Source organism: Ixodes scapularis, unplaced genomic scaffold, assembly GCF_016920785.2.
Source record: "Ixodes scapularis isolate PalLabHiFi unplaced genomic scaffold, ASM1692078v2 PGA_scaffold1__304_contigs__length_218370807, whole genome shotgun sequence".
Lineage (NCBI taxonomy): Eukaryota > Metazoa > Arthropoda > Arachnida > Ixodida > Ixodidae > Ixodes > Ixodes scapularis.
Window position 1 is genome coordinate 139,559,323 of NW_024609846.1, and position 144,179 is coordinate 139,703,501.

General features: G+C 45.7%; 1 protein-coding gene and 1 pseudogene across 1 annotated transcript; both read left to right on the forward strand.

Annotated features, from left to right (window-relative positions):
* Positions 1–15,980: 15,980 nt before the first annotated feature.
* Positions 15,981–89,905, forward strand: LOC115316183. Its single transcript, XM_029975506.3, has 5 exons — positions 15,981–15,998; positions 16,098–16,203; positions 21,264–21,486; positions 28,795–28,960; positions 89,774–89,905. The coding sequence occupies exons 1-5, from the start codon at positions 15,981–15,983 to the stop codon at positions 89,903–89,905; spliced, it is 645 nt and encodes a 214-aa protein (XP_029831366.3).
* Positions 89,906–101,657: 11,752 nt separating this feature from the next.
* On the forward strand, positions 101,658–102,352 carry LOC115316185 (annotated as a pseudogene).
* The last annotated feature ends 41,827 nt before the right edge of the window (positions 102,353–144,179 follow it).

Here is a 144,179-nt window from a genome sequence, read left to right on the forward strand (position 1 = left end):
TTCGGCGCTCGCAACTTCGGCGCTCGCAACTTCGGCGCTCGCAACTTCGGCGCTCGCAACTTCGGCGCTCGCAACTTCGGCGCTCGCAACTTCGGCGCTCGCAACTTCGGCGCTCGCAACTTCGGCGCTCGCAACTTCGGCGCTCGCAACCTTTGGCGCTCGCAACTTCGGCGCTCGCAACTTTGGCGCTCGCAACTTTGGCGCTCGCAACTTCGGCGCTCGCAACTTCGGCGCTCGCAACTTTGGCGCTCGCAACTTTGGCGCTCGCAACTTCGGCGCTCGCAACTTCGGCGCTCGCAACTTCGGCGCTCGCAACTTCGGCGCTCGCAACTTCCGCGCTCGCAACTTCGGCGCTCGCAACTTCGGCGCTCGCAACTTCGGCGCTCGCAACTTCGGCGCTCGCAACTTCGGCGCTCGCAACTTCGGCGCTCGCAACTTCGGCCGCTCGCAACTTCGGGCGCTCGCAACTTCGGCGCTCGCAACTTCGGCGCTCGCAACTTCGGCGCTCGCAACTTCGGCGCTCGCAACTTCGGCGCTCGCAACTTCGGCGCTCGCAACTTTGGCGCTCGCAACTTCGGCGCTCGCAACTTCGGCGCTCGCAACTTCGGCGCTCGCAACTTCGGCGCTCGCAACTTCGGCGCTCGCAACTTCGGCGCTCGCAACTTCGGCGCTCGCAACTTCGGCGCTCGCAACTTCGGCGCTCGCAACTTCGGCGCTCGCAACTTCGGCGCTCGCAACTTCGGCGCTCGCAACTTCGGCGCTCGCAACTTCGGCGCTCGCAACTTCGGCGCTCGCAACTTCGGCGCTCGCAACTTCGGCGCTCGCAACTTCGGCGCTCGCCACTTCGGCGCTCGCAACTTCGGCGCTCGCAACTTCGGCGCTCGCAACTTCGGCGCTCGCAACTTCGGCGCTCGCAACTTCGGCGCTCGCAACTTCGGCGCTCGCAACTTCGGCGCTCGCAACTTCGGCGCTCGCAACTTCGGCGCTCGCAACTTCGGCGCTCGCAACTTCGGCGCTCGCAACTTCGGCGCTCGCAACTTCGGCGCTCGCAACTTCGGCGCTCGCAACTTCGGCGCTCGCAACTTCGGCGCTCGCAACTTCGGCGCTCGCAACTTCGGCGCTCTCAACTTCGGCGCTCGCAACTTCGGCGCTCGCAACTTCGGTGCTCGCAACTTCGGCGCTCGCAACTTCGGCGCTCGCAACTTCGGCGCTCGCAACTTCGGCGCTCGCAACTTCGGCGCTCGCAACTTCGGCGCTCGCAACTTCGGCGCTCGCAACTTCGGCGCTCGCAACTTCGGCGCTCGCAACTTCGGCGCTCGCGACTTCGGCGCTCGCGACTTCGACGCTCGCAACTCCGACGCTCGCAACTTCGGCGCTCGCAACTCCGACGCTCGCAACTCCGACGCTCGCAACTTCGGCGCTCGCAACTCCGACGCTCGCAACTCCGGCACTCGCAACTTCGGCGCTCGCAACTCCGACGCTCGCAACTTCGGCGCTCGCAACTTCGGCAGTAGCAACTTCGGCAGTAGCAAAACGTGGCCGACCACGCCAGTACACCGCAGACGAACTAAGGGAGCGGAAGAACGACATTCATGCTTGTGCATTCACAAGTCATAAGGAGTCCTTAGGTGTCCTCGGAATTTTGCCTGTGATTGGTTCAGCAATGAGAGAACACTTTGGGGGGGGGGGGGGGGGGGGGGGAGGAAGATGCTGAACGCCATGATGGTGAGTTTTTGACTCTGATTGGTCCCATCAGCTCGTAGAGTCGGCTGCACCTGGATTTAAGCTGAAGCGAAGTAAGTACCCTGGAAGCACGAAACGTGTCTTGTGGGAATTGACCTCGTCAGCCTGACGTCAGCGCACAGAAGAAACCGTTGCTATGCGGAGGGCAAGTTCGTCTGCTTATGGATAAAGAAAAATAAAATAATTAAAAGAGGGACAACACAACCACATCTTTCAACTAGCAACCGACGAGTAAACTTTCAACAGCGAGCAGCCGACTATACCCAGGAGGAGAAGGGGGGAGAAGGGAAGATAAGAAAACGCCAAGTGCAAGTAAGAGTGGTGAGCTTAACTCGGATTTTAGAGATTCAACCTTAGTTTTCGCCAGCAGGAGGGAAGTGTTTGACACGCTGTTTTTTGCTGTGGTTATGGCGAATGACTCTACGATCTCCCTGCCAAATCTGCTGTCATGCCGACCCAGGATTTTTGTTTCTTCGTTGTGATGTTCGCGAACATCAAGAACTTCGTTGTGATGTTCGCCGAGTCACAACAAAGTTTCTAAGGCCTCTCCATATTATTATATCATAGTCATACATGCCCGTTCGTGTTTGCATTGTCATCCCTTCTTTGATGAAACGAAAATCCTGAAAGGGGGGGGGGGGGCATGACAGCAGACTTGGCAGGGAGATCATAGTCATTCGCCATGACCACAGCAATAAACAACGTGTCAAACCCTTCCCTCCTGCTGACAAAAACTGAGGTTGATTTTTGAAAATCCGAGATGAGCCCACCACTTCGACTTGCACTTCGCGTTTTCTTATCTTCCCTTCTCCCCCCTTCTTCTCCTGGGTGTAGTCGGCTGCTCGCTGTTGAAAGTTTACTCGTCGGTTGCTAGTTGAAAGATGTGGTTGTGTTGTCCCTGTTTTAATTGTTTTATTCTTTCTCAGCGTCGTCTGCTCCTTTGCAACGTCGTCTTGTCGACGCGTCGTCTGCGTCTGTCTTACCTTTCCTGCGACTTTCGGAAGTGCAGTTCTTTACGAGCTAGCTCGACTTCGCCTTTCAGAGAGGGCAGACGAAATAACTCGAGAGGTACGTTATTTTTGTCTAACAACTAGTAGACGCGCATCAAGAAGAGAATTCAAAGGACTCACTGGCGAGGTGTCCCGAGGCGCCGAGGTTTGTTTGCCAAGAACCGAGAGGTGAGGGTGGTTAGTGTCCGCAAGTTCTCTCCCAAATACTTTTTCCTTCTTTCCGTGTGCGGCGAGACTCCTCACTTTTTAACGGCATCGGCGGGTTGGCGTGGTTGGCGCAGTTAACGTCGTCTGCTTTACGTGTGCTAGGCAAAGCGTTGGCTGCTTTACCTTTCCCGCGTCTGACGGAGATTTACCGCTTTTTCAGCGGCGAGAGCGCGGCCTTCGAGAAAGATTTGTGTTTGTCCTTTGTCCCTCTTGTTCCCCTTCTCCATGGATTATTTTCGTCATTCTTGTGCAGCTCGCTTGCACCTTTGCATTTAATTGCATTATAACAATAATTACTTCATGATGTCAACGAGTCTAGGACATAACTTCCGCGATACGTTCGACGCCATTCGGGTAGCTCGATTGATCTTGCTCGGATTCTCTTCCACAGATTAGCACATCGTTTTCAAACTTTTGCCACTAGGGTTTAAGCCACATACATACCATAATACGCTAACTGACAACAGCCTCTTAGTCAAGCAAAAAAGTCGTGACAACAAGCAGCGATCGAGCACTTCTGGGCTGTGTGCTCACAGTAGCGATCGCACATACGGATTTGTTTATTTACAGTCACTACATCGGATGTCATCTGTCTTTAGATGATTATTTTTGAACACCTCATTAAACGCGAGGTACCATTCACGAAACGCGTGCAACTAAACGTTTTAACATAGCGATGAACATGGTGTTCACTTCTTACCTGAGCGAGCGACCTGCAGCGGCATGCTGCTCTTGGGGTGTTGCAGCCACTGCTGTGGAAGGTTCGTCTTGGACAGTCCATTTAGAGCCACGTAAAGTGCGGTAGCCACCATGTGGCTGCACTTTTGCGGCCCGCGAGGGCACTCACAGTGACTCTCTAAAATGTCCCCTTTATCGGAGAGCGTCAACTTTACCGCGTAGCTACAATTCTTAAACGACGCCTGTACATTCGCTGCTACAGTGAAATCCTTCACCTCAAAAGAAAGGACGCATTCTTCAAGCTATGTTCTTTCGCCTTTTCGAAGACCGCGTTCTCGCCGGTGAAAATGCGGTGAATCTCCGACAGACGTAGGAAAGGTAAAGCAGCCATCACTTTGACTAGCAGACGTAAAGCAGACGACGTTAACGGCGCCAACCGCGCCAACCCGCCGACGACGTTAAATAGTGAGGAGTCAGGACACCTCGCCAATGAGTCCTTCGACTTCTCTCTTGATGCGCGTCTGCTAGTTGTTAGAGAAAAACAACGTACCGCTCGACGTATTTCGCTTGCCCTCTCTGAAAGGCGAAGTGGAGCTCGCTCGTAAGGACCTGCACTTCTGAAAGTCGCAGGAAAGGGAAGACAGACGCAGACGGCGTTGCAAAGGAACAGACGACGCTCAGATAGGGGGTCGCAATCAGCCAATCAGGGCTCGGCGTTCTGACGTCACCGCTACCCACTGCGCAAAAAGCAGACAAACTTGCCCTCCATATACTTCGTTTCAGCTTCCGTCCGAGCGCAGCCAAAGGCTGAGGGACGACTCGCAACTTCGAGAAGAGCATTTCTACGCACCACAAAGTAGTCCGCAAAAGATTTTTTTTTTTTTTTAAATAACTGTTTTGTGCGTAAACGTTCCGCAATATTCCAAATGTGTACTGCTGAGAATGATTTGAAACTAAAGGAATTAAATAACTGAAGTTTACGTTTTTATTAATATATGGAAATGCATCTGGTTTGGTGAAAACACGTACATCCTCTGGCAACACGGCTATAGCGCTCGGTTTTTCTGTGTGATTTCGTTTCCGTAATGGCCGAATTATGTGCTTTGCTGCTTTCCTCACCGAGTCGCTTCAAAACACCCTTTCGCGAAAGCACGTTTGGGCGCAAGAGGTCGTATTGAATGTCTACTTTCAAATTCAACAAGAGACTCCGGCCGCGTCGTACCGCGAATGCGTTGTAAACAAGAAAAGCGTCCGGGTCACTACGATTCACTGATACGCGGCGAAATCAGGGCGCCGCGAAGCTGGTGGAAAGGTCTGCGCCTCGAGCACTGGTATCTCCAGACAATAGAAGGAAGCGTCAACGGCCGGGTCATAGGGAACCTCGCAATACATCTCGAAACTATGCCGAAATGCCGAACAGGTGGAAAGCTCGGACGCAGACGCCAGCAGCCAGCCTACGTACTGATATCCCCTGGGACTAAATTTCAGAACGTGAAAGGGCACTTTTTAAACCTGTAGCAGACGATACCGTTGCGTTGATACACTCGTAGCAGACGAAATACTCGGCGAGCGCGGGCGACGCGGACGACCAGCGGCGCAGCGGAGTGATACAAAAGTGCAGGCGAGATGCCGTGACCTATTGCCGCCGTGCGATTGGCTCCGGCCATAGGTAGCTTTGGCTGCACTCGGGCGGAAGCTGAAACGAAGTATAGTGGCGTTGTAATGGAGGAATACGTGGGACTCGCTTCTGCTCCGAAAAAAAAAAAAAAACTATCGGTCAAAAATCGGATGTTGACTTTAATGTTGTGATTAAGATGCAATTAATGTAAAGATGTAAGCGAGGGGGACAAGGACGGCAATAATAATCTCTCGAGAAGGGGAACAAAGGGGAAAAGAAACAAACACAAATCTCCCAACAGAGCTAGCTAGGTGCCTGGTGCGCAACCAAAAAAAATCGCTTAATACGTTTAAACACCCGTAAAAAAATTAGACATCTAAAAATAATAGATGAAGCTTGCCTAGATTTCACACTTACCACGACAGAAGTTTTCCGAGATTCTTTTTGAAATATTTACGACACCAGCTTCCGGTCCTGGAGAAGTCTCGAGATGCCTGTTGCAGACAACGAACGTATGAGGAACGCACACGGAATGAGTAAAGTATGCCGTCTGCGGAGTTTATATCGTTTGCACAATGATACGATTTCGATTTTGTATTTAAATGAAACATGGCAGGCCAAAAAAAAAGTAACCAGTTTTATAAAAAAAAAAAAGAAAACGAATTGCATTTGCGCGCGATACGGGATACTGTTTGACGAAAATCATCACATTATGGAGATCTGCTAAAAAGTAGAGCGAGAAAAGCATCTGTTTAGAAGATGAAATCAGAGGAGCCACGGGATCTTTCTTAGTTTGCAGTTGACGTCCATTGTATTGAAGGAGCAATTATTGTTACTCTAACATGAGCGGTTCGACATCCCAAACTTCGTTTTTCAGGCTCGCAATAGGGGTGTGTGTTTCGTACCTGCCTTGTAATCATCAAACTGAGAAACATTCGTGAAGAAAGGTAAAAAAAAGCTGCTTACAACTCCCTGTAACGCCGAATTAGAGCGCAGCTCTTGAGGAGGAGGAGGGAAGGGCACTGGGGGGGGGGGGGTTAAACTAACCAGGGGGGGGGGTCACGTGACCCCCAATGCCGATGATGTCATCACTGAGGTCACTGATGACGTCATCATTGACGATGACGATGCGGGTACCGATGACGTCATTAGCGACGTCACTGATGACTTCACGAGTGATGATGACGATGACGATGCGAATGTCGGTGACGTCATCAGTGACGTCGCTGATGACGTCATCAGTGATGATGACGATGACGATACGGATGTCGGTAACGCCATCAGTGATGATGACGATGACGATGCGGATGCCGGTGACGTCATCAGTGATGATGACGATGACGATGCGGATGCCGATGACGTCATCAGTGACGATGACGATGACGATGTGGATGCCGGTGACGACATCAGCGACGTCACTGATGACGTCATCAGTGATGATGACGCTGACGATGCGGATGTCGGTAACGTCATCAGTGATGATGACGATGACGATGCGGATGCCGGTGACGTCATCAGTGATGATGACGATGACGATGTGGATGCCGGTGACGTCATCAGTGATGATGACGTCATCAGTGATGATGACGATGACGATGTGAATGCCGGTGACGTCATCAGTGACGATGACGTCATTGGGGGTCACGTGACATCGGCTGGGGTCACGTGACCTCAGGGGAGTCACGTGACTTCGGGGGGTCACGTGCCCCCCACGAGGTCACGTGACCCCGGTAGGGGGCTCGCGCGGTGCATTATGGGACATTTCCCATGATGCACCGGGGTCACGTGACCTCGGGGGGGTCACGTGCCCCCCCACGAGGTCACGTGACCCCGGTGGGGGCTCGCGCGGTGCATTATGGGACATTTCCCATGATGCACCGCGCGGTTACGCCGACGCCGACGCCGACGCCGACGGCGACGCCGACGGCGACGCCGCTTAAGCCGGAAACGGGCCCCTAAGAGCTGCGCTCTAAAACATAGGCGAGCTGGTGAATGGTATCCATAATAACCCTGAGACGAAGGAAAAATAAAAAAACGGACAGTACAACGAAGTCTCTAACACAGCTTGAAAATTTATTTAACAACCACCGTCTTATATACACGTCACCGACCTCCAAAACAGTTCAAAAGACCTCCTCGCCCACTTCACAGAGTACCCTCACCCACAACATAAACCGACAAACGCACACAAAGCAAACACGCCCAAAACACAAAGGGACACTAACTCGAAAAGAGAATGCAGGAACTTCCGCACTTGGCAAGGTCAGACTGAAGCAAACGTCACTCATAAACTCTTTTGTTCCCCTATCAAAAAAAAAACAAAAAAACATTCCTACTGATTCTACAGTTTTAAGTAAGACCCCAAGCGCGCATGACTCAGACGGAACGCTTCTCCGCAGTTGCGCATATATAGACAGGAATGTTCTTCGGAAAGAGGGGTAGGAGGGGGGGGGGGGGGGGGGGGGGTTGTCGAGCGTCGGGCAGAGGATGGCACGGTCTGGGCTTTGACGCTCTTTATTTGAAACCTTTATGTTTAGTAGGAGGCAGAAAAAAAAATCACCGTAGCGACTTACGCTGCCTCTGCCCCCTATAGATGGCAGGATGGCGCAACACGCGAGCATATACCACATAAATATCCCACGTCTGGACTCAATTAGAACAATAAATATACTAGACTACAAAAATATATTTCAAATTGTATAGTATGCACTGCTATTGCAAGTTTAGAACTCCTGATAAAAAGACTGGCAAACGAACATAAAATTTACATTTAAAGGATCTAAAAGTGAAAACACGGAAGACTCGAAATCGACATAAAAAGGACAAAAAAAAAAAAAAAGCAAGCGAAAATTAAAGCAACAAAGAGTACAGAACCATGATGACAATTGATAACGGAAGAAATTCGATTTATATAGCGATGATGCGCATTCTCGGTACTTATTCGTATATTGAAAGCAATGTCGCTACCAGTGATTTATTGGAGATTAATTCTGGTGTTGTATTATGTCCTAGCTGTCAATACGTTGAGTAAGACTGAGAGGTTATGCGTAATGAATTGATTACTATAAAATTACCGACACAATGAGATGTTCCACCTTTTTGCGTGTCTTGCGTAGTCTACGAATGGTTCTCTTCAGTTTTAATAAGTCAAAAAAATATTTGTTTCTGGTTTTAATTGCAGACTTTTATAGCAATAAAAGTGCATTTTGTAAAGGAGAATATATATATATATTTTTTTTTTAAATCCTGTAAAACACATGCTGCCGTGGTCGCCGCTGCGCCGCCTCCTAAATACCGCTAATTATGCTAAGATATGATTAATTATAACTACACATGCTTTTAGGTTCTTGTGCATTGCCTGGTATTGGCTATGCTTTTATTGCGTTGCCCTGGTCAGGTTTTTTCTCTTTTTTTGTTTTATGTTGTTTTTTTTTCTATGAAATCCACTCTTGAAAAGGACTCTGTGTTAAAAGTTTATATTAAGACAAAACTGTACGTTACGATCACTGAACAGATACTCGCTCCTTAGCGTTCTTTTTGTCTTATAAGATATGCATTATGCGTCTTCAACAATAAGCGAAAAAGCAAAAACAAAAAAAATAGCTATTCCCATACTTTGCCTACGTAATAAAGCCGACTTTGATGGCGCCGGTGGAAGTTGTACTCCTGTTGCACGGGTCGTTTCAGTGATCATTGAACAAACGATCGTTGGCATCTCCCAACTATCATTGATCTCAAGTAAGTTGTCGGGTGTTGCACGGTAAATTTATTTAATAACCCCAACTTTCCATCTAATTTAAAACGGAAACTAAAGCAAAACCTATATCACATTACCTTTTTTTATTTTAAAGTGATGGAAATTAATTATATTCACACTTTTTATTATGTTTAGAGTAAAGAAACGATAATCAAAACAATTTCACACGAATTCAAGCAAGAGCGACACAAGGAAAGTCTTTTCGGAGCCGACATCACAATGGCCGCATTGGCTGAACGTGGGCTTCCACGACGTGATCGTTTTAGCGACAGCTCCAGCCACCTATCATACCTCTTCCGACAATATTTTCTGCTACGATACTTTGTAGATACCTCCCCTACTCTTCCGAAAAAGTAAGTGATTTCGCCGGCTGTGGCGATCGGTGGCAATGCGATGGACACCGCCATCTTTAGCTCTATATGGAAGAACCCCCATCAGGATAGCTGAGGTAAGCCTGCTCAGTGCAGCTAAATAATCGTTAGCGACTTAACGGCAGTTTGCGCTGCAGTGTAACACCACTCGATTGCGTTTGGGTTGATAGTCGTTCTCTGAATGATCGTAGAAACGGCCCGTGCAACATGGTTACGATAGGGTAATACACGGGCTGTTTCAGCGATCATTCAGCCAACAACTATTGGCTCAATTACGATTGAGAGGTGTTACATGGCAGCGCCAACTGCTCTCAAGCCGCTAATGACCATTAAATTGAACTAACGTTGAGTTCAAATGAGCTTGCCTACCTCAGTTAAACGATGGGGCTTCGCCTGGAGAGCTAAGATGGCAGCGTCCGCCGCATTTCCGCCGGTGGCCAAGGCCAGCGAAGCACTTAGTATTGCGGAAGGTTGGGGACGGTATCTAGAAGGTATTGTAGTATTGTCGAAAGAGGTATGATTCGGAGCCAGAGCTGACGATCAAGGCACGTCGCGGAAGCATACGCTCGGGGAGTGCAGCCCAGGGGGGCAACGTCCCGCCGTTTCTAAAAAAAGGCCTCTTCAAAGATGCATCGTCATGCGATACGACTCCGACATAAGTCGTGCGGCAATCAGCTTCTGTTCGTGTTTTTTTTTTTTTTTTTTCGGGAGGAAAGTTTTTTTTGTCGACATTCGTCCGTGTCCCTCGCGGGGCCCTTGATGATGCTCTTCACGTGTGTCCCGACAGCCACTCACAGGATCAGTTGGCTGTCGCTCAGTCGCTCAAGGCCTCCCTCGCTCTTCAGGTTCCGGAAAGGGAAGGGCTGTGTCCAAAGCTTTACCCAAACAAATCCGAGCTACTCCGGCGGGTCGTGTCACATGATAACGCATGTAGAGCGACGCTGGACGCGGGTAGGTTTTCGGACGCAAAGGTACAAAACCTTTACCCTGGGGTAGGATCGAGTGAATTTTGGGACACGTTCAAGAATACGAGGGCCCGGCAGAACAGATGGACACGTGGCGTGTGACGTCGAGTCTTGCGAGCACCGAAGTCAACGAAACGCAGAGGAACCGAGGAGGAAAATCGTGGTTTCGGCCCAGTGGTGTTCAAAAACACATCGGATTGCCGGACGCTTCAACTTCTATGACTTTTACCGGAGTCGTGTAGGCTCACGATTTCTGAAGTGCCCTGTTTTCATAGGCCTTAATACGTTCCCCTCCACTTTTATTGCGCTCCGGGATGGTGGCTGCGATAAAGACGGAAACCAATGTTGCTATAAATATTTAATTTAAAGTTGACGGCAAAGTAAATATCTAGCCACATGCGCGTCTTTTTAATGGCGCCCGCTGCCTTCCGCTGCGCTGCGTGTGTTTGTTTTTGTTGTTTTGTTTTGTTTGAACCGAGAGAGCGCCAGAGAATACTGTCAACAGACATTGTGAATTTCCCGCCCTTGTTTTGTTTGCGTAGGATGTGCGATGCTCCTCGCTGTCCTCGCCTTGCGCGCTCATTTGTCGAAAGCGAGCTGAAACTGTTTCTGTTATTTGACTGAAAAACAAAAGAGTACTTGCAAAACCATCGGCTGTGCTCTTATGGCGGCAAAAGCGAGTGAATCCAATCAAAGGCGCAATTACAATACAGGAATCGTTCTTCGTCGACAGGAGTACGCAGGCTCCGTCAATTCGCATAATAGTGTAGTGTTTCACTCCGTTTGCTGCAACATTGCGATACAATTATATGACGAAGAGCTGGAAGGTGAGTGGTATGGCATTGGATAAGATGAAGGTAAAGCCTCGGTTGTTAAGGTTTAAACTGTTCTGATAGTCAGCGTCAGATGGCGGCTCCTCAACTCCCGGTGACTTACTCCAAAGCATATATTTTTTTAGTTAAGTTTCACAATATGAGAGATTCCCGGTTCCTATCATGTGGGTCGACTTCTGCTTATGCTACCGTGTTTTATTACTTGGACGGTGCAAAAACTTGGACAATATTCTGCTTCCTGTTGCAAAACCAATACAGTGCTGAATGAAGTCCACACTCGTTGCTCCTACTGATAATCTAATAACCTTCAAGAAAATTTTTTTCCTTATCTTGAAACTGGCCAGTAATAACATCCGTAACGAAAACTAAGTAATCTTAGAAGTACTGCACGACTGTTCATATTTTGATAAAGATATGCTGTGTTTATTTTCACATCTCTAAACATTACGTTCTCGATCCCTCTCCGGCACTGTCCGTGGATCGAAATTGCATTTCTTGTGCAACATGCAAGTGCTCTAAAGTATACAGAAATTATTGTGACATCCAGCAAAGGAGATTCCCATGTTTTACTAAATGACCTCAAGTGAAGTGAAGGAAAGCTGGACCTTCAGAGGAGACTGCCTGCTGTGTTATAAGACCTCTGTGTTACAGGTTCTTCTGCTTCATTTTCGCCGATCGTGGGACTTCAGTAGAAACTTAAACGGTCACTTTTAAGAGAAAGTGAGTTTGAAATTCAGGTAAAGTACGCATTTTGATTCAAGAAGTAGTAGTACACAGTCAAAGCGAGTATCCAAACAAGCTGGTTGAGAAAAGACATAATAACTCTGGCCTGGAGGCGAGGGAAAGACAGCAGAAATCAAACTCTGAACACAGCTTGGAAGCCGCGTTGTTCGTCTTCATGCTCCAGTGTTACAATGCAGACGCAGGTAATGCACGGGATGATAAATATTATTATCGTTTTATATCGATTTACTGACTCTGCATCATGTTACACTCACAAAGCCATCGATTGTCGATTGCCCAGATATCTTTAATGGCAAGCAAAGGAATTAGTGGCAAATGGCAAGATCTCTAACACCCCAATTACTAATAAAGGACAATATTAAAGCACCAATTAAAAAATGTTTTGAAATACGTTAGTTATTTTTTTAGGATTAGAACTAATCAAAATAATTTTATCAAGTGATAAAATCACATTTACTGGGGTGTTACAGTACTATACAAAAGAAATCCTCAGAATAAACCAAGTCCTACGTAGTTTTAAGCCAGCTGTACGTCAACTAGCAAGTAACCTCTTATCGGGCACACTAAATCATCAAATTGCGGTTCACGAATTAAAGTAGCAGAAAGATAGCCAACCACATGAGGGTACTATGCATTAGGAACAATGAGCTAGGCTCGTCAATGCACTGAAAATTCTGAAGATATCTTTGGCGCATTCAATTTACCAACGGGAATCCAGATGAACGGGACCAACATCCTGCGCCGGTTGAATCTTTGAAGCACCAATCCTAGCATCCAAGTACTGGCTGTGCCGGATTTGTCGGAAACATGAAATTGTAAATAGCATTCTCACGTGATAATATCTGGTTGATGGGGGCCTTCTCTTGTATGCCTGGTCCTGGTCTCGTATGTCCTCTTGTGCCTCGGAATTTCTTTTGAATACAGTAACCGGAACACGGTTGCGTTCGCACCTTTCAAGTGGACCTGCCAATAAAAAAACGAAGTTACCTAAAGAATACGAGGCACTAGTCATCATATCCATTTTCGGATGCCATGCAGACATGTATGTATAGTGTTACTGTGAAAACACTCCTGCATGATGCCTCGGGTTAAGTAAAATGCTACAGGGATAAAATTGACATATCCGTTTAAAAATGCTCCAATAGAATCACTGTTTTTATTTGTTGTTCTCTAATATTAACATTGCTCGGCCCCAGAAGTGCTAAATGTTATGTGGAAGTTGTGCCTAGTGGGTGTGATGAATGCGCTTTGTTGTTACAGTGGCTGTATGGTTACACTGATCACTTGTTCCTAGCCAAACAAAGCTGGGGGGTTAACCATTGATTGAAAAGATGCATAAATAAGGGATAAAACAAATTTGAGGGAGTCTAGAAAGCATCAGTGCACATAAAACAAAATTAAGTTCACTGTTTTGATTTCCGCCTGCTTTAAAGCCCTAACGGGTTTGAGCACATGACTGAAGCTTGCTGAAGGCTTTAAAAAATCTAGATCATTCATCAGTTGGAAGGAAGATATAAGAACGACGGAAACGCCTTTCAGCTGTCTTGACATCAGTACGATTAATCGCATGAATTTGGAGCGAGCGCCCAGGCTGCATTGCGCTCGAGCGGTGCGAGTACCGTTTATGTCTACCGGCTTGCCTTTGCAGCTCAGCCTAATAAAGGCAGCGTGCTCGTACTGGAAGCAGGCCAATGTGGAGGTCCTTGTTAGGTTGCACAAGCTCGAGTTTATGTGCGTAAATAAAAAAAAATATTAAAATGAAATCTTACTGACACAGCGTTTCACTATATTCTTATCGAATATAAGGTACTCCTGATATGCGTCAACCAGCCTCTGAGTCTCACATAGCAAAAAAGACTAGCTGGGACGGTGATCTGGTCGATGTAAACAAAGCCAAAGGCATGCAACTGTGCACGATCACATGACGTGACAAAGCGAATCTCAATCAATGAGCTTGAAAGAGAGATCATCTTTCTCAACAACAAATTATATCTCAAGAATGTGCACTTTGCCTCGTAGAGAATAAAGTTGCTAATTTATTTGATGCTTGAAAACTAGAATACCCTTACGTTTCCTCAAAATTAGAATAACTAAAAGTTGTTTCTCCAAAACTACGAGATCCACCACAGATCCACGTGCAGTTTACCAACATATGCGTCTTTATTAAGCCCACCACCAACGTTACCAGAACAGTCAGTTGGGAAACTCACCGTGGAAACCTGGGCCCTTGGCGTCCACCGAGACCGAGCTAAATTCGACAACAGCGCCACTCTTTATCTTTTGTCATTACTGTGGTCTTTGAGCTTTTAGAGAGCATGTTTTTGCGTAAAAACAGACGAAAAAAAATCTTTTTGTTGTAAATTTTATTAGAGTTTAGTGCAAAATGACGGGCGCGTGATGTTTTCTATAATCTTTAGTTTTCAAGGTTTTGCGGCACAATTAATATTTTTTTATACAACCATGTCTCACTGGTGATATCAGATAGCGCGTCCCGACCTGGGCGCGTCCTAACTTCGGTAGTAATTCGCGGCGCGTCCGCTTGGGAGACGGGGGTGGCACCCCTGAAAGCCCTTCCACCGTATCTGTTTCGGCGCAAAAATGGCCGATTAAAGCCAAAATAGATGTCACATGCAGTTCCTCGAGTGGCCACTGCGGGAGAAATGGCGGCGTTGCGATCGCCATTAGCTCGGTTCTCGCGTAGGGGTCGGTGCCACTTTTTCAGAGCAGGCTCTATGGCAGTTTCCCAAGTGAGTGGTTTTATGAACGTTGCCCACCACCAACCACGCCGTGCATGCTGCGAATCGTTCTCTTTCTTTCCTTCTCTCCTGCGCGGCCATTTCGATATCGGCGCCGATACTACTTTCGTTATTTTTCTTCGCTTGAATTCGTGCAAAAAGGTTTCTGTATATTGCTTCTGTACTTCAAAAAGAATAAAATATAATAAATTTCGGGTTAAACGTTTAAAATAAATTAGATATTTCTATATAATTAATTTGCATCAAATTTAAAAAAAAAATTAATGTGCCATCAGTTTCCAGTTTGCTTCGGTTTCAACTGGGATTTAAAGTTGTAGTTTTTAGGCCTACACACTAAAACAAATGGGTGTATTCTTACACCCCATGTTACATATTACACTTCGAAACTTCAGTTCAACGTACAGCGCACTGACGTTGAACAAGGGGTACCAACCTTCATGACAGGCTCAATAGCCCAGCAGTACAACTTAATGTAATAGGTAATGTTCGTGTAACTGATTGCACAGAAAGCAATCGGGGTTTTCGTGGCCCTGCTGCGATACTTTCGTTTTTTTCTTCTTTTTAAGTCTGTGGCATAATAAAGTATTTTAACTGTTCAATACGTTATATCGCACCGTCATCAAGCCTCTCGTAAAAGTTGGGGCCGTTGTTTTGACGTCAGTCGGCTCTGCGTCAAACTGAAATTTTAGGGAGTATTATATGTGACAAAGGGTGTAATAGTTACAGCATTTGTTTAGAGTGTATGCACCGTGCAACACCGGACAACTTAATTGAGCTCAATGACAGTTGTGAGATGCTAACAATCGTTGGCTCAATGATCGCTGAAATGGCCCGTGTGTGTCTTAGCCTATGATTGAAACATACGTCTTGGGTCTTTTTTCCAATGTTTACTTGCAGTGCTTCTCAAAAGCCGCTTAAACGGGACTACTCATTTAGGCTGCATTCACAGTGGCGTCTCAACCGTCAACCGCCAAGCGGATCCGTTCGCTTTCATCATTAAACGCCCGTGAAATTTTATTGGACTCTAAGCAACCCCGTTGGCAACCACTTTGCACACGCTCCTGAACCGCCAGAGTGCATGCGGCGATAAAAACGGGGTTCACAACATCATTCTGAAAATACCTGAATTCGTTGTATTTCCTAAACTGTTTTTATCACTTTAATCGGTATCTCGGCCTTGTCTATGGGTGTTACTTAGTGATGATTTTTTTTTTGAATATAAAGAACGTCCAAACAATACCACCTTTCTCGTAAGTTTTGTTTAACATGTAGCAAATGACTCCTGCAAGTTGGACGCTATGGCAGCCTTCAGTGTAGTAATATGTTATTTACAAACTCCACCGTGTGACAGACACTGCAGAAGTCGACAGCACGACTAAGAGAACCTCCTTTGAATCGGAAGGCCATCTATCTAGACCACTGATAACAACTTCAACGGCAACGGCGAGCACGACTACAGCGGGAAAGACTACCACGGAGAGAAAGAATACGAACATAAAAAATACTGCAACAACAACGATGGCAAATAATACAATAAAAAATACTACAACATCGATAACGGGAAAGTCAACGACAACAACCACGGCAAAGTCCACAACACCAACAACAGTCAAAACGAGTACAACAACGACACCACTTTGTAAGTATCAGAGACATTCTCTGCTTTTCTGGGTTAGTGGCTATCTTTGAGCAACTGGCATGCCTCCAAACGTGCAATGTTTTCAATCATTAGCAGCAATGCCGCTTAAGTTCGGCATACCACTGGAGAGTGCCATGACGCCTTCCATACTCCAGCGTATGGGGGAGCGCAGCAGGCGCTACAAACCTGCCGATCGAGCATTGTGGTCAATTCACGTGACTAGACGTCCCTGAGCATCGCTGCATCCCTACCAGGGTATCGGAACGAAACGAAAACCAAAAACGAAAAACGAAAAAAACGATATTTTTGGGCGGAACGGAAACGTAATCGAAACGTTATTTATTATTTTGTTCCGGAGTGAAACCGAAAAATTTCTTATCGGTTTTCGGTTCAAGGGAAAATATCAGGTATTTCAGTAATTCGTTTCACGCAGCGAAGAGACAGCCGTTGGTTTGTACCATAATTAAAGAGAAGACAAGCAAGCCATCGCCCCCGCGTCTAAACTCCGGGCGAACAAGCATAGCAAAAACAAAGACAAAAAATACAGCGAGAAACAAAAAACATGACGCAAGCGCCATTGCTTCCCACCAACGAGAGCGCGGTGGCGCGACGCCTCCACACGCTCGCAATGCTCTCCTCGGCTCTTGCGCCCTCTCCCTCCATGCTTTCTTCGGACGACACGGACAGACAACAGATCACGGCAAGCGCGGGAAGTTTGTGACCCGGCGTTGTAGAAGTCCATCTTTTGTATTTCTACGGATACGGCAGTCTGAGACTCTGTTGCAAAAGTGTACTTCGTCATCCCTATGGGCCTTCAGGGCCTTCTCGGCGCTGAAATTTATTTTATCGGACCAGAGGTCTTGCCTTCCACCGAGCACACTTGATGACGTGCTGCTTCTGAGATCATGCTCGGTGCCTTGATCATGATCTCATTCTCAAGGCAATAGGGAGTTTTAGAATAGCGCACGCTAAAGCTTTGCGTACGCAAAGAATAGCGTCGTCGCCACTGCGCATGCTCCGAACGCAAACCAGGTTTTGCGCTTTGCGTGCGCAATTTTAGCGCGCGCTATTTCTCGGAAATAGCGTGCGTACGCAAAGAGTCTTTGCGCTTCTCCAAGGAGGATTCGTGATGGGAAGTTGGCTAAAGCCAAGACGAGCACAGTTAAAAAAAATGGCGGCTTCCAGGATTATGTCGGCGGCTGCTTTGGCGACGTTGTGAGTGCAACGTCGGCGGCATCCTCGCGACTGCAATTTTCAATACGGGACGACATTGTACTCGGTTTGGCAGCGGTCACCGGCAACTTGATGCTTGCGACGCGCGAACATTTCACGGCGAAGGAACGATGTGCCAAGGTCAGTACACGAGACCTCTCTTGCCGAGGCGACGCAAGCGGACGCGACCGGTCAACCGCTCGCGTCGTGTTCTCATGTTTAAACAAATTAAAATGCTACTCTGGACCAAAAAACTCGTTTTCTTCTAAAGTTACATCATTTCGTGTGTGAAATAAAAATGTTTACTGTATCTTGGTGGCGTCGCAAGCGCGAGATGCTTGGGCTTTTGCGTCGCGGCGGAGAAACGCTATTCTAAAACTCTCCTGCGTCGCGTGCGCTAAATACAAGCGCTAAATTTTGCGCTAGCGTGCGCTAAAATTGCGTACGTTATTCTAAAACTCCCTAATGAACATGATCTCAAAAGCAATGTCGTTTCCGCGGATTCCTCTAGAGCGCCTGAATTATCTATTTTTGTGTAAGAATAAACGTTACGTTCTTTTTAATTTTTGTTGCGATTTTTTTCATAGAAAGAAACCGTTACGAACCGTTACGGAGCATTATTTTTTCGTTCCGGAGCGGAAACGGAACGGAACTTTTTTGTATGGAACGAAAATGAAAACGGAAAGAAAAACATTTCGTTCCAACCCCCTGATCCCTACCAACAGTCATGTGGCTCTGAGGCGGCATATATTTGATTTTGACGGTTCCTGTGGCTCTCTAAGATCCGTTGTAATGTGAAACTGTAAATACCGAATGGCGGTGCTGTACGGACAGCTATACACCCAGGGCTTTGGAAATCCACGTGCCAACCATTGGATGGTCGCAACTTGAGTCACTGAATCTTCCCAGTGTACCAAATTCCATTCATTCCGTTTACCAGAAGGTAGTGCCCACAGAATTCAGTTATTATTGGCTTGTTTAAACCGTGGCGGAACTTATCAGCCGGCCATTGTGGAGATAGGCCCTGAACAACAAAAAGCGTCTCTAAAATGCTTCCGTAGTGGGTACACACGGGTGGTACTTCTGGGCTGTCCGTGAGTGAAAACCAAACGGAAGGTGCGTTAATTTTTCCGATATTTTTTGTATCAAGTAGTTGCTAATCTGGTTAGTCAAAGAAGGTTGCCGGCTAGTTCGCTAGCTCCGGTTGCGCTTGTGCTGCGTTTCAAACTACGTCTCAGACGCTAAGCCTACCATTCGACCTCGATGTGTTTCGAGGCAAGAGAGAGAAAGACGAGATTGCGAGGAGCAAGTCACTCACCGCTGGGAATAAATGAAATAACTTCAGTAAAAACAAACCAGTGTCGCCACAGGAACATGTATTGAAGAGCTCACACGACAAAGAACTCTACATTGTACGCGCTTTGCTTCCATCGCACAGGGCAGCGCCATGTTGGGGATCACGACTGCTGCGCCGCGACTCGGTTCTGAAGCGAAGCTTGGAAGTTTTGGTACTCTGAGAACACTCAGTGACTTTAGTCGTAACATCTGCACAATGGCGGGACGACTGATATCGTGGAACGTTCAAGTTATTCCATAAAATAGCGATCGTCGGAGCGCAGTAAACGACAGCAGCCGACGAGCCAATCAAACAGCGTCGAAAGTGCAATGTCACTGCGATAATCACCTTGTTCTGTGGCTCTGTTTTGAAGTTTAATCCGACCAAGCGCATCAAATGTATCGTGATGTTGTGGTTTTGGTCCGCCATTGTGCATGGATTTAATGGCTGCCTACTGACGGCAGTCCTTCGAAAGGGGAGTATGCGGAGAGCAATTCGTCTGCTTTTTGCGCAGTGGTCCGGTGACGTCAGAAAGACGCCGAGCTCTGTTTGGCTCTGATTGGGGGAAAGTGGGTAGGCCTCAAAGCAAGCTGCCTTGAGGGCTACCCACTATCCTTCATTCAGAACCAATCAGAGCTCGGCGTTCTGGCGTTACAACAACCACTGCAAAAGGAGACAAACTTGCGCTCCCCGCCAAGGTTTTGAGAGCTGCCCTGAAAATCGTTCCGGCCGACGTGACAGTTCAACGTGTCACGTTCAACTGCCGTTCACGCTGCTGGGACTGTGACGTTGAACAGATCTTTGACGGCAACTGCAGTTGCGGCAATTCATTCACATGTGTTGAATCTACACTAAAACTCCTAAAAACTGGAAAATGTTGCATATAAGAAAAGCTTATAGCAATAAGAGAAACCCAAATTCTCAACTGAGCCAAGATGCTATAAAAACATGCCAGGTCATTTTGACTCAGGGACATTACATGGTATTGCAGAAAATTCTTGGCGATTAGAAAATACTCGGAAATATTTTGTGGCATACACAGACACACATGATATTCTTATTTTCCGCGTTTTCGTATCACCAGCTTTGTCTGTGCTCACGAGGGGGGAATTTCAGCGGAAACCCACGCTTCACATGATCTTTCGTTTTTAGGTCTTCCTGGAACTGACAACGGAAAGATGTAGTTTGCACGTTTATTTCTTTGTTTCGATATGGTCCCTGTTGAGCCGGCCACCCGTAAACACTAGCCTAGACTAGTGTTTCTGGGCCGCCGGCAGGGAAGTAATAAAACCTAATTTCAAAACGGATGAACAGATTTCAAAATTGCGTCTTGTGGCGGTCTGTGGACCTCCATTGGAATGCCGTCACGGCACGAGTTCATAAGAAGCAGCGTCATTTCGCGGCAGTATGGCTTTCTCATGGACGTACCTAGTGGTGAGCGTGACTTGGCGGAGATTGTTGTTTTGTCCCCTGGCACGTTGCATCGAGACGATACGCTTTTAAAAGGGAGCAGTAATGCCAAGGCGCGTCGCCGAGCGAGTGCGTGCGGTGCCGAATGAGAACCGTGCTTGGCTGCCGCGCGGATTCCCCCGGTTGGATGCCTGGGAGCGCACCCAACTTTTTGGTATTTTTGTAAATGTCAGGTTGTGGTAAATTCGAGAACCTTGTTTCTTGTTCGAGGTTCGAATGTTCTACGCGCCGAACATTCTTCGCCGATTGTTCCAGAAGCTCACGACTGTACATAAGGGGCTCCGCGTGGCAAGCCAGAATCAGTCTCGCCACAGCGCTTGACCCTACTGTTAGGCCATCATCGATTGCTGCGAAGCTAGCCTTTCTCTATTTTGTTTTGGGCACAAGTTCTCCCCATTAAACGTTTAGTTTGTTTCCCTTTTCGTCGCCTCATCAACTGTAATTTGTGACAGTATTACTAAGCTTGATAATTATTTTGCTAGAGTTTGAGTTTTCTGGCCTTTAGTTGCCAAGCAAGTACCACTGGCAGGCTTTACTACGTTTTTCGGTAGTCGCCTAGACTCTTTGGGCCGCTGTTCTGAAGGAAATAGCAGAATTAGGCTTCACTTCTGGTTGTCCTGTTTTTACCTTTCAACTTTAAGCGTAAAATGTCAAACACTGAATCAGGCTTCACTGCTGCCTGTTCGGTTAATACGCGGCATCTTTGGCTTATAGCTGGCACTTTGGCAATTGTGAGACGAACCGGGCAAGAGCCATGGAAAAGTACCTTGACAATAACTGACACCTAGGGTCATTTAGGCCCCTAGAACTACACAGTTTGGTTCACATGAAACGGTTTTCTGGCGTTCTGCCTCTCCTGGATTAAAAAAAAAAGAAGGACCCACTCGTTCCTTTCGGTTCATAATATGGCATTTGCTTTTGCAGGCGCACTGCCGAAGAAGACGATTTTGTGTACTTTTGGAATTGTCCGGAGGAACTATCAAGGGGGGCCCCAGGAAGGCCTCTGCGACATAATTTTCTGGGACTACTTCTACAACTCTGGGAGGGGCACCTTTCTCAACCGCAGCTCAGCCGGGTGGCAGTGGTTTCTGGAATTTGCCCGGAACGACAGCGGAGCCACCCAATTCGGAATAGGAATTGACCACGGGTACTATTCTTGCTCGACGCGGATACCCCTCGATTGTGGCTGCAGGCACATTCACGGGGTTTCTGGCCAACGGTGCTTTGACCTGTTGTTTCTAAGAAGAGTGGAAACCAAACATCATCTCAACCCAAGGTTGAGATGATGTGTGGTAATTGTCACATCGTCAATGAAATTTCACACCAAAGGACAAAGAAACTTTCTTTTTTTAGTTTCTAGAAATTGTGTTGTTCAAAACGTGCAAAGCCTGAGATCTATTTTTAAGATTAAGGAGTAAACTATTCCAAAGAACACGAAGAGATCCCAGGGGCGTTAACTTTTGCAACTCAAGCCAGATAAAACTCTGAAGTTTCTTAAAGCAGTATTCATACCATAAATAAGTACCGGAGATTTCTCCCCGGCGCACGCATCACGCCACCAAAGCGCGAGGCTCCTGCGATCCGGCGTGTTGACGCCAGGTCCTCAGTGGAGGAAGGGAGAGCTGCTCAGGTGGTACAACCAATGTGGGTTCTGCGGCAGGTAAGTTTGTTTTAATAGTAGTTTGTATTTAAACGCTTTGCTGCCAATTGTAGAAATCGCTAAATTTATCTGAGGTGGTGTAAAGTCTGGAACCCGTTGAAATGAACTCCAAACCCTCACATCCTTCCCCCGCGCCTCACCTTGTCGGTGTGAAAAATTGTTAGTGAGGCGCGTCTGAACCGTTTGAGACAAAAATATCAATATTGGGGTTGTCAATGGCCCTTTAAGCTCAAAAATGAAACATTCGCGTCGTGCAGAACTCATGCACGAGCGCATTTCGTGGTGACAAATAAATCCATACATTTCAATGTAATCCGATTTTAAAGCCTGAACAGGCTCTCTGAGTGTCAAAAAAGTGCTACAACATACAGGGTGTTTAAAAGAACGCAGGCCAAATCGCTCTTGAGAAAACTACTCATTGCAGCGAAAAAGGCTTTTGGCGTTTTGGTCCTGGGCCAGGGGCCCATTTAGGAAAATGATTAAAGTCCGGGATAATTAGGTTGTTAATTATTTTTGCGTAATTAACTTTTTAATATTGTGTTTAAGGGCATGGTTTAAGTTAAGCAATTGCTCAGCATCATCGAAAAACACTAAATCAAAAAATAGCAGAACGATAGAAGGCACGCGAAGCATTTTACGGCTTTCTGAAACACCGCACAAAATCGACGGGTTTGTAAGTTTCGGTTTGCTATCGGAGCGCATCTCAGCCCCGGTGGCACCGCGCCCCGTGGCACGGCCGGTCTAGAGCGGAGAGGCGCGCCTCTCCGCTCTAGACCGGCCGTGCCCGTGGAGAGATAGTAGGGAGTTTTCGTAGATCGTTTTCGCCGTCCCGCAAGGCCCTCCGCAATCCGCTACGATAGCGGGAACTCCACAGTCAAGGCTATCGGCGCGCAGGCGCAGTAGCAACTTCTTCGTTGCGGAACGCTTAGCGGAGGGGGCAACGCGGTCTACGAAAACTCCCTATTGCAACCAACCTCCGCTCCGCTGTCATCGCGCGACGCAGCAGAGGCTGGTTGATCTATCTCTCCACGTGGCATTGTGCCGCCGAGAGTGAGATGCGCTCCGATATTTAAGAAAGTTAATTACGCAAAAATAAGTAACAACTCAATTATTCCGTACTTTAATCATTTTCCTAAATGGGCCCCTGGCCCAGGACCAAACCACCACTAGCCTTCTTTCGTTGTGATGAGTAGTTTTCGCAGGAGCGATTTGGCCTGCGTTCTCTGAAACACCCTGTACAGCCTGTATAACGCATTAGCTTTCCCATGGTGTGAAGCCGGCATTCTCTGTAAGCGTCTGTAGCATCGAAACGTCCATTAAATTCCCACTGGCCAAAAGCACAGGGGCGCAGATGCCTCGTCACGGAAGTCGGCGGTGCCCTCAAGGTCAAAGCGGACGCCCCTCAGAAATAAAACACAAAGAAAAGGACAGCAACGTAGATGCATCGTCACGGGAGGCGTGGAGCCGGCGGAATTCCCCGCGCCTGCGCAGTGGGGGTCGTGACGTCACCGCCGGAGCGCCGTGTGCGTTAGGAAGACACAGCGCGCTGCTTGTAGGAATCCGCGTTCATATTTCTAGCGATAAGCAGTGTTAAGTGTCTTTTTTAATTTTTTCCTTGAAGTTCTTGTACCGGGTGTTTCAGCGAAGGTTTTCAAAAATCCCATAAAGATAGAGTTGTTGAGCAAAAAAGAATCTCGTTCTGGGAACACTTTGTCAGCCGCGGCAGGCTTCAAGAATTGCCAAAAACATACTAATTAGCGAGACAAATAAATATTACAAATTAACCTATTTAGTTAGTAAAAATTAACATGGTTTTAATAATGAAGCTGCTAAGCATCATCGAACACCGTTAAATCAACTAATTTTAAAAAGGCAATAAAAAATTTCATAACGTTCGAAAAAAAAACAACTGGACGTGTTTTTAGAGTTTTATTTTTTACCGGAGCGTATCTTTGCGCCCGCGGTCCTGTTCCTCGATGTCCGAGGCGCGAATCCGCCGCCTCTCCTCACTCGCGAATCGGAGGGGAGTATGGCTCACGTGCGTTTCACGTCTCGGCCACCGTGGATCAGGACCCCGGGCACAAAGATGAGCTCCAAGAATAAACGGAAACTTAGATATGCGTCCAAATTAAGCGTGACATTTTAAAACGCTATAAAGTTCTGCCTGTGCCTTACTATACCTTTCCTAAACGATTTGATTCAGCTATTTTCGAAGAAGCTTGCAAGATTCTATCGGAAACCATATTGCCGCTCGCCGAGTAGGCAGCGCGGCCGTGGCCCAACGGTTATCGCGCTTGCCTCCCACGCGAAGAGCCAGGGTTCGATGCCCGGGAGTTACGCGTCTTTTTGTTTATTCTTGCAGTCTAATGTTCTGGTGAATTCGAGAACTCTGTCGGGCTTGTTCGAGGTGCGAATGTTCTATACTTTGTTTCAGCTTAAGTCCGAGCGCGGCCGATGTTATGAGCCGAAGGGCCAATCAAACAGCGAAAGAGGCACAACGTCATGGCGTGCTCTCTGCAGTTGATAGGACCAGCCGGTATTCGCAGTCTCTCTGTGCGTGCTCCTCCGCCGGCTAGTCCTATCAAGCGCGGAGAGCACGCCATGACGTTGCGCTTTTTGCGCTGTTTGATTGGCCCTTCGGCTCATAACATTGGCAGCGCTCGGACCTAAGCTGAAACGAAGTATAGTCGCCGAACCTTCCAGGCCGATTGTTCCAGAAGCCAACGCGTGTACACAAGGGGCTCCGCGTGGCGATCTGCAGTCAGTCTCGCCCCAGCGCTCGAACCTGCTGATACGCCGACTTCGACGCCCGCAACGCTCTGTTAAAATATTTTGTACCTTTTATTTTGGGCACACGTTCGCCACACTAAACGTTTATTCCTTCCTGTTAATTTATTGTTTTTTTTTGTCACCACCCGTGACATTTTGGTGGAGGTGCGGTGTATGAAACCCGTGCAGCGTACCCCTGCAAGAACCCGTTCAGCAAGCCCCCTTTCCCGACGACCCTCCGTTGAAGACTCGGAGCATCGTGCCAGCCGCCGTCTTCAAGGGCAAGCTCCTGAACTCGGACCACTCCCGGCGAGGACAAGGCAAGCGATAAGGACGATGGCTTCATCGACGGCGCAGACCACAGCAGCACCCCCCGTCGTTTACCTGCCCGTCGCCCCTAGTATGCCGACGTCCTTCCACGGCGAGATCTACGAAGGCGTCGAAGATTGGTTGCAGCAATACGAACGGGTGGCGCTGCACAACCAATGGGCTCCGGAACAGCGTCTGCAAAACGTCTATTTTTCCCTCGAGGGCACGGCGCGAGACTGGTTCGAGAATCGTGAAACTTGGATTACGTCATGGGACCAGCTCAAAGGAGAAATCCGAGGGACTTTTGCCAGTCAGCAACAAAGGGAGACAGCCGAGGACCTCCTTCGGACGAGGACGCAAGGCTCCACCGAAATCGTCACCAGCTTCGTTCAAGACGTCCTGCGTCTGAGCGCGCGCGCCGACCCACAAGCCCGCGACGACAAGAAGCTGCGTGTCCTCATGCGCGGGGTGAGGGACGACATCTTTGGGGGCCTCGTCCACAACCCTCCGACCACCGTGGAATCGTTTGTCACGGAGGCAAAGAACATGGAGCGCGCCCTCCAAGCACGCGCCTCCTACTATCAACGACATCCCGGCTTCGTTGCCTCCACGCTGCTTAACGAGGAAATCGGCGCCCGTACTTGGGACGTCCGTGAGGTTACCCTCGACGTCGTCCGGGAGGAGCTCCAGAAGTTGCTACCTGCGGCCAGTCGTCCGGCAGCCCTCTCCATCACTGAGGCTGTTCGTGAAGAAATTCACCGGACACTCTGGCCAAAGGTTCCCGGCACCATGGTGGCGCAAAAGGAGGTGACACTGAGCTACGCCGCCGTAGCCCGCCGACCGCCGCCTGTTGCCCATCAATACTAGGCGTCATCTCGACGAGACAATCCAACGCCGCAAAACCCTCGACGCCAAGAACAAGTCCAGGACGTCCGCCCGGGGCGAACCTCGCCGAGGAAGACCAACGTGTGGCGGCGAACGGCCAAACGACGCCCGCTCTGCTACCATTGCGGGGAAGCCGACCACATCTACCGCGACTGCCCCTACCGTCGTCTTGGGCTGCGTGGTTTCCACCCGAACGACCCACGCCCGAGGTACGGCGAACGCCCTCGCGATATCGACGTGTACCTCCGACCCTCACCCTCACCAGTGCCGCCTCTCTGCCGTGAAGCCCACTCCCCATCGCCGCGACGTTCCGCGTCCCCAGCACCAGGGCCCCGCCGAGACAGCCTGTCTCCCATTCCTCGCCGGGAAAACTAAGTGCGGCAACGCCCGGAGGTGACGTTGCCGAAAACGACCGAAGGTGATGCCCTTCGGACTATGCACGGCGCCAGCAACTTTCCAGCGTGTCATGGACACAGTGGTGGCAGGACTGAAGTGGCAGAGCTGTCTCGTCTACCTCGACGACGTCGTAGTGTTTTCCAGCGACCTAGACGAGCATTTGCAACGACTCCGAGCTGTTCTCGAAGCCATCCTGACCGCCGGACTCACCCTGAAGCCGTCAAAGTGTCGGTTCATCTATAACGAACTGAAGTTCCTAGGCCACGTGGTTAGTGACGAAGGCGTCCGCCCAGACCCTGAGAAGACTCGCGCCGTCTCGGCATTTCCAGTGCCGACAGACAAGAAAACCGTTCAAAGATTCCTTGGACTTTGTGCCTACTATCGACACTTCGTTCGGGATTTCGCAAGGATTTCCGCACCGCTCATAAAACTCACGAAGGACGCCGAGAAGTTCGAATAGGCCGAGGAGCAGCAGCAGGCATTCGACGAGCTGAAACGAAGGCTCCAGACTCCTCCTTTCCTTGGGCACTTTGATCAGGATGCTGAAACCGAGATTCACACGGACGCTAGTAATGCAGTACTTGGAGCTGTACTAGTTGAAGTGCAAGAGGGCACCGAGCTAGCCATCACCTACGCAAGTCGGACGCTGTCCAAATCAGAGAGAAATTACTCCACGACTAAAAAAGAATGTCTTGCGGTCGTATTAAACGTTTAGTTTCTTCAGTTATTCTTCGCCTCATAATTTATCATTCGTGACAACGAATGATGAGGCGAAGAATAACTGAAGAAACTAAGCGTTTAATGAGGCGAACTTGTGCCCAAAACAAAAAGGAAAAACAGAAGATGAGGGAAAAAGCGTCACGGGCGTCGAAGTCGGCGTAACAGCAGGTTCGAGCGCTGGGGTGAGACTGACTGCAGATCGCCACGTGGAGCCCTCTATGTACACGCGCTGGCTTCTGGAACAATTGACCTGGAAGGTTCGGCGACTAGAACATACGCACCTCGAGCAGGCGACAGAGTTCTATAATTCACCAGAACATTGAACTGCAAGAATGGACAAAAGGACGCGTAACTCCCGGGAGGTGGTGCATGGGTATCGCATTCTATGCCCGTGAGGCGTACCCCTCCGAAGACATCCCGGCCAAGTGAGGTGCTCAGCCCCTGAAGGCTACCCTTCGCAGAAGACGCCGACGCTTAATTAAGCCGCCGTACCAAAGTCTAACTCCCGCGATCCGGACTCCTGCTGCCAAAGCCGAAGAAGAACATCCCTACGATGACCACCCCACCCGTCGTCGTTCGTCCTGCCAGTCGCTCCGCGGATGCCTACTCCCTTCCTCGGCTAGATCTAAGAGGACGTCGAAGACTGGATCAACCAGTACGAGCGCGTGGCTCGCTACAACGGGTGGAGTGACGAACAGCGCCTGCAGAACCTCTATTTCTCGCTTGAAGGAACTGCAAGGTGCTGGTTCGAAAACCACGAAGCTTCCTTGACTTCATGGGAGCTTTGCAAGAACAAGCTGACACGTACGTTCGCCTTATCAATTGTCGTTCGGGACATTTTGGTCACGAATGACAAATATCACGAATGACAAGTGATGAGGCGACGACAACTAAAGTAACTAAACGTTTAATCGGGCGAACTTGCGCCCAAGTTAATAAAAGCAGAAGGAAACAGAAGAAAGCAGGAGGGCGTCGCGGGCGTCGATGTCGGCGAAACCGCAGGATCGAGCGCTGGGGCGAGACTGGCTCCGGCTCGCCACGCGGGGCCCCCGACTGTACATGCGTGAGCCCCTGGAATGGTCGGCCTAGAATGTTCGACGCGTAGAACATTCGTACCTCGAACACGCAACAGGAACCCCGAATCCACCAGAAAACGAAATTGCAGGAATAACAAAAGATTCGTCGCTCCCAGGAATCGAACCCCGGCCCTTCGCGTGAAAGGCAGGCGCGATAACCGTTTGGCCACGCGCGCGCTGCCTACTTCGCCAGACCGGTCACCACCCGTGACAATATTTATATCCACTAAGTAAAAATTTCATTTGTACAATTTAGCTAACGATAACGCTACTTAGTTTTTTTTTTTGTTTTTTTTCCTTCCTTGACATCCACTGTGGCTGGAAGTAATTGTTTCCGGAAAGAGTTTTTTTTTTCTTAACCACTCTATTATAGGGAATTTCTGAAAGCCTTCACTGAAACACGCGGTATATGTCAAAGGCATTATATCTTTAGATAAATGGTAAACTAATACTAGAGTTGCCATGTTTGAGGGAGGTTTTGCTGATATACTGAAGAGAATTACCGCCTTAATTAAGTAGCGGTATATTTCGAGAGAACTTTCATCCGCATATTTTGTTAACTGAGAATGGTTCTCTTGAAGTGGCAATTGAATCGTGTATTGTTGAACTGGAGGTCATGCATATGTGTCATTTCTCGCAGCAATGTGCTTAAAGCATACAACGACCTAAACGATGTCACTGGTATCAGCACATTTAACGACTTATGGGACATGAACATCCGACATTACGGACTGCTCAAGTTACAAGTGCATGACGCTTTCGTCACCAAAAGAAGTACCTTCCAGGACTACTATACTCTTTTCAAGGTAAAAGACAGCGTCCGCCTTTTGTGGAAAAACGTCGGTGAATAGGTACTCGTATTCGTATTTTAAATATACCAAACACAATACCAACGCCCTGTAAATGCGTGTTTTATATTTTAGAGTTGTCCTGACCAGTACTAGCTGCAGGCTGCTAAAATTCATGTCATAAAGCAGGCTATAACAATTTCAACGTGAAAATGTTTCATGTTAGGCACGATGTAAATCTCAGTGTCTTTTTGACGCAGTACGGCAAGCATATGTGCGGCACTTGGAAGAGAAATAAATGGAGCCATTTATGTTTATTTAATATTTCACGATTTTAGAGCGTCAAAAAGGCGGTTCCATACCAAAGCTCGCATCTATTTTCCTTGTCATGTGCTGGCTTTGTTTTTATTCGTGTCCTTAACTCACAGTAGTGAGAGAGAGGAGGAAATGAGCCACTTCCAGTATGTACGGAGCATGCAAGCTTATCCGAGAGTGCATCTGAACTGCAGTACAATTCCTCGTGCCGTCTCGTGCAATATAAAATTATCGATAGGCCTTGTGAGATTTTCGGGAACGGTCGAGTGGCAAAGGGCGCCCAGCAAAAGCGTTGCCGTCATTTCTTTCAAAGATCAGTCAGACGCTCAGTACACGTCTACAATAGGAATTAATGCGCTTTCATTTTGTCACACACCATCAAATTACCGCTTGATGCCAGTCGTGATGTCACGGGTAGGAATCTTCAGAGGGCGCCACCGAAACATCTCCTCACCAATGTGAGGGACGCTGCTTCCGTTCTAATCTGACCGTATTCAATGCGTTCCTTTCCATGCTTTGTCTCCACCTCTAAGTGAAGGAAATTAATTTAGGCTGCCTTCGGAGGCAATTACTCGTTCTGTGCCTCAGCGGCTTTTTTTTTTTTTTTTTTTTTTTTTATCAGGATTTTTTTTGGTCTCGGTGCAGTACTGCTGCAAACGGGAAAAATAATGTCGGCTCGTCGGTGACATGGCAGCGCAAGCCAGGTGCCCATTGTAGTAGTGTTCGAAAACTACGCAAGCTGTCTGGTTTGGCGCGGTCAATCCAGAGCCGGAAATGAAGAGAGTGCGGCCAGTAGGTATGATGACGAAGTCACTGGAGAGGAGAACACTGAAGGAAAGAAAGGAGAGCGCCGAAGGAGCGAGAGTGGAAAGAGACCAAAGAGAGAGAGAGAAGCAACTTTATTGAACCGAGCTAATTACGACGTCTTCTTAGACGCCGCCGATGGAAGTGGTTCCCTCGTCACGGGACCCATACGCTTCCCTAGCCGCCTGGCCCCTGGAGATCAGGACGAGCTGGTCTACCAGTACGGGGCTGGTTAGCAAGGTCTCTCTACGCTCGGTAAGGGAGGATGAGGGATGGGGTGGGGTAATGGGGCTGGTAAGTGGTAAGGGGATTGGCTTGACGAATTCGCATACTCCAATGACGTGTTGGAGCGTGCCTAACTGATTCTTGCAGAATCTTGTTTTGAAGGTAAAAGTGCGGAAAAGACCCTGCCTGTATCTGCCTGTAAATAACTTGCTGTTCTCTGCTAAGCAATTTGTGAGGATCGGGGTAACGTCGCCTCTCCGTTTGTAGTAGTTCGTAATGTCATTATAACTAATTATAGATTGTGGCTCACCTTCCTCTACCCGGTGTTCCATCTCTCGGGCAAACATGTGGGCAAGTTCGTTGCCCTCCAGCCCAGAGTGAGCTGGCGTCCATATCAGTTCAACTTTCCTTTCTGGCACGTCGGGTTTCCTCTTGAGAATATCTAGTGCCGCAAGAGACACCCACCCCTTTCTGAGGCTGTTATACGCCTTTTGCGAGTCAGTGACAATTCTTCCCACTTGGGCTGCGCGAGTGCTAGCGCTATTGCGGCCTCTTCTGCCACATACAGAAAAGACGCCGGAGGCGCAGGTTACAAGCGCATCCCGCGTCGTAACTGCCAGCGTGGCCTTCGATGAAAACTTGGGTAACGAGGCGTCTGTGTAGTGGGTGACCCCCTCTTCCTTTTCTTCTATTTGATCTAAAGTCTTTGTCAAGGCCGCTATACGAGCCGCTCTGCGGCCGTCGTTACGCCCCCGCTTCATGTATCGAGGCAGCGGCTTACTGTCAAATTTATGCTCCCATAACCTGGGTAACGGCCCCGTTTCCTTCCGATCTGCCTCTTGCCAGCCCAACCTGGCAAGAACGCGACGTCCCGCCAAAGTTTGACTGAGCCGAACTTTCTGATTAGACAGATGAGCTTCTATTAACTCTTCAACGACGTTGTGTTTGGCCATGCCAAGAACCTTGTCGGTCGACGAATGCTTCGGCATGCCCAGCGCCATCTTGGTTGCCTTTTGTATAATGACGCTCAACTGGTCCCTGTCTTTCTTGAGTAACTTGAGGTACGGCTCCGCGTAAACAAAGTGCGACGTCACAAAGGCCTGAACGAGCGTCAATGCATCGTCCTCCTTCAATCCTCTTCTTCTGTTCGTGAATCTTCTGGTCATGTTCGAAATTTGTTCCGTAGAAACCTCGATCTTGTCGATCGACGCCCCCGCCTTGCCATTGTTCTGGAAGATGACACCCAGGATACATGCTTGCGTGGTTGGCGTTATGTTCGTCCCGTCGATGGTGATGCGGACGTTTTCTTGTTCTCCTTTCTTTTTTCTTGGCTTGATGACGAGTAACTCCGACTTCTGTGGTGAGCAACTGAGGCCGCACGATTTAGCGAACTCGTGCACGGTCTCTGCGACACTCTGAAGGGTCTCCTCTATCCAACTCTCCGACCCTGCCCTCCACGTCCACACAGTGATATCGTCTGCATAGAGAGCATGATCTATGCCCACCACGTCCTGAACGAGGGCCGGGAGCGGGAGGAGTGCCAGGTTAAAAAGAAGCGGCGAGAGAACCGACCCTGGCGCGGTGCCTCAGACTCCCAGGACTATCGGCTCCGACTTCTCTTCTCCAATTTTGATCGTTGCCGTTCTATTGCTTAAGAAATCCTGTACATACTTGAATGCTCGCTTTCCGCACCCCGTTTGGCGCACGTTACGAAAAATACCTTCATGTGTGACGTTATCGAAAGCCCCCTTGAGGTCGAGCGCCAGGATAGCTCTTGGCGCTAGGAGTTTTCGCTTTCTTGATTACCAGTTCGTGTAGTTGCACCAAAACATCTTGCGTGCTCAGGTGTCCCCGGAACCCGTACATGGTCGGTGGCATCTGATCGGTGACGTCCAAATGTCTTTGTAGTCTCTTGAAAACCATCCGCTCGACCACCTTCACCACACACGACGTCAGGAAAATGGGGCGAGGGTTGACGACGTGGGATGGATACCCCTGCTTGGGAATGAAACGCACATCCACTTCTTTCCACTCTTTTGGTTACGAACCCTTCTCCCAGGACGCGTTGGCGAGGTTTAGCAGTTCCGCTCGGCTTTTGTCACTCATATTTTTAAGCATCTCGTATGTAACGCCGTCGATGCCCGGTGCGCTGCCTTGATTACTTTCACCGATGGCCGCAACCAGCTCCAGTTCGGTGAAGGCTTCGTCCATCTCGACGTTGCTATCCCCCTCGTCTTGAGGTATTTACTGGTGAGTTCCCGGATAAGCTTCTCTCCGTCCCCGTCGTAACTGTTGATCGTTCTACCCTAGATCGTTCTTGTGAGGTCTCGAGCGCTTGCACCCTAGTTTTTTAACAAATCTATGAGGTGCCGCACCAGCTTCCAAGTCTCCTTCGTAGACAGTGGGCCTTGTAGGTCTTCACACTTCTGTATCCAATTTTCCATGCATAGCTGCTCCGCATACTCAGCCGCCTGCTTGTTAAGCGCATGTATACGTCTGCGAAGCTTCTTGTTATGCCTTTGCCTCTTCCATCTTTGAGTAAGACCGTGCCTGGCCGCCCACATGTGGCTAATCCTGCTGTCCACGAAGGGAACTTGCGTAGTCGCAGTAATCTTCTGCGTAAATTTCATGACAAACTCACGTTGCTTCCTGACCCACGCCTCATACGTCTTAGTGCCTTGGTCCTCGTCCTCGCCTTCACTGTATGCGCGTCTACCTAACCGGTCCCAGTCTGTAATGTTGGCTTGACCCAGTTTCGCCTTGATGTCGGTGACACAAATGATGTCGTGATCTGAGCCAAAATTCTCCCCCGTGTTATGCCAAGTTACGTCGAGGTTCACCCGAACCAACGTCAGATCAGGAGTGCTGTCTCTGACCGTGCTAGTGCCTGTCCTGGTCGGCACACCCGGTTCGTTAACCACCTCCATGTCGTGATCCTCTATAGCTTTTACAGATTTGTTTCCTCTTTTGGACGAATATTTGTAACCCCACCTCGTGTGGGACGCGTTGAAATCTCCTAGCACTAAAATCGGTCCTATTCTTGCTTCTGTAATGCAGTCCAATATGGTGCCTTCAAAGTCATTGACCCTGCTCTACGGTCGACAATACGCATTCAGGACGAAAATGTTCTTGTCACCCCCACTCTTCTGCTGTGAATTTCGATGAACGTATGTTCGCCGCCTCGCTGAGAGGTCACGTGCTGTGTGGCCGCCACGTTGTTCCGGACCAAGATCGCAGTACCCTTTTCGCTAGGGTTCGTATACGTAATGTACCCCGAGAGCTTGGCTCGGCCGTTGGTCTCTTGTAACGCTATTATATCTGGTTTCTGGTATAATTTATCAACGTATAGTTGTAACTCCCCTATCTTGTTTCTAATACTCCTACAGTTTCATTGAAGTAACGTCGCAGTCTCTTTCTGCTTTTCTTTGGTCTTCATTTTCTACTTTTTGAGCGGTATAGTTGTGCACGGAGCCAACTTCTCGCGGCCTGACCCATAGATTAACTCGTGATGACTTCATCTTGGCAACCGTGAGGTGCTTAATTTTCGCATCCAACGTCAAGATCTTTAAAGGAGAGTTATCTGCGTTTGGCCTCCACATTATCCATTCTTACTGTTAGACTGTTCACTTGCTCAGACAATGGAGAAACTTGGTTGGAGATTTGCGTAAGCATGCTCATGACCGTCTCCATTGTCGGACGAACGGCGGCCTCGGCCTTCTCTTCCTCCATGGCAACAACTGCCGTTTCTATCTTTGGAGCTTGCGTCTCTGACTGCGTCAATGTCGGTGGCGTGATCAGCGCCGGTGGCGTGATCGGCTTCGGCGCCGCCGGAGCAGCGCAGGTGGTGTCTCTCTTGGCTACTTTCCTTTTAGCTACACTGTCGTCATTACCATTGTTCGTAGCTCTACTGAGCGCCTCGATACGCTCCATCATTGCCTCTATCGGATTGTTTTGGCTCTTGATTTGATTGTTCTGCCTCTCTATCATCTGCTTCAGTTCCAAACAGTGCCTACACTTTTTTGTTTTTGGAAGGGGAGGGGGAGCGAAGGGGAGGGAAATTGCTATTGTTGAGAGCGACGGAAGACCCCGCTGCCAGCCCACCTGTTTCTCGGCGCCGTTGCTCCGCCGGGTCTCCGACTTGGACCTCGAACGAGATTCGCGCCTGCGAGCCCCAGCCGCCGATGGTGACCCGGCAGCGCTCTTGCTTCTCCCTCGCCTTGTCTGGGAGCGGCTACGACGCCCATCTTACGCCTGCCACGTTGTCTGCTGCCACGCTGGCCCCCTCGGCCGCTGCTGCTGCTGCTGCACCTCTTCTTCTCGTTGTTGACGTTCCCAATGCCGTTTACCAACTACGTATGGCCGTCTTGAACCTTGCTTTACATTCCTTGTCCGCGGTGAGGTGGTTGCCCCCGCAGAGGCTGAAAACTACCGCCATTTTCGCGTGACACGCTTTTGGGTGTTGTTTCGGGGCAGAGCACTGTGGACGCTACTCGTCGTGCGTCGTCTGCTACAGGCCGACTTCTTTTTCGCCTGAATGAAAGATTGCTGTCAAACGTCGAGAAAACTTCATTCGCCAGAATGTTTAACCCACCGAGGAATAACACAACATTATTTTCTTGCAAGAGCCTGCAAAATAAAAGCAAAACAATATTCAGATGTCGATTTTATGCATTACCGCGGGTGAATAATGGCCCTTCCTGCTCAGCTAAGAGCAGCCGGGAGTTCAGGCGCATGCGCTCAACCCTCTCTCTGCGCCGCGGCCGGTTCATTGGCTCAGTCAGGAAAAAGGCGATACGGCGGCGAAATCATAAATTGGCAAACTCTGCCAATATACGGCTCTGGGTCACGCCAGAGCCGTTTCGAGAGAGAGTTTGGTTAATGGGAGGAGCCGGGCGAGAGCCGGGGTGGTGCGGCGAAAGCGGCGCCGCCGCCAGCATCGCAACGAGCCGTGTTGGGAGAGTTTGGCCAATAGGCGGAGCAAAGGCCGCCACCAGCGCCGAATATTCCCCCATGCTTAGAGCGCAAACTAAATTTGTGACACAGCATCGACCAGTCAGGAGACCGCGACGTCACAATATTGCAAACGACAAATAAAGCGTGAAATAGAAGCGTTCAATCTTGGCCTCTCTACTCCATTTCAGAAATGTCTGCAATGAAGACAAAGGCACAGGCGCGTGAGCCTAGCTCAGCAAAACGCTTTTGTTTGTACGAGAACTCGTGCATAGGAGGCGCTTTCCAAAGCCCCGCGCTCGTGCCCATGCCTTTGTCTGCACTGCTAGAACAGCGTCCTGAGACTGGCTGAAAGAAAACAGTGCAAAGGGTGGGGCGCAGGAGCGTCTTGAGACGCGGAGTCCCGCTCCGCTCGTGCGCTGGCTTTGGCAGTGCTTTCATTCCCCTTCTCAACTGAGACGCTGTTTCTAGCTAGTCGGCCCTGAATTGGAGCGCACGTTCGTTTATTCTACACTTGAATATTGGCGTGACGAAAACCACACATGCACAAAGTTTTCAGTCATCGAGAGCTAAACCTTTTCACTCTAGCGACGCTAAAATGGCTCAAATTAGTCGTGTCACAAACTTAGAGCACACGACCACCGCTAGGGGCTGTTTCGCGGCCTGTGGTTGGCCCCGAGATGCTCGCCTATTCAAACCAATGTGTGGCCAAACTCTCTTAATAAACGGCTCTGGCATCGCATATTCCTCTCCTGATGATTCATACGAACTAAAAATGTCCGATATGACCTTGAAATCAGAGTGTCGAACAGAAATTTTTATCGGTGCGGTTCCGGTTCGGGCTCACGGCTTTCGGTTCGGTTCCGGTTCAGTTCCAAGAAGCAAAAAATAACGGTTCGAACCGGTTCGAACCGGTTCAATCCGGTTTGAACCGCTAAATTGAGACTATATTTTCCGCCTTGTTCTGGCAATATACACTATTTACGCCGTGAAACGATTAACTATATAGTTCTTTCAATCGTCCGTGCAATTTACTTTTGTTTTTAGGTACCAAAATATGAAATTCAGTTATTTAACTTCGACGCAAGAGTAGAAGAAAATCTATATTAACGTACATAACGTCGTGTTCATACGACTCAACATCCGTTTGTTTACCAGTAACATATACTTTACCTGAATCAAAATGATTAAGTACAAGGGAAAGGAGTTAGAGCTTGTTGGTACATAGCTGTGAATAGACCAGCTTGAAATTTAAAAGTACAGTGTATTTTCTTGTCCTTTCTTCGTATTTAAGTAAAATTTGAAAGTTCAAGCTGATCTATTTACATGGCATAAAATATTTTCGCGAAGCGTGGTAGGTCGCCTAATATACCAGTGATTGGTACAGCTTTATGTGGCAGTATTAAAAGTGAAATTGTGATTGTGTTCTTGAACTAAGGAATTAATTACATCACATAATAAAATTATGAAATGGGCACCTCGGTGACCATATATATAATTAAATATGGTTGGTGAAATATGCTTAACAATGTATATGTATATGATGACGACGCAACTGAGCTTAAAGCAATGAAATTTTCAAAATGTCACGAACGTATTAGGATAATTCCTTTCAGTCTCTTTTTATAGAAGCACCGAGCGGCAATCAAAATGCTTGTTGTTCTAACCAAACATTGTTTACACTCAGCACTGCATGCATGCGACTAATCATGCAGCAAGGAGTAATTGCAATTGTTCCCTCTAATCTATACGCATCTTCGCATTCATATCGAATCTGGCCCAAAATAGTTGCCACCCAAGTGAACATTTTCTTATACAGGATAAGCTGGCATAGCCTGGCTGCATGTTGAGGTTTTTTTTTTGACAAGGTGCCGGTCAATTTAATTTCCAAATGAGCATCTCCCTTGCTAATTGATGATTTTAACGTGACAGTGTTATGGATCTCATGTCGCAGAAAAGCCGATGTCAGTGGCGTGACTGGAAAATCCTGATTGATCGATAGAGTCATGACGTCAGAGCTACATGCCCTGGCGCAAGAATTTCGAACAACCCACAATGCTTACGTGAAACGTGATTTCACGCGTGGAATGAAAGTGACTAAAATATGACATGTAATGCGAATTAAAGGTCACCGTATGTCTCAAACGACTTCACTTTTCAAAATATTTTATTTGGCTTTTAAGAAAAAAGAAATTAAAAATTTTAGGCGGGATTCGAACCCAGGATCCTTGGGTTGCGAGTCAGACGCTTTTGACTAGGCCACGCGAGACACGCTTGCGCGGCAAATGAGAAGGCGATGCAAACAAGGCCCGTTAACGCTATCGCGTTCCACTTTTAAAAGCGAAGCTTCAGCGTCCTCCAAGTTTTTTTTATGTAAATAAAATGAAGTAGTGTTTCACGTTCCATAGTTCCACCGCGCGCCCCTGTTTACTTTGTTTTTGTCCTACCCACAGACACATAAAAGTAATCTTCACCGCATAAAAGAGGCAATAACAGACTTCTCTATGTTTGAGAAGTTATATGTGTAAGGAACATATAGTTACTTAAATTAGCTTCAAAATCAGAAATGAGTATAAGGCTGTCCCATATCACTTACAACGTGTCTGTCGACGATAAAAACGCCGAAAAAAATTGGCAGAACACGTTTCAGATAATTTGGAAGGGGGGGGGGGGGGGGGCATTGGCTTTAGGGTGGTCGGCCCTTCATTTATGTTGTCAAATGTTCAGTTTGTAACTAAATATATTTTACAGTTATCAATAAACTTTACTTTATAAAGTTCATGACCGCCTGAGACCGACGTGGAAGGACGATACTCGAAACTACGCAAGCTGTGGGATCGGCGTAGAAGTGTTTTTCTGTTTGCTGATTGGCAGTGTGAAACATCGGCTTGCATGGTACGCCAAAAAGGACTCTGTGCTCACATTATAGATTGGAAGGAAAATACACAAGATGTTCAAAAATAGAGAGATAATTAATGTTATTTTTCAAAATAATCTCTTATCGAACGCCTTACTGCAAAAAAAAAAAGATGCGTAAAGATGCGCGAAAGTAAATTCATAATTTTACATAAATAGCGCAAAGGACAGACAAAGATTCTTAAAATATTGATATAAATCACATTTCATCAGCTTGCATGAGTTCGAAACTTCGCGAAATACTGCCTCGGGAGGCTAATGTTATATTTGGTTTTACCTGCACTTGTTTTGGGCCCTCACTTTACAACACTATGCTTCAATAGTCTTGTGCTCTAACATTTCTTTAGGCTGCCGTATATCATCGCGAGTCTACTATAAATACTGCACAACTTTACAATTAGGACATCTACTGCTAGTGTTGCGAACATCACATTTCACTAGAAAGCTGAACTGTTTAACATGGTGTAGGGACTGGACGCACCGACAAGCGAGTCCAGTCTCGACACAGCAAAAAAGAGAAGAAGAGACGCGCGCGCTAGCTATACGCTCACGCGCTCACGCGCTCACGAAGAGCAGTTCCTGCCGAGACACCACTGAAATAGAACGTTGTTTTGGAACGTCCGTCTCCTGCCTGTTTCTTTCACCACATTTGGTGACCCGGACGTGATCGCCAACTAGAACGGGTGAAATGCAGCAAGGAGAGCCTTCGGACCCGCCGCGAGCTACTGTTGCAGCAGCCGCAGTCCGCCTTCCACCATACTGGGAGCGCAATCCGCGAGTTTGGTTCCTGCAAGCGGAATCACAATTCCACCTCGCTGGGGTCACCACACAAGGTCGGAAGTACCACCACGTCGTCTCGGCTCTTTCACCAGCTGCAGCCGACGAAGTCTACGACGTTCTGGCAAATCCCTCTCCAGCAACACCGTATGACCAACTGAAGAATGCTCTGCTCCAGCGCACCGAGATTTCCGAACGCTCCCGCGTGCAGCAGCTTCTCTCGGCGGAAGAGCTCGGGGATCGGCGGCCAAGCCAGTTGCTGCGACGCATGACCCAGCTTCTTGGAGAGCGCTCTAACAATCTGGACGACGTATTCCTCCGCGAGCTGTTCTTGCAAAGGCTACCTTCCAATGTCCAGATGGTTTTGGCAACAGCAACAACGTTGGACCTCACCGGACTTGCCGCGCTGGCCGACGCCGTGATGGAGGTGACCACTCCATCCGTCGCCAATGTTACCGTGGCTCCACAGCAACCAACAGCTCTGGACTCTGGATCGGCCGCTAACAGCCAGCCTCCCCAGGCCAACATCGAGCAGCTTTGCCAACGTTTGGAGGAGATCGTCGTCGCAGCTACACGAGGCCGCACCGCCCACCCTCGTGAGTCACATCGCAGACGTTCGACGTCTCGTCGGGCACGCGGCGAATCGACATCTCGTCGGACACGCGGCGAAAACACGCGATCACCGAGCCCTTCCGGGGTCTGCTACTACCACCGCCGCTTCGGTGCCAACGCCCGGCATTGCCTCCGCCCCTGTTCATGGCAGGAAAACAGGCCGGCCGACCTCTAGAGGCGACGAGTGGTCAGGGCCTCGACGAAAGTCGCCTTTTCTACGTGTGTGACCGAGCCACCAAAAACCGGCACCTCGTTGACACCGGAGCCGAGATCAGCGCAGTTCCAGCAACGCGTGCCGACCGTTCCTTGACACCGATCTATTTTCTGCGCGCAGTGAACAACAGCGCCATCCCAGTCTACCGAGGACGGTCGATCACCCTTAACCTCGGCCTCCGGCGGGTTTTCCGGTGGATCTTCCTGGTGGCCGACGTCAGTCAAGGAATTCTCGGCGCGGACTTTCTCAACCACTACAAGCTCCTCGTGGATGTTAGAAGCAGGCGACTGATAGACTCCACCACGCGACTTTCCATCCATGGTATCGCAACGGACGACAATTCAGTCTACACCTCTGGCTGCACGATCCCGGAAAAAGCGTTCAAGACTTCGCTGAGTAAGTTTCCGAGCCTTACTCAGTCACCTGATTGGACCAAACCCGTCTCGCACGACGTACAACACCACATCGTGACGACAGGACCACCTGTTTACTGTCGTCCCCGCCGTCTAGCCCCAGAGAAACTCCGCGATGCTCGCCAAGAGTTTGAACACATGTTGGACCTTGGCATCATCCGACCCTCATCTAGCAGCTGGGCGTCTCCATTACACATGGTGTCGAAGAAAAATGGAGACTGGCGGCCGTGTGGCGATTATCGTGCCCTAAATAAGAACACTGTACCGGTCAGGTACCCTCTACCAAACATCCAGGATTTCACGGTGAACCTACAAGGCGCGAAGATCTTCTCGAAGATTGACCTGACGCGGGCCTACCACCAAATTCCCGTGGCCGAAGAAGACATCCCGAAAACAGCGATCACGACACCGTTTGGACTTTTTGAATTTCTCCGCATGCCCTTCGGCCTCAGAAATGCGGCTCAGTCATTCCAACGGTTCATCGACGCTGGCACACGAGGATTACCTTTTGTTTTCGCGTACGTAGACGATTTGCTCATAGCCAGCAAGTCACCGGAAGAGCACACGACCCACTTAGACCTCCTCTTCGAACGACTGCGCAGCCACGGCATTGTCATCAACGCCGCGAAAAGTGTGTTCGGAGTTCCGGAATTGGAATTTCTTGGTCATCGGCTTGACTCCTCGGGCATTCGTCCATTGCAATCAAAGGTACAAGCCATCAAAGATTTCCCGAGGCCGACTTCGACCACCAAACTTCGCCAGTTTCTCGGTTTGGTAAATTTTTACCGACGTTTCGTTCCGAACTGCGCCAAACTGCTCGAACATCTTGAGGTCCTCCTAACGAAACAAGAGCGAAAAACGTCATCCCTTTCTTGGAACGAAGATGCGGAACGCGCTTTCGGCGAGGTAAAGAACTCACTTGCAGAGGCAACAATGCTAGTACATCCTAAGCATGATGCCCCAACATCGCTGATGACTGACGCATCTGCTACTGCCGTAGGAGCGGTGCTACAACAAAAAGTCGACGGAGAGTGGCGTCCGATTGGTTTCTTTTCTAAGAAGCTCAAGCCAGCGCAAACGCGCTACAGCGTTTTCGGACGTGAACTCTTGGCTGCCTACTTGGCTGTACGACACTTTCGACATTTCGTCGAGGGACGGCCATTTACCATATGGACTGACCACAAGCCCCTAACTTACGCCATCAGCAATTCCGGCTCTCATTACACACCACGTGAGACTCGCCAGCTAGCCTTCTTGGCCGAATTCACAACGGACATTCAGCACGTTAAAGGAGTTGACAACGTCCCCGCTGATGTCCTCAGCCGGATCGACGCCGTGAACACCCCAGCCTGTTCTGCTGTAGACTTGGAGTTGCTGGCTCGTCTACAGACCACCGACGAAGAATTGCAAGCCCTGCGCAGTTCATCTACGTCACTGCAACTGCGGGATGTAAGCTTTCCAGAAGGCACCACCGTGATCTGCGACCTGTCAACGGGAACGCCTAGGCCTTTTGTACCACGTGAACTGCGACGACAGCTTTTCGAAGCGATTCACTGCTTGTCGCATCCGGGTATACGAGCATCCCAGAAGCTCCTGTGCGACCGCTACATTTGGCCCCGGATAAAATCCGACGTTCGTGATTGGGTGCGTTCCTGCATCGCATGCCAGTGCGCGAAAGTACAGCGGCATCCGGTGCCACCAAGTCGACAATTCCTACAGCCTGACAGCCGTTTCAACAAGATCCATCTGGACCTAGTAGGACCCCTACCGATTTCTCAGGGACAGCGCTACATCCTAACGTGTGTCGACAGATTCACACGATGGCCTGAAGCAACCCCACTGCCCGATATCACCGCCGCCACTGTCGCTGAGGCGCTTATCGTTACGTGGGTATCCCGGTTTGGCTGCCCCTCAGAGATTGTCACCGACAGGGGTCGACAATTCGAGTCGGCACTCTTTGCCGAGCTCACTCGATTGCTCGGAACCAACCGCTTGAGAACGACTGCCTACCACCCACAGTCGAACGGGATGGTAGAACGATTTCATCGACATTTGAAATCGGCCCTTGCAGCTCAGGGTGGTCCCTCGGATTGGGTTCGTCATCTCCCCCTTGTGCTTCTTGGAATCCGGACAGTCTTGAAGGCGGACATCGGATGCTCCCCGCCGAGCTGGTGTACGGCACTGCACTTCGCTTACCATCAGATTTTTTTGAAGTGGAACTGCCTCAACAACAAAGGCAGTTGGACTATGTAGAACAACTCAAGCAAATTTTTATCAATTTGCGACCGGTGCCTACACGGCAAGGAACTTCAAAGTCTCCCTACGTGACCCAGGACCTCCAAGACGCCACTCATGTTTTCGTACGACAATCGCAAAAGAAGCCACTGCGCCCACATTACATCGGACCTTTTCCAGTGGTCGAAAAGAGAAGCGACACGTTTGTCCTGCGTGTCAACGGCAAGAATGACACCGTTGCATTGGAGAGACTAAAGCCGGCACATATTGAGCAAGAGCATGTGCAGGGAATAGCGCTACGTGACATCGACCAGACGACAGAGAAAAGCCAACTTCGTTGGCACTCGAATGTTTCTGTGCTTTGATCGTTCGTCCTACCTCCTCTCTAAGGGGGGGCATATCTGTAGGGACTGGACGCACCGACAAGCGAGTCCAGTCTCGACACAGCAAAAAAGAGAAAAAGAGACGCGCGCGCTAGCTATACGCTCACGCGCTCACGAAGAGCAGTTTCTGCCGAGACACCACTGAAATAGAACGTTGTTTTGGAACGTCCGTCTCCTGCCTGTTTCTTTCACCACAATGGTATGCACGTGACGTCCTCACACTATAGGCTGGTGGTCATTGTGATTTCCTCGTGCTGAGAAAATCGAATTCGATAATGCAAAATGCACGCTGGAGGTGGCTCAAGCTCAGTGAAAGCCAAGTATTTAAAAGTCACGTATTATTATTGTTAGTGCATCGTCGTGAGGAAGGGCGCAAGCGTCTGGCACGGCTTTCTGGCAAGAGCGTTTTTGCAAACAAAGTAGTCTCCGGGATGATGCTTGTTGGTCTGCGCCAAAGATGCAGGGAAGAGTGGCGTTTACAACACAGTATGCTTTCAAAACTAAACCCTCCTCTCCCCCCCCCCCCCCCCCCACACACACACACACTTCCTTTTACAGCGGAGCTGTTAAGGGCTAGTTTTCCCTGTGTCGTGTCTGTCAGCAAACAAAAGATGACACTAAACTCTGGACAGCTACCGCCATTTATAAGCGACGACGGCAACCAGACAATCGGCTTGCCGGTTGTCTGGTTGCCGCCGTCGAGCTTAGATGGCGGCAACCTCTCCACCAGCTTTTCCACTCTGGCTTGCCGATTTGCGGCCGGCCATTACTTAATTCCCGCCATAGTATAGCTTCGCTAATCTTCCTTCTTCACCAGAGTGGAAAGGCTGAAAGTATTCCTGAGGAATTACCTCCTCCGTTTGTGCTTGCTAATTTGACAATTTTATTTGTCACTTGTTAACAGAAAACCTTCATTGCTTTTATTTGTCACGCCGTGAAGTTTAAAGGGGTCATAAAACGATATTGGTTGGAATGTTCATGACTTTTCCGAGGCGTACTGGTCCTACCTAGGCTGGCCCATGTATAATCGCATAGGCCGCCTCTGATTCAGAAGCTTCTTCGTCGTGGTGAAATCGACAGGATAAAATGAGACTACTTCTTTAAGTCTTGCCTTCGCAAACCTTGATGTCGTAATTGTGGGATCAAAACCACCTGCCTGACGACAGTCGAGGGCGGCGCATGGATTGAACACGTGATCTGCGTGAACACTGTACATCGGCTTCTAACAATCAATGCCTCGTCGGACGCTTGGGTAGTGGCTCACTTTCCAGCCACTGCGGTGATGAGAATAGCCGAACTCTAACAATGTCTGAGCTAAGCACGCGTTCTCTACTTTGTCAACCCCAGCACGTGGGTATGATTAACGTGGAAGGTATAGACGCTTTCAGGTAGCTGTGCATGGGCGCCTCCATAACCGACCTTCAGGTTTTGTTTCCTCTTATTCCGTTTTCTCCAATTCACCATAACCACAGCACGATAGGTTATTGACATTTTAAATGCTACTGTGTCCTTCTCCCCAGCATAGGCCTTTGTGGAGACTCGTCAATGCCCGCTTCAGTGGCTCGGCATCTTGGTAAGGCAAGAGAAGGTCGGCTATGGAGGCTCAATCTGGCGCGAGTAGAAAGCGTCTGTAGGATAGGCACCAGGCCACGTGGCCGCTTGTTCTGGCTCTGAGTTGAGGGGATAAACGATGCTCATAATTCTCTAATCTTTTGGCGATTGCCATTGCCTAGAAAGAAGAGCAAAGCCAAGTTCACTCAGGTATTAACGTTAGTGAGTGATCCTGAGTAGTGTTTAGTGATGTATAGAAATATTTTTACAGCTCCTTCAAGCAAAATATAGAGGCGGTCGAAACTTGGCCAATAACTTAAGAACGACATTCCTGTGAGACCTACAGCGACTGCCAACGTCCTACGATCGCTAAAATCTTTTTTTCTAGGTATTGTTTTGTACACACATGTAGTTCTATGTAACGTCATGCTAATACGTTGCACTTAGTGATTCCAATACTTCTATTCCCGAGGACATATTTCGGATGGAGTTCAGCAACAACGGAAAAAATGTTTGGGTGCCTCAATAGTGTAAAATTGGTCGTGTGAGACTTACAGCGACTGCCAACGTCCTGAGGTCGCTAAAATGTTTTTTTGTTTGTTTTTGTTTTAGGTATTTTTTGTACACACATATAGTTCTATGTAACGTCATGCTAATACGTTGCACTTAGTGATTCCAATACTTCTATTCTCGAGGACATCTTTCGGATGCAGTTCAGCAACAATGAAAAAAATGTTTGGGTGCCTCAATAGTGTAAAATTGGTCGTTTGAGACTTACAGCGACTGCCAAAGTCCTGAGGTCGCTAAAATCTTTTTTTTAGGTATTTTTTTCGTACACACATGTAGTTCTATGTAACGTCATGCTAATAAGTTGCACTTAGTGATTCCAATACTTCTATTCTCGAGGACATCTTTCGGATGCAGTTTAGCAACAGCGAAAAAAATGTTTGGGTGCCTCAATAGTGTAAAATTGGTCGTGTGAGACTTACAGCGACTGCCAACGTCCTGAGGTCGCTAAAATCTTCTATTTGTTTTTGTTTTAGGTATTTGTTTCCTACACACATGTAGTTCTATGTAACGTCATGCTAATACGTTCCACTTAGTGATTCCAATACTTCTATTCTCGAGGACATTTTCGGATGCAGTTCAGGAACAACGAAAAAAATGTTTGGGTGCCTCAATAGTGAAAAATTAGTCGTGTGAGACCTACAGCGACTGCCAACGTTCTGAGGTGGCTGAAATCTTTTTTTTTTTCTTTTTGTTTTCAGGTATTTTTTTCGTACACATATGTAGGTCTATGTAACGTCATGCTAATACGTTGAACTTATTGATACGTATACTTCTATTCTCGAGGACATCTTTCGGATGCAGTTCAGCAACAACGAAAAAAATGTTTGGGTGCCTCAGTAGTGTAAAATTGGTCGTGTGACACTTACAGCGACTGCCAACGTTCTGAGGTCGCTAAAATCTTTTTTTTAAGTGTTTTTTTCGTACACACATGTAGTTCTATGTAACGTCATGCTAATAAGTTGCACTTAGTGATTCCAATACTTCTATTCTCGAGGACATCTTTCGAATGCAGTTCAGCAACAGTGAAAAAAATGTTTGGGTGCCTCAATAGTGTAAAATTGGTCGTGTGAGACTTACAGCGACTGCCAACGTTCTGAGGTCGCTAAAAACTTTTTTTTTCTTTTTGTTTTAGGTATTTTTTTGTACACACATGTAGTTCTATGTAACGTCATGTTAATACGTTGCACTTAGTGATTCCAATACTTCTATTCTCGAGGACATCTTTCGGATGCAGTTCAGCAACAATGAAAAAAATGTTTGGGTGCCTCAATAGTGTAATATTAGTCGTGTGAGACTTACAGCGACTGCCAACATCCTGAGGTCGCTAAAATCTTTTATTTGTTTTTGTTTTAGGTATTTTTTTCGTACACACATGTAGTTCTATGTAACATCATGCTAATACGTTGCACTTAGTGATTCCAATACTTCTATCCTCGAGGACATCTTTCGGATGCAGTTCAGCAACAACGAAAAAAGTTTTGGGTGCCTCAATAGTGTAAAATTGGTCGTGTGAGACTTACAGCGACTGCCAACCTTCTGAAGTCGCCAAAAATCTTTTTGTTTTGTTTTTGTTTTAGGTATTTTTTTTGTACACACATGTAGTTCTATGTAACGTCATGCTAACACGTTGCACTTAGTGATTCCAATACTTCTATTCTCGAGGACATCTTTCGGATGCAGTTCAGCAACAACGAAAAAAATGTTTGGGTGCCTGAACAGTGTAAAATTAGTCGTGTAAGACTTACAGCGACTGCCAACGTTCTAAGGTCGCTAAATCTTTTTTTTAGGTTTTTTTTTTCGTACACACATGTAGTTCTATGAAACGTCATGCTAATACGTTGCACTTAGTGATTCCAACACTTCTATTCTCGCGGACAACTTTCGGATGCAGTTCAGCAACAACGAAAAAAATGTTTGGGTGCCTCAATAGTGTAAAATTGGTCGTGTGAGACTTACAGCGACTGCCAACGTCCTGAGGTCGCTAAAATCTTTTTTTTTTGTTTTTGTTTTAGGTATTTTTTTGTACACACATGTAGTTCTCTGTAACGTCATGCTAATACGTTGCACTTAGTGATTCCAATACTTCTATTCTCGAGGACATCTTTCGGATGCAGTTCAGCAACAACGAAAAAAATGTTTGGGTGCCTCAATAGTGTAAAATTAGTCGTGTCAGACTTAGAGCGACTGCCAACGTTCTGAGGTCGCTAAAATCTTTTTTTTTCTTTTTGTTTTAGGTATTTTTTTGTACACACATGTAGTTCTCTGTAACGTCATGCTAATACGTTGCACTTAGTGATTCCAATACTTCTATTCTCGCGGACAACTTTCGGATGCAGTTCAGCAACAACGAAAAAAATGTTTGGGTGCCTCAATAGTGTAAAATTGGTCGTGTGAGACTTACAGCGACTGCCAACGTCCTGAGGTCGCTAAAATCTTTTTTTGTTGTTTTTGTTTTAGGTATTTTTTTGTACACACATGTAGTTCTCTGTAACGTCATGCTAATACGTTGCACTTAGTGATTCCAATACTTCTATTCTCGAGGACATCTTTCGGATGCAGTTCAGCAACAACGAAAAAAATGTTTGGGTGCCTCAATAGTGTAAAATTGGTCGTGTGAGACTTACAGCGACTGCCAACGTCCTGAGGTCGCTAAAATCTTTTTTTTTGTTTTTGTTTTAGGTATTTTTTTGTACACACATGTAGTTCTCTGTAACGTCATGCTAATACGTTGCACTTAGTGATTCCAATACTTCTATTCTCGAGGACATCTTTCGGATGCAGTTCAGCAACAACGAAAAAAATGTTTGGGTGCCTCAATAGTGTAAAATTGGTCGTGTGAGACTTACAGCGACTGCCAACGTCCTGAGCTCGCTAAAATCTTTCTTTTTCGTTTTTGTTTTAGGTATTTTTTTCGTACACACGTGTAGTTCTATGTAACGTCATGCTAATACGTTGCACTTAGTGATTCCAATACTTCTATTCTCGAGGACATCTTTCGGATGCAGTTCAGCAACAACGAAAAAAATGTTTGGGTGCCTCAATAGTGTAAAATTAGTCGTGTCAGACTTAGAGCGACTGCCAACGTTCTGAGGTCGCTAAAATCTTTTTTTTTCTTTTTGTTTTAGGTATTTTTTTCGTACACACATGGAGTTCTATGTAACGTCATGCTAATACGTTGCACTTAGTGATACATATACTTCTATTCTCGAGGACATCTTTCGGACGCAGTTCAGCAACAACGAAAAAAATATTTGGGTGCCTCAATAGCGTAAAATTGGTCGTGTGAGACTTACAGTGAGTGCCAACGTCCTGAGGTCCTTAAAACCTTTTTTTTTGTTTTAGGTATTTTTTTCGTACACACATGAAGTTCTATGTAACGTCATGCTAATACGTTGCACTTAGTGATCCCAATACTTCCATTCCCAAGGTCATCCTTCGAATGCAGTTCAGCAACAACGAAAAAAATGTTTGGGTGCCTCAATAGTGTAAAATTGGTCGTGTGACACTTACAGCGACTGCCAACGTTCTGAGGTCGCTAAAATCTTTTTTTAGGTATTTTTTTCGTACACACATGTAGTTCTATGTAACTTCATGCTAATAAGTTGCACTTAGTGATTCCAATACTTCTATTCTCGAGGATATCTTTCGGATGCAGTTCAGCAACAACGGAAAAAACGTTTTTGTGCCTCAATAGTGTAAAATTGGTCGTGTGAGACTTACAGCGACTGCCAACGTTCTGGGGTCGCTAAAATCTTTTTTTTCTTTTGGTTTAGGTATTTTTTTCGAACACACATGTAGTTCTATGAAACTTCATGCTAATACGTTGCACTTAGTGATTCCAATACTTCTATTCTCGAGGACAACTTTCGGATGCAGTTAAGCAACAACGAAAAAAATGTTTGGGTGCCTCAATAGTGTAAAATTGGTCGTGTGAGGCTTACAGCGACTGCCAACGTCCTGAGGTCGCTAAATGTTTTTGTTGTTGTTTTAGGTATTTTTTGGACGCACATGTAGTTCTATGTAACGTGATGCTAATACGTTGCACTTAGTGATTCCAATACTTCTATTCTCGAAGACATCTTTCGGATGCATTTCAGCAACAACGAAAAAAAAATGTTTGGATGCCTCAATAGTGTAAAATTGGTCGTGTGAGACTTACAGCGACTGCCAACGTCCTGAGGTAGCTAAAAATTTTTATTTGTTTTTGTTTTAGGAATTTTTTCGTACACACGTGTAGTTCTATGTAACGTCATGCTAATACGTTGCACTTAGCGATTTCAATACTTCTATTCTCGAGGACATCTTTCGGATGCAGTTCAGCAACAACGAAAAAAATGTTTGGGTGCCTCAATAGTGTAAAACTAGTCGTTTGAGACTTACAGCGACTGCTAACGTTCTGAGGTCGCTAAAATCTTTTTTGTTTGTTTTTGTTTGAGGTATTTGTTTCGTACACACCTGTAGTTCTATGAAACGTCATGCTAATACGTTGCACTTAGTGATTCCAATACTTCTATTCTCGAGGACAACTTTCGGATGCAGTTCAGCAACAACGAAAAAAATGTTTGGGTGCCTCAATAGTGTAAAATTGGTCGTGTGAGACTTACAGTGACAGCCAACGTCCTGAGGTCACTAAAATCTTTTTTTTTGTTTTTGTTTTAGGTATTTTTTTTGTACACACATGTAGTTCTATGTAACGTCATGCTAATACGTTGCACTTAGGGATTCCAATACTTCTATTCTGGAGGACATCTTTCAGATGCAGTTCAGCAAGGACGAAAAAAGTGTTTGGGTGCCTCAATGGTGTAAAATTGGTCGTGTGAGACTTACAGCGACTGCCAACGTCCTGAGGTCGCTAAAATCATTTTTGTTGTTTTTCTTTTAGGTATTTTTTTGTACACACATTTAGTTCTATGTAACGTCATGCTAATACGTTGCACTTAGTGATTCTAATACTTCTATTCTCGAGGACATCTTTCGGATGCAGTTCAGCAACAATGAAAAAAAATGTTTGGGTGCCTCAATAGTGTAAAATTAGTCGTGTGAGACTTACAGCGACTGCCAACGTCCTGAGGTCGCTAAAATCTTTTATTTGTTCTTGTTTTAGGTATTTTTTTCGTACACACATGTAGTTCTATGTAACGTCATGCTAATACGTTGCACTTAGTGATTCCAATACTTCTATTCTTGAGGACATCTTTCGGATGCAGTTCAGCAGCAACGAAAAAAATGTTTGGGTGCCTCAATAGTGTAAAATTAGTCATGTGAGACTTACAGCGACTGCCAACGTTCTGAGGTCGCTAAAATTTTTTTTTTTTAGGTATTTTTTTTGTACACACATGTAGTTCTATGAAACGTCATGCTAATACGTTGCACTTAGTGATTCCAATACTTCTATTCTCGAGGACATCTTTCGGATGCAGTTCAGCAACAACGAAAAAAATGTTTTCGTGCCTCAATAGTGTAAAATTGGTCGTGTGAGACTTACAGCGACTGAAACGTCCTGAGGTCGCTAAAATCTTTTTTTTTGTTTTTGTTTTAGGTATTTTTTTCGAACACACATATAGTTCTATGTAACGTCATGCTAATACGTTGCACTTAGTGATTCCAATACTTCTATTCTCGAGGACATCTTTCGGATGCAGTTCAGCAACAATGAAAAAAATGTTTGGGTGCCTCAATAGTGTAAAATTGGTCGTTTGAGACTTACAGCGACTGCCAAAGTCCTGACGTCGCTAAAATCTTTTTTTTAGGTATTTTTTTCGTACACACATGTAGTTCTATGTAACGTCATGCTAATAAGTTGCACTTAGTGATTCCAATACTTCTATTCTCGAGGACATCTTTCGGATGCAGTTCAGCAACAGCGAAAAAAATGTTTGGGTGCCTCAATAGTGTAAAATTGGTCGTGTGAGACTTACAGCGACTGCCAACGTCCTGAGGTCGCTAAAATCTTCTATTTGTTTTTGTTTTAGGTATTTGTTTCCTACACACATGTAGTTCTATGTAACGTCATACTAATACGTTCCACTTAGTGATTCCAATACTTCTATTCTCGAGGACATTTTCGGATGCAGTTCAGGAACAACGAAAAAAATGTTTGGGTGCCTCAATAGTGAAAAATTAGTCGTGTGAGACCTACAGCGACTGCCAACGTTCTGAGGTGGCTGAAATCTTTTTTTTTTCTTTTTGTTTTCAGGTATTTTTTTCGTACACATATGTAGGTCTATGTAACGTCATGCTAATACGTTGAACTTATTGATACGTATACTTCTATTCTCGAGGACATCTTTCGGATGCAGTTCAGCAACAACGAAAAAAATGTTTGGGTGCCTCAGTAGTGTAAAATTGGTCGTGTGACACTTACAGCGACTGCCAACGTTCTGAGGTCGCTAAAATCTTTTTTTTAAGTGTTTTTTTCGTACACACATGTAGTTCTATGTAACGTCATGCTAATAAGTTGCACTTAGTGATTCCAATACTTCTATTCTCGAGGACATCTTTCGAATGCAGTTCAGCAACAGTGAAAAAAATGTTTGGGTGCCTCAATAGTGTAAAATTGGTCGTGTGAGACTTACAGCGACTGCCAACGTTCTGAGGTCGCTAAAAACTTTTTTTTTTCTTTTTGTTTTAGGTATTTTTTTGTACACACATGTAGTTCTATGTAACGTCATGTTAATACGTTGCACTTAGTGATTCCAATACTTCTATTCTCGAGGACATCTTTCGGATGCAGTTCAGCAACAATGAAAAAAATGTTTGGGTGCCTCAATAGTGTAATATTAGTCGTGTGAGACTTACAGCGACTGCCAACATCCTGAGGTCGCTAAAATCTTTTATTTGTTTTTGTTTTAGGTATTTTTTTCGTACACACATGTAGTTCTATGTAACATCATGCTAATACGTTGCACTTAGTGATTCCAATACTTCTATCCTCGAGGACATCTTTCGGATGCAGTTCAGCAACAACGAAAAAAGTTTTGGGTGCCTCAATAGTGTAAAATTGGTCGTGTGAGACTTACAGCGACTGCCAACCTTCTGAAGTCGCCAAAAATCTTTTGTTTTGTTTTTGTTTTAGGTATTTTTTTTGTACACACATGTAGTTCTATGTAACGTCATGCTAACACGTTGCACTTAGTGATTCCAATACTTCTATTCTCGAGGACATCTTTCGGATGCAGTTCAGCAACAACGAAAAAAATGTTTGGGTGCCTGAACAGTGTAAAATTAGTCGTGTAAGACTTACAGCGACTGCCAACGTTCTAAGGTCGCTAAATCTTTTTTTTAGGTTTTTTTTTTCGTACACACATGTAGTTCTATGAAACGTCATGCTAATACGTTGCACTTAGTGATTCCAACACTTCTATTCTTGCGGACAACTTTCGGATGCAGTTCAGCAACAACGAAAAAAATGTTTGGGTGCCTCAATAGTGTAAAATTAGTCGTGTCAGACTTAGAGCGACTGCCAACGTTCTGAGGTCGCTAAAATCTTTTTTTTTCTTTTTGTTTTAGGTATTTTTTTGTACACACATGTAGTTCTCTGTAACGTCATGCTAATACGTTGCACTTAGTGATTCCAATACTTCTATTCTCGCGGACAACTTTCGGATGCAGTTCAGCAACAACGAAAAAAATGTTTGGGTGCCTCAATAGTGTAAAATTGGTCGTGTGAGACTTACAGCGACTGCCAACGTCCTGAGGTCGCTAAAATCTTTTTTTGTTGTTTTTGTTTTAGGTATTTTTTTGTACACACATGTAGTTCTCTGTAACGTCATGCTAATACGTTGCACTTAGTGATTCCAATACTTCTATTCTCGAGGACATCTTTCGGATGCAGTTCAGCAACAACGAAAAAAATGTTTGGGTGCCTCAATAGTGTAAAATTGGTCGTGTGAGACTTACAGCGACTGCCAACGTCCTGAGGTCGCTAAAATCTTTTTTTTTTTGTTTTTGTTTTAGGTATTTTTTTGTACACACATGTAGTTCTCTGTAACGTCATGCTAATACGTTGCACTTAGTGATACATATACTTCTATTCTCGAGGACATCTTTCGGACGCAGTTCAGCAACAACGAAAAAAATATTTGGGTGCCTCAATAGCGTAAAATTGGTCGTGTAAGACTTACCCAGGTAGCACGCCAGAGGAATGCCCAACTTGGGCAAAGGTCTGGCAAACATAAGGGCCCAACTTTGGCGCAGTTAGGTTTTTGCACCATGGCATTCATCAGTGCCAAAGTACGGTGCCTAACTATAGCCAAAGTTGGGCGATCCTATGGCATGCCAAAGTTTGGCTCTTCTCCGGTACGCCAGAGGAGTGCCAAAGTTGGTGCCATACTTGAGCCATAACTGCCATAGTAAATCCTAATCTGGGAATTCGGGGCATGCCAAGGTTTGGCATTTCTCTGGTCTGCCAGAGGAGCGCCAAAGTTGGTGCCATACTTCAGCCATAACTGCCAGAGCAACGCCTAATTTCGGTATTTGGGACGTGCCAAGGTTTGGCGTTTCTCTGGTCCGCCAGAGGAGCGCCAAAGTTGGTGCCATACTTCAGCCATAGCTGCCAGAGCAACGCCTAATTTCGGTATTTGGGACGTGCCAAAGTTTGGCTTTTTTCGGGTCCGCCACAGGATTGCCGAAGTAGTGCAATACTAGAGCTATAACTGCCACAGCAATGCCCAATTTGGGTATTTTGGACATGCCAAAGTTTGGCGTTACTCTGGTCCGCCAGAGGAGCGCTAAAGTTGGTGCCAGATTTGAGCCATAACTGCCGTAATAAAACCTAAACTGGGAATTCGGGGCATGCCAAGGTTTGGCGCTTCTCTGGTCCGCCAGAGGAGCGCCAAAGTTGGTGCCATACTTCAGCCATAACTGCCAGAGCAACGCCTAATTTCGGTATTTGGGACGTGCCAAGGTTTGGCGTTTCTCTGGTCCGCCAGAGGAGCGCCAAAGTTGGTGCCATACTTCAGCCATAGCTGCCAGAGCAACGCCTCATTTCGGTATTTGGGACGTGCTAAGGTTTGGCGTTTCTCTGGTCCGCCAGAGGAGCGCCAAAGTTGATGCAATAATTCAGCCATAACTGCCAGAGCAACGCCTAATTTGGGTATTTCGGACACGCCAAAATTTGGCGTTTCTCTGATATGCCACAGGAGTGCCGAAGTGTGCCATACTTGAGCCATAACTACCAAAGCAACGCCTAATTTCGGTATTTCAGCCTCGCCGAGTTTGGCTTTTCTCTGGTCCGCCACAGTTGTGCCAAAGTAAGTGCCAGACTTGAGCCATAACTGCCGCAGTAAATGTTAATTTGTCGATTCGGGGCATGCCGAAGTTTGGCTCTTTTCTGGCTACCCACTGAAGTGCCAAATAAGTGCCAAAAGTGGCAAAGAAAGCCGAGAGGCCAGCCCAAGTTTTGAATATCTCTGGTGTGTCACAGAAGTGCTCTTTTACGCGTCCCAGGAGAGAAATAAAATAAATAAGCGTTGGAAGCACGATAGTAAGATGTCATCACCTCCGTTCCCAAGCAGCACGGCAATACTTTGCAGTATCGTGCCAGTGCCGGCCGAAAGTCGGTTACAATATCGCTCAACTGTCCAGTTTTGCACCACCGTTTGATACCCGGCAGGTATTGCCGTACAGCTGTTTCGCCCCGGCCTAGCGTTCGCGTAATATTGTGCGAAAACTCTACGATGCGTCTGCTTCGTATTGGCCGAACGTCGTGCAAGTATGTGTACGTTACATGTCATTTGTTGCATATCCAATCACTTATACGGACAAACAAATTTTTTCGATCGCTCCCAGAAGTTTATTAAACAACTATCATTACACACAGTGTATTCTCAACATATTTACAAAGGTCACACTTCACTGTAAAACGAAAAGCAAATTATAAAATACAATTAACACTGTCCTCATGCCAAGCAAAACTCATCACACGTAAAACCGCGGAGAATGAAAGGAAAGCAGGGCGACTATCAGAATCATGCTTGCAGTGCACTTACTAATAAAAGAGCGATATCATGTAATCCTTGATAGATGCATAATCCAACTCAGGCACCCCACAAACACAGTCGAGGAAGAAGGTTGCGCACATTCAACTGACGTCTCGTCGTCGGCGAAGAGCAGTTTTTGTCGAAGCGTGTCCAACAAACACATCACAAGTATTCCACGAACTCCGATGCAAAAAATGACTGTTACCGAAAAATTGGAATGGACGTATTCCGACCGTTTACGACGAAAAAACACGGCCGCGTCTGCAACGCACGAAAGCAACAGAACACTGAAGAGCCCAGTTCGAAAACCGGACCTACGTGGCCTGCTTATTTCTATAACTAGGCAAACGGCGAAAACGACAGCCCGAGAGATCCCATCAGCGTGACAGAAAACGTCACGTGACAAATTTTCGTCCAAACTTTTTTGTCCTACGCGTCCTATGTAGAGAGGTCACGCTGAGTAACGCGTTTCGCTTCATCCTTTTGATTTGCTTAAAGCGGCTGTCGCGCTCGCTGACAGCCACACGAAGACGCAAAAGCAGGTGGGGAGGATTTGCAAAAGGCGAGGTCGAAGGGGCATCAACAACGCATAAAAGAAAAGGCCGCTTCTGCCGGTGACCTTGTCGCCTTGCCTAGTCTGTCAGCGTTCGGCTTCCATTAAAGGGGTCATGAAACGCTTTTCCAACTTTTTCCTGTTTCGCTTTCCTCCTGAACTCATAAATCGCGCATTCCACCAAACAGTTGAAGAAGACGAAAAGGGGGAGTCCCCTCTTGCTCGCACTCCCGTTTGTGTAATCCCGGACACATCCATTCTCCCCCTAGAAGATTAGCCCGTCGCTCAAAATTCAGACAAAAGTCGCTTTCCCCACCCCGTTCATTCCGAAGCTGACAGTGCTGTTGAAGCTACGTGCTCGTTGGGCCAGCCACACTTGCCACGTGAGCGTGGCAAATGTGGCTGCAGAGAATGAAGTCAGGTGATGAAAGGGAGGCGGCTGATTGGTCCGGCAAGCGTGTAGCTTCCACCACAATGTCAGCTTAGGGGTGAAGGGAATAAGTGAGGTCCGGTTGCGTGTGACGTCAGTTTGGACCCGATAACGCGCTTTTGGGACCGCGGTTGTATCACAGTGAAAAGGCAGAGAGGTTGCGAAGGGGAGGAGGTACGAAATAGTCCGCTCTGTTTTCAAATTTTCGCACTGAAAGTCAGGCTTTTGACTTTCTACCTTTTTCTTTTGGTCCACTGAACGATGTGCTATTAGTAAAATCCCAATCTAAAATGATTTATCCCAACCCAAAAATCGTTTCATGGGCCCTTTAAGGGCCTAAGAAAGATAATCTCCCTTCTTGAGAGCGAAATGGACGGGATGGTTATGTTTTCCGGGCTTGTCGCCATCCGATAGGCCTCAATTATTTCTCTCCCCATTTGCTCGCAGTGGCCTCCCATGGCTGTCGTGCCGGTGAAATTGGGAGCGCAAAAATACTCCACAAGCCGGGCGAAGACGTGATAAATGTAATAACAAAAACGGCTTGACATCGCAAAAATAACAATTTAATTAAACGTTTCGCCTCCCATGCGGGAGGCATCTTCAGTAGAGCGCAGAGCGAGTGAGAGTCGCGCAAAAAAGTTCGGTTATTTAGGCATAAAGTTTGTGTACACGTCCGGCAGGGGGCCACGGTTCTTGTTTACCAGCGATGAATCACTTCCGCGTTTGTCGTTCTGGATGAACCAAGATTCCAGCAGCTTCCTCGGTTCCCACCTTTTATCCCCCTCCAAGGTGGATGCCTTGTCAATGTCAAATTGGTGTCCTGACGTCCATGCGTGGTCGACGAGTTCGGACATGAAGCGGGTGGCGGTTCCGTGCGTGTTCTTTTAGTCTTGTTTTCTTTTTCGTCTCGTCGCTCCAATGTAGGAAGCGTCACATTCCTTGCACTGTACCTGGTAAATCACGACCCTTTCTGCCTCTGGCAGGGTCGGATCTTTTGGCTTGGAGATAACATTGGCGATTGTTCTGTAGGGTTTGTATACAGTTCGTACCCCCAACGGCCAAAGGCCGCGTCCCAATGCCTCCGAAACCCTTAACGTAACGTGTTTGTTCGGCTCGATCCAGGCGCCGATGGGACATTTGTTTGTTGGTCAACAAGAACGCATTGGTCTTAATGAGTTGAAGTCAGACAGCTCCATCATGAGTTTAAAGGCCGACAAAGGAAAAAGAACCGTTGTGCTTGATAGGGATGACTACATGAAGAAGATGTATGAAGTTATAAACGACAGTCACTATTTCGTGAGGCTATCAAGAGATCCCGCTGCTAAGTCCGAAAGAGAGTTAGTTGACCACCTTCGAGAGCTGAAAAAGAAAGGACGCATCAGTCACGACCTATACCGTCGTCTCTACTCCTTTGACGCCGCGACACCCAAGATGTATGAACTCCCCAAAATTCACAAACCGGGTTGCCCCCTACGCCCGATTGTATCTTTTTTAGTTCATCCATTTACAGCCTTTCCAAATATCTGGTTAGGATTCTGAGCCCTCTTACAAGAAAAAATGAGTTTAGCCTCCGGAATTCCCATGCCTTTGTTGAACATATACGCGCTAAGACCCTGCTTCCGCACGAGGCTATGGTATCCTTTGATGTGATTTCATTATTTACGAATGTCCCCAACGCCCTGGCGGTTGATATCGCCCGTGACCGGTTGTTGGCAGACCAGTCGTTGTCCACTCGCACAACCCTCCTTGTTGAAGACGTTATACTCCTTTTGCGTTTTTGTCTCAACCAGTGTAATCTTAGTTTTAATGGGGACATATATCATCAGGTCAGCGGATGCCCTATGGGGAGTTCAGTTTCCGTCACCGTCTCGAATCTCGTCATGGAATATGTTGAGGAAAGGTAATGTCTGGCATTGATTTCCCCGTGAAGTTCTACCGTCGTTATGTCGATGACACTTTTGTAATGGTTAACAGAGAGAACGTAACTGATTTTCACCGCAATTTGAATAGTGTCAACCCCTCAATAGACTACTTCCATAAAGCCCTGCATGCAACACGGCGCGCGTTGCACTCTGGGAACTAGTTGGCCAGGGAGGAGGGTGGCATGGTTTCGGTTTCGATCGACACGTCAGCAAGAGATCGTTTTCTGGTCCCGAGAGCGTCATTTGTGGTCTCTAAACAAACCTAAATTGCCAGACCTCGAAGCTTTAGCACAAGCCTGAGACGTATAGCTTGTCTTAACACATGCTTGTTGTAATTGTAATTATATCAGCTTGAACTTTAGAAATGTTCTAAACACATGCTTGCATTTTTGTACTTGAGCCTTCCTGTTAGCGTTCCAATCGAGGTATGTGGACGAGCCAGTGTTGGGAATCTCGACGCTGCGAAGCTCGGGGATCTTGCTTGCGTACGAATCAACAAGCAGTAGCAACCAATTAGTACGCATACATCGAACTCGCGCCTTTACATTAGTGTTGTTGATCAGGAAGTTTGTTTGCTTTGTGCGTCCATAGACGAAATATTACGTCTTGAAATTACTGTTTTTCTTAATGTGCCTGAGTATGCGAGGTAAACCTTGGAGGCGCCACTGAAAAGCTCAATTTTAACACGCTTCTTATCTCTTATTCTGTACTGACCCGCAGCACTGCACGAAGTGAAGTCCCCACCCGCTTGCTTTCCACTAATATTCAACATCGCGTATGCGCATAGAGTTATCCTGCCCAGACAGTTTTAAGAAAGCAAAAGTCAAGCACTTGTGTGAAGAATGTCGCACCGTTCGCCGGAAGTGCGCCGGACGGGCATGAACCCCTATGCGCACCGCACAGGGGTTCACGCCCGTCCGCCGCACGGTGCGACATTCTTCACACAAGTGCTCGAACGAATTCAAAGCGCGTTTGACGGTTGCTAATGGCCATAATATTTGTTATGTGTTTGTTTTATTTCTGCCTGAGTATGCCGAGATAATTTCAGACATACCGTTCAGGCACAGATCTTGAGCGTCAGTAAAAACTCGTGCAAAAAGGCTTAGCGAGGAGTAGGGGACGCTTGTTAGGGCCTCCGTCGTAGCTAGCCGATCTCAGCGTTTGCGAAAAGTTAATGTTCTATCAGCATAAAATTTTAGTGGGAGATATATGATGACACGAGGAAGACATCACAGTAATTTTGTGCAGCTAGCAGTGAGGTCGAATTTATTGCGTTTCCTTAAAAGTTTATGCGTAAACGCGGGGCTCAACTTTGATGCCCTGTGAGGATGCGGCTTGCTTTCGCCCAATGAAGTAACAAGAAACGGACGTTTAGCAAAAAAAAAAAATACGTGTAAGGCTTTATATGAACAAATTTCAGTTCTAGTTCACTGGTACTAGACGGGATTATTGAAATTGAACTCAAACATGCACTCGTGGGGTGAGGTGACTAAGCCACGACTTACTACGTACGCATACGCACGCACAATACCCGGTGTTTCGGGAACCAAGGAAAGTGTCCCGGTCTTCGTTTTGTATCGCTCGAGAATGAGTGCATTGTACGTTCGTGAAAAGTCAGATAACCGAAAACGCAAGCAGCGCGTTCGGTCGCGGCGTGATAGCATGAGATGAAGCTGCTCAGTCGAAACCGAAACTGAGTGGCCAACTAATTCCCAGAGTGCATTGCGTGGTATTTCGCCGCGATGGGGCGCGTCGGTTTTGGAAGTAGTCCATTCAGTTCACCTGCGAACATGAAACCGACAGTACCTTGCCGTGTTTAGATGTACGTGTCCATAGAACTAGTGAACCTTTTTTTAAGATGGAGACATCCGTATATCGTAAACCATGTGACAGACAAAACTTTCTTGACTACCACTCTCATCACCCTACTCAACACAAAAGCTCAGTTGTAAAATCGTTACTTCATCGTTCAGAAACTGTCCCATCTAAGTCAACACTTAGCATTCAAGAACTTAGCCATGTGCGGGAGGCTTTGAAAAACGTAACTACCCCGACTGGTTTGTCAATCGCGTTAAGAAACAAATGTCCCATCGGCGCCCGGATCGAGCCGAACGAACACGTGACGTCGTGTGCATCCCGGAGGCATTGGGACGCGCCCTTAGGCCGTTGGGGGTACGAAAGAACAATTGTCAATGTTATCTCCATGCCAAAAGACCCGACCCCGCCAGAGGCAGAAAGGGGCGTGATCTACCAGGTGCACTGCAAGGAATGTGACGCTTCCTACATTGGAGAGACGGGACGAAAAAGAATAACAAGACTAAAAGAACACGCACGGGATGTCGCCAATTCCACGAACGCCACCCGCTTCAAGTCCGAACTCGTCGACCACGCATGGACGTGAGGACACCAATTTGACTTTGTCAAGGCATCGACCTTGGCGAGAGATATAAGGTGGGGACCGAGGAAGCTGCTGGAATCTTGGTTCATCCAGAATGACAAATGCGGAAGTGATTCATCGCTGGTAAACAAGAACCGTGGCCCCCTGCCGGACGTGTACACTAACTTTATGCCTAAATAGCCGAACATTTTTGTGCGACTCTCACTCGCTCTGTGCTCTACTGAAGATGCCTCCCGCATTGGAGGCGCAACGTTTAATTAAATTGTTATTTTTGTTATGTCAAGTCGTTTTTGTTATTACATAAATTAGGAGCGCAACCGGGACATTTTCTCCCGTGAATGACTATCGGGTGCTTTGACTCCGAAGCAGCTCTTTCGGCGTCCATTTGATGTTCTCGGAGTCGGTCGTTGAGGCATCGCCCCGTTTGCCCGATGTACCTGGTCCCGCAGGACAGGGGGATCGCGTACACTTCCTTCGGTTCCTCTCCTTCCGCCAAGATTTCTCTTTCCGGTACTCCCACGGAGCGGGCGGGTTTTGAGGTTGAAGCCGAAAATAAAGTTCGCTCTTTCCACTTTTTTTGCGTTTCCTCCTCTCCTGCCCTCCTTTCCTCACTTCACCGCCCTCCCCCGAGGGGCCAACACGGAGAATGGATTAGGAGACGCCTCCGTTAATCCGGCATAACCCGCCGTAGAGGGGGCGTGCTGCTTGACTAAAAATGATCTCGCTGCACAAAAAAAAAAAAAAAAAAAAAAAAAGATAAATAAATAAATAAATAAATAAAAAACGTCGCGGGCAGCGATTTAATGTGCTTTGCCGGATGCGTAATGCTTCGTCCGCCTTGAACAAGCTGGTATGCATTGGACTAACATTTTTCGAAGCGCGGCAGGTTTAGTGTAGGTGCTATCATAATGGTCCTGCAAGACTTCCCTGGCCGCCACAAGCTAGCCAATAATTCAAGGACATAACGACGGCAGCGTATTCAAACAGTGTAAAATAAAATGTATATAATAATTATAAGAACACCATTGTCTTCACTGCTTGGCTTTCAAATTTTTAGCGCCGCAAATAATCGTAATCAAAATATTTTTATAATTGAAGACCCCTCGTCGTGCATCGAACCCAAAATTACGCTTACGTGAAACATGATTCGGCGCGGGAGCAACTCGAGTCACCGTAATTTTTTTTTTTTTTTTTAGCGTGGATTTTGTTTTTTAATCTAACTGAGGTACCACTGGCAGAACACGAATCGCATACTTGGAAGGATCTGAAAACTCATATAGCTGGTTGAGTGAATGCAATACTATCGCATTCGTTGAAGCTCGATTTGTTGATTCGAACTTCAACAAATCACACGCACCCATTCTCCCTATTTCTGTTTACCCAATCATAGTCGTTCCCTCACGATGCAATACGAGTACAAGTAACGGCAGTTTATGCAATGTTGACGATACACAGCCGTGATCGCACGGTTTTTAGAAGCGCTATAGAACGAGCACATGCGTCGAATTTCGGTACTCTGATTGATTTCTGTCTTCCCGCCGTGACACCACACGAGAAAAGCGATTTCGTTCTGTCTGTGAAACTAGGAACAAAGAAATCAAGATATAATCCCGTAATAAGACAACGCGAAATGGATCTCTGCAGCCAATACCCAACCGTTCGCGAGGTGACTGGGCAAAAGCATGTATTACCTCCGTGCCTTTACCCTCTGCGCACCGCCAGAGAGAGTCATACAAACTCCTTTGCGCTATTATCAACACGATTGCGTTTGCAAGCCGGTAGTTTGACTCGGCTGGGATTCGTCCCTTCTGACTTTCATAGCTCTGTATGAAACCAGAAAGGTAGATACTTTTCTCCATTGGGTTGGTTTGCCCGGGGCCTCCAGTTATTTACGGCCGAAATCACACTAGAGGCGCTTCAGCAATGTTTACTCTGGTCGACACACGTGCTCCTTAAAGATGCCTGTCGTCAACTCTTTCCCAGAAGATACTTGAAGAGCCAATCTTAGAGGCCGACGGATAACGAGGCCTTAGACCTCAAAGAAATTATAACAGAAATTTGGCGTCGTCATTCCCAAACTGGTTGCCGGACGAAATCCAGGGTTGGTAATAGCAACATAAGATACGTACGGCAGAATTCCCTGCCATAAATAAAATGATTTGGCTAACGCCAATCTAACGCGAAATAGGTGCAAAGAGTTTTGTGATAGGAAGCGTAAACCGAAAAAAAGGAAAAAAGAAAGAAAGAAAGAAAGAAAGACTGAAGAAAATAAGAAATTAGAAAAAAAATCTCTGGTGACTTGGCCAAAAAAAATTCTGTTCATGTGATTTTTCTTGCCACGTGACCAAACAAACAAAAAAAAAACGAAAAAAAATAACACGACAAAAAAAACCATCCCCTGCCCGGTTTCGAAGCTAGGCCCTCTTGATCGTGAAACTAGCGCGCTATCCGTTGCCCGAACATAACTTTTTTTTTTCTTTATTGTAGCCAACATAACTTTTTTTTTTCTTTCTTTATTGCAAGTTGCGCCAACATAACTTTGCCAGTAATGCTCACGCATTCCCACATCATAGGCGAAAGCTTAGGTGCCTTCGCAGTTTTTCATGCATGTGTTATTTTTATTTGTGGCAAGGGTTCACGTCCAGAATGCTTTTAGAGTTTTCGACCAAAACGAGTTTTCTTCATCCGAGTCACCTTCTAGAACCAGTAGACCGCACTGGGTCGTCCGGCTAATCAAGCAGCTATTTTCAAATTCTCTGGCGTGCCCGTCCTCGGATCCGAGGTCGCCGTTTGACAAGCTTAACTTTCTTCCACCTGGTAGCCGGAACCACCACGGCCAGCTTTGTTCCGTCCCCACTCCCTCTCGAGAGGATGGCCTCGCCCCGAGGCTAATCCCATTCTCTAACCTTCCATCCAACGCTTGACCTTTCCCTCCCCGTCCCCCAGCTTCGGGAGAGAAGGTTCTTCTCTGCAGAACGTCCCGTTTGTACAGCGGCTTTAAAGTTCAGAGATTGTCCTGTCTTTATCGTTCCTTTTGTGTCTCCACTTTTTAATGTTTAAAAAGTTTCAACACGCTAAAATAGGACAATTTCCGGGATTTCATTTTCATCCCCCAAGTGTGATGCGGGAACCGCGCCATAGAGCCGCGGTCGTTTCCGCACTTTGTTATCGCTAGGATTTGACAGTGCTCAATCACAATGCAAGACACGCACAGAGCCACGCTCGCTTTTGCAATGCGCAGCATAAAGGAATGTCCAAACAGGACACGACTCCGACAAATCGTGAAAATTGAAGCGGGCTTGAAGCGGGCGCGTCCGCTTCAATTTTCACGATTTGTAGGAGTCGTTCGTTTTGTAGTGTCCAGTTTGGACACCCCTTAATAATGATATATCTTGTTGAGACGTGCGCACATCCGTCTTGCGCAGTGTTAGCTCAATGGCAGCACTTTCTGTAAAGGCGGATTCACACCGGGGATAGCAGTCGAGCGATCCAGCTAAATCGCATCGCAAAAAAAAAAAAAAAAAAGAAAAAAAAAAGCAATTAGTTGGTCAATTTGGCGTGCGCGATGAGCGAGTCCAATGCCTTCGTTGGCGAGTCGCGTCTCAAAAACTCTCGCTCCGAACGCCGTTGGTTGGCTCGGCCTCTCCGCGACTAGAGTGCATCGCAAAACGTCGGGTCAGCAAGGACTGCTCAAAACCCGTCACTTTTTGCCCGCGATGGTCGCTTTTGCGATGAAAGTTATGGCGCGACTAGATCGCATCGCCGGTGTGAACGCGTCATAATGTCGAACCAGTCTCACGGCGCGTCCCGATATTGGCTTGTGTACCTACGCGCGAGTAAAACATCTGGCACAATTTGCGTTTGCAAAGCCTGCTCCAGCCGCGTCAAAACATTCAGCCAACCTTTGGACTGCAGAAATCAAGAGACAACCAAAATAAGATAAAGTTGCCAGCAGAATAAAACTTGATTTCTATTTAATTAAGATGAAGACCACCCGCGTACATCAAATACCTCATCAGCCGAACTCCAAGGCAGTAAGCCTAGTTCTGGCACTTGTTTGGCACCTTTGGCACGTCGCTGCCAGATCACAGCCAAACTATCGGGAAGCGAAGCCTAACTTGGGCACTCGCTTGGCGACTTGGGCCCAAAGATGCCAGATCTCAACCGAACTACAAGGTAGTAAGCCTAACTCTGGCACATTTGTGGCGATTTTGGCCCGAATGTGCTAGGTGACAGCCGAACTGTCAAAAAGTGAAGCCTAACTTTGGCATTAGGTTGGCGATTTTGTCCCGAAAATGCCAAAGCTCTGCCGAACTACAAGGTAGTAAGCCTAACTCTGGCACATCTGTGGCGATTTTGGCCCGAATGTGCCTGGTGATAGCCTAACTGTCAAAAAGTGAAGCCTAACTTTGGCATTAGTTTGGCGATTTTGGCCCAAAAATGCCAAAGCTCTGCCGAACTACAAGGTAGTAAGCCTAACTCTGGCACATCTGTGGCGATTTTGGCCCGAATGTGCCAGGTGATAGCCGAACTATCAAAAAGTGAAGCCTAACTTTGGCATAAGTTTGGCGATTTTGGCCCAAAAATGCCAAAGATCTGCCGAACTAGCGGGGGGCAGTAACCCTAAGTTTGGCATTTGTTAGGCGATTTAGGCCCGAAGATGCCAGATAATAACCGAACTACCCGGGAGCGAAGCCTAAGTTTGGCACTTGTTTGGCGAATTAGGGCCAAGATACCCAGACTGTTGCCAAGGGAGGTCAGGTTTGGCACTACTTTGGCTTCTTCGGGCTTTTTAATGCCCTAAACTGCCAGACGCAAGCCAAGTTTTGGCCCAGAACTCGGTGCTGCCTGGGTACAGTGAGTGCCAACGTCCTGAGGTCCTTAAAACCTTTTTTTTTTTGTTTTAGGTATTTTTTTCGTACACACATGAAGTTCTATGTAACGTCATGCTAATACGTTGCACTTAGTGATCCCAATACTTCCATTCCCAAGGTCATCCTTCGAATGCAGTTCAGCAACAACGAAAAAAATGTTTGGGTGCCTCAATAGTGTAAAATTGGTCGTGTGACACTTACAGCGACTGCCAACGTTCTGAGGTCGCTAAAATCTTTTTTTAGGTATTTTTTTCGTACACACATGTAGTTCTATGTAACTTCATGCTAATAAGTTGCACTTAGTGATTCCAATACTTCTATTCTCGAGGATATCTTTCGGATGCAGTTCAGCAACAACGGAAAAAACGTTTGGGTGCCTCAATAGTGTAAAATTGGTCGTGTGAGACTTACAGCGACTGCCAACGTTCTGGGGTCGCTAAAATCTTTTTTTTCTTTTGGTTTAGGTATTTTTTTCGAACACACATGTAGTTCTATGAAACTTCATGCTAATACGTTGCACTTAGTGATTCCAATGCTTCTATTCTCGAGGACAACTTTCGGATGCAGTTAAGCAACAACGAAAAAAATGTTTGGGTGCCTCAATAGTGTAAAATTGGTCGTGTGAGGCTTACAGCGACTGCCAACGTCCTGAGGTCGCTAAATGTTTTTGTTGTTGTTTTAGGTATTTTTTTGGACGCACATGTAGTTCTATGTAACGTGATGCTAATACGTTGCACTTAGTGATTCCAATACTTCTATTCTCGAAGACATCTTTCGGATGCATTTCAGCAACAACGAAAAAAAAATGTTTGGATGCCTCAATAGTGTAAAATTGGTCGTGTGAGACTTACAGCGACTGCCAACGTGCTGAGGTAGCTAAAAATTTTTATTTGTTTTTGTTTTAGGAATTTTTTTGTACACACGTGTAGTTCTATGTAACGTCATGCTAATACGTTGCACTTAGCGATTTCAATACTTCTATTCTCGAGGACATCTTTCGGATGCAGTTCAGCAACAACGAAAAAAATGTTTGGGTGCCTCAATAGTGTAAAACTAGTCGTTTGAGACTTACAGCGACTGCTAACGTTCTGAGGTCGCTAAAATCTTTTTTGTTTGTTTTTGTTTGAGGTATTTGTTTCGTACACACCTGTAGTTTTATGAAACGTCATGCTAATACGTTGCACTTAGTGATTCCAATACTTCTATTCTCGAGGACAACTTTCGGATGCAGTTCAGCAACAACGAAAAAAATGTTTGGGTGCCTCAATAGTGTAAAATTGGTCGTGTGAGACTTACAGTGACAGCCAACGTCCTGAGGTCACTAAAATCTTTTTTTTTGTTTTTGTTTTAGGTATTTTTTTTGTACACACATGTAGTTCTATGTAACGTCATGCTAATACGTTGCACTTAGTGATTCCAATACTTCTATTCTGGAGGACATCTTTCAGATGCAGTTCAGCAAGGACGAAAAAAGTGTTTGGGTGCCTCAATGGTGTAAAATTGGTCGTGTGAGACTTACAGCGACTGCCAACGTCCTGAGGTCGCTAAAATCATTTTTGTTGTTTTTCTTTTAGGTATTTTTTTGTACACACATTTAGTTCTATGTAACGTCATGCTAATACGTTGCACTTAGTGATTCTAATACTTCTATTCTCGAGGACATCTTTCGGATGCAGTTCAGCAACAATGAAAAAAAATGTTTGGGTGCCTCAATAGTGTAAAATTAGTCATGTGAGACTTACAGCGACTGCCAACGTCCTGAGGTCGCTAAAATCTTTTTTTTTTGTTTTTGTTTTAGGTATTTTTTTCGAACACACATGTAGTTCTATGAAACGTCATGCTAATACGTTGCACTTAGTGATTCCAATACTTCTATTCTCGAGGACAACTTTGGGATGCAGTTCAGCAACAACGAAAAAACTTTTGGGGTGTCTCAATAGTGTAAAATTGGTCGTGTGAGACTTACAGCGACTGCCAACGTCCTGAGGTCGCTAAAATCTTTTTTTTTTGTTTTTGTTTTAGGTATTTTTTCCGTACACACATGTAGTTCTATGTAACGTCATGCTAACACGTTGCACTTAGTGATTCCAATACTTCTATTCTCGAGGACATCTTTCGGACGCAGTTCAGCAACAACGAAAAAAATGTTTGGGTGCCTGAATAGTGTAAAATTAGTCTTGTAAGACTTACAGCGACTGCCAACTTTCTAAGGTCGATAAATCTTTATTTTTTGTTTTTTTTAGGTATTTTTTTCGTAGACACATGTAGTTCTATGAAACGTCATGCTAATACGTTGCACTTAGTGATTCCAATACTTCTATTATCGAGGACAACTTTCGGATAAAGTTCAGCAACAACGAAAAAAATGTTTGGGTGCCTCAATAGTGTAAAATTGGTCGTGTGAGACTTACAGCGACTGCCAACGTCCTGAGGGCGCTAAAATCTTTTTTGTTTGTTTTTGTTTTAGGTATTTTTTTCGAACACACATGTAGTTCTACGAAACGTCATGCTAATACGTTGCACTTAGTGATTCCAATACTTCTATTATCGAGGACAACTTTCGGATGAAGTTCAGCAACAACGAAAAAAATGTTTGGGTGCCTCAATAGTGTAAAATTGGTCGTGTGAGACTTACAGTGACAGCCAACGTCCTGAGGTCACTAAAATCTTTTTTTTTGTTTTTGTTTTAGGTATTTTTTTGTACACACATTTAGTTCTATGTAACGTCATGCTAATACGTTGCACTTAGTGATTCTAATACTTCTATTCTCGAGGACATCTTTCGGATGCAGTTCAGCAACAATGAAAAAAAATGTTTGGGTGCCTCAATAGTGTAAAATTAGTCGTGTGAGACTTACAGCGACTGCCAACGTCCTGAGGTCGCTAAAATCTTTTATTTGTTCGTGTTTTAGGTATTTTTTTCGTACACACATGTAGTTCTATGTAACGTCATGCTAATACGTTACACTTAGTGATTCCAATACTTCTATTCTTGAGGACATCTTTCGGATGCAGTTCAGCAGCAACGAAAAAAATGTTTGGGTGCCTCAATAGTGTAAAATTAGTCATGTGAGACTTACAGCGACTGCCAACGTTCTGAGGTCGCTAAAATTTTTTTTTTTTAGGTATTTTTTTTGTACACACATGTAGTTCTATGAAACGTCATGCTAATACGTTGCACTTAGTGATTCCAATACTTCTATTCTCGAGGACATCTTTCGGATGCAGTTCAGCAACAACGAAAAAAATGTTTTCGTGCCTCAATAGTGTAAAATTGGTCGTGTGAGACTTACAGCGACTGAAACGTCCTGAGGTCGCTAAAATCTTTTTTTTTGTTTTTGTTTTAGGTATTTTTTCCGTACACACATGTAGTTATATGTAACGTCATGCTAACACGTTGCACTTAGTGATTCCAATACTTCTATTCTCGAGGACATCTTTCGGATGCAGTTCAGCAACAACAAAAAAATTTTCCGGTGCCTGAATAGTGTAAAATTAGTCTTGTAAGACTTACAGCGACTGCCAACTTTCTAAGGTCGATAAATCTTTATTTTTTGTTTTTTTAGGTATTTTTTTCGTACACACATGTAGTTCTATGAAACGTCATGCTAATACGTTGCACTTAGTGATTCCAATACTTCTATTATCGAGGACAACTTTCGGATGAAGTTCAGCAACAACGAAAAAAAATGTTTGGGTGCCTCAATAGTGTAAAATTGGTCGTGTGAGACTTACAGCGACTGCCAACGTCCTGAGGGCGCTAAAATCTTTTTTGTTTGTTTTTGTTTTAGGTATTTTTTTCGAACACACATGTAGTTCTATGTGACGTCATGCTAATACGTTGCACTTAGTGATTCCAATACTTCTATTCTCGAGGACATCTTTCGGATGCAGTTCAGCAACAACGAAAAAAATGTTTGGGTACCTCAATAGTGTAAAATTAGTCGTGTCAGACTCACAGCGACTGCCAACGTTCTGAGGTCGCTAAAATCTTTTTTTTTTCTTTTTGTTTTACGTATTTGTTTCGTACACACATGGAGTTCTATGTAACGTCATGGTAATACGTTGCACTTAGTGATACATATACTTCTATTCTCGAGGACATCTTTCGGACGCAGTTCAGCAACAACGAAAAAATCGTTTGGGTGCCTCAGTAGCGTAAAATTGGTCGTGTGAGACTTACAGCGACTGCCAACGTCCTGAGGTCCTTAAAATCTTTTTTTGTTTTAGGTATTTTTTCGTACACACATGGAGTTCTATGTAACGACATGCTAATACGTTGCACTTAGTGATTCCAATACTTCTATTCTCGAGGACATCTTTCGGATGCAGTTCAGCAACAACGAAAAAAAATGTTTGCGTGCCTCGATAGTGTAAAATTAGTCGTGTCAGACTTACAGCGACTGCCAACGTTCTGAGGTCGCTAAAATCTTTTTTTTTTTCTTTTTGTTTTAGGAATTTTTTTCGTACACATGGAGTTCTATGTAACGTCATGCTAATACGTTGCACTTAGTGATACATATACTTCTATTCTCGAGGACATCTTTCGGACGCAGTTCAGCAACAACGAAAAAAATGTTTGGATGCCTCAATAGCGTAAAATTGGTCGTGTGAGACTTACAGCGACTGCCAACGTTCTGAGGTCGCTAAAATCTTTTTTTTTAGGTATTTGTTTCGTACACACATGTAGTTCTATGTAACGTCATTCGAATAAATTGCACTTAGTGATTTCAATACTTCTATTCTTGAGGTCATCTTTCGGATGCAGTTCAGCAACAACGAAAAAAATGTTTGCGAGCCTCAATAGTGTAAAATTAGTCGTGTGAGACTTACAGCGACTGCCAACATTCTGAGGTCGCTAAAATCTTTGTTTGTTGTTGTTTTAGGTAACTTTTTCGTACACACATGTAGTTCTATGTAACGTCATGCTAATAAGTTGCACTTAGTGATTCCAATACTTCTATTCTCGAGGACATCTTTTGGATGCAGTTCGGCAACAATGAAAAAAATGTTTGGGTGCCTCAATAGTGTAAAATTAGTCGTGTGAGACTTACAGCGACTGCCAACGTCCTGAGGTCGCTAAAATCTTTTCTTTTTGTTTTTGTTTTAGGTAGTTTTTTTGTACACACATGTAGTTCTATGTAACGTCATGCTAATACGTTGCACTTAGTGATTCCAATACTTCTATTCTCGAGGACATCTTCCGGATGCAGTTCAGCAACAATGAAAAAATGTTTGGGTGCCTCAATAGTGTAAAATTGGTCGTGTGAGACTCACAGCCAATGCTAACGTTCTGAGGTCGCTAAAATCCTTTTTTTAGGTATTTTTTGTACACACATGTAGTTCTATGTAACGTCATGCTAATACGTTGCATTTAGTGATTCCAATATTTCTATTCTCGAGGACATCTTTCGGATGCAGTTCAGCAACAACGAAAAAAATGTTTGGGTGCCTGAATAGTGTAAAAGTAGTCGTGTGAGACTTACAGCGACTGCCAACGTTCTGAGGTCGCTAAAATCTTTTTTTCTGTTTTTGTTTTAGGTATTTTTTCAGACACACATGTAGTTCTATGAAACGTCATGCTAAAACGTTGCACTTAGTGATTCCAATACTTCTATTCTCGAGGACATCTTTTGGATGCAGTTCAGCAACAATGAAAAAAATGTTTGGTTGCCTCAATAGTGTAAAATTAGTCGTGTGAGACTTACAGCGACTGCCAACGTCCTGAGGTCGCCAAATTTTTTTGTTCTTGTTTTAGGTATTTTTTTCGTACACACCTGTAGTTCTATGTAACGTCATGCTAATACGTTGCGCTTAGTGATTCCAATACTTCTATTCTCGAACACATCTTTCGGATGTAGTTCAACAACAACGAAAAAAAATGTTTGGGTGCCTCAAAATTGTAAAATTGGTTGTGTGAGACTTACAGGACTGCCAACGTCCTGAGGTCGCTAAAATATTTTTGTTTTGTTTTTGTTTTAGGTATATTTTTTGTACACACATGTAGTTCTATGTAACGTCATGCTAATGCATTGCACTTAGTGATTCCAATACTTCTATTCCCGAGGACAACTTTCGGATGCAGTTCAGCAACAACGAAAAAAATGTTTGCGTGCCTCAATAGTGTAAAATTGGTCGTGTGAGACTTACAGCGACTGCCAACGTCCTGAGGTCGCTAAAAGTTTTTATTTGTTTTTGTTTTAGGTATTTTTTTCGTACACACATGTAGTTCTATGTAACGTCATGCTAATACGTTGCACTTAGTGATTCCAATACTTCTATTCTCGAGGACATCTTTCGGATGCAGTTCAGCAACAACGAAAAAAATGTTTGGGTGCCTCAATTGTGTAAAATTGGTCGTGTGAGACTTACAGCGACTGCCAACGTCCTGAGGTAGCTAAAATCTTTTTTTTTTTGTTTTTGTTTTAGGTATTTTTTTTCGCACACACATGTAGTTCTATGTAACGTCATGCTAATACGTTGCACTTAGTTATTCCAATACTTCTATTCTCGAGGACATCTTTCGGATGCAGTTCAGCAACAACGAAAAAATGTTTGGGTGCCTCAAGAGTGTAAAATTGGTCGTTTGAGACTGACAGCGACTGCCAACGTCCTGAGGTCGCTAAAATCTTTTTTTTAGGTATTTCTTTCGTACACACATGTAGTTCTATGTAACGTCATGCTAATAAGTTGCACTTAGTGATTCCAATACTTCTATTCTCGAGGTCATCTTTCGGATGCAGTTCACCAACAACGAAAAAAATCCTTGGGTGCCTCAATAGTGTAAAATTGGTCGTGTGAGACTTCAAGCGACGGCCAACAATCTGAGGTCGCTAAAATCTTTTTTTTTTTTTGGTTTAGGTATTTTTTTCGTACACACATATAGTTCTATGTAACGTCATGCTAATACGTTGCACTTAGTGATTCAAATACTTCTATCCTCGAAGGCATCTTTCGGATGCAGTTCAATAACAACGAAAAGAAATCTTTGGGTGCCTCAATAGTGTAAAATTGGTCGTGTGAGACTTACAGCGACTGCCAACGTCCTGAGGTCGCTAAATTTTTTTTTGTTTTGTTTTAGGTATTTTTTTTGCACACACATGTAGTTCTATGTAACGTCATGCTAATACGTTGCACTTAGTGATTCCAATACTTCTATTCTCGAGGACAACTTTCGGATGCAGTTCAGCAACAACGAAAAAAATGTTTGGGTGCCTCAATAGTGTAAAATTGGTCGTGTGAGACTTACAGCGACTGCAACATTCTGAGGTCGCTAAAATCTTTTTTTTTGTGTTTAGGTATTTTTTTCGTACACACATGTAGTTCTAAGTAACGTCATTCTAATAAGTTGCACTTAGTAATTCCAATACTTCTATTCTCGAGGACATCTTTCGGACGCAGTTCAGCAACAACGAAAAAAATGTTTGCGTGCCTCAATAGTGTAAAATTGGTCGTGTGAGACTTACAGCGACTGCCAACGTCCTGAAATCGCTATAATTTTTTTGTTTGTTTTTGTTTTAGGTATTTTTTTCGTACACACATGTCGTTCTATGTAACGTCATGCTAATACGTTGCACTTAGTGATTCCTGTGCTAGGAGCTATAGTCATCGCGAGGCGTGAGCCGGAAAAGACGACGATGAAGAAAAGGGAGGAGCGCTCGAAACAGATGATTAAATGGCTGATTCTAAACGGGCGCTGGTTGAGTCCTGAGTTCCTGAGGCCCTGACAACACATGGTGCCAGAAGTGCGCCAAGGCGATATTGCCGGAGTAGGAGCTACGCAAGCAATGGCCACGTCCAGCTTCTTGTGTCAACCCCCAGAGCCGTACACCTTTGCAAACCCAGAAGAATGGACCTCGTGGAAACGCCGCTTCGAACGATTTCGAGTCGTCAGTGGTCTCGCTGCGAAGCCAGGAAGAGAACAGGTGAATGCTCTCATCTACTTTATGGGGGATAAAGCGGATGATATCCTGCTGTCTCTTAGTTTACCTGAACAGCAAATGACAGACTACAGCGCCGTGCTCCAAGCCTTTGAGAACCACTTTGTCGTGAGGCGGAACGTTGTTTATGAGCGAGCCACTTTCCATCGGATATGTCAAAGAGAAGGAGAGAATGTCGAAGAGTTCATAACAGATCTGCAGAAGCTTGCCAAGTTATGCAACTTCGGCACACTCCACGACGAAATGATACGAGACAGGATAGTGGTAGGACTTAAAGATCACAAGCTTTCTGAAAGACTGCAGCTTGATCCAGACTTGACGCTTGAAAAAGCGACAAACATGACGCGACAGTCTGAGGTTGTGAAAGACCAACAGAGCAGACTTCACGCGTCCAGTGGAACCAACGTGGATCGCCTTTACGTATCAAAGAAGCCAGTCGTGGAGGAAGAGTGGGCGAGAAGACGGTACCCAACTCTACTCAGTTTCAAGCACCGACTGGACACTGCTCACGCTGTGGCAAGAGTCAGCATTCGAAACAGTGTCCGGCACGAAAGGCGATTTGCAACAGATGTCGCATAATTGGACATTACGCCCGCCAATGCCGAAACACCGCAGCGCTGAACCAAGTTTCCTGTACAGAGACTGCATTCCTTGGAGTCATCCAATGCGAAAACAGTCAACGGTGGACGGTGAAAGTGCAAGTTGGCGAGGTGCCAATCGTCTTCAAGGTCGACACTGGCGCCGACGTGACAGTCATTCCGACAGAGACGTACAAAGCGTCTTTTTCAGCGACGTCCCTGCAGAGGCCCACGAAGATCCTAAAGGGTCCCGGTCGCCATGAACTAGACGTGCTGGGAATGATCACGAAGGACATGACCTACAGAACCAGGTCGACAAAAGCGGACCTGTAGGTTGTTAACGACTTGGATGAAGCTCTTCTTTCGAGAGATGCCAGTGAGAAGCTGGGAATCGTCCAGAAGGTCTGCGATGTTGCGACTTTACGTACTTGAGACGTCAAGCCGAAATGTGAGTTTCCCAAACTTTTTTTCTGGGCTGGGACACGTGAAAGAAGCTTACAAAATTGAGCTACGAGATGACGCAGTTCCTTTTGCACTGATGACGCCTCGGAGAGTAGCCATTCCCTTGCTAAACAAGACAAAGGAGAAGCTTGAGGAAATGGTCAAGATGCAAGTAATAGAACCCGTGGAAGAGCCAACAGAGTGGTGCTCTGGGATGGTTATAGTCGCAAAATCCAATGGAGACGTGCGCATCTGCGTAGATTTGTCCGGGCTAAACAAGTACGTGAAAAGAGAAGTGCATCCTTTGCCAATTGGAGAACACGTGCTGGGACAACTCGCTGGAGCGAAATACTTTTCTAAGATTGATGCCAACTCCGGATTTTGGCAGTTTGAACTAGCCGAAGAGTCTCGACTTATGACGACCTTCATAACACCTTTTGGAAGGTTCAGGTTCCGGAGATTGCCCTTCGGCATCACTTCAGCACCGGAGTTTTTCCAGAAAAAGATGACACAGTTTCTCGAAGGTCTGCAAGCGGTCCTGTGCAACATGGAAGACGTCCTTATCTACGGAAGCACTCCAGAAGAGCATCATGAAAGGCTTCGTAATGCTCTCCAACGGCTCCAGGACAGAGGAATGACCCTAAACGCAGAGAAATGTGAATTTTTCGTTAAGCAAGTTAAGTTCCTTGGAAACATCATCGACCAGGAGGGTGTCCGACCAGACCCAAACAAGATGAGAGCAATTGTCGATATAAAAGTGCCGTCAAATGTGTCTGAACTAAGAAGTTTCCTCGGAACGATAAACTACCAAACGAAGTTCGTTCCAGGCATGTCAGAGATTGCCTACCCGCTAAACTGCCTACTAAGCACAAAGAACGAGTGGATCTGGACAAGCGAACAACAAAGAAGTTTCGACCAGTTGAAGAACGCATTCACAAGAAGTCCAGTGTTGGCACACTACGACCCAGGGAAGCACACAATCATTTCGACTGATGCTTCATCGTATGGGCTAGGAGCGGTACTGCGCCAACAACAAGAAGATGGAACGTACCGACCCGTCGCCTATGCCTCAAGGACTTTGACTGAAACCGAAAGGAGGTATGCGCAAGTGGAGAAAGAAGGCCTGGGGGTCGTGTGGGCATGTGAAAGGTTCCAAGATTTTATAACCGTACTTCACGTCTTGATTGAAACAGATCACAAGCCCCTTGTGCCAATTTTCTCGTCAAAAAACTTAGCGGACATCACTCCACGACTTCAAAGGATGAAACTTCGGATGATGCGATTCTCATACGACATGAGACACATTCCTGGAAAAGCCTTGATTACTGCCGATCTTCTCTCTCGGAAGCCTCTACAGGAGACAGGTCAAGGGGACCTTCAGGAGCAAATTGCACTATATGTCAGTGGACTAACAGCATGCTTGCCGGCAACCGACCATTGGTTGAAAGAAATCCGAGAGAAGCAAGTAGCAGATGTCACGTGCAGGACACTGGACAAGTACAGTGAAGAAGGCTGGCCGACACGGAATGGGGTTCAAACTGACTGCAGAGATTACTGGCCTCATAGGTCAGAAATAGCTTTGCATGCCGGATCCTCATGAGAGGATCCCGCATTATCATTCCTCGGTCAATGCGCAGTGACATCCTACAAAGACTTCACGAAGGACACCAAGGCATTACCAAGTGTAGGGCGCGTGCCCGACAGTCTGTATGGTGGCCTGGACTTTCCCGTCAAGTGGAAGATGTGGTACGCACATGCACACAGTGCATCCAAGAAACACACAACCGACACGAACCACTGATTCCATCAAAGTTTCCAGATCGACCATGGCAAAAAGTCGCAATGGACCTGTTTTACTTGGAAGGAAAAGACTACCTCCTCGTCACCGACTACTTTTCAAGGTTTCCAGAGATTGCACTTCTCAACAGTCTGACAACGACTACAATAATAACTCACTTGAAGACTTTCTTTGTAAGACATGGAACACCTGAAGTAGCCTTTAGTGATAACGGACCACAATTTCGAAAAATACATGGGTCGGAGTTCCAGAAGTTCGCCGAAAGTTGGGGGTTTGAGCAAAGAACATCCAGTCCACGTTACCCCCAAAGTAATGGCTTCGTGGAAGTTGCTGTTGGCATTATCAAACGTAGTTTGAAGAAAACTGGGGACAGCTACGTCGCGTTACAAGCCTACCGCTCGACACCGTTGGGTAACGGCTACAGTCCAGCAGAGTTGTTGATGGGACGGAGATTGCGTACGTCTCTACCAACGGCTGAGTCCCTTCTTCAGCCAAGTCAGGTAGATAAAGAAGCCCTCAATCTTTCGGAAGAACGTAGGATCGTGAATCAGAAACGTAACAATGACCGACGACACGGCGTCCGCCGGCTTCAACCTTTGATGCCTGGGGATAGAGTGTGGATAACCGATCGACGCGAAACTGGAATAGTGCAGTCGTCGGTGGACACTGCAAGGTCCTACTCCGTCAACGCACACGATGGGAATCTCAGTCGGACCCGATTTCATCTCGTCCCGATTCCGACAGTGCCCAAATCACCTGACCTTCCACCGCAAGATAGGATTACGGAAAGAACACTAGACCCGACCTGTGGGAACCCACATTCCGATCACGTTGTGATCCGAAGTGGCCGAGTAGTCAAACCCATAGTACGCTTTAGCCTTTAGCTAAAAGGGGGAGATGTGCTAGGACCTATAGCCATCGCGAGGCGTGAGCCGGAAAAGACGACAATGTACAAAAGGGAGGGGCCCTCGAGACAGATGATTAAATGGCTGATTCTAAACGGACGCTGGTTGAGTCCTGAGTTCCTGAGGCCCTTACAACACAATTCCAATACTTCTATTTTCGAGGACATCTTTCGGATACTGTTCAGCAACAACGAAAAATGTTTGGGTGCCTCAATAGTGTAAAATTAGTCGTGTGAGACTTACAGCGACTGCCAACGTTCTGAGGTCGCTAAAATCTTTTTTTTGTTTTTGTTTTAGGTATTTTTTCGTACACACATGTAGTTCTATGAAACGTCATGCTAATACGTTGCACTTAGTGACTCCAATACTTCTATTCTCGAGGCCAACTTACGGATGCAGTTCAGCAACAACGAAAAAAATGTTTGGGTGCCTCAATAGTGTAAAATTGGTCGTGTGAGACTTACAGCGACTGCCAACATCCTGAGGTCACTAAAATCTTTTTTTGTTTGTTTTTGTTTTAGGTATTTTTTTCGTACACACATGTAGTTCTATGTAACGTCATGCTAATACGTTGCACTTAGTGATTCCAATACTTCTATTCTCGAGGACATCTTTCGGATGCAGTTCAGCAACAACGAAAAAAATGCTTGGGTGCCTCAATAGTGTAAAATTGGTCGTGTGAGACTTACAGCGACTGCCAACGTCCTGAGGTCGCTAAAATGTTTTTTTGTTTGTTTTTGTTTTAGGTATTTTTTTCGTACACACATGTAGTTCTATGTAACGTCATGCAAATACATTGCACTTAGTGATTCCAATACTTCTATTATCGAGGACATTTTTCGGATGCAGTTCAGCAACAACGAAAAAATGTTTGGTTGCCTCAAGAGTGTAAAATTGGTCGTTTGAGACTTACAGCGACTGCCAAAGTCCTGAGGTCGCTAAAATCTTTTTTTTTTGGTATTTTTTCGTACACACATGTAGTTCTATGTAACGTCATGCTAATAAGTTGCACTTAGTGATTCCAATACTTCTATTCTCGAGGACATCTTTCGGATGCAGTTCAGCAACAACAACAAAAAATGCTTGAGTGCCCCAATTGTGTAAAATTGGTCGTGTGAGACTTAAAGCGACTGCCAACATTCTGAGGTCGCTAAAATCTTTTTTTTGTTGTTTTAGGTATTTTTTTTTGTACAAACATGTAGTTCTATGTAACGTCATGCTAATACGTTGCACTTAGTGATTCCAATACTTCTATTCTCGAGGACATCTTTCGGATGCAGTTCAGCAACAATGAAAAAAATGTTTGGGTGCCTCAATAGTGTAAAACTAGTCGTGTGAGACTTACAGCGACTGCCAACGTCCTGAGGTCGCTAAAATCTTTTATTTGTTTTTGTTTTAGGTATTTTTTTCGTACACACATGTAGTTCTATGTAACGTCATGCTAATACGTTGCACTTAGTGATTCCAATACTTCAATTCTCGAGGACATCTTTCGGATGCAGTTCAGCAACAACGAAAAATATTTGGGTGCCTCAATAGTGTAAAATTAGTCGTGTGAGACTTAAAGCGACTGCCAACATTCTGAGGTCGCTAAAATCTTTTTTTTGTTGTTTTAGGTATTTTTTTTTGTACAAACATGTAGTTCTATGTAACGTCATGCTAATACGTTGCACTTACTGATTCCAATACTTCTATTCTCGAGGACATCTTTCGGATGCAGTTCAGCAACAACGAAAAAAATGTTTGGGTGCCTCAATAGTGTAAAATTGGTCGTGTGAGACTTACAGCGACTGCCAACGTCCTGAGGTCGCTAAAATCGTTTTTTTGTTTTTGTTTTAGGTATTTTTTCTGTACACACATGTAGTTCTATGTAACGTCATGCTAACACGTTGCACTTAGTGATTCCAATACTTCTATTCTCGAGGACATCTTTCGCATGCAGTTCACCAACAACGAACAAAATGTTTGGGTGCCTGAATAGTGTAAAATTAGTCGTGTAAGACTTACAGCGACTGCCAACGTTCTAAGGTCGCTAATCTTTTTTTTTTGTTTTTTTAGGTATTTTTTGTACACACATGTAGTTCTATGAAACGTCATGCTAATACGTTGCACTTAGTGATTCCGATACTTCTATTCTCGAGGACAACTTTCGGATGCAGTTCAGCAACAACGAAAAAAATGTTTGGGTGCCTCAATAGTGTAAAATTGGTCGTGTGAGACTTACAGCGACTGCCAACGTCCTGAGGTCGCTAAAATTTTTTTTTTTTTGTTTTAGGTATTTTTTTCGTACACACATGTAGTTCTCTGTAACGTCATGCTAATACGTTGCACTTAGTGATTCCAATACTTCTATTCTCGAGGACATCTTTCGGATGCAGTTCAGCAACAACGAAAAAAATGTTTGGGTGCCTCAATAGTGTAAAATTGGTCGTGTGAGACTTACAGCGACTGCCAACGTCCTGAGGTCGCTAAAATCTTTTTTTTTTCGTTTTTGTTTTAGGTATTTTTTTCGTACACACATGGAGTTCTATGTAACGTCATGCTAATACGTTGCACTTAGTGATACATATACTTCTATTCTCGAGGACATCTTTCGGACGCAGTTCAGCAACAACAAAAAAATATTTGGGTGCTTCAATAGCGTAAAATTGGTCGTGTGAGACCTACAGTGACTGCCAACGTCCTGAGGTCCTTAAAATCTTTTTTTTGTTTTAGGTATTTTTTCTGTACACACATGTAGTTCTATGTAACGTCATGCTAACACGTTGCACTTAGTGATTCCAATACTTCTATTCTCGAGGACATCTTTCGCATGCAGTTCACCAACAACGAACAAAATGTTTGGGTGCCTGAATAGTGTAAAATTAGTCGTGTAAGACTTACAGCGACTGCCAACGTTCTAAGGTCGCTAATCTTTTTTTTTTTGTTTTTTTAGGTATTTTTTGTACACACATGTAGTTCTATGAAACGTCATGCTAATACGTTGCACTTAGTGATTCCGATACTTCTATTCTCGAGGACAACTTTCGGACGCAGTTCAGCAACAACAAAAAAATGTTTGGGTGCCTCAATAGTGTAAAATTGGTCGTGTGAGACTTACAGCGACTGCCAACGTCCTGAGGTCGCTAAAATTTTTTTTTTTTGTTTTAGGTATTTTTTTCGTACACACATGTAGTTCTATGTAACGTCATGCTAATACGTTGCACTTAGTGATTCCAATACTTCTATTCTCGAGGACATCTTTCGGTTGCAGTTCAGCAACAACGAAAAATATGTTTGGGTGCCTCAATAGTGTAAAATTAGTCGTGTCAGACTTACAGCGACTGCCAACGTTCTGAGGTCGCTAAAATCTTTTTTTTTTCTTTTTGTTTTAGGTATTTTTTTCGTACACACATGGAGTTCTATGTAACGTCGTGCTAATACGTTGAACTTAGTGATTCCAATACTTCTATTCTCAAGGTCATCTTTCGGATGCAGTTCAGCAACAACAAAAAAAATGTTTGGGTGCCTCAATAGTGTAAAATTGGTCGTGTGACACTTACAGCGACTGCCAACGTTCTGAGGTCGCTAAAATCTTTTTTTTTAGGTATTTTTTTCGTACACACATGTAGTTCTATGTAACGTCATGCTAATAAGTTGCACTTAGTGATTCCAATACTTCTATTCTCGAGGACATCTTTCGGATGCAGTTCAGCAACAACGAAAAATGTTTGGGTGTCTCAATAGTGTAAAATTAGTCGTGTGAGACTTACAGCGACTGCCAACGTTCTGAGGTCGCTAAAATATTTTTTTTAGGCATTTTTTTCGTACACACATGTAGTTCTATGTAACGTCATGCTAATACGTTGCACTTAGTGATTCCAATACTTCTATTCTCGAGGACATCTTTCGGATGTGTTCAGCAACAACGAAAAATGTTTGGATGTCTCAATAGTGTAAAATTAGTCGTGTGAGACTTACAGCGACTGCCAACGTTCTGAGGTGGCTGAACTCTTTTTTTTTTTTGTTTTGTGTTAGGTATTTTTTTCGTACACACATGTAGTTCTATGTAACGTCATGCTAATACGTTGTACTTAGTGATTCCAATACTTCTATTCTCGAGGACATCTTTCGGATGCAGTTCAGCAACAACGAAAAAAATGTTTCGGTGCCTCAATAGTGTAAAATTGGTCGTGTGAGACCTACAGCGACTGCCAACATTCTGAGGTCGCTAAAATTTTTTATTTGTTTTTGTTTTAGGTATTTTTTTCGTACACACATGTAGTTCTATGTAACGTCATGCTAATACGTTGCACTTAGTGATTCCAATACTTCTATTCTCGAGGACATCTTTCGGATGCAGTTCAGCAACAAAGAAAAAAATGTTTGGGTGCCTCAATTGTGTAATATTGGTCGTGTGAGACTTACAGCGACTGCCAACGTCCTGAGGTCGCTAAAATGTTTTTTTTGTTTTTGTTTTTAGGTATTTTTTTCGTACACACATGTAGTTCTATGTAACGTCATGCTAATACGTTGCACTTAGTGATTCCAATACTTCTATTCTCGAGGACATCTTTCGGATGCAGTTCAGCAACAACGAAAAAAATGTTTCGGTGCCTCAATAGTGTAAAATTGGTCGTGTGAGACCTACAGCGACTGCCAACATTCTGAGGTCGCTAAAATTTTTTATTTGTTTTTGTTTTAGGTATTTTTTTTGTACACACATGTAGTTCTATGTAACGTCATGCTAATACGTTGCACTTAGTGATTCCAATACTTCTATTCTCGAGGACATCTTTCGGATGCAGTTCAGCAACAACGAAAAAAATGTTTCGGTGCCTCAATAGTGTAAAATTGGTCGTGTGAGACCTACAGCGACTGCCAACATTCTGAGGTCGCTAAAATTTTTTATTTGTTTTTGTTTTAGGTATTTTTTTCGTACACACATGTAGTTCTATGTAACGTCATGCTAATACGTTGCACTTAGTGATTCCAATACTATTCTCGAGGACATCTTTCGGATGCAGTTCAGCAACAACGAAAAAAATGTTTGGGTGCCTCAATTGTGTAATATTGGTCGTGTGAGACTTACAGCGACTGCGAACGTCCTGAGGTCGCTAAAATTTTTTTTTTGTTTTTGTTTTAAGGTATTTTTTTCGTACACACATGTAGTTCTATGTAACGTCATGCTAATACGTTGCACTTAGTGATTCCAATACTTCTATTCTCGAGGACATCTTTCGGATGCAGTTCAGCAACAACGAAAAAATGTTTGGGTGCCTCAAGAGTGTAAAATTGGTCGTTTGAGACTTACAGCGACTGCCAACGTCCTGAGGTCGCTAAAATCTTTTTTTTAGGTATTTCTTTCGTACACACATGTAGTTCTATGTAACGTCATGCTAATAAGTTGCACTTCGTGATTTCAATACTTCTATTCTCGAGGACATCTTTCGGATGCAGTTCACCTACAATGAAAAAAATGCTTGGGTGCCTCAATAGTGTAAAATTGGTCGTGTGAGACTTACAGCGACTGCCAACATTCTGAGGTCGCTAAAATCTTTTTTTTTTGTTTTAGGTATTTTTTTGTACACACATGTAGTTCTATGAAACGTCATGCTAATACGTTGCACTTAGTGATTCCGATACTTCTATTCTCGAGGACAACTTTCGGATGCAGTTCAGCAACAACGAAAAAAATGTTTGGGTGCCTCAATAGTGTAAAATTGGTCGTGTGAGACTTACAGCGACTGCCAACGTCCTGAGGTCGCTAAAATCTTTTTTTTTTGTTTTTGTTTTAGGTATTTTTTTCGTACACACATGTAGTTCTCTGTAACGTCATGCTAATACGTTGCACTTAGTGATTCCAATACTTCTATTCTCGAGGACATCTTTCGGATGCAGTTCAGCAACAACGAAAAAAATGTTTGGGTGCCTCAATAGTGTAAAATTGGTCGTGTGAGACTTACAGCGACTGCCAACGTCCTGAGGTCGCTAAAATCTTTTTTTTTTTTTCGTTTTTGTTTTAGGTATTTTTTTCGTACACACATGTAGTTCTATGTAACGTCATGCTAATACGTTGCACTTAGTGATTCCAATACTTCTATTCTCGAGGACATCTTTCGGATGCAGTTCAGCAACAACGAAAAAAACGTTTGGGTGCCTCAATAGTGTAAAATTAGTCGTGTCAGACTTACAGCGACTGCCAACGTTCTGAGGTCGCTAAAATCTTTTTTTTTCTTTTTGTATTCGTATTTTTTTCGTACACACATGGAGTTCTATGTAACGTCATGCTAATACGTTGCACTTAGTGATACATATACTTCTATTCTCGAGGACATCTTTCGGACGCAGTTCAGCAACAACGAAAAGAAATATTTGGGTGCCTCAATAGCGTAAAATTGGTCGTGTGAGACCTACAGTGACTGCCAACGTCCTGAGGTCCTTAAAATCTTTTTTTTGTTTTAGGTATTTTTTTCGTACACACATGGAGTTCTATGTAACGTCATGCTAATACGTTGCACTTAGTGATTCCAATACTTCTATTCTCAAGGTCATCTTTCGGATGCAGTTCAGCAACAACGAAAAAAATGTTTGGGTGCCTCAATAGTGTAAAATTGGTCGTGTGACACTTACAGCGACTGCCAACGTTCTGAGGTCGCTAAAATCTTTTTTTTAGGTATTTTTTTCGTACACACATGTAGTTCTAAGTAACGTCATGCTAATAAGTTGCACTTAGTGATTCCAATACTTCTATTCTCGAGGACATCTTTCGGATGCAGTTCAGCAACAACGAAAAAAAATGTTTCGGTGCCTCAATAGTGTAAAATTGGTCGTGTGAGACCTACAGCGACTGCCAACATTCTGAGGTCGCTAAAATTTTTGATTTGTTTTTGTTTTAGCTATTTTTTTCGTACACACATGTAGTTCTATGTAACGTCATGCTAATACGTTGCACTTAGTTATTCCAATACTTCTATTCTCGAGGACATCTTTCGGATGTGTTCAGCAACAACGAAAAATGTTTGGGTGTCTCAATAGTGTAAAATTAGTCGTGTGAGACTTACAGCGACTGCCAACGTTCTGAGGTCGCTGAACTCTTTTTATTTTTGTTTTTGTGTTAGGTATTTTTTCATACACACATGTAGTTCTATGTAACGTCATGCTAATACGTTGCACTTAGTGATTCCAATACTTCTATTCTCGAGGACATCTTTCGGATGCAGTTCAGCAACAACGAAAAAAATGTTTGGGTGCCTCAATTGTGTAATATTGGTCGTGTGAGACTTACAGCGACTGCCAACGTCCTGAGGTCGCTAAAATCTTTTTTTTTTGTTTTTGTTTTAGGTATTTTTTTGCACACACATGTAGTTCTATGTAACGTCATGCTAATACGTTGCACTTAGTGATTCCAATACTTCTATTCTCGAGGACATCTTTCGGATGCAGTTCAGCAACAACGAAAAAATGTTTGGGTGCCTCAAGAGTGTAAAATTGGTCGTTTGAGACTTACAGCGACTGCCAACGTCTTGAGGTCGCCAAAATCTTTTTTTAGGTATTTCTTTCGTACACACATGTAGTTCTATGTAACGTCATGCTAATAAGTTGCACTTCGTGATTTCAATACTTCTATTCTCGAGGACATCTTTCGGATGCGGTTCACCAACAACGAAAAAAATGCTTATGTGCCTCCATAGTGTAAAATTGGTCGTGTGAGACTTACAGCGACTGCCAACATTCTGAGGTCGCTAAAATCTTTTTTTGTTGTTGTTTTAGGTATTTTGTTCGTACACACATGTAGTTCTATGTAACGTCATACTAATACGTTGCACTTAGTGATTCCAATACTTCTACTCTCGAAGATATCTTTCGGATGCAGTTCAATAACAACGAAAAAAAAATGTTTGGGTGCCTCAATAGTGTAAAATTGGTCGTGTGAGACTTACAGCGACTGCCAACGTCCTGAGGTCGCTAAAATTTTTTTTTTTTTTGTTTTAGGTTTTTTTTTTTGTACACACATGTAGTTATGTGTAACGTCATGCTAATGCGTTGCACTTCGTGATTCCAATACTTCTATTCTCGAGGAAACCTTTCAGATGCAGTTCAGCAACGACGAAAATAGTGTTTCGGTGCCTCAATAGTGTAAAATTGGTCGTGTGAGACTTACAGCGACTGCCAACGTTCTGAGGTCGCTAAAATCTTTTTTTGTTTTTGTTTTAGGTATTTCTTTCGTACACACATGTAGTTCTATGTAACGTCATGCTAATAAGTTGCACTTCGTGATTTCAATACTTCTATTCTCGAGGACATCTTTCGGATGCAGTTCACCAACAACGAAAAAAATGCTTGGGTGCCTCAATAGTGTAAAATTGGTCGTGTGAGACTTACAGCGACTGCCAACGTCCTGAGGTCGCTAAAATCTTTTTTTGTTTTTGTTTTAGGTATTTTTTTTGTACACGCATGTAGTTATGTGTAACGTCATGCTAATGCGTTGCACTTAGTGATTCCAATACTTCTATTCTCGAGGAAAGTTTTCGGATGCAGTTCAGCAACAAGGAAAAAAATGTTTGGGTGCCTCAATAGTGTAAAATTGGTCGTGTGAGACTTACAGCGACTGCCAACGTCCTTAGGTCGCTAAAATCTTCTTTTTTGTTTTAGGAATTTTTTTCGTACACATATGTAGTTCTATGTAACGTCATGCTAATAAGTTGCACTTAGTGATTTCAATACTTCTATTCTCGAGGACATCTTTCGGATGCAGTTCAGCAACAACGAAAAAAATGTTTGGGTGCCTCAATAGTGTAAAATTGGTCTTACAACATTTTTTTTTGTACTTTCAATAAAAACTCCTAAGACGTAACCCCTGGCGTTGATAGCTTGCGAAAAGATAAATTAGTTTTCCCCTCCGCGCAATAGCAGACGCAAAAAAAATAAAGGAAATAGTCCATCTGTCGATCCCGTCGTCAACTCGCAATTTGAACAAGCGGCCACGTGATCTGACGCTAATTATATACCGTCAGTGTTCATCATAGTCTTGCCCTATAGGCGGCTAGGGTTTGGAAAGCAAAAGCTTGGGCTGAGCTTCAGATATTGTTAGAGTTGGGCTATTAATTGACATGAGCCGTTACCGAATGTTTGGCGATGCTGATTGTCATGAACCCAAGCACTCGACTACGGGTTACGAAAATCGCTTACGTCACGGTGTCATGTGACTCTTGGTTTAAATTCGTGATGTCATGTTACGTCACGCTGTAAACAAGGTTAGTACATCTAGTGACTTCCTGAAATTAAATTGAGTTGACGCAGCGAGTCACGTGACGTCACGAGGGTCACGTGACATTACTTGACAACGTGTATTGACACCATGACGTCACATGATAACGTGACATTTCTTGACAACATGTATTGACACCGTGACGTCACTTGATAACGTGACACATGGTTAATCATAGTGGCAATACAAAAGCGCCACAAAAACCCACAATTTAATATACATTGCAATTCTGTATATGACGATTTGATCAAAGATAGAAATACGGCCGCCAATTTTTTATTCCGATATGTTCATTTTGTGATACTAACAAAAAAAAATTACCTTCAACCGTTTTGAACCGGTTACCGTTATACTTTATTTCGGCTCGGTTCCGGTTCAGTTCCAAAATGGTGGAGAAGATTTTGGTTCGGTTCAGTTCCGGTTCGGCTAAAAATAACGGTTCTGTTCCCGTTTTCGGTTCGGTTCAGTTCCGGTTCGACACCCTGCTTGAAGTACTGCTGCGTATATATTTTTTTTTTTCTTTCTGAATGAGGCTGAAACTACATGGATAGATAATTGTAAGCGATTTATGGAAATAAAAATTTGAAGGTTCTGAGTGCGTTGACTGAGCCAGAAAAAGTAACATTCACGAGAAGTTTCATTAAACATGAGGTGAAAATACGAACATGGGGTGGGCGTTCGTGGTTAGGGACAAACCTCCCCCGGAGCCGAGTCCGCGGTTTTTAGCGCCCACTCAGTCATGACCACGGAAAGATTGAGCGCATTCTGAAAGTCGCCGTTCCGAAAATGTCACTTGCGTTGCCTTTTCAGCTACGAAGAGCCGCAAATTCCAACTCTGACATGCTGAAATACATTCCTTAAGTACATACTTACCTAAAATTATGATTGGAGTATAATATACGTCAAGCTGATTGCCTCCGCTCGGGGAATATTCGTGGCTAGTGGGTGGTGACATGGAAGTGATGTCTATGTACGCGCACAAGGTCATTGAAGCAATGTTGGCCAATTACGTGCACTCATTTTTGCTCTATTCTTACCGATTAATGGCAGAACTCTACTTATACGGCTCTGGGTCAAGCGTGACTTATAAAAGGCTATAGGTCCAGTGGCGTACCAACTTCTTTTTGACTCGAGGGACAAACCAGACCCCTTCCCTCCCCTCAACCCCCCCCCCCCCCCCCTCCCAAACACAGGGCCGGGGGGCGCCGCCCTTGGTATCCCTTGGGCGCCGCGAGATAGCGTTCTCCCTACCCAGTGGCGGCTGTTTCAGGGGGCCCCCCGGTTGGTACGCCAGTGTATACGTCACTGGACAATGCGAACACTCCTTCCATCTGCCGTCCTTATGAAGCGAAAACAGGGGCAATGCCCTTGAGCCGGGTGGGTTGTTTTTATTTCAGTCTAACCACCGCAATCCAAGTTGTGACAGCGGTGATTGTATCCCTTTAAGTAAACGCAAACAATCAATGAGCTCAGTGTTAAAGTGCCATGCACATTCTGCACAAAATGAAACCCGAACGCCGGAACGCGTGGCCATCGACACAGACTGCTCCACCTGGAGGGCCCCCGAGAAATAATGAAAATGCGCTGGGGTGCGAGGGTGCGGTTCTTACTAAGATGTGCTCGCCCCTCGCGCGGCGCGTCTGAAACTTCCGCGTTTCTCCGGTTGCGCGCTGTAAGCGCTGTCACTCGAGGTTCTTTTCTGTCAACGGACTGCCGCCCGGTCAACACCTGCGGCTTGAGCGCAGCACAAGAAGGTCGATGTTAGGTTAGGTTAGGAGCACGCACATGGTATCTTCTCCTTCTGGCGTGCGCAGTTTTCATTGTTTGTTATTCCTATTGTAGTTTTATAATTAGCGGTACTTATAGCAAAACAGTGCGACATGACGAGACAAGAACAAGTTGTGACACATGACGAGTGCTGACACCCAACTGAGGGTTGCTACTATAGATATTTAGTGTATAATATATGAGCACATACATACGCCCATTCTCAGATTTTTCATGCTCTTATTCTTAACTGCGAATGCCATATTGCAGGTCTACTAACTCGCGCACTTAGCCAACATTTTCCTTAATTGTAATGACTTGCTCGTTGAACAATACCTCACTCTGTGCAGATTCTACTCCGATTTGTCCAGCACACCTATTATTTATCGGTATGTGTATCAGATGCCCAGCGGTGTCTCTTCTGCGCTGTCATTAATTATCGCGTTGTGTATCGCAAGGCCGAAATGAAAGTTGAAACATTTCGTGCACAAAAGACCCATAGTGCCTTGTGACGTGTTACCGGAACCACGCGGAGGCTCCGGTGAACAACGTGGCTCAACGTTCACCGTCTCAACGGTGAACGTTGAGACGTTCTCTGTGTCTGTTCCTTCTACTGAAAGCTCTTCCGATTTCTTCCACCGCAGTCTCAGGTGTAATACGACATGATTAGCTACCACCAGCTAACGTGGCATACGCAGTTTCTGAGAAATGGTGAAACTTCATAAACGCGAAATGAAATTCGTTGCTTGGCACAACCCTGCTGATAATTAAAAAAATGGTGCAACAGACCGTCGCGGATGCCACGTTTTTTTAAGTAATGCGCATGTTACCTTGCAAGGTTATCAGTCTAATGAAGTTAAAAAAATGGTGTGGGCGAGCTGGTTGAATATAGACATCTTTAACCCTGGAGAGTGGGGACAAGGAGCACAAACACGACACAGATCTCCGATGCTTATAAGAAGCGAGGAATTGCTCGCTGACACTCCTTTTGGTAACCAGGGATATGCCAGGCGTATCAATTCCGGAGTGGAATAAATGCATCACCCTGTCTGCGCAGGGCCTATCGCAAAGAGCTATATCCAGGTTAAGCGGCCGCCCGGTGTCAAGCGGGTGACAGTGCGGCGACACAAAAGCGCCCCTAGTTACGGCGCTTACAGCGCGCCACCGTCGAAACGCGGAAGTCCCAGAAGCGCCGCGCGAGGGTCGAGCACCTCTTAGTAGGACCCGCACCCTCGCACCCCGGTGAATTTTCATTAGTTCTCAGGGACCCTCGAGGTGGAGCTGCCTGTGTCGATGGCCACGGGTTCAGGCGTTCGAGTTTCATTCCGTGCTGACTGTGCACCCAACGCTTAGTATTGAATAAACAGACGGGTCAGTTGCACGCTTCAACACGTCTTCTAGTGAGCAGTTTAGCGTCACACACTGTGTGCACACTACTGGTTGCAAAATATAGACATGAACGGTCGAACGATCAGCCTAAAGGTTATAGATATGAGCAGATCTATCACAGAACTGGACGAGCCTATTTTCATTTATTAAAGCTTTCTTAAGACTACCGCACTATAGACTCGTCGTGTGTCCCGACGGACACGAGAGAAAATAAAATAGGACGAATTATGCAAGTGATAGACTCCAGAGGAAAGGAACCTGAGAAGCGAAAGGAGAGAAGAGACTATAGGGAAAGGGGGGGGGGATGACATAAGTATACGAAAAAAAAAGAAAACCGAACCGAATACTCAATTACGGGCAACCACTTCCAGGTTTGACTTCCAGCATTCGAATTCATCAGGTATGAGAATAAACAAACGAGATTTTATCGTTGTTAATATTTAGTAGATGTATTTTAACCTAGCAATAATTAAAGATTCCCTTGAGTGAAAAATTTATCTCAAGGGGCTTCCAACAGCGGCAAGTTGATCAAGATTGTTTCGCCTCTACTAATTAAAAGGCAACTTTTACTATATGTGTATGATGCATTGGCAGAATGCTCGTAGTGTAATCATTTTTCCTTATTGTAATATTTGGTATAGAAACTGAGAGACCTCCAAGAAGTGAGCAGAGCCAGGGACGTTCGAAAATATGGATGCATCATCCTCGGAGTCGGCCTCTTGGCTCCCAGGAGAGGCGAAGTCTACGACTACTTGGAAGAACTTCTTCGGTAAGTTCTTAGATTGCCGGCAAAGAAAACGACTTATACACTGAAATGCCTCAAACACGGCTGATATATTTATTTTTCAAAGGGTCTTTAAATAGACACCATGACAAAGAGAAAATAAGCCAGAGAGGGATACACCAAACACCTTTCCACAGATTAAAAAGCCCCAGAAACCGTCGTGGTTGAAGGTCCAAGCTAAACGAAGTTTTGCTAAGGGCGTTCCCGTGATTTAGTATTGTTAACTATTTTTTTAGCAAAGGCTTGCGACCGTTTGTTTTCGCTCAACTCTACATAGGTAGAAACCCACAATGGCACAAAATTTTTAAAATCAGTTAGATTTTTGGATACTCCCGAGTAAGGGTCTTTATTTTTTATACATGTTTTGTCAAGCGCTCATTTCAACAACGTTGGTTTGTTTAATATAACATGGGCCAGAACCGAAGGTAATCTTCTATACGAACCCTGATGTCCATTCTACAACATTTTCTTTACATTTCTTCACAGAAACTGTACTTGTTGGTACGAGTAGATTCATGCGTCTCAGCTTATAAGCCGCGCAAAAGGTAGTTACAATATTAGCATCAATATTAGACCTGTGGGCTACCGCTTTACTACTTTGGGAAATTTTACGGATGCAAGGAACGAGTGCCCACTTAGAAGGTTTATTATTTTTCCGAGTGGCTCTTTGGAAATACCACGCAGAATAGCTGTCTTAAAATATATACCCTAATGGATACTGCACTTCTGAAACGGTCCTTAAGATGATGGTGAGGTGAAACTATTGAATAAAAACAATACGTTTGTTCTGCTGTTAAATTTCGAATTAGCCCTATAATTACATGCTTCGAGTGGCAGCTAACGAAGGAAAGAAGTGGTTTTGCCCTGGTTATGCCATACAAACAACAAAGGTCTGGATTCGTTTTAAGTGAACGATCCAGGTGTTTAATGTAACCGCCCTTCGTTCTTCTAAAAAACTTTAACTCAGAGTCTATCTCAAACACTGACTTTTCTAAAGCTTTCGAAGATACACGTCTGGCGAACGCACCAATGTACCGTCTACGCACGTTTCAACAGTACTTTGTTATGTCACCTATCCCAAAACTGCTTCAAAGAGCTGTAACTTTAGAAATCATAGCTACATTAAACAGAGCCAGAAATACCACTGATCTCATAAAGATGGCTTGCAGGATGAATTTCTGGTTGTCATACTGCACCGCTGTTGAGTTTAGACACGCCTCGAAGATTCTAAGGAACTAGAACCAATATGCTCGACTGAGGCTGTAACGTGAGCAATGTTCTTCCAAATAACTGCTAGCCCTAGTTAGTAGGACATTAAAATCAAACGAGTAGTGTAAATATTGTATGACCAACAAAAATACTGTACCGCACTTTCCCCACAAGGGTTGCAAGTCATGTGCTACATCCTCGGAACCTCGAAAAGACAACAGATCCACACAGAGTGTACTGAAGAATTCAAGCCATGGTTTCCCGCAAAGTGGGCATGGGAGCGCAAGCGTAACGCTGACGCTTAACCAGGACGTGCTCGTTTTCGCACAGCTCCCGTTTTTTGTCTTGGCCGGACTCATTTCTGGAACCGTCATCGCTGCCCGGTCAACAACGTCATCGACAGTCCGGGATCACCCTTGTAATCTTCTGGCTTGGAGGGCCCGTCAGCTGTTTCATGGAGCGTCTTCTTTGTGGATAAAGCACCCCCAGCCTTGTCGTCACTTCCACAATGCCCTTCGGTGGGCCTACAAAAGGAGGTGCCAGAGCGTCGCCCCGCCAGTGGGCTTGGGAGTGCAAGCGTAATGCTGACGCTCAACCAGGAAATGCTCGTTTTCGTACAGCTCCCGTTTTAGAGCGCAGCTCTTAGGGGCCCGTTTCCGGCTTGAGCGGCGTCGCCGTCGCCGTCGCCGTCGCCGTCGCCATCGCCGTCGGCGTAACCGCGCGGTGCATCATGGGAAATGTCCCACAATGCACCGCGCGAGCCCCCCCCCCCCCCGGGGTCACGTGACTTCGTGGGGGGGGCACGTGACCCCCCGAAGTCACGTGACTCCCCTGAGGTCACGTGACCCCCTCCTCGAGGTCGCGTGACCCCCGGCGATGTCGCGTGACCCCCGATGACGTCATCGACACTGATGACGTCACCGGCATCCACATCGTCATCGTCATCATCACTGATGACGTCAACATCAATGATGATGACGATGACGATGCGGATGCCGGTGACGTCATCAGTGATGATGACGATGACGATGTGGATGCCGGTGACGTCATCAGTGATGATGACGATGACGATGTGGATGCCGGTGACGTCATCAGTGATGATGACGTCATCAATGATGATGACGTCATCAGTGACGATGACGATGTGGATGCCGGTGACGTCATCAGTGATAATGACGATGACGATGTGGATGCCGGTGACGTCATCAGTGATAATGACGATGACGATGTGGATGCCGGTGACGTCATCAGTGATGATGACGATGACGATGCGGATGCCGGTGACGTCATCAGTGATGATGACGATGACGATGTGGATGCCGGTGACGTCATCAGTGATGATGACGATGGCGATGTGGATGCCAGTGACGTTAGCGACATCCGCATCGTCATCGTCATCATCACTGATGACGTCTTCAGTGACGTCACTGATGTCGTCACCGGCATCCGCATCGTCATCGTCATCATCACTGATGACGTCGTCAGCGACGTCACTGATGACGTCACCGACATTCGCATCGTCATCGTCATCATCACTGGTGATGTCATCAGTGACGTCACTAATGACGTCATCGGTACCCGCATCGTCATCGTCACTGATGACATCATCAGTGACGTCAGTGATGACATCATCGTCATTGGGGGTCACGTGACCTCCAAGGTCACGTGACCCCCCAAGGTCACGTGACCCCCCCTGGTTAGTCTAACCCCCCCCCCCCCCAGCGCCCTTCCCTCCTCCTCCTCAAGAGCTGCGCTCCAATTCGGCGTTACAGGGAGTTGTAAGCGGCTTTCACTTTTTTCGTCTTGGTCAGACTCATTCCTGGAACCGTCATCGTTGCCCGATCAACAACGTCATCAACAGTCTGGAATCACCCTTGTCATCTTCTGGCTTGGAGCGCCCGTCAGCTGTTTCATGGAACGCCTTCTTTGCGGATACAGGACCACCACCCCTGTCGTCACTCCCACAATACCCTTCAGTGGGCCTACAAAAACAGGTGCCAGAGCGTTGCCCCACCAGTGGGGATGGGAGCGCAAGCGTAATGCTGATGCTCAAGCCGGACATGCTCGTTTTCGTACAGCTCCCGTTTTTCGTCTCGGTCAGTCTCATTCCTGAAACCGTCATCGCTGCCCGACCAACAGCGTCATCGACAGTACGGGATCACCCTTGTAATCTTCTGGCTTGGAGGGCCCATCAGCTGCTTCATGGAACGCCTTCATTGCGGATACATGGCCACCACCCCTGTCGTCACTCCCACAATACCCTTCGGTGGGCCCACAAGAAGAGGTGCCAGAGCGTCGCCCCGCCAGTGGGAATGGGAGCGCAAGCGTAATGCTGACGCTCAAACAGGACATGCTCGTTTTTGTACAGCTCCCGTTTTTCGTCTTGGTCGGACTCATTGCTGGAACCGTCATCGCTGCCCGGTCAACACCGCCATCGACAGTCCGGAATCACCCTTGTCATCTTCTGGCTTGGAGGGCCCATCAGCTGCTTCATGGAACGCCTTCTTTGCGGATACATGGCCACCACCCCTGTCGTCACTCCCACAATACCCTTCAGTGGGCCTACAAAAAGAGGTGCCAGAGCGTCGCCCCGCCAGTGGGAATGGGAGCGCAAGCGTAATGCTGACGCTCAAACAGGACATGCTCGTTTTTGTACAGGTCTTTAATCGTTTCTCCCCATATCCTAAGCTAACTAAGCCTCAAGGTTTGCAAAATCCGACCCCACAAAGAGTGAAAAACAAAACAAAAAACACGGTTTATAAAGAACAGTGATTCTACAAGACTTAAGAAATATCAAGATTGTAGTGTGACCATAGCGCTGGCCAGCGCAGGAACGCAGGGCAGTGACACGAGTGCTGCGTCAGTGTTCGGATGTCTTCAATCTGTGAGGAGTGCCAGCGGCACGCTGCTCTGGGGTGCTATGTTGCGCTTTTTGGACTCCCATGGCAACTAGGGAGAAGGAAGTGACGTCAACAACGCAGCAAATGCAGATTGAATGTTGATTGGTGTGAGTCACTGACGATGAATTTTCTCAGAAGAAAACAAAGCTCACTTTTCTTTGTTTTCTTCTGCGGAAATTCGTCATCAGCGACTCACACCAATCAACGTACAATCTGCGTTTGCTGCGTTGTTGACGTCATTTCTTTCTCCCTAATCACCGTGGGAGTCAAAAGAAAAACGCAACATAGGGCCCCTGGTCTCCAATGTGTGTCCAGCGCTGCCCTCCGACAGGGAATGTAAAAACCTCAGCGGAAGCTTCTTATGGTAGCTGATGTTGGTTTATACGTCCTTCTGTCTCTCACTGTGAGGAATGCTTGAAATACAGCGTCCTTGTTCTAGGACCAGATCTTATATCTTCACGTTTCTTTTTCATTCGGTCGCCAAAGTGGACGTTGGAAACAAATATAGGCAATTTCAAGCTGGAAGCCTTTCCAAAACACCTTTCTTTTTTTCTCTCTCTCTCTTGACCATTTAATAAAAGGCAGTAAAAACTATGGGCGAGCGTGCGTTTGCGCACCTTGAGCGTCCATCAAAGCTGTGCACGCGCACTCTTAACTCCCGAAATGCCACAGAACGTTGCCCGCGAGTATAGTGGGTACGACGCGCGCTATGTACGCTTTCTGAAGCTAAAAACATGCGCGTTCTGAGGTGTGAATATTGCAGAAAAATCTATGATTTTGTACATTTAAGGAGTATTTACTGGGCACCATATTTTTGGGTGCTGTTTACAGCGCATGCCCAGAACTAGCCCCCATTAATAGGCTGCTAAGACCGGCTATTTCGACGGTGTGGAATGCAAGTTGCAAAAGAACCCTGGAAGCTAGCAGCACGCGCTCAGCAGTCGCGCACACAGCTATGGCCGCCAATGAATGCTTCCTATAGGGAGTATTCACTTGCGGCCATATCTGTGTGCGTAGTTGCTGAGCGCGTGCTGACGGCGAGCTTCCACAGTTCTTTTGCAACGTGCATTCCACACCATGAAGATTGCCGGTCTTGGCAGGCTATTAATGCATGCTCGTTCTGAGCATGCGCCCTAAACATCGCCCCTAAATATGGCGGTCAGTGAATGCCCCCTATTGGAATGGTGCATTAGCGACGTCCGCGTCTAAGAACGTCGCTGTGTCCGGATTTCCACGATTGGCCAAATCACGGGCATAAGAGCATTGTCAGAATGTCAACCTCGACGGTGCTGGTTTCAAAACGCGATGGCTCCTAGTTCCTTTTATGCTTTTTAAAAACACCGTCTTACTTGTCGCATCTGATGGTATGTAGCAAGGGTCAGAACTCGTGACGCCACGGCGAAACATGAACTGACATCATCGTCAAAACAGGAACTGATATTGTGAACGCTCGCGGTATTTATATCCGTGAAAAACACTTGTCAGCAAGAAAGAGAATATTTTTTTTGGTCTTTGCTGACAAGTTTTCGTTTTTTGTTAATGAAAAAGGTGTTACAGAAGCCCACAGTCTTACTTGTTTTGGCGGTGTTAGGCTTCATCATTTATTCATCATTTGTTAAACCTTGAAGGCCCTTACGGGCATTGCACAAGGTGGCAGTATCCTGCTGAAGAAACATTACATAAGTGGACTTCGGCTCAGAGAAAATTTTCGTCTTTCTCAATTGTCTTTTGATCCAGATAACGTAATGCTCTCAAACTTCCGCGTTCTTTTCCAACCGCTACCACGTTCTCACGGTGTTCGAGCTTTCTGTGATGCATAGTTTACTTACCGGGACCGAAAAAACACGGTTCTCTTTTTCCAAAAACTAAAACGTGTCCAAGAAAAAAAAAACTTTTTTTATTGCAAACGTAAACTGTGCATTGCCGAACGCTCATTCTGCGTCCAAATGTAGCGCTAGAGGTACGAAACAGATGTTAAAGTTTCAGCACTAATCGTTATCTTATGCAAAAGTTAAGTGATTTTCCGAAACTTTCAGTGGAAACATGGGGCGCCTCATTTTCGCCTGTCCACGTTAACTGACGCCATGCGCCATAGATCTTCGCGTAATCGAGAGCTCGGTCTGTTGTCATTTTCCAAATTAAATTTTCAGAAAATTACTTTAACTTCTTTATAAGATGAGGGTTAGTGCTGAAACTTTGGCATCTGGTTTGAACCTCTGGCGCTACATTTGGGAGGAAAATCGTTCGGCGATGCATAGTTTATTTTCGAAATGAAAAAAAACAACTTTTTTTTTGTTTTGGTAAGGGGGCGAGGGTAGGCACCATGCATTTGTATAACATCTTTAGTTTCTCTCTAAGTGTCTTCCGCGCCCAGCAGAGATACGCGAACGGATAGCAGACGACATAATAAAGCAAACATTCGTGTACATTATAATTTATTTTTATCGAAGAGAAGTTTTTTTTTTTTTGTTTCTAAATTCGGACTGGAACTGCGTTCTTATTCATATATTTCACTAATATAATTATTTATCATGGTTATCTTGCTCGCCACCAGCCTCTCTCTGGGCGTTTTGGCGTCCTCCACACCTTCTGGGGGCGAGTTTTCAAACCAGTTTTCAGACGAAGAGCAGATCGATATAGGACATAGGAGGTGCGAAACTACCGCTTTATTTATATCGTATTTTATTTTGTTTTCTTGCTTCAATTTGAACACTAAAAAAGATTTGTTTCTAATTGACGTTTGCGTGCCCAGTTTCAGGTAGGTATAACTTTGGAATTCGGATTTTGTGAGGCATGCTAAATGAGCTAGTCCAAGCGGCCGCCGCACCTTGAACTTTCAATAATTTCGAACGTGATTGGAACTTCGAATCCAGTCGGAATTTAGAGCTTATTCTGCGTTATGTAAGCCACTATAATCTACGCATCTAGTAGCTCGTAACTCGCGCCGCACGTTGGCCGCTTCCGGCAGCGGCGGACGCAGGGCGAAGATCTAGCTCGAGATCGGTGGCGAATAGCCCATTTTCTGAGCCCAGCTCGAGCACCCGACCTGCATGCGCAGTTGCGAGCCTGCAGCTTGTTTGTTCCGGAAAATTTCTGCGCCATCTATGAGGGAAAGGGTACAAATAAATAGCGGTTGAATCCCCGTTAAGTTGTGTACCTTGTTAGTGCCTTGTTTACCTTGCAGAAAAGCACCTGAATCACGCTTTGAACAAATAACATAAAATTGACAAGTGCTTGAGCAATTTCAAGTTGTTGAGGTAAAACGAACACGCCTAAACCAGCCTGTACCAACATGCTTCCACTATTAAGCCAATGGCATTATCAGACTAACACACACTGACCATTATATGCCACTGTGTTCTTGAGATGACGATGAGCCAATCGTACTAACAGGACAACAGTAACCATTATAAACTCGTGTTTATCCAACAATGGCAAGCCAATGCTACAGACAAGCCAACAGTGTCCATTTTATGCCAGTCCTCATCAAATATTGGAATGCCAACGGCACGGACAGGCCAACGTTGGCCATTTTATTCCAGTGTTCATCCAATGTTAGCTAGCCAAGGGTACTTAAAGGCCAACATGCATTGCCCGGTTTACACCAGCATTCATCCAATAATCGCAAGCCAATGGAACTGACAGGCCAAGACTGCCCATTTTCTAGCAGTGTGCATCCAATATTCGCAAGCCAATCGAATTGACAGGCCTTCGTTGCCCGGCTTACGTCAGTATTCATCCAATATTGGCAAGCCAAGGGAACTGACAGGCCAAGATTGCCGATTTTATACCAGTGTTCATCCGATATTCGCAAGCCAATGGGACTGACATGCCAACATTGCCGATTTTATTCCAGTGTTCATCCAATATTCACAAGCCAATTGAACTGTCAGGCCAACATTGTCCATGTTTTGCCAGTGTTCATTCAATATTCGCAAGCGAATGGAACTGACAGGGCAAGATTGCCCATTTTATGCTAATGTGCTTCCAATATTCGTTGGTCATTGGAGAAGCTGGGCCATCACTGAAGATTCTATCTAATGGCATAGACAATATTGTGATTTTTGCCAATGCTCTTCCAATATTGGCCCAACACATTGTGGTGTCTGGGTACCGATGATGTCACGAGACAATCGCAGACCACCACGACACCCAAAGAAAATACTGCGGAACAAAGTCGGCCCAAATCAACAACCAAGAGGAAGGCGACAAACTTGGCCCCTCCGCCACCACCTCTAACGGACGAACATTTCCCAGCGCTGCCACAGCACGTGGGAAGTGAATGAAAACCCAGCAAAGGCCAGGGGGATCATCGGGTAGACCAACTGGCCGACGAGATGAGGAAGGCCCTTAAGGCACCAAGAAAGCAGACGCCGTCCAGCATCAAGATAAGCCGGCACCAGGGCGACACACCGATCAACAACAGGAGCTACACCAGAGCCCAGCCAAACAGATCACGAAGAACCGAAACAAAGCCGTAGCATTCACCTCGCAATCAAGCCAGGCAAATATCAGACCTAACTTCACCCTGGACGACCTCAGGGACATCATACGACAGAAGATCAAAAAAATTCTTCGGAAAGAATTCCCGAACATGATCAACCCTATTGTACACGAGGTTGTCCATGCCTTACTGCAAAGGCAGACGACTAGTCTGGCAACAACCAACATTAATCCATTAAGAAATACTAATCAACATGGGCACAGCTAAGCCCAAAGTGGGGATCCGGGGCCCCGCTCTGCGGCCCCCTTGTGTTGTACAGTGGAACTGCCATGGACACGCTGGAGAAGTGATTGAGTTAAACAAAAGACTCCTAACTATCGAAAAACCCGCGGCAGTGTCACTGCAGGAAGTGGGGGGGGGGATAGACAGGACTATCACGGGGTACAAATCATATATGACACCGACCATTAAGCATGCTGTGCGAGGGAAAGTTAATCGTTTAGCGGGCACTTCGGTGGCCAAAGGTCAGGCGGCAGTACTCGCGGACTCTAACTTACCACCGGCGGAGTTAGACATGTCTCACTGGTGTAACAATTATCATGAAATAGTTGCGGTACTGATAACGATTGGTACACGAAGACTGGTGGTAGCATCCGTGTATGAGCCTCCAGGCTACCAGGTGCGAGGCAATGTAGCAGCATGGGTACCATACCACAAACTTGCGGCGGGATCAATTCCCATCATAATCGGAGGAGATTTTAACGCTCCGCACACGATGTGGGGATACGATCGAGACACGCCGAAAGGTGATCAGATAGCTGCTGCGATGAATTTGAACTGCTTTCGTCTCGTGAACGATATCAACATGCCCATGTGCATTGGCATGCATGCGCGGCCAAGAGACACTACACCGGATTTGACCTGGACTACCCGAAATGTGGACCTCCAATGGCAGCTTGGTAACGACTGTATGGGCAGCGACCACCTCCCGATAACTTTCAGGCTCACGCAATTTGTGGCAGTACGCAAGCGTGTGTACAAAAGAGTAAAATAGGATGCCTTCAGGAGGGCCCTCCAGGAAAGCACACTGGAAGACGAGGGGCTCACTGAGAGGTTTCAAGCAGCTCTTAGGGCTGAAACCCAGGACATTAAGGTCAAGGAAGGGGACCCAAACCCGGATTCCCACCTTCTTAACTTATGGGCGTCCAGAGTCGATGCCTTGGAGAAGTACAAGAAAGGAGAAAAGGCCCCTACGCTTCGAGCCAAGCACAATCGGACATCCGCAAAAGTAAAACTTTACACGAATACCCTAGCAAGGCAGGAGTGGCAGGACTATACAAGCTTCTTCGACAGCAAGAATGGCCTGGACAAGGTATGGCGAACTTTTCAAGCTGTGCAGGGCAGAAAGAAGACACGGACGGCTGCGCAGAACATCGCGCTGGCGCTACAGGTGTCCGAAGACAAGGTGGCAGCCGACGCCGGAGACCTCTTCTTCCCGCCCCAGCGAACCCAACATCCGCCGAGTGCTCATAGATTCTAGATTACGATCCTGCGGACCCAGCTAGTGCTCCTTTTACCATGGGGGAGTTGATCTCAGCGCCCAGCAAATGCAAGACCCGAAGTGCTCCCGGCCCAGACGGCATTATATATTCGTTACTGAGGAACCTTCCTGACAAGTACACAGCAGAACTTCTAGAGTGGATAAATCAAATCTGAAGTACGGGTCAGATCCCAGAAGACTGGACACATCATGGGTGATCCCCATTCCCAAGCAGGGCAAACCCATGGCGATCCTCGCCAACATGCGGCCCATCTCGCTTACATCCCACGTCTGCAAACTGACGGAACGAATGGTACTGCACAGAATCCAAACCACCCTTGAGAATAACGGGACCTTTCACTACACACAGGCGGGATTCCGGCGGCACCTCGGTACCCAGGACAGCCTCTTGATGCTCTACAACGACGTGCTGGAGACACCCTCACGAGTCGATCCACGAGTCATCGTCGCTGTGGACGTAAAAAAGGCGTTCGACTTTGTGTCGCACAAATCTATCATCGAAAGTGCAGCGTCTCATGGCATCCGGGGTGCACCGCTGAACTTCAAGAAATCTTTCCTCCGAGAAAGGAAATTCACCGTCAAAGTCGGGAAGGCCGAAGGGCCAAGGTCGCCATGCGGCGTCGGGGTCCCGCAAGAAGCAGTGCCTTCCCCAACACTGTTCAATCTCGTCATGGCTGACCTACCGCGTCACCTAGCCGAGATTGAAGGTCTCGGCTTTACCATCTATGCAGATGATATTACCATCTGTACAAAAGATGGAGCGGTGGGAAGGCAAGAGGAGGTACTACAAAAAGCTCTTGATACCATCACTAACTACCTCGACTCCGTGGGGATGGCTGCGGCGACCGAAAAAACACAATATATCGTTGTAGGGACCTACTTGACGGTGACAGCGCAGGGAAAACCAATCTCACAGCAGACACTCAGGTAGACAAGCACACGCGCTGAACTTACAACTCTTGTGTATTCGACTACTTCATTTTTCTTTTCAACGTCTGGGTTGACTTTTCAGAACGTGATAAGTAAAAGAAGTACCACGAAATACAAGGAAAATTCTAAAGAGAAGGCAAAAGAACAGTAAAAGAGAAGAAAAATGAAGAAACGGAGAAAATATCTGAACGAAACACTTTTACAAATCGTCCCTCTCCCTGATCGCTATCATTTAGATAGAAATTGGAGCTCTTTGGTCCATCCTATCACGTTGTAGGGAACTGGCGGATCCAGGCTCAGTCAGAGACCCAGAACGTCCGACTGAGGATGATGGGTGAGGAAATCCAGAGGGTCAAGAACATTCATATTCTGGGCTTGTTCATTGATGAAAACGGAAAGGCGTCGACTCTGATGAAAAGGACTGTCCAAGCCTGGAAAAACACACTCCACCTCATTCGCCGGGTAGCCACCAAGAGGGGGAGAGCCACGGAGAGAGTGACACGTGCCCTAACTCTGGCACTCCTTGCCTCAAAGGTGCCATACGCCTATAACTACAACCGACTTACAGACTCAAGAACTCCGGCTAGAGCGACTTAACCAAGAAGCAATGCGCGTGGTCAGAGGGCTTCCGAAATTCACAAAAATTCAAGATTTACATATTCACTTCAGACTTAACACTCTTAAAGAACGAGCGGAAATGCTGAAAACGGCCCAACTCGATCGTCTTAGATCCAAGGAACCGGGAAGGGCTATCCTACGCCACGTCGGCTACGACACGGACAGCCTCCCTCAGATTCCGCTTCTCAGCCTAGAAGAAACAACAATCCAGCTCACCACCCTCGCCCCGCTGCCCCGGAACATGGGCAAGGATTACGAAGCGCGGCGACAACATCGGGCTAGGGAACATGAAGTCTTCGTCAAAGACTGTAAAGTCGACACGACTAACTTGTTCGTCTACACGGACGCAGCAATTGGCAAAGACGACCAAGCGAGCATTGGAATACATATATTAAATACCATGACCACATCAAGCCGCCGAATCAATGAAGAACGAAGTACGAAGGAAGCGAAACTGCAGGCAATCCTTGAGGGTGCACGTCAGGCCGTTTGTCAACAGAATGCGTACACGGATCCGTTCGATTTTATATGGATCTTCACCGATTCCAGAGACGTCTACGCTGAGTGCCAGGACGTCAACTCATACATTACGACGGTCCGCCAGCTGAGGACACTCGCTCAGCTCCTCGCCCTCGATGGGCGAACACTTCAGGCTGGGTCGGTGCCGGGTCATTCCGGCATCCACGGAAAAGAAGAGGCCCACAACGCGACCAAAGCAGCGCTAGAATCTGCGCCGGTGCTTCCAAATCAGGACCAACAGGGTGTCAGTCGTGAAGGAGAAAATAATGTCCTACCCTTCAACCCAGACGCATTTCTGTCCCTAAAAAGGAAGCATCGAAGGGAAACCCTCGATGCCCAAATACCACTAAACCCTCACAGAACCCTACCGACACGCTTCAGTCGGGCCGATAGGGTAATCCTGCGACGTATTAGAACGCGCACCGCCATGACTCCGGCTCTTCAGTATAAGTTTGGCCTCACAAGACGACGATGACACCCAGACGACCCGCCACCCGTTGTCGCAGGAGAGTGCGACCGGTGTGAGTCCGGACAACGAGCTACACTGGAGCACCTTGCCTGGGAATGCACAGCGACAGTGCGTATTCGCCGAAGTGTCCTCCGCGGACTACCACACCAGCTTCGTGCTACAAACTTCCAAGAATGGACGAGTCGCGAAGGTGAACAAGCAGGCAGAGAGGCAGTGCTTCAGTCCCTCCGGAAATTCATTCGGGAGGCAGGCATTCGCCACCTATTTTAACATATTTTAATCTGACATCATCCCCCATCGCTCATCTCCTCCCACAAATGATCTGAGATCAAGGTGGTGAGGGCATCAATAAAAAAAAAAGACGTGAACAACAAAAACACATCCCTCATCAGGTGTCGCAGCTTCTTCTCTGTAGCCTAAGGATCGGCGCGGGCGCTCAGGCGAAGAACATCCTCGAAGAAGCTAGTGATGCTTTCGTTCAGGCCTTGGATCCTTGTTCGAAGAATGTCTTCGGCCCTCTGGCGTCGGCGTTGGCTGGTAAACGTCTTCGTTAGTTCTTGCTTGCACACCTCCCACGAAGTTATAGAAGACTCGTGGTTCTCCAGCCAGTACCTCGCAGTCCCATCCAGCGAGAAGTAGATGTTCCGCAAGCACTGCTCAGGTGTCCACCCGTTATGACGGGCCACACGTTTATAGTGTTGTAGCCAGTCCTCGATGTTCTCGTGGGCGTCCCCGTGGAAAGGCGTCCGAGTCCGGGGTGCGACGGGCAGGTAGATGACGGCCGGAGCGGCCGGGGTCGGCGACTGGTTTGCCATCGTCGTCTTCTTCGGCCTGGGCTTGTCCGGCAGCAGACCCGATTCTGGAAACTGACCTCTGGTACGACGGCTTCTTCGGGCTTCGGCGTCTTCGGCGGAAGGTAGCCATCCGGGGCTGAGCACGTCGCTTGGCCGGGATGTCTTTGGAGGGGTACGATTAACGGGCATAAAATGAAATACCCCAAACCTCCACCAAAATGTCTCGAATGACAAGGTGACAAACAAAGAATAACTGAGGAAACTGAAACGTTTACTGGGGGCGAAATTGTGCGTCGAGGTTGGCGTAACAGCAGAGTCGAACGCCAGGGCGAGATTGACTGCGGCTTGCCACGAGGAGCACTTTTTCTAGCCGCATGGGTCTCTGGTACATTCGGCCCAGAACTTTCGGCGCGTAGAGCATTCGTTACTGGATCAGACAAAGTTCTTGAATTGGCGAGAACGCCGAGTGAAAAGAATAAATAAAAGAACACTCCGCTGCCTGGAATCGAACCCGCATCTTCCGCACGAGGGTCAAGCGCGGTAGCCATTCGGCCACGTACGCGCTCGCTCGCCGACGCGAGTGGCAATATCAAGGAAGCTGATACCCCGTGGCGAAGAAACTGTGGTCAAGACGCGCGAAACAATATGAATAACAAAAGCATCAAAGCAAGAGCCATGCACCTCCCGGGTCGGTGCTCGGAGCTTTAGCGCTCTAACAAGACACCGGTATGGTGAGTGACCCACCCCCCTCCCCTCCCCAGCTCACACGCAAACTCCGCAATGCAAAACGACCACGATATCCCAGACATACAAAGAAGCACTAGAAAGGGCAAAAGAACTACCATCACGAATAACCAAATATGAGCAATGCAGCTAGGATTAAGAAGGCAAGAATAACACCCAGCAGTACCACACAGAACAAATGGAGAGACACCCTTCCATAATTCAGGTAGCACCCCCAATAGAAATACTGGGCGGTCATCCCCAAGTATGCTACTACATCAGAACACTTTTCCTTTTCAATTGCAAGCTACAAAAACAACTTAAAAAACAAATGCTCATGATTCAACAAATTCATACACAAATAGAAATGCTAACCAAGAGGAAGAGGAGAATACAACAAACCAACGATAACGTGGACGTACCAAACAATACAGTCGTACAAAAACAGTAATATCAGAATCTCAGGGACAACGATGGCTAACGATATCACACAAATCCGAGGCAAACCTAACATACGTAAGTCCCCCACATGGCAATATAACTGCCGAGGCTTCCGGGGCAAAAAGCCACATCATCCAACACATCGAACAAGCCACTACAAATCTTGACATCATACTCCATCAGAAAACAAATGGCGACCTCACGCTACCAAAATACCAGAAATTAACAAAGCCCGCCATCACACGGAAATGCTTACCTACTCGTGGCAAACCCTTTACTCTCACGGAACAAACACCCATTATGGTTTCCACATAGGTGGCCAAAATTATTCGCGCTATACAGTTATTATCGCAACTTTACACCACAAAAAAACAAGAACAGGTAGCAGTAGAATGCCAACTGTAACAGGGAAAAGTCAGGACTGTAACCTTTAACACCTAATGACCCTCAGGTTACAAGACGTCCCTTACATAATGGATCAAAAAAGTCAAGCAAAAGGAAAAGATCGTATAATTGCAGGGGACTTTAATAACCACAACTCGCATCGGGATACGATAACACAACACCGAACGGGAGAAAACTAGATAACGAAACTACACGAAGCCAAGTCACATTTTTAAACGACACCACACTGCCCGCCCGCACAGGCAACAGTGTCAAAAAACACACCAACCGAAATCTACCATGGCACACAGGCCTTACCAATCCCGAATGGGAGAGCACCATGGAAGATCTAGGCCGCGTTCATCACATCATCATCTCACCCTCGAACACGAACAAGGATCACAAAATAATTCAAAAGGACGCACAACAAACATTACCAAAATGGGAGAAAATGAGAGAACTGCTGGAAACTGGAGAAGCCCCAAAACATCCCTCAAAATGGGCTGAGTCAGCCATGCAAGCACACAAGAAATTCACAAAAAAACTTCGCCAAGACGGAAGACCACCCTCAAATTGACAGAATACTATTTGAGCTATGAGACCAGAGACAAAAATTGGTCAAACGCTGCAAAAAGAAAAATACCAACGAACGCCCAGAGAAAGTCATCCTGCTCAACAAAGAAAGAAGCTCAAAATTACGGACACGTATTAGCCACCAGAAACTGGCTGCAAATATGCGATGGCTCAAGCGGCCAGTTCTACACACCCCCGACTATGGCAAATATTAGGAACACTCCTCAGACGGTGGAAACCCCGACATAGCTTAGAATGTCTCCAAATGCATACAAACAAACCACCACAGGATATAGCCGGAGAACTAAGACATCCTCTAGCCAATAAATTCGAATTCCTCTCCTCCACCAGAATACCCAGGGGAGGGCTCCCATGACATCAATGCTGGTATAAGTTCTCCTTTCAGCAAAGAAGAGATGCCCGCGGCTTTGTACGGCATCACAAAAAAATACGACGCCCGGCAAAGTTGGCATAACGTATCCCATGGTCAAAAACCTAACGGAAAACAACTTTGACTCCCTCCTTGAACTAGTCAGGCAAGCTTGGGACACAGGGGAGATATCTCAAGAATGGAAAGAAATAGTGATCATCCGAATACCAAAGCCCAACAAACCACCTGAGCCCGTTGGCTGGAAGCACGGTTAGGCGCTAACCGCGGCTAAAGTTAGCCGCAGTGCCTAGGAGAGGGTAATTGAAATCACGTGACTGGCTTGTTAGGGATGCGGGGAGCCACGCATGGCCCCGGCGCTTCGTCTGACTGCGGCGTACGCAGTTTCCACGTTCGCGATCGCATTGGTGTTTGTCTTCAGGGCTCGTTTGCTTGAAGACAGTTAACTTTAACCTGGGTTGAAAGTTAACCGCTCTTCCCAACTAGGTATTTACAAGTACCTAGCCAAGTTTTACGAGGGCTGGATGAGCGATAGCTCCGGGTTTTATTATAGGGTGACAGCTGGGTAATTCCACGATAGTTTATGCAATGATGGTCCGGGTCATAAATTAGATATTTTAGAGCTCAGCTCATAGCAGACTTGTGCCCGTTACTCCAAAAAAGCAACTAATTACAATTGCAATTACTTGGCGTAAAAAGTAGTGGATTACCGTTACAAATTACTCCTCGTAAAAAGTAACTGATTAATTACTTCGTTACTTTACTCAATTACTTTTGCGTTACTTTAAAGAAACACGCAAAATACATGCAATATCTGCTGCGTGTTGTGGAGAGAAATTCGGGCCCCATCAAAAATAAAACTGATTCAGTACTATACCCACCGATTAGTTTAGGATAATAATTTTACGAGGATGGATCTATAAAGCTGTAAAGGACTGGAACAGCTGTTCGATATAAACGAATCTAGCGCTGTCCATCCGGGACAAAACTGAATCCCATGAACATGCGACGAATGCACATGGGTGGCGTAGGCACGCACATCATTCGAAATATGGCATCATCAAACTTTAGAACACGACTCTCCTGAAGATTTGGCTTTTCTATGGTTGCTATATATTGCCTAAATAGGTGCTGGTTTAGCCACTAAAACCAACTGGCTGTAAGGCCTACATGTGGTACTTGCGTTTGGGTAGATTTCAGAGCCCCGCTTGCTGAAGGTTGTTATCCGACCTTGACCCGCTGGATCTTTATTTATGTTATTTTTTTTTATCATCAAACTAATCAAAACCGAAACTTCACACGAAATATTCATCCACAATCTTTCGGCTAAGCTGATTTTTCCGTTTAGAAATTATTTAAAAAAGCACAATTGTCAGTGAACAGCAGGCTTCAATGTAACTCACGCGTTTACAGCTGCCTGACGTGCCTTAACTCCTGTGTCCAAGTCAGCCACTATTTATTCTGAGAAAACTCGGGCTGTGTTCCCTTTCCCTAAAATGTCGGAGTAAGTTCCCGTAGGCACAATCCGCTGACGAGAACCACAACATTCTCGTTTCTAGGAATATGGATTCAGCTTCTAAGTCCCAAGCCATTTTGGCTGTGCTCCCCGGCCACCTTATCGCCTGCTGTGCAAAGGTACTGTCTGAACTGACAGTAGTGTTGATGCTACATTTTTCTGTTCCAATGAGCTGCTGCCATCGCTTCCCTTATGTTCGTGCCTTACGCATCCGCTAGTGCGAAGTCAAGTGACAGAAGCCACAAAGCTGGTTGGTCCAGCCAGTATTTAGCTTTCACAGCGCTGTCAAAGATGAACAGGGTCAAAGTCCCATTACAATTTATTAATTTATGTATTTATTTATTTTTTGTCTGCGGGATGGGTGTGTGTAGGCGAACACCGACAAACGAGGGACGGTCTCGTGTGACAAAAAAAAACTCTGATTGGTTTTTGGGGGAGAACACGCGGGGGGTGGGGCGGAAAGGAGAGAGCGGACATTTGCACCACGGTCACAGTGTCCACGGTCGTACTCTTCACGACCCCCACTCGACGGTTTTACGGGCCATTGGTATTCTGCTCTTTTGTGCGCTCGAAGCAGTCCGTTGGTTTTCCAAGTCGAAGCTTCTTGCCTTCATGTAGACAGTCGAATCCTCCCAGCCTGACTGACCGTATGAACGAGTCCAGAAACGGGCTTTGGCTGGGCTGTCGCGGTTTCCGTGAATTCCTTTCCCTTCCCAGCACTCTCTTCGCCAGCGAACCCCCGTCTTGCGTTACCACGCTAGAAGCGCGAAGGCCGTTGCATCGCCCTTCTTTCACTCTATTTTTCCCTTTGACGGGGCGGAAGAATTGTAACGAGTGATTTCAGTAACACGTTACTGAAAAAGAAATAAAATTAGATTACAAATTACATTTTCAAAAAAGTAATGGATTAATAACAGAATTACTAGAAAGGTAATTAATAACAAGTAATTTTGTTACTTGTAACGGATTACTTCCAAGAATGGCTCATAGGCGCCCGTTTCCGGCTTAAGCGGCGTCGGCACCACCGTCGGCGTAACCGTCAGGTCACGTGACTCCCGTGAGGTCACGTGACGCCGGTGACGTCACGTGACCCCTGTGAGGTCACGTGACTCCTGTGACGTCACGTGACCTCTGTGAGGTCACGAGGGTCACGCGACATCACGAGGGTCACGTTACTTCACGGTTACGCCGATGGCGACGCCGACGTCGTTCGAAGGGGGAGTAGCAGATAGGATGAGGAGGTGATGAGGAGGAAAGAGGGGTATACCGTCCCCTCAGTACCCTTCCCTCCACCTCCTCCGCTCTAATTCGGCGTTACAGGGAGTTGAGAACGGCTTTCATTTTTTTGTTAAAAATATATATAAAAGCCATGTTTTTAGGAGGAATATTCAGCTATATATGAACTCCGTAACATATTTTTTTTCGCAAAGATATAAAATAGAGAAACTCGAGGGGTGGAAATTTAGATTTGACGATGCTACTTTGCACAGTCGTCATTTCCTCATCGAAGCTTTCACGTCAGCAAAACTTTTTTATACATTTTACAAAATATATACAACACATACACAAAAAAACGAAAAGTATCAATAAAATAGTTCTATACAAACAAATAAAAAATCAAACAGCATAAAAACGCGTTTTAGAGACATAATCGCAATTTTTTTTTAAATAAACCGTTTTTCAATATACTTCACGAAACATAACAAAATATACGTCCTTAAATATTCTTTACGAATATATAAAAACTGTATGCCCACCCTTAATTGTTGTTTTGTTATTAACGCGGAAAGACAGCGGATTTCTCAAAATGTGGCAAGATTGGGCGTCGATATTTAAAAAAAAAGACTGCATTTTTGTTTAACTTCCCTTGGCATTTTGCAGTAACTTGCACTAACCTGTGATGGCAAAACATTGAGAAACATATGACGTCCGACAGGGAAAAGCTACGACAAACCTCTACTCGGAGGCAGCCGACGTCTTCGTTATAGTGGCTTTGCTATATAACGTCGCCTTCATGGAAGCGTCAAAAGCTGGAAAGCAGTATTCTATCGTAGCGAGTTGAAAGTTCTGCTGCTCCGTGCATTGCTTTATTTTCGTGTGACCATACCCACCCCTCATCTCGAACAAGAAACGCCTGCGAAAGTCACTGCTGGCGGCAGTTACGAATCGTAAGAACATCACATTACCTTGAAACCCAAAGCTAAATGCGGGACGAGTCAGTTACGGGAAATTAACGCGAGAGTAGTTGTAAGGGAAAATATGCAGGTCAGTTGGTCAGGAAACATTGTAATCTAAACCCCGAGACAAGGAAAACAAAAATAACGGACAGTGCGAAACGAAATCTCAAACCCAACACACACACGCATGAACACACAGACACGCACACGCACACGCACATACACACACACACACACACACAAGCACACACGCTACACTATACTACACTACACTTCACTACACTACACTCCAACACCGAAAACGCCAAAAACATTACTGTAAAGAAAACTTTCACGGGGTGATTCAAAACAAAGGGCGGCTGATTATCGCTATGCTTACAAGAGACTTGGCGTCTTGGGTGCTCAATAAGTTGAACTGCAAAAAAACAACACCAGCTTAACCGTGCGCGACCGATTATATCTACAAGGGAAAACAGAAGTTGATAACCACAATGACATTTTCTTTTGGAACACTCACCGGATATTCGGATCCGAGAGAGAGGAATTCACAACCTCTCAAATAGGCGTTTGCGAGGACATTCCAAGTTCTGTCATTTACGAAGCGAGTAAGAGCCTAATGTCAGATCGAACATCCATGGCCCCACGATTTGGCGCCGTGCGATTGTTCTTTGCGGTCAATGTTTGGAGACACCAGAAGAAAGAGTATCGCGATACGCACCTCGTACCGGTAGGGAGACTAAACAATGTGCGGTTGAAAAAATTACCGGCTCCACGGACCATGAACAAATCTGATATTTTATGTTAGCATTGATAAAAATACCTCCAAAATGAGATTGCTTTTCGTCACAACGTGAGTACATCAAACTCTTCTTTCCGGAACTCTGACAAAATTCTGGCTAAAGTGATTGAAGATTTGTGTTCTACCAGTCCGTCAGTAACTCCAATAAGACCATAGTGAAAAATACACCAGGCCGAGGGCTGCTGTGACTTGATGTGACACCAGACTTTTTCACAGATGTGATTTGGGACATTTTCACACCCGCAATCTGGTATTTTGGTGTGACACCAAAAATGTGGTGTGCTGGTGTGACAGCAGCATTCTGGTGTTATGGTGAGACATCAGGTTTTGTTGTGGTGTGATACCAGAGCACCTGTTGACTGGGTGTTGCTTTACTTACAAAAAAGGGACAATGATAAGTTTGACAGTAACGCTGATGTCATAATTACTTTAATCAAAAAAGCACAGCAGTAAATGTTGTAGGGAGTTAGCCCTGATCACCTGCAGCTTTCCGGAGTCACTGCCCTGCGTCGAAAAACCGGACGCCTTGTCGTTCGACAATTCTTGGCCACACAAATTGCGATTGACCCGTCTCTTAGTTATGCTGATCCACTTCGCGTACCCCTCCGCGCCAATTATCTTCTCTTCTAAGGCAGCATATTCGACAAATAGCTCAATTTCTTTGTCCAGCTCTTTCAGGGAAGCCTCCTTAAATAGAAGAACATCAAATATTTCCTCGAGCTCCCCGATGTCAGTTGGATCCGTGCCAGGAGGACGCCAATATCCTTGATGATCTTTGTTGTGGTGGCTCGCAGGGTAGTCCTTTTTCGCTTCAGGCGGGAGACACCCTCCTGGCTCGTAGTAGGCATGATATGGCCGTCAATACCTAGGATTCGGCACCAACACTCTAGTAATTATTGGCTTTCTTAGTTGTTTGGCTACCACACTATGCTAACGTTCCTTAGCTCGTCGGAAGTCAGGAAAGTGCACCAACACATCTTTTCGGCTTCCACTCACAGAGAAGACTCCTTTATTTTCCCAAACTTCCAGCAGAATTCTGGCGGAAAGGGAAAGGGAAACCTCCGAAGAGGCGAGTGCCCCAAGCTGCTTAAGACCGCCCGGGAATGTGCTGGGGACGAGGGGGACACTTCTTGAGCACAACTTAGCCCGCCGCGGGTTCTCCGCGGCGACCACCAAGACAGGAGGAAATGAGGCACCACGTCAGGGGAAGGGGCGTCATACAAAATAATAAAAAAAAATGAAAGCCGTTTACAACTCCCTGTAACGCCGAATTAGAGCCCACCTCTTGAGGAGGAGGAGAGAAGGGCACTGAGGGTTACGTGACCTCAGGGGGGGTCACGTGACCTGGGGGAGGGTTCACGTGACCCCCCTCCCCGAGGTAACGTGACCCCCCTCCCAGAGGTCACGTAGAGGGGTCACGTGACCTGGGGGAGAGGTCACGTGACCTCGAGGGGGGAGGTCACGGGACCTGGGGGGTTGTCACGTGAACTCGGCGGGGACGGGGATCATGTGTCTTCCAGAGAAATTAGAGCGCAGCTCTTAGGCGCCCGTTTCCGGCTTGAGCGGCATCGCCGTCGCCGTCGCCGTCGGCATAACCAATGTCACCCCATGGTCACATAACCCCCAAGGTCACGTGACCCCTCCCAAGGTCACGTGTCCCTCCAAGGTCACGTGACCACCTCCCCGAGGTCACGCGACCCCCCGAAGTCACGTGACTTCCCTGAGGTCACGTGACCCCCCGCCGAGGTCGCGTGACCCCCGATGACGTCATCGTCACTGATGACGTCACCGGCATCTGCATCGTCATCATCACTGATGACGTCATCGTCACTGATGACGTCACCGGCATTCGCATCGTCATCGTCATTATCACTGATGACGTCACCGACATCTGCATCGTCATCATCACTGATGACGTCATCAGTGACGCCACTGATGTCATCACCATGTCACTGATGACGTCACCGACATCCGCATCGTCATCGTCATCATCACTGGTGACGTCATCAGTGACGTCACTAATGACGTCATCGGTATCCGCCTCGTCAACGTCACTGATGACGTCATCAGTGGCGTCACAGATTACATCATCGGCATTGTCATCGTCACGTGACCCCCAGGTCACGTGACCCTTCCCCCAAGGTCACGTGACGTGACCCTCCCCCCTCCGGTCAGTTGACCCCCCCCCCCCAGTACCCTTCCCTCCTCCTCCTCAAGAGCTGCGCTCTAATTCGGCATTACAGGGAGTTGTAAACGTCTTTCCCTTTTTTTGCACTAGATTTAGCGGAGATATTTTTGAGCTAGATTTAGCGAGGAAATTTTCCCGCTAGATTTAGCGGGGAAATTTTTCCGCTAGATTTAGCGGGGAAATGTTTCCGCTAGATTTAGCGGGGAAATTTTTCTGCTAGACTTAGTGCGGAAATTTTTCCGCTAGATTTAGCGGAGAAACTTCTCCGCTATGTTTAGCGGGAAACTTTTTTCGGGGAAATTTTCCCATAATGCACTGCGCAGTTACGCCGACCGCGACGCCGCTGAAGTCGGAAACGGGCGCCTAAGAGCTGCGCTCTAAAATACTCTCGTGGACGGAGGGAAAAGTCAACAAAAATGCAACACTGGTGTCGCATCAACCGGCGTGGTGTGCACACCAGGCTGCCTGGTGGGCACGTGAGCCCGTGCGGTGTGACACCAGACTCTCTTGGTGCGCCCACTAGGCTGGTGCGCTGGTGCACCAGCATTGCTGCTGGACACGCCAGGCTGGTGTTCTCGATACACCAGCATTGCTGGTGGGCACACCAGATCTTTAGGTATCACACCAGGATTATCTGATGTCAACACCAGGATTGCCTGGTGTATTTTTTATTCGGAGACCACGTAAAACCATTACAAAAAAGGAGCGAAGCGTATATGAAAAAAAAAACACGCTCAAGTGAGGTCTTTTGATTGGAAGAAAGCTGTCAAGCGTTTATGCCGTGAAAACCGGCGAAGACAGTTGTGGGCACTGCACGGAGTGGTTTGACGCGTTCCGCGAAGCGCTGAAGGCATGCAGCACGCACCAGCAAAGCAAGCGATTGTACACGCTTCTGCCACCAAGCATCTCAAAGAAAGAAGCATTGCGTCTGGCGCCGGAAGCGACTGCCAATATGACTAATCAAAGACAAGAAAACTCAAGCGTAAAGTGGTGTATGGGCAATTCCTGATCCCTGGATGGGGGAAAAGGCGAATACCGAAGACGTGAGGGTTGCACTTGAGTAGTACACACACGACGACCTCGCATTCTCTGTTCAAAACCCCAACAAAAAAGACGTCGTCAACGCCATGATCCACGAAAACGAGACCAAAGTCGTACACAGGTTCATGACCCGCGCTATTAAGAAAGCTTACCAGCTGTTTAGGAAGGACTATCTCTATCGAGAACTAAGCACCTCCAAATTTTATTCCCTACAACCAAAATGGGTAAAAAAGGTTCCCGAGCCCGAGGTGAGCGCATGCCTATATTGCGTCAATTTTCAGTTGCTTTTAACGGAAATAACAAATCCCTCGAAGAAGACATTTGCTGAAGATGACCTCAAGCGCATCTACCTCTGCAGCGCTCCACAGAATGATTGCTTCCTGTGCCGCTGCGAAAAGTGCCCAAAAATGCAGAGCATATCTCGCTGCAGTCGCTCCATCTCGACGAAGACGAAGAGATCTGTTTCGCGTTATGGGACGCCGGCGAACTCGTAAAAAAGCTTATGGACACTTCCGCCTTCCTGCGGGAACTGGGGTCATGGAGCAAAAAGTATACGAGACATTCTTGCATCTGTGACCTTCTACGAAGCCTGATATGCGTGACAAGAGCCGCGTTACCACCAAAGGCAGTGATATCGATGTTCGACTTCGATTTTGCCGAAAATTGGACAGTAATCTTCGCAACCAAACTGCTGTGTTTTCATAGGAAAAAAAATTCGAGTGTCTCTCTTCACATGTGTGGTTGCGTCCACGCGAGACACGCGAAACTGCGATTGAAAGCGATGACACGACATATGACACAGCTCATGCTCTTCTAGCCATAGAGGCAATAGAAGAGTATGTTGATAAACATTACTCAGTCTTTTCTGAAATAATTTTTGTATCAGACGGAGCCCGGCGGCGCATTTCAAGAATTGCTTCCAATTGCACAAACTTTCTCGGAATTCGTACTCTTCGGCAAGATGGATCTTTTCCCTCACTGGACACGGAAAAAGCGCTTGGGATGAAGTAGATGGTGTCCTTAAACACCACGCACCACTCGCCAACTTGAGATCTTCGCTCCACTCAACCATTGTCACTGCTAAATACTTTCTGGAAGTGTTATATGTAAGAGTAACAATTGTCTGCATGTTCCACCTGTCTGCGAAACGGGTTCGAGAGCTTCGTGCGGTGAAGTAAGCAGAGTGGATCACCGTAAAACCTGTGAGAGGAATCCACGCATCTCATCTCTGGAAGTCATCATATGCCGAGAGGCTGGATATATACATGGCCACATCAGCAAGTGAGAGTTTTAAGCTTATGCGTGCATAATTAGGAAATTTGCAGAGTGAAGCCGTTTTGTTTTTGTAAATTGAGAGCTGATTAATGGTATTCCAGCTCAAAGTCCGTTTCCGAGTAAGTTATACTCACCCATTTTGAAAAAAGAAAATTGAAAACTATAAAATACACGCCATAACCAATGCTCAAAATGTTTGGTGCTGTGAGGCAAAGCTGCTAGGACGAAGACGTCGGCTCATTCGGAGTGAAGGTTTGTCGTAGCTTTCCTCATTCGGACATCATACGTCATTCAATGTTTTGCCGCCACAAGTTAATTCAAGTCACTGCAAAGTGCCAAGGGGAGTTAAAAAAGATGGAGTTTTTTTAAATATCAACGCCAGTCGTCCCACATTTTCAGTAATCAGCTGCATTTCCGCGTTAATAAGAAGAAGACAAATTAAGGTGGGCATTTTATCTTTATATATTTGTAGATATATTTGAAGACGCGCAATTTGATGTGTTTTGTGAAGTATTATGAAAGATGGTTTATTTGCGAATATATTCTTAATATGTCTCTAAAACGTGTTTTTATGCCATGTTTGATAATATTCTTATAATAGAAATAATTTAGTGTCATTTTAATGTTTTCTGTATATGTTGTATATATATTGTAAAATGTAGTAAAAAAGTTATGGTGACGTGAAAGTTTCAATGAGAAAATGACGACTGTACAAAAAAGCATTGTGAAAACTTCTCAATTTCCACGCCTCGGGCTTCTCTATTTTATATCTCAGAGAAACAAATGGTGGCGGCGTTCATATATAGCTGGATGTTCCTCCCAAGAATATGGCTTCGTATATATGTTTAACGAAAATATCAAAATTATGACCCAGACCATCATTGCACGAACTGACGTGAGATCACCCAGCTGGTGTCACCTACCGGTTGTAGCGAATATAAGTGGCTTCCGTAGAAAAAGATCCCAAAAAGGGGGGACCCAAAAACGCGCGCTACCGGTTTCTCGCGAGGCAGCGCGGCATACATTGGAGCAGAAAATTTTGTGTTGCTCGTGGTACAAATATTAGGTGAGGTAAAACTAAATTCACCCGTGTTTGGAAAATTTCTAAATGCTTGGCTTTCGAAATCGTACACAAGCCTCGTTAAAAGTTCCTTCAAAGCTCGAAAGAGGACGGGCTAGGTCCTGCCCTTATCTTGCCATACCCAACGTCAGCTTCCAAATAAATAGACTGAGGAAGGCGGACTACTCAGTAGACCTTTTGGCAGAGACTCTAAAGAGGTTTATCACCTCTTCCAACACACCTTCCTAAGCATCTTGACCCCGCCGGAAACACTTTGCTGTCAATCCGTACACGCGCAGCACTTCACATCGCCTCAAGGCGCTCACCTCACGTTTTCACGTAAGAGTCATCTTCAAGTGTAAATTCAAACTCAATCAGATGTGCCGGCGGGTTAACTCCTTCCCCTCCAAAACCCTCCTCCAAGAAATATGAAAAGCAGTTTGTTTCCTGTAAGAGAAAGGAAATCTATTTCATTCTTTTTTCTTCCGGAGGAGAATATATCGGACAAATGTGCCAGTGTTTAAATGACCGCCTGAGAGAGCTCTTCCCAGAGGTCGCCGATCCCAACGAGGATTCAGTGCACCGTAGCAGACGACACGACATGCGGCGTGCGATGCGGCGTGCGGGAACTGCTCGCCCTGCGATTCTTTTGCAGTTATGTTTGTTCCGCTCGTTGTTCTGTACTCCAAAATGAGTTGTTTTGTACATTTAGGAGCTGGAGATGAGTAGTGAGTGCCCGTGGTGAATTTCCATGATCGGCTCCTAAAAGAATACACCCAAAATGTTGCGTGAAGAGCTGGCTCATATCTCCTGCGTCCGAAAAAAGTGGCAGTGTGCGACAGTTTTCGAAAGATCAACGGGATCGGGACCAATGGCTGGCTGCAATTCCTGTAGAACATTTATGGGCACCTCGGAAAGCGGGCGCTACCTGATTTATATGCTTCTTGCATTTTGTGGAAATTGATTACATTGAGTTCGCAGGTGTCAAAAAGGAAATCCCATACCATTTAATTCAGCGACGTGTCGTACACAACATTTGTTTGTTTCTTCAGTGATAATTGTAAAAAAAAAAGAAGAAATGTTAACATCAAAAAATGTTAACAACAAAAAACAACAACAAGAGTTTCGCTGGGGATCGAACCCGGTCCTACCGCGTATGAAGCAGACGTCTTTCGCACTGAGCTACTGGAGAGTTTTTTTTTTCTTTATTACATGGAAATTTGTTCAAAATTCAGGTTACATGGATACAAGGTGAAATTATGATTATGTACACAGCGATGGATATGAGGTGAAAAGTTGAGAGGAATATCTGCGTAAGCCGCACTCCTATGGCACTATTTCACTCCCGGCACATTATGAACACAAACAAACACAACGTTTTTAAGCAGGCTACAATCTCGATCACTTCCAGATATTAAAAATCTGGAAGTCTCAAACACGCACCAAAAAGGTGAAACCATTCAGGCGCTGGTGGGTGAGCTTCGTAAACACTTCTTACTTTCGAAATTTCTTCTAGAAAAATGGATTTTGTGGTGCGTGGTGTGTTGGCATTCCTGTCAATCATCCGGCATCTCCAGAGGCTGTGGAGGCCTATCAGCATAAATAAATCATAGGGAATGCTTGTCTCGCTAGGTATGTGTAAAAACCGAATACTATGATCGGTAAAGTCTATTTCTTTTTTAAAAGTTCGCTGGAGGACATCCCAGAAGAAAACAGCATCTGTACAGTATATGAAGCAGTGTTCTATTGTTTCCGGTCGGTAGCATAATCGACAGTCAATTGACCACGGCACAAAAAACCCACGTTCTTGGAGCCACGATTTTACTGGAAGCGTTGACGTGTGTAACTTAAAGAGAAATGTTTCAGCAGTTGGAGATATGCACATTCGCTTTACACGTTTTAAAACATCTTGTCCATCACAGTCACTAAATCGTGTCCTATACAGTGGAATGGGAAAGAGACTTTCAATCAAGACCTGTGATAGTCGTTTTCGTGGTACTTCAAACAAATATTCTAATGAGAAGCGGACTTTTAGAAACATAAAGGTATCGACTACTTCTTTCCAAAAGCCCCATAGTTTGCCTTGGGTAGAATTCGTTGTTGATATGACCAAAAAGGGCAAGTGATGTGCCAACTTTCTTTGAACAATGGCAAGCAGAAAAGGATGGGATAAATTCCTAAAAGAAAATAGTCGCGAAACGAGTTGCCGGACGAATAAATGTGCGAGACCTAAGCCGCCAGCTTCTAACGGAAGGAATAAGTTATCGCGTTTCATCCGTTCCCAAGATGAGCTCCAAATAAAGGTCGCAAAGGTTCTGTGGAAGGCTTGTACCTTTGAACGGCCACAATGTAATACCTGTAAGACATACATTAGTTTAGATATTAAAACAATGTTGCACACTGCTGCTTTTGCGAAGATTGAAAGGTCTCGTGCCCTCCATGCTAATGATTTTTGCTTAATCTCAGTCACAACGGAATTCCAATATAGATTATTGGATCTTGTTTGATCAAGAGGAACGCCAAGATATTTGAAGGGACAGCAGTTCCACGACAGTCCAGCAAATTGTCCTGGCATGGTTCCCCAGGCGCCTATCCAGACGCCATTAGATTTTTCAGTGTTCAACCTCGCTCCCGTTAGGTCACAATACTTCTGTGTTATATGAAGGCCTTTTTCCACACTCTTCTTATTCGAACAGAACAGTGCCACGTCATCAGCATATGCCAGTAACTTTACCTCTGTGAAGCAAATAGAATAACCTCGGATATTTTCATTGGTAATAATGCTAAGGCAGAGAGGTTCAAGGTATAAAGCAAAAAGAAGCGGTGATAGTGGACAACCTTGCCTTACTGAAGATTTGATAAGAATGAATTCAGAAAGGGAATTGTTTACAATTAGTCTTGTGCTGCTGTTTTTGTAACAGAGCTGAATGCCCCCGAATAGCATGGTTCCTATGTTTACATGTGAAAGTATTTTGAATAAGAAAGAATGGCTTCCTCTATCGAATGCTTTGGACAAATCTAGTTGAACAATAGCTACTTGATCTTGCTCATCGGATACAGAGTCAATCACAGATCTTGCTACGTGTATGTTCGTTTGAATGTTTCGTTCTCGTATACCACAAGTTTGGTGCTCTCCGATTAGATTATGTATTAGGAGGTGTAAGCGTTCGTTTAAAACTTTTGCGAATATTTTATAGTCCACATTACAAAGTGATATAGGTCGATAAGCTTGAATCCTTTTTAGAGCTATTGTGCCTTTTGTTTTAGGAATTAGTACAGTATGACCGTAATAAAACGTTGGCGGTAGTGTTTGGTATTCGTAAGCGGCCTTTAGGACATCAAGTAGTAAGGGACTCAACAGATTAGAAAACTTCTTGTAGAATTCAGCACTTAGGCCATCAGGTCCAGGTGTCTTATTTGAAGGAAGTGCTTTTATGACATTTTGAATTTCCTCTAAGGTCAGAGGACCCTCGACTATTTCTTTTTCCTCGTCTGATAAGGAAGGCAAGAGGTTTACAAGGTGTTCTGTATCTGAATTTTCTTCAATCGGAATGCCTTTCCCCAAAAGATTAGTGTAATAATCCACAAAGGCCTCTGAAATGTTTGCTGTATCTATTCTCGTACTGCCATTATGTTCGATTTCAACAATTTCCTTTGTTAAAGCATACCTTCGCTCATCTTCCAAGGATCTCCGGCCGGGTGTCTCTCCAAGTAGAAATTTTTGTGAGCGCGATCGAATCACTGCTCCTCGATATCTGTCGGCATCGTATCGCTGGAGTTGTGTTTTAGTCATGTTTATTTCTTCTGTGTATTCACCAGGATTGTTACTCTCAAGTTCGTAAAGTGTTGATAGCGTATTTAAAAGATTCTTCAGTTCTCGCCTTTTTTTCAAATGTGATAGTGCTCGCGCGTTCGATTGCCCAATTTTTAACCTCTTGTTTGAACATGTCCCATTTGCAAAATACGTATACTGAGGGTATCTGCTGTACGTGCAAAAAAATGTCGGGGATATGATCGGCAAATATTTCGTCATCTAGAAGGGTTGTGTTCAGTTTCCATAGGCTCCATTTAGGACGCGATAAATGCCTTTTCTTTTCGCCAATGGTAATTGACACAAGACAGTGGTCTGAGAAGAAAACAGGTTTAACCGTGTAATCTGAAATAACCTTGTAGAGTTCTCCAGATACGTATATTCGATCGAGTCGTGCGTGAGAATAGCGTTGGAAATGTGTGTAATGTACTCTGCTTCCTTTGTGTTCTCCAATGTCTGCTAAGTTGCTTTCGGTAATGAAGGAATACAGTAATGCTGCACTACAGTCAAATCTGGACGTAAATTGGGAACGATCTTTCATATTTAACACATAGTTGAAGTCTCCCAGTAGAAATAGTTTTCTATCGGTTCTAATATATGGTTCTATGAGTAAAAAGAAGTCGTTACGTACGTTCACAGCGTTGGGAGCGTACACACACATTATGCGCCATTCGTCAGTGCCATAAGTAAGATCGCATACAATGAAGCGCCCCTCTCGATCGGGGTGTTGAGAGCGTTAGCGGTCAGACCCGTTCTCCTTTTCAGTAGCAAAAAACAGCCGGCCGATGTGCCCGTTGCATGGGTGACTCACACATCGAAATCATTTAGAAAAGGTTTCAAGGCGATTTCGGTTTCTTCCTCGCCGTACAATTTTGTTTCTTGTACTGCCAATACATCTACTTGCTGTAGGGATATAAGCTGAATGAGCTGGCACTGCTTTCGTTTAGATTTAAGACCTCTGACGTTTAACGTAGCTACACGGAGCTGAGGGGCGCTGAACATGCGATCGTTTATGGTTGAGCGTTATCGCTCAGTGTCTTGGCTTCGACAAGTTTAGGGTCAGAAGATGGCTTCAAATACGGCTTGTGCCGCGTTCCAGCCTGTCTTCTGTCAGACAGTTTTGATCTAGTTATGGTACCGTCGCTCAATGTCGCATTCGTAACTGCCTCGATTGCAAGAATGGGGTCATCTGCATCGTCGATTCCTTGCGTTGAGTTACCTTTCTCCTCAACCTCGGTGGTTCCTTTGTTTTGTTGATCATCTGTAGAAGTATGTCCGTATTCTGCGGCGTGGGAAGTTGTCAGTGCTCTTTCTGGGATTGTAGGGGGGCTGGCGGGTTGATCTGCACTCACATCAGGAGAGGGAAAGGTTCCTTCTGGGAGGGGGGATTCGGTCGGGGGTGGCTGAGATATTGAACCTGGAGGCTCGGTCATCATGGGGATGTCCCACTCGGTTCAACAACCTCGCTTGCGTCCATCAGGTGTTCTGTGGTTGAGTCGTCTGCTGTTCCGATCCTAAGCCTGTCGGCGTAGGTGAGGACGCAGCCAGCAAGGCTGTGTCCGCACCTTTGGCACTTCGTGCACCTCGGAGTCCGGCAGTGGCGGCGGATTTGGCCCACGCGGTTGCATCGCAGGCACAAAGGAGGTCGTCCGGGGATCAGTAGCAAGCTCTGGCACCCATAAATAGTCAGTAGGTGAGGAATCTTGCTCGCGTTTACGTCGTCTCGAAGTGTCAGTTGCACCTCTCTGTTGAGGGTATCCATATCTTCCATTCCCTCGCATTTCCACTTCTCTCGTACGATAGACCGCACGGTACCAAAGGGTTCCAGTGCTTCAACAACTCTCCGGTTTTCCATATGGGGGGGTAGCCACAGAAGCCTGAGTTTCACTTCTTTTGATTCTGGATCTACGACGAGGCATTTGCGCCCTTTCACCTTTAGCTCTTCGCAGGCGACGAGCTTGCTTTTCGCGAGGGAAGTCGCACATACGACCATCCAGACATGCGACATTTGGTATTGTCCCATGGCGATGATGTCCTTTCGGTCAATTATGCCACTGAGAGCATCTCGAAAGTCCGGAGCTCGGTAGGGTCGAGCAGCGAGATCTCTATGCCGGAATACTGAATTAAGAACGAGGTTACCAGTAGGTAGACGTGGCATCAGCACTCGGTAGTCATCCATCGGGGAAACGGTAGCAGCAGCAGCAGTAGACGTAGTACCTCGGCCAGAGGCCGATTTGTTTTCTTGGGCGGAGAACATGAAAACGCAGCCGTTCGAAACGGCGTCTTCTTCTTTCTCCGGCTACTGGAAAAATCCCTTTCCTGGGTGATCTCTTTCTCATAACAACCCAGCCGCTAAACTGTAAGCTGAAAAGTTTGTTGCCGATTTTCCTCCAGCAAAAGCACTCCTGATTCAAAATAAGGAAGCACCCCGCATTGGCGACATTCGCACCTAGTAAAGAAATCTTACGCGTGCATATTGTACTTGAAGTTGACACGTCGTGCTTGACGTTTGCGCAAGCGATGTCTTCAGCCACGAGAAGAGAGCGACGGCTCGGCGACGTCTTCGTGCAAATCGGCTTGGTGTCGGGCGTGTCGTACGGGATGAATACCAATTCTTTTGTACAGTCCCAAATTTCTCTTTTAAAGGCAGACAGAATCCGCCGGTACCGCGAACGACAGTTCTGAAATAGAGGTCCGACGCCCGTCGTCCGCTGCAATCGCCGTCCCCGCGAGTCCCGCGATACGCGAAACGACGCACGCACAAAATGCTTCCGGTTGTCTGTGGAACTTTTTTTTTTTTTTCAATCAACGTATCTGCAGCTTTTTAGAAGCCACAAAAAATGGGTTTCATATTTTTTTTCTATTTTTAATATTGAGTGTGTGCCTTCAGTGACCAACGACTTTGATTAAATTTGGTGGTCGCTTCGATACCTTAGAAAACGGCCCGTGACCACGGAAAAGAGAGTGAGCGAGACTCGAACCGGCCAGTTCTTGATCGGCGGTTTTCGGGCGGAAAGAAACCGAATTTCGAGTCGCAAATTGTTCTCTGGGTAGTTGGGCTCTCATATGTCATGTACAACTAAAAACCTCGGCGACCATAAACACCCTGTCAGTGTCCTTTTAAGCGAAGCAAAAAATATAAAAGCGAGATCTAGGCTTTGAACGGCTATCAGCATTAGTTTTGCCGCAATCTCTATGTAGCCAGTGAATATTCCTTATCGGCGCGGAGATAATTGGTAGCTGCCAGCAGGTGCAGTTTCTCAATCGCCCAGAGTTGAGTATTTCGTCTTGTTATTTGTAAGCAATCAGGACACATCTTAGATCAAGCCTGAAGGCAATAAAGAACTATGAAAACTCGAATAATATAGCCTAAGCAATACTTGTAAAAGAAATTTAGCTTTTGAATGCACCCTTCACTTTTCAATTCACTTAAGACTAGTGTAACACGTGGCGCTGTTTTACTGTTCATCAGCGTGCGATGTGCATACATTCACCATGTTTTATACACCGTCACGCTGGACTCTCTGTATACATTTTTTTTTTGCTACCATTACATTTTGTAACAGGTTAAGTGTCCAGGAAAAGCTCCTCTAGTCTTTTAACGTTAGCAAAACCAACGCTAGAGAGGAGGTTGCCTTCTCTCCAGCGTTTGCTCTGCTAAAGTGAAAAGGGGTTGGAGGAGCTTACCCTAAACTTTTCCCGTACAAATCGCCAAATTAAGAATACTATATTGCTTCCCCTTTGCAATACCTATCCACAGAACCAGGATTTCAGGCTCGCAAGTCAATTCATTTATCACTGAATTCGTACTACATGTAATCCATATCATTTAATGCTCAGTATGATTTAACCTTGGCATTACGCTCGTCAGAGAGAGAAACAACTTTAATGGAACACCACATCAAGAAGCCGCAGGATAGAGGTTTACCTACCGCGGCTTCTCAAAAAGAAAAAAATTATGTTCCCGAACTAAAAAGGAATGCATGCGAGGTGGCTTTTCTCTGTTCTGGAAGGGATGCGACTTGGCGTGAACATCGGTGCATGGCATGCACCGATGTTCACGCCAAGTCAAACGTCGGGTGCTCGTTCGCTTTTGGTAAGGTCTTCGTGACTTCCGTCGCTATCTTGTCCGCTCGAGAGACGACTTCGGCTTGGATATGTGGGTCCGAGCTTTGGAGAAGCACAGCCCAAGGGGGATCCAGCGGGTCGTCTTCTCCTTCTCGAAGGTGAGCGACGAAGTCCCGTAGAGTAGGTGGGGGAGGGTCGAAGGGACATTCCCAAAACAAGTGTGCGATGGTAGCCTTGGTCGGGCCAGTCCCCCCGTTGGCGGGTACCAGTGCTACTTTGGGTTTATTCCAATCTGAATATATATACCTGAAAGCCATTTTTGTGTGTTTTCAGTCTCATTGTTTTGAATAAAATAAACACCATAGTGACCTAAATGAGACAGCTGACCAGAAGAAACTACTTTATTTGTTTAATTGTTAGGAATTAAATTCCTCAGGCTACAATTTTGGAAACCGCGCCTATCACGTCATCTCATTTTTGCGCAAATTCATAAATACTGAAACACAGGCATGACAAAAGGGCCGACCCGTCGTACAGAGCTGACCAGATTGATATATGCGGAATTGGCCTCCAAAAAACTCAGGGTGCTAATTGTCACCGGCAATCATATAATTTTTGAACGCGTCTGTTGTTTTGCCGAGACTGACTCGCCATTAGCTCTGGACGATTTGCGCGTTGTGTTTTTACCACATTTGCCGGTGACGTGCACTCATAGCGTAGGCAGCTGCTTTGAACGGGACCTGGTGAAGCCGAGGCGCGTTCCACAGAAAGCTCACGCAGAGAGAAACAAAAGAAAGACCAGGACTCCACTTTCAGGATATTGAAAAATACCACACTGTATAGGAGTGAAACCACACACGATTTATTGCGTTAGTGTGCAAGCCTGGTAGGCAATCCCAGCACCATCTGTTAGCAAAGAATCAACCTAACTTAGGGTGGGGTCGCACCTTAAATGGACACCAATCATTCAAGAAATATTCAGAACGAAACGAGTAACAAAATGCAAAACAGCCCCTAAATTGCTAGAATTACTGAGATCGAGTTTTCAAATGATTACAGTTCTGTACCACGCACAAAATACGTTGAAGTAAGGTCTATAAATTTGCTTAATAAGCATTACAAATTTATGAAGGGCAAAATGGCTCCATGCTCTGGGGTAAACCATGAAAATATCAACCATCTTGATTTCCTCAATTAGCGCAAGCCAACAAATAAAAAGAATTTGGATCTTTTTTTTTTGTCTCTTTTTAAGGGGTGAAGAATGCTTTTTAAGTCGATTTTGTAATCATTGGCAGTGGCGGATGTTCCCCCGAGGTAATTATCAGCACATCGACACACTCATACTTTGTAGAGGCACATTTCCAGGGACGCCGTACCATAAGCGCAGTGTGACAAGGTGTTCTTTGACTGTTGGAGAACAAATCGGTGAACACGTTTGCCGGTCGACAAGAATGTGTTTCCCGAGACTTGCTGTAGCCTCATTGTGACAGGTGCTCGAAAACTTGTTTTTCTCGTGCTGACGGGCAAAGTAATCCAACGGTTTCCTCAATGTGAGAGCTCAATAGCTCGCAGACACGCCAGCTGCGACACTTTTAAATTGATGAAAAAAAACTTCTCTATTCCCATGGTGAGCTCCGCTCGCAAAATCTGAGTGCTCCAAAATTACCTATTTGGAGCGCGCATCTTCCGCGAGTAGATCGGGTTCAAGTTGGCGTTTTCCACTTTGTAGACTTGCTCCAGCTTCCGCCCCGTGGAGCACTCCAACCCCACTTTAGTTGGTTCAAGGAATTTGACGGAGGTTGCCGGAAATCGAAAGATGCAGGCTACGTCACTTACTTTAACTCGTCCGTGAGCTTGCGGGTTGAGGTCGCAGGACCGTGCAGACCATCGAGAAGGATCTGTTCGGACGCATCGGTTCTTTAGGCGGCATTTGTGGCTGCTCGAATAGTCCTACCTAGTGCAGAGCGGGTCTTCAGCGTGGCAGATTATAAGCGCTAACATCTGTGATCATTATAGAGAACAAGAAATTAAAGATAGAATCCCGAAAAAAGCAGATGCCGTGTTTATGTTGCTGCACCTGGTGTATACCTTATAACACTGCAAACCGCCGTCGTTTCTTTTTTTTTTTTTTTTTTGTGCAAGAATGCAAGAAAGATTAGGCAACGATAGTGCAAATGATGCAATCTGAGCTCCACCGATGGCGATCGCTGTTCGTGATCGCCTCTCCGAGGCGGCTGTAAGGTATGGGCGGTGGCGGACGGGTAAGTGTTCCTCAATATTCGTTACATGAACTCCATGTTGCGGATGGTGTGCCTAGCCTGTGTCGCCTGCTCCTTCCGCAGCTGGACAGTTGAACTAGTGACAGGTCCTCGGAAAGATCAGTCGGCTTGACAGGTTGGAGCAGCTGCCATCTTGAACGGGAGACCGTCACCGGCGGGTTGCTTCAAAAATACGAGTCAATCTTCCGCTGGTTGACTCGGATAGGCTCCAACGGAGCTGTATTTTGCCTTTCCCGCAAACTTCAGAAAGCGCTTCGAATCTACTCTCGGAATTCACTCTACGTCATTGTAAAATTGAAAGAGGAGGAGCACGGCATGGGGGTAGAGAGGGTTGCGAATTTTCGACGGGCTCTTTCATATGCTAGAAATGCTTTTCTGCTTTATTTACTCCCCTTGGTGTATTTGAGACGATAAAATATCACCAGTCCTATTTCGATCTACTGAATAAACCTTCCAGTCTCCGCCTTTCAGACATGCGACGCCGTGTCAGCGTCGTTACATCTGCCGTTTCTACCTGTTTGGTTTGTTCTTGTTGATTTAAAAGTTTTCGCAGCTGACGAAGCATTCTAGAAGCGTCCTGGATTCCTCTCATATGCTTCTCTTCTTGTTTTTGTTTCATTGTTGTGTCCTGCGGAGCTCGCGCACAGGTATACTGCAGTCGGTGACGCTTCAACCACTCTTTTTCAAGGCTAAAGAGGAGTTAGCTTAAGTAAGGATGCAATTCTGCATAAAACGTATCCCAGTGAGCGTCGTCAGCCTTTCAAGAACAACCGAAAACCGTTCCTCACGATACTGTGTGACGGAACATTGAACACATGACTCGACTCTCACTCCTGGCCTCTAATTTTACCACCCGTTCTGTTTCATTTCTTCAGGACGGCTCCCATCGACGCCATCATAATCAGGACGCACATAGAAGAAAGGACGTTGGGTAAAACGTGCCGAATCACGGGTCCGAATGTCTACCTGCGCTCTAGGAACGAGTACGAAACGTCAATGGTGAGGAAGTCCGACCTTTTGCAGCGAAACGATTAAATATTACAGGAGCGCCAATATGTTGGTAATTGAATATACGAGACTGTACCATGCAGGACCGAGACCACCACCTAGAATAATTATGGCCTGTGTACCAGAACTTTGATGTCATCACGATGTGATTGTGCAAATAGAAAGATTGGACACGAGTACTGCGTCAGCACTCGGCGGGACCTCGTGTCCAATCAACGCATTGAAGGACTTCCGGCATCGGGTTCAATTGTGCCATGCAACAGTGATGACGTTCTAGGGAGAGAGTGGAGGTCGGTCGCAGACCTTGGTTGATCGAGGTGGTGTTCACAGTGTACTCTACGATATTAATGATCTTTTGTGCAGTCGAGAAAATAGTGGGTCTTGCTCCAGGGCTATATAATTTACTTTTTTGTCATATATCATTTCCACGGGTCTGCCTAGTCACATTTCCACATGTGAACAGGCAGATTATCAAACTGATTGATTTTGATTTTAGCCTAAACTCCAGTAAAACTCATTTTGTCTTTTCTTGCCATTGGACGCGTGTCGATCCGACTTTATGTTTTGTCTATCGTAAGTATTCCGCTAAAACCACCCAACTTCACTCACGCGATCTATAATTTCAAAATTTGTCTTCAATCGTACGCGTGTATAATGTCTTTTATACGGATTCATAATTCCAGTCTCCACAAATAAATAGGAGATGAAGTGGAGGAGGCATTGCACGCAAAGAGCTGTTTTTCGAGTAGGTCACGGTTACTGTCACACGCGGTTGTCCTCAACACTGCCAACTCTGCGTCAACTGTTTCAAGCTACGTTGCCACGGCTAACGCCGCCTCCAGAGTTCTTCAGCCCATCTTATGCCAGAGTCGAGGACGTGGCTTCGTCTCTCGTCTCATTCGCACTGCTCGCGTTCGAAGTAGACGTGTTAGAGCACTGCGAAAGCAACGCTAGCCTGTCCAATAGAGCACGAAATAGTTTACACCGAGTGTTAAATAGATCGATCTCAGGCATTTCTTATTTTCCTATTTAAAATGGAGTGGTTAGCCACTGGGCATTCGCGAACATGCTAGGAGTTGAAAAACCACTCCTCGTGCCAAAAAAAGACCTCGACGGCAATGCTTTGGTTTGAATAAAACAATGCAATGTCGTCTGCATACACAAAAAAAAAAAAATGCGGTGGCTTAGCTCGGATTTGCCAGGATATACGTAGCGTGAGCTTATGCGCACAAAATGAGAGGCGCTATTACAGTGTACTAGAATACTTGGGTAGTGTTGGGACCGGAGCGGCTCGGCAACGGGAGCTCGTGAGGGCGCGTGTATTGACAGTTCGTGGCGGCGCTGTAGTCGTGTTATCCGCACGGTTATCCGGATCGCGCAGCCCGCCTTTTTTTTCTTTTTTTCTTTTTTCTCTTTGAGCGGTGCATGTATCGAAAGCTAGGAGCGCGAGCTCATAGCGCTGGCAGCTGCCCTTGGTGCACGGGAGCTCCTGCCGCCGAGATGTGCCCTAGAGCAAGGCGCTCGCCGCTTGTAGCCTTTCCTGCGGTACAATACAAGGTGAAACAGAGTATAGGGCACGTAAAAAAAAATCGGTATTTTCAAATCTTTTTTTTTAATTTTTACGGTAGGCAAAGGGTTAATGAAATGTTTGATGGGCCATGTTGCAATTGCAGCTTTAAAGGGAGCCATCATTAAAGGCCAACCTAATTTAAAAAGTTCGCTAACAAACAACGAGCTTTGAGCGAAAGTAACAAGGCGTTCGTTTTTGCTGTTTGTCCGTCCATTTTCGTTTCTTCCTCAAGCTTCATTATCTCTACCAACCCGCTCGTTCTGTCCTGAGATATTCATCGCTAAAATTTTGCCTTTCTTCACTTAATTAAAAAAACTGCGCGCTGAAAGCGCGAATGAGGTTGTGCTGATATCGATGCATAGAAGAATGACGCAGTTGTTTCTGTCCCCTCGTCACTAACTCGACAGCGTTTCTTCGGTGGACTCGCCGGCGCCACACATCAAGACGACTAAGTTACTATTCTACGTATTATTTTCGTAACGCGGTTTCTGAATCAAGCGAAGAAAGGCAAACTTTTACGATTAATTTTGCGAACCTCGTTGCCTTTTCGCGAATTGTCGAAATTGTGTTTGCCTTTAATAATGACTCCTTTTAAAACTGCAATTGCACCATGGCCAATTAAGCCGTTAATAAACGAGTTAACTAACAGATCTTGGTTCATTATTAAACATTGCAACTGTTATTCACCCATTCATTGTCCACCGAGCCCTACAGATATAACGAAAGACGGCATCCATATATCTGCCACATCCTTTTTTTGCAAAATATGTAAAGTTCTGTAAAGAATAAAACAAAAACACCCTGAATGTCTGCGTGAACCAGATACGCCCCCTGTGGAACCATGGGTGTTTCCCTTCGAATACCCAGCTCAGGCGAGACTTACCTGGTTGTCAGAAAGCAGCTGTCGGTTAAATGTATTGTTGTGAGCGTGTAGGTTTCAGATGGTTTACCCTCAAGAGGATAATGCGCTGCATATTGTAACCATGTATGTGCTGCACGTTGTAGCCATTATTTCAATGCCGTGCTGTAAACTATTACAACTTTTTCCTTGCCTGATCTATGTGTGCTCATGTTTTCTGCTCAAAATTATGTGAAATAGTTTCTTGTTTTCTTTGAATCTTATAAAGCATTGCTTGTTCAGCCCACGTTGTCTCAGTTTTTGGACTTAAGTTAAATGTTAAAACGCGTGATAAAAATTGTCACGGCTTATAAGCCGTTTCTTACAAGTGAACGTCGGGTGATTCTCGGATGGTCGTGGCAGCCACAAAGAAACAGAAGATTCTCACCCCTTTGCGACCGTCGCTTGGGTAATTCGTCGCATAAAAGGACACAAGAATGAGTGACAAGTGAAGCGAGCTGATTAAGGTCAAGAAAAAGAAGACGGGCAGAAAAGAAGACAGAGAAGTTAACCTGAGGTATTAAAAACATACTAAAACAATCTCGAACTTTAGTATGTGCCGTTTCGTTCCGTTATAAAATAAGATAGGAAAAAAAAAACTGCTTCCGAGTTTTAGATATCCCTTTCAAATATCTAATGTTCGGCATTTTCGACCAAGAAAATGGGCATTTCATTTAAAATGCTCACTATCCGACAAACCGAAACCGCTTCTTTAAAGTCGCAATTGTTTTTATGTAAAGGAAGGGTAATGTAGCTTGTACCGTCCAATAAATTGAAGCATCATGTTGCTAACGATCGTGCCGCAGCGTATTTGATGCCGCGGTACGACCGCTGGCAGGTCGTAGCTGTATCAGAAATCCAACGTGCACTCCACCAAAGCGGCACCAAAGATTCATATTTTCGCGCGTGCAGCCGCGCATGCGCACACCTTCCGGATAAGGCGCCGGACGCGACACCTGTCGCGATCAATACCACGCGCTTCAGGCGAGCCCCTTCGGTCCCAACACTACCCAAGTATTCTAGTACACTGTAGCGCTATCAAGTGGCTCTGGTGCAGCGTCAGACTTGGCTATTGCGCAACGGAACCGCGTAGCTGGGCACGCGGCGGCGCTAGTCCGTCTGCCTCGGCTATGACGTCACTCCTCTGGAATACACAGACCGGCGAGGCGCGCGCGGTGGCGGCGGAGCTCGCGGCGGCGGCGGCTCCGGCGCGCCAGCTGTGCGCCGTATGATGCCACTGCTCCTCGCGCTTGCGCAGCACGGCTCTTTGGGAGCCACGCGAAACTTCTCAACCTCGGCCAGTGTAGCTCACGCTACAAAACGAACCTCTGAAGAATGCAGTTTAAACCCAAGTATCGAATTGTATTTTTTTTTCAGAATACTTAAAATGATTTAATGTAAATACAAAAAAGAAAGGGCCCACGAGGTACATCCTTGTCCAACAGATATCTAAAAACGGATGCGTTCACCTACGGACCTATTTACAATCAGCCTTGTCGTACAGCCGTTATATGCCATGCGCACCCCTTCTCGAATAACTCACCCTACATTAACATCATAGAAAACAGATAAAAGAGCATCATGCGGTACACTGTCAAATGATCTTTATGGTCTACCTAAAGCATGGCTTGACGGCTCTGTAAAGCATCACAAATCTAAAGGACATTCCGCGCTGTCTGAATGCTGGTAAAATAGGTTTGCCTCTTATTCCACATATTTTTGGGGTCCGACTATTTAGGTAACAACGCCTTGCATCCTCCAGGCCGAAATATTCGTCAAAATTGTATAAACGACATTGGTTAAACTAACTGGTCGATAAGATGTAACTTGACAAAGTTTAGCTATATCATCTGTTTTAGTAATGAGGACGGTGTGGGACAATAAAAGAGACGGGGAAAGGACATTGATAGCAAAAACCACATTAAACACTTTGGTTACAAACGACAATGTAATGTTTCAGATCCTTGTGAAATGCTGCTCTGAGCTCGCCAGGCCTAGGGGACTTTCCCCGATTCAGAACCTCAGTTGCTATCAGCACTTCTACGATTGGTGATAGACCCCTCGAAGAATAATTCAGGCTAATCGTTTAACCGAAACATAAAAAAAAAAATTATTTTTTAAGTTGTTTGATGTTTACCCGGGTTTGTACAAAGAGAACTTTGTATTAATCGAAAAAACGCCCGTTCGATTTCTGCTTTCTCGTTCGTGACTGTCCTAGCCCGTTCAATTTCAGCAATCTCATTCTGTTGGGCGTATCTTTTTCCGGTACTCAAGGCTCGCTCTGGAGACACTTTCCCTTTATCAGCCTACCTGCTCTAGTTCAGATAAGTGCACCTTGATAACGGTTTCTCTCTAGGTACGGAAGCTTTTTTTTTTCAAGGTTGATATGGTCCTCCCAGAAAGCAGATTGTACGTGGAATTCTTCTTTTAGCAGCATCTGCAAGTTAGAGTGAATTAACGCTTCATTTTTTTCTTCACTTGTTTCTTACTACAGTAGCTCTCTCGAGCGCCGTCATTTTAACGTCCTGCTTAAAAACTTCGTATTGCAAGACATACCCATTGTTTTGTCCCTTTTTTCCATACGTTTCACCGAGGCCTAGACGTTTGGCGTAAAACATAATTCTTTGATCTGATTTTATTTCACTTATTTACATCAAATCGCCCGAGAGCATTACATAAGGAGGGAGTTCCAAAAATAACATCACACTAAAGTGTAATAAAAAGACACTTAATAAAATTGAAAAAAAAAACAAATAAACAAGCAATTACCAATAGGTGACAACTTGAACACAAAACAAACAGTCGGTTAAACAGCCGCAGCAGGGTAAAAATGCACATTCGTTCTATCACTTTAATAGTGATTGAACAGAGAATCACATGTGTCCTGGAACGGTGCCAAGACCGCCTGACCCGCGATGCACTCGGGTAAACTCTTCTAGTCATAATTTAACTGTAGGGTCGCTTTCGGAAAATTGTTTCGTATGACTAAGCGATAGTTTCAACTTGAAATGATCATACATCCTAGGGCATATACCGTACAGTAAACACAAGAGTTCATTTTTTTTAAAAGTTCGGTATTGACATAATGAAGTTTGCGTAAACATTAGGGCTGGGCGTCGATTAAAAATTTTAACCCGATTAATCGCCACCCTTTAATCGACTAACCGGCTGCGTTGATTTTTAAAAATAAAATATATTAAAAAGAATACAACTCCTCTTGCCTTTGGAGGCTTATTTTACTCTCTGTTACACGGCGCTAAGGGCATTTAGAATTGAGGATACATATAGTAAACCATTCAAAGACTCGCATATTTTTGCTCCAGCTCCGAAGACAAAGAAGTTTGTCCACATTGTCCGACAGTAAGACAAGAAGTCACAACTTGGGCGATGCTCTCTTCTTTTTTCAGAGAAAGGGGCCTCGATGAGCGTCGATTGTTGTCTGCGTTTTGGCGGATGGTCCTTGCTGCAGCGGCGTACATGGGTGCTTCGCTTGTAGGTGGTACTGAAGCGAGCTTACGTTTCCACTGTACAAAAGCGGCTTTTTGCGGATGATGCAGTGGACTTCCTTCGAGTTAAAAACTTCACCGCTGGAGCTTAATTAAACTTAGACTTTCCTGCGAGATTGCCTTTCATACTCGTGAACTCGTCCATTTTTACGGGCCGTATACTGGAACAAGTAATCATGGCGTTGTTAGCTTCCCAGCTTGTTTTTCTACTTGTTTGTCTTGCCTGGGCAGGATATGTAATAGATCCTCAACACGTTAAGGTTCGCGGTCGCGCAGGGATCAATTGCGGGCCCGGCTTGTTCGTCCAGCCTCGGCAGAACTGTAATGCATATCCTAGAACACGTGACGCTTCGCGAGCGCGAGAATTGATCCTTGCTTATAGCGCCTGACTGGGAACGGAAAACCGCTCAAGACAGAATGACCGGATACACGCAATGCAGCGTTTTCCGTAAGGGGGGGGGGGGGGGGCATGAGTCACCCCTAGTTCAAGCAGGTCGTCTAGGATAGAGTCATGCGTGCGTCCAGTTGACTTCTTTTTGAGTACCGATTAAAAAACCGAATAACCGGCAAAAAAATTTGATTGCGATTAAAGCCTTAATCGATTAATCGAAAAGTTACTCGATCAATTGCCCAGCCCTAGTAAATATGCTAATCTTGACTTTTTGCGTCTACTACTCAGGGACTGCAAGCCCGCCCGTTTTATTCAAAGCCGTTATACTAGTTGTGTAAGTGTAGACTTTGTAAAGAGAACGAATTGCTTCATTTTGTAAAGCCTCCAATTTCTGAGCTAGGTTTTATTGCCACAGATTTCTTATCACGCTAGCATTCTCAACTTTGGAAAAAACAAGTGTTTTGTAAGTACGTATGCAAACATCCAGAGGAGCCAGAGATGAGTTACTTTTCAAGTACCCCGCTAGCGGTTCGCTTTGCCCATAGCGTAATCGATGTGCGCTTTCCACTCAGGTTTCTCAATTAGAACAACATGAATATAATAATACGTGCTCACCGTTTTAATATTTGAGTTGGAAAGTTTATAGTCAAAAGATTTATAAGCATCGTCATCACTTTACGTTTCAATGTATTCACGCACATTTGACAGTTCATAGACCAAGCTGTAATATAGTCCAAATTATGCTTCAGCAAAGCATCATGTAGTTTACATGCAAGTCGATAAATAACCCAATCGCCGACAAATACCTGAATGCTGGAGGTCACGTTCACCGGAAGGTCGTTTAGAAAACAAGAAAGAAAAGCGGTCCGAAAACAGAGCCCTGGGGTACATCTGATTTTACTTTTACTTTAGTTGAAAAGTTCTTGTCAATAGCTACTCCCTGCGTTCGGTCTGAGAGCAAACTTTGCATCTAATTCATGAACGTAATGTGTGCATAAAGACTGCATAGTTTATTTAGTAACCGCTGGTGGGAACCTGATCAAATTCTTCGGGGAAGTCTACTTGAACATGAAATTAAATAGCTCTATGAACGTCGTTTACCAATTCAGACAAGTACGTCTCACATTATTTTTGCTTTTGAAAACCGTGTTGATTATAAAAACAAAGCTATTGTCCGGCAGGAGGGTCATAATGCTACTTACTATATAACACGTGCTGTAGACGTTTGTACAGGGAATTCCGGGTATAGGACGGTACTCAGAAAGTAAAGCCTCATCACCATGACTGAAATATTGGTAAGACCTTTGCGTTCTCTCAGTCCCGAGGAATAACTCGTAAGTTAATACTTTGTTGAGACGGCGTACTCAGGTGCAGTAATCTTAAGCAATTGATATTCATACAGTCACTGCCCGGAGCGGAATGATGAGGAAGACTGTGAATAAGCTTATCAACACCCGAATAAGAAATACACAATTTATCAAGAAAAGGAACACTGTAATAGATATTGCACGTAGGCAAGAATAGCACTTCGTTTGTGAAAACTTCGCAGAAACATTCTAACTCCGACATGGTTGTTGAATTGTTGTTTGCGGGTTTTATGGTGCAAGACGTTCTATGGCCATAGTTCGCCGAACTAGGTAAACTTAAACCCACTAGAAAAGACAAGTAAAAGACTATCAAGTGATATCAGGGGCTGCTCCGACAGAAGCAGGGTAGAGTGAAAAGAAGTAGAGTATTCAAAAAGCTCGGAAAAAACGACCTGATTTGTTGTAGAAGACCAGTGCAAAGAAAAATATGTAGAACAAATAAAGTGTCTCTACAGTTGCTGCACACCAGTGTTCCCTCACCAGCAAGAAGGTATGTATGGGTGAGGAAGGTGTGGCCAATCCTCAAGGGCACAGAAGAACTTCATGGAAACAGTTCCGGTTATAGGAGGTTTCCCATGTACCCAGGCATGGCTTGATAGGATGAAATGTGTTGTTATTGCCAAAATCCGTCTCAGACTGCCGCAGTTCTAAAACGTTACGCCGTATGGCCATAGTAAGGTCTTGGTAAGGTATGCGGGCGTGTGATGGTAAAAGGTTATGCCAGGAGGCGGCCAGTCGATCTGCAGCCTCGTTGCCTGCAATGCCCACATGGCTCGAGAGCCAACCAACCCTAATACCATTTCCATCCCCAAGACCTTGCTGACATTTAGCAGGTACCATTTGGGTCAACTTATTGTTGGATGAAGCAGTTAAACATGCTGCAGTAATAACGCTCTGAGAGTCTACAAAATAAGAGCTTGTATTACTTTGCTCCGGATTGTATAGTCAAGTGCCGTATAGCTCGGTAGTAAAAATGCTGGAAAAGCTCTTTAGCAGAGTCACATGTGTAAAATAGTTTGAATGAAGAGAAAAGCCTACATAAATCGAGGCCTTGGCCCCGTCAATGTAAATTCGGTTAAAATTATTGTACTTTCTGCTTTGCAGTGTAAGAAAGTCCTGCTGTAAAATGAGCAGGGAAGCATTATGCGTATTGAATTTTGTGAAACACCAATCACAAGCTATGGATTTCATGTTCTATAGAGCAGTAGACAAACGTTCTAGGAGGTGGACATTTTCAAGAGGCAGGCCGAGGGAGAGACGAAAGTTCTCAAAACAAAGACTCAAGGGTCGAACAACAGTTGGCTTATGATCAGAGGTACTACGAAATCTAAACCAGGGGTCTCAAACACGCGGCCCGCCACTAGCTAAGACGCATCCAGCAGGTAACCGGCTACAAGTCCCGGTTCCCATGTCTCGAGCGCTAGAATGGCACTCGCCATGGGGATCTCATCTCGCCGATATATTTTCGCTTAGAAAGAAGCTCCAATCTTTTAATGTATTCACATAGTTCATACTTACCTTTGTTCATTTGCCCTTTCATTCGAGTTATTTTTTGCTTCCCAGCTTTTTGTATAGTAAAACAATTCCGCTACTAGTCTGCAAGCACGAGCTGTTCGCTGAAGAATGCATTTCGACTGCTTTAACTCTTGATCAGCAGGAGAAGCTGCGAAAATTAAACCTAGGAAACTCGTAATTCTCGGATTAAAAAAAAATCACAATTAAAAGACAAGAATTTGTTCAGTGTCTTGTAATACAAAACGTCAGGAAACTAAAACTGTCAAATTAACTGATTGTTATTTTATAGACATGTCGAGCTTGGTAACTTACTAAGTTTCTTGTGCAATAGGAACCACTCTGCACTTGCACTCTCGTCGTATTACAAATGCCAGCACGCTGGCGGAGCGATTACATTTTAACTGTTTTCAAGCCAAATATAGAGAAATCATAGGACACATTGTGAGTTAAAGAAGCATGAAGCACGATGTTTATTTTCTTTAAAATCTTTAACCGCCCCCCCCCCCTCCCCCCCCCCCCCCCCCCGCCTTAAGCTGGCCCTCGACCTTTCCGCTGTGGGTGTCTGATCCCCACACTCAGATAAGTTTGAGACCACTGATCTGGACTCTCGAATATAACTGTAGGCTGAATTACTTGAATATAATAAAACCTTGTAAATATAAACTATACTTAGGAGCTGCCGCCTTTTCTTGAGTGACAGTTTATTATAGTCAACATACAAGCTTAGGACAGGAGATGTTCGAAAAGCACCACTTGCTAGACGCAATCCTAGCTGGTGCACAATATTAAGCAACTTCAGGGCAGACGGCCGAACAGATGCATACACGATAGCGCCATAATCAAGACGCGATCGTTCTAGAGGGGAATAGAAACGATGCAGACAGCTCCTATCGGAGTCCCAAGACTTCTGAGAAAACTTTGATAATATTTATCATCTGCAGACACTTGCTGCAGCCACTTGAGATGAGATACAAAGTTAAGTTTTCGGTCGCAAATCACTTTCAGGTACTTATTTTCTGCTCTAACCGTAATGTTATTTCAATTTAAAATGAAAATCGGACCCAACCAAAGCCAACGCGGAAAAAAAATGGGGCACAGACTGTTTTTAAAGAAAACATAAAACCAATTTTTTGCCTATTGAGCCTTTTTGTTTATGATTAGCTGCAGCTGCCTTTCACAGCTAGACTCATTAAAAGATGCCACAGAAATTTTAGTATCATCCACCATGAACGTCACGGAAACACGTATGGTCTGACAAAGATAATACTTTTTACGGCGAAAAGAGTGGCACTCAGGACTCCGCCCTGAGGAACACCGTTCTCCGGAACAAACGAATCAGATAATCTTGTGTCTTGGCGTACACGGAAAGTGCGTCTACACAGGAAGTTCTTTATAAATGAAGCAGACTGCCGCGTACTCCATACATAAAAAAGGTCGTGCCTGATGCCATGTTTCCAAGAGGTATGATAAGCCTTCTCCAATTAAAAACGTCTAATATACACAATGTGGCTTATTCACAAATGCCTCTGGTACAACAGTCTCCAGTCGAACTAGATGGTCAGTCATGGAGCATCCAGGTCAACAGCCGTACTGATTTACATCTAAATTATTATGTTGTTCAAGAACATGAACAAGACGTTTTCTAACTGAACTGTTAAAAAAATTCCCCAATCAACTCGTCAACGCTATTGGCCTCTAACTAGAAGGGAAGGAAGCATCTTTCACAGTCTTCAGCAGCAAAAAAAAACACTGCATGCTTCCATTCAGTAGAAACGTATGAGCTTGTCCACAGACCATTGAAGTAAGTGAGAAGGGCAGCGAGTTATTCCTCCGATAAATGCAGGATTATATCGTAATTTATTTGATCATGACCTGATGGTGAGTGCTTCTGGACATTAAGAGCCATTTGCAGCTCGACCATTGTAAATGGTTATTTGCAGTGTGTCGAGGCTCCTCCTGCAAAGCTGACTCGGTATATTCACACCCTACTTTAGCTTAAAAAACGCTAAATAGTAATAAAAGGAGTTAGAAATGACTGCAAAATGTTCACTTAACAGATTAGCCTGGCCGTGCAACGAGTCCACAAAGTGAAAGTGAGGAACTGTTAAGCAACGGTATTTGCCTGAACTTTGTGAACTCGTTTACAAGCTTCCTTTGCTGGGATATAGCCTTTAATTGAGGACAGACAACCTTTTTAAGATTTCTTCTTCGCCCACTTTCTGGTTGAACGACCTTGAGCCCTGTTTCGCTAAAACTCTATCAAATTCACAAACGTTGGAATCTCTGAAATATACCCAAGCCTTATCCTGTTTTTTCTTGATGGTGAAACCTTCTTCATTCCAACATGACTTGCATTGTTAGCGATGTTACAGGAATGCTGAGGGATGGAGTGAAAGACAGCATTTTTATATGCTCTGTTATAAATGTGGTGGCTTCGTCATATGTAAAGGGCAAGAAAATGCAAGGTTTGAGCTCCGAGTTTAGGCTAAAAATACCCCAGTCTGCCTTTTCTAGTTTCCAACGAGGACTGCGTTTCATAAGGCTTGGAATAGAAACCTGACTCTCCAGAACGACTGGAAAGTGGTAGCTGCCAAAGGGGTTATTGAAAACTTTCCTAGTAAATGTAGAAAACACTGAGAGAAATGAAAGTAAGTCAATAGATATAAATGAGTTGTGAGCAGCGCTAAAAAAGGTTGACTCTCTCGTATTCATAAGGAAAAACCCTGATAATAATAAAAACCAGTCAATTACCCCATCACGCGAATCCTGAAGGTCGCTAATTCACAAGGAGTGGTAGGGATTAGAACCTCCTCAAAGAAAAAATGGGAGAGGATGCTGTGTGACCAGCCATTGAAGATCATGAAGATGCAGTGGAATGTTTGGTGGGATATGAATAGAAACACTAGCAACAAGGCGGTCCAAAAGAACCACCTTACAGCCACAGCCTCAAGAGGCGTAGCAAGAGGAACCTCAGAGCAGTCAGCTGCATTTTGCGCAACTACAGCTACTCCACCAGATGAATAACATGCAGGGCGATCTTTTCTAAAAAAATGATGGCGCCCCAATACTGTCTTATGGTGATTGTGGGGAAGTCGCATATTGCCCCCTCGTTTAGACGTGACAGCTCGTCAAGTCTACCCGGCTTGAGCTATTCGTGAAGGGCGGCCCAACGGCTCATCCTTTTTCTTTTGGCGGCGCAGTCCAAGGGGATTTCCGGGAACGGGCCGGTATGGCCGCGTGGGAAGCGACCCGCGTTTGAGACATCTTCGTGCAGCGGGGACGGAAAGCGTGGTAGGGAAGCTTTGACGGCTCCCCTGCTAACACTGGGCCAATAGAATTGTTTAATCTGCCTGCCTGATTGGAGAGGCCCAGTGTCAGTACGTGGGCTTTTAGGTCCTGGCGAGCCAGGACGAATTGAGTTGAAAAGGGTCCGCGGGTCGCTACGTTTGTCTCCCGCTGTCCGAGGGCCGCGAAAGTAACAACCGCAAAATATAATCAAAGTCATGACTCACCGAAGGCACAGTCACAATATTGAAAATAGAAGCAAAAAAACGTTCAGCCTTTCCACTCTCGTGGAGAAGGAAGACCAGCGGAGTTGTACTCGATACACTGTCGCAACGCGCACGCGCCCGCTTCCCGTTTCTCGTCCGATACGCCGCCGATCGTGGATACGTCTCCGGCGACCCAGAGGCGGTAGCACACGGCGCACGTGACACCAAACGAGTAATCCACGAACTCCCTTCGGAACATCGCCGTCGCGCCCGGGAACCATGGGAACTGTTCAGCCGGCGTGGAGTGCAGTCGTGGCCGGGCCTCGCGCTTCCGCTTGGCCTCCGTGGCACGATCGTCGTCCGTGGCGTTGGCCTGCCGGCGCCCTTTACATCGCTGGTTCTGTTCTCAGCGGCGGCTTTCCAGGCGAGCGATGTGCTCTTCTTTGGCAAGGGAATCTGAAGCGCTCGACGCAGTGGAAGTTGAGGCGACAGCGGCTTTGCGGCGGTTACGGACCCATTCGCGCTGCTGCGTACGTCGCCGCTCCTTCCACAGCCAGTCTTCTTTCCCCGAAAGGGCGCGCGGCCCACCCATCCTAAATCCAAACCTAAACTGATAAGAGTGATTGTCATCATGCGTAGACGATAAGGAGCTGACTTTTAGCAAACAGTACAATGTACACTGAAAAGATCGCCTTAGTGCAAGCGGTGGCGGTGTGCTTATTGCTATAAAGTCCCATCTAAAATGTACAGTAATATCTTCCAACTCCTTGCTCGAAACCATGTGGGTACGTCTTCAGCTGGGTTATCGTAGGTTATATCGTAGGTTATTATTTGGTGTTTGTTATCGGCCGCCAAATTCAAATGTAAGTGGCTTTCATGACACCATGTATAGCTCTTTGGGGCACTTAACTGTATCCTACCCAAAGGATGATCTAATATTAGCAGGTGATTTGAATCTCCCCGGAATAGACTGGCCAACTCTCAGCCCGTCCACGCAGTGTTCAAATCTCGCTCAGCGCAATGATTTTCTTACCTTGGCGGGTTGTTTTGAATTGCACCGACTTGTAAACTTTCCTACCCGCGGTGACGCGATTTTAGATATATTCCTTCTTAACAGTAGGAACCATGTAAATGCCACAAATGTTCTGGACTTCATTAGCGGTCATGCAATTGTCTACATTCACACGACATTCTCTTCTGAAAACCGAGAAAATAGCCGCAAGCAGATTTTTAACTATGCCAGGGCAAATAATGATGCTATAAATTTGTCGCTGGATCTTTTTCTAGGAGATTTCATACTCCATTATTTAGGTCGCTCAGTAAAAGAAAACTGGACTATAATTAAACATGAACTTCACAAATTAGTGTCAATCAATATTCCAAAAACTAATGTTGAATGATACTCTCTATCGCCATGTTTCGCAACTGCATTAAAGGGGATGTTAAACAAAAAGAAAAAAAATTTCAGAGGGGAAATAAAAATAACAGGGACAGTGACTGGTCTGAACATAGTCCTTGGTCAAACAATATCAAAAAAGAAATATAAAAAAGCGAAAAAGTATTTTTTCGGAGATAAATTGTCACAGGTTTGAATAAAAGATCCCCGTAAATTTTGGAAAATTGTAAATCCTAGTGAAACCTGATGTAGTCCACTGTTTACAAACCGGGAGGGAGACTGCCTATGCAACAGTGATGCGAGACATATTTTGAACAGCATTTTTTCGACAGTATTCACGCGGGAGACGTTCCCTCCTCCTTCGCCCCCACGGTTCCCCTTTGTGCGCATGTCTCCACTTTCATTTACAAGCAGCGGCTTGACCAAAATTATGGATAAGCTCCCATCCTACTGCGCTACCGGTGACGAAGAAATCCCGTATGGAAATCTTATATCTGGGCCATATCTGGCCATATCAAACGTTATATGATTATATACGGCCTATATACAGACTTGTCTGGCGTATATACAGCCTGATATGGCGTATATACAGACTAATCTGGTGTATATACAGACTTATCTGGCATATATACAGCCTGATATGCCGTATATACAGACTTATCTGGTGCATATACAGACTTATCTGGCGGCCGGTTTTCAATATATTAGAAAGTTAAGAAAGTAAAAAAAAACAATTCTTTGTTAGCAAACTTTGAATGATTCATTGTTTGCGAGCTGAATATTAGCACAAATAATCCTAAACTTCAGCTTTGACAAGCTTAAGTTTGAGATTATTTGTGCTAGTTCTCACGAGGATTTCAATCTAGCTTAATTATTTCAAAGTGTTAACATTACGACCGAATAGACAATTTGCTCAATTCCCCAAGCGCCTCGTCCCGTACGCCAGGAATCATGGGGACGGTGTTTCTTCAGCTGCTCAGTGATCGAAATTTTCGAGCAATTCTGTGGTTATACAGATTTGAGTGTAATTCGGAGTCACCTTGAACACGTGCCGTACAGAACCCAAATACCTGCCATACCACTTTGAAAATGTCCCGCCAATGTCAGTACTGTGCATTCTGTCCAACCTTCAACCTGGATGAGCTGCAGACATATCTCTTACATTATTATCATTCTCGTTCAGCTTCAAAGACGCTGATATTAAGTTAGAAACGCTAAAAATGTCATAAACAGCTCCGCTGAATCCGAGCTAAATCCTGATTTTGGCTGTTGTGATTTCTCGGCTTTTAAGTAATTCCTGCTGAAACGAAAATCTCGAGAATGATAATATGGTAAGAGATTTCGGCGGCTCAGCTTGGTGGAAGGTTGGACAGAATGCACAGTATCATAAACGCTGCCACTGACGAGAAACTCTAAAAGTGAAATGACAGGTACTTGAGTCCTGTGGGACGCTTGTTTAGGGTGACTACGAATTACACTCGAAACTGTGTAACCATGGAATCGGTCAAAACTAGCGGTCACTAGGCAGCTGAAGGATCACCGTTCCATAACTCCTCGAGTGTGGGCCGGGTCACTGGATAGAATTGTAGACAATAAAAATATATAAAGTGCTGATTTCACGCTTTAGTCCTTTAGATGTGCCTGGCCAGATCTGGAATTTCCTTACTTAGCCAGATCTGGGATTTCCATACCTGGCAAGGGGTATCAGGCTATATCTGGCATTATGAGGCTATATCTGGCAGATATACTATATCAGGTTGTATGTGGCCAATTTTTTTATATGGCCATATCTGAAATCTTCAGATCTGGCCAGATATAAATTTTTTGTAAGGGACGCCTCCAACTACCGTCCTATATACGAGCGTCCCGTGCAAAGTGTAGTACAGGAATGAGTACATTTTTTCGAATCAGCAAGGCTTCAGAAAAAACTACACATGTAATACTCAGCTTTTCAAATTTATCACTGATCTGCACTTCAACACCCATGCTAGCTCCGAGAATGACGTCACCTTCATCGACTTCGCTAAGGCTTTCGATACAGTTCCGCATTGTCGCTTGCGACTAAAGCTTTCTCACCTTCAAATAGACCCTTTGATTTTAGAGTGGATGGTAGTCCTTTTACGTGGCAGAGCGCAGTCAGTGAGATTAAACAACACCCTTTCATCCCCATGTCCCGTCTCATCAGGTGTCCCACAGGGTAGCATTATAGGACCCCTCCTATTTCTGATATATATCAACGACCTCCCATCAACCTTAACGTGCACCATAAGGTTGTTTGCGAACGACTGCGTGTTACATCGGAAACTAGCCAACTTCGATGATAGTCTCGCCCTACGGGATGACCTGGACAACATTGGCACATGGTGCGTAGAATGAGAACTCAAACTCAATACCACAAAATGTCGGCAAATGACAGTCACCAAAAAGTCAGATGTGAAATCGATCCAATACAACCTTCTTTCTCTTGAACTTGAAGTTGCCACGTCATATAAATATTTAAGCATTCATATTACGCATAATTTAGCTTGGAACGAATACATCAATCATGTCATATAGAGCGCATCCAACAAACTTGGCTTTCTAAAGCGTACATTGCACCAGGCACCCCAGGGTACGCGTCTGCTTGCCTATAAAGCTATCGTACTCCCCAAGCTTGAATACGCAAATATAATCTGGAATCCGCAACAAAATTACCTAGTCAAAAGTCTTGAAGCGCTGCAAAACAAAGCCGCGCGATTTATCTCTGGAAATTATTCGTATAATACCAGCGTTACGTACATAACACAAAATATCGGTTTATCTTCTCCAGACACGCGAAGAAAGATTTCTCGTTCGTGTTTTTTTCATCGTTTTTATTACAGTGCTTCCGCCTTCAAACAGTGATTATGTAGACCCGCATTTCATATCTCAGCCAGAATTGATAACGCACACAAAGTGGAACCTTATACAGCTCG

Excerpts from the sequence above, each read along its gene's own strand:
- LOC115316183 (XM_029975506.3), top strand. Across the intron at positions 16,204-21,263 it reads ATACTGCAACAACAACGATG|GCGCACTGCCGAAGAAGACG; the intron begins GCAAATAATACA and ends TTGCTTTTGCAG. Across the intron at positions 28,961-89,773 it reads ACTACTATACTCTTTTCAAG|AAACTGAGAGACCTCCAAGA; the intron begins GTAAAAGACAGC and ends TATTTGGTATAG.